Source organism: Bos indicus, chromosome 26, assembly GCF_029378745.1.
Source record: "Bos indicus isolate NIAB-ARS_2022 breed Sahiwal x Tharparkar chromosome 26, NIAB-ARS_B.indTharparkar_mat_pri_1.0, whole genome shotgun sequence".
In the NCBI taxonomy this organism is placed as follows: domain Eukaryota; kingdom Metazoa; phylum Chordata; class Mammalia; order Artiodactyla; family Bovidae; genus Bos; species Bos indicus.
The window spans coordinates 38,379,420-38,523,598 of NC_091785.1; the positions used below are offsets into that span (position 1 = coordinate 38,379,420).

General features: G+C 43.4%; 1 protein-coding gene across 1 annotated transcript; it reads right to left on the minus strand.

Moving 5' to 3' along the window:
- Positions 1 to 27,743: 27,743 nt before the first annotated feature.
- CACUL1 (CDK2 associated cullin domain 1) lies at positions 27,744 to 100,396 on the minus strand. The gene is made up of 9 exons (XM_070780922.1): positions 99,570 to 100,396; positions 77,636 to 77,762; positions 76,431 to 76,533; positions 53,456 to 53,551; positions 51,425 to 51,527; positions 48,883 to 48,972; positions 45,258 to 45,396; positions 37,066 to 37,109; positions 27,744 to 36,636 (listed from the first exon to the last, which is right to left on the minus strand). The coding sequence occupies exons 1-9, from the start codon at positions 99,925 to 99,927 to the stop codon at positions 36,596 to 36,598; spliced, it is 1,101 nt and encodes a 366-aa protein (XP_070637023.1). The 5' UTR covers positions 99,928 to 100,396; the 3' UTR covers positions 27,744 to 36,595.
- Positions 100,397 to 144,179: the final 43,783 nt, after the last annotated feature.

Here is a 144,179-nt window from a genome sequence, read left to right on the forward strand (position 1 = left end):
GGAGTTAATGTACAAAATACATAAGTGATCTAAACACTTCCACAGCAAAAAAAAAAGTAAAAGATAATTGAATAGACATTTCTCTAAAGAAGTCATACAAATGGCCAACAGGTATATGAAAATGTGTTCAGCATAACTAATCATCAAGGAAATGCAAATCAAAATCACAATGAGATATCATTCTATACCTGTTAGAATGGCTATCTTCAAAAAGGCAAAAAAGATAAGTGTCGGGGAGGATGTGGAGAAAAGGGGATCCTCATCTGTTGGTGGGAACTGAATTGCAACAGTAGTTATGAAAAACAGTATGGAGGTTCCTCAAAGAATTAAAAATAGAAGTACCATATGATCAAGCAATCCCACCTCTGGGTATATATCCAAAGGAAATGAAATCGGGATCTCAAAGAGCTATCTGTACCCCTTTGTTCATTGTAGCGTGATTCATGATAGCCAGGATATGGAAGCAACCTGAATGTTCACCAACAGATGAATGGATGAAGAAAATGTGAGAGAGATATATAGGGAGAGTATGGAATATTATATAACATATGGAATATTATTAAGCCAAAAAAAGAAAGAAATCCTGCCATTTGTGACAACATGGATAAACCTGGAAGACATTATGCTAATTGAAATAAGCCAAATGCAGAAATACAAACGCTGAATGATTTCATTTATATGTGGAATTTAAAATAGTCAAACTCATAGAAGCTGAGAGCAGAAAGATGGTTACTAAGAGTTGGCGGGGGGAATAGAAGAAATGGAGAGGTGTTGGTCAAACAATACCAACTTTCAGTTATAGGATGAGTAAGTTCTGGAAATCTAATGTACAGCAATGTGACTGTAATTAACAATACTGTATCATATATCTAAAGTTTGCTAGATAAATCTTGAGTTCTCACCCACTCCCCAGTAAAGGTAACTATTTGAGGTGATGGGTATGTTAAGTAGATTGATTGTGGTAATTAGTTCACAATGTATTCATATATGAATGCATCAGTCCATATACCTTAAGTATAAAATTTTTTACTTGTTAATTATATCTCAATAATGCTGAGAAGAAGAAAAAAGACAGAGAAAAGCCACATATCTAAGGTGACACATAACTTAGAGTTTGAACCCAAATATTTCTGTGGATGACCAAATGTCCTGGTGGGCCTGGGACTAGGGCTTCCCTGATAGCTCAGTTGGTAAAGAATCCACCTGCAATGAGGGAGACCTGGGTTCAATCCCTGGGGTGGGAAGATCCGCTGGAGAAGGGAAAGGCTACCCACTCCAGTATTCTGGCCTGGAGAATTACATGAACTATATAGTCCATGGAGTCACAAAGAGTCAGACTTTCACTTTCAGGAGTTTCTCAGGACGGAGTGAAAGAGTGACTTTCATTTTCAGGAGTTTCTCAGGACGTAGGACACTTGGTCATTCTACTTTTGAAAATGAAAATGAACATGACTCTTCATTCAACTTGTGATACTTTCTGGTTCTCCTTATGATTTCTTCCTTGACCAATGTATTGTTTAAAGATGTGTTGCTTCATTTCCCAATATTTGAAAATTTTCTAGTATCTTATTTTTTTAATTTCAAGTATAATTTCATTTGGTTAGGGAGCAATCTCTATATGATTTTAACCTTTCCAAATTTATTGACACTTGCTTTATAGCCCAGCATATGGTCTAACTGGGTGAATGTTCCATTTGCAGGAGAAAAGAATATGTATTCTGCTTGTTGGGTAGCAAGTTCTAGCAATATCGACTAGGTCAAGTTGGTTGATAGTTTTGTTTAGCTCTTCCATATCCTTTGTGTGTGTGAGTTGTTCAGTCATGTCCAACTCTTTGCAACACCATGGACTGTCACCCACCAGGCTCCTCTGTTTGTGGGATTCTCCAGGCAAGAATACTGGAGTGGGTTGCCATTCCCTTCTTCAGGTGATCTTCCTGACCCAGGGATCAAACTCAGGTATGCTTCATTGCAGGCAGATTCTTTACTGTCTGAGCCACCAGGGAAGCTCATTTACTGAGAAGAAGGTAATAAAATTTCCAAGTAGACTAGAAGATTCATTTGTTTCTCCTTTTAGTTCTGTCAGGATTCTTACTTGTATTTTGAAGCTCTATTATTAGGTACATATACATTTAGGATGGCTATATCTACTGAGAACTGACCTTTGTATCATTATGAAAGGCCCCTCTTTACCTCTGGCAATATTCCTTATCTTGAAGTCTAGGTTAAATAATTCATAAGCTCCCTTCCAACTCAGAAAAGGAAAAAGACAAGGAAGTGTGTGTGTGTGACTCTGCCGCAGCCCTGACTCATTTAAAGTCAAAGATAGTCCGTGTTTTTTTCACTCCCTCTTGGAATCTTGGGGACAGAGCACAACATTCAGAGCATCCAAATTTATTCTAAAAGAAATGGTCTGTTTGGTTTAAACCTTCCCAGATGTGATTCCAATTCAGCTGCAGGGAAAGCAGCTGTTTATGTCAGACGGGCTGATAAGGCTTTTTGTCTTGGGGAAAAACCCGGAAATTTATCAGTTCTCTTGGACCTAAATCACTGGGCTTTGGGGGTGGGGGTGGGGGGTGGCAGATGCTAATTCTGCTCTTTGAAAACCTCAAGAACATAGGTGACCTTCTCAGCTAACAACCTCTTTCCCAGTGGCTTGTCTCTCATTTCATCGGCATGGAGATATTCCTGGATGAGGTAGAGCCTCAGGTCATGTGGAATAAAATCAATGGTTTAAGGACATGAACCACAAACCCCCAATTTACAGAGGGGCCACGGGGGTGTGAGAGTAGTAAAAGAGAAGTCACAGGTAGTTTCCAGTTTAAAAAATGAGGGAACAGTGACCCCAAAGACTGGAACAGATGCTGGTGAGTACTGTACTATTTTCATTTTGTGTCTTCCGAGTTCATCACAGTGATAAACGCCTAGTAGATGCATAACATGGGCTTCCCAGGTGGCACTAGTGGTAAAGAGCCCGCCTTCCAAAGCAGGAGATGTAAGAGATGCTGGTTTGATTCCTGGATCGGAAAGATACCCTGGAGAAGGGCATGACAACCCACTCCACTATTCTCGCCTGGAGAATCCCGTGGACGGAGGAGCCTGGGGGCCTATGGTCCATGGGGTCACAAAGAGTCAGGCACGACTGAAGCAACCTAGCACGCAAATGCATAATACATATTTTGGGGGTGATTCAATTAATAAAAGAGTGAAACTGAAGTCAGAATGTGCTCTCAAGGAAAGCAAAGGAATAAATCAGGGGTCAAAATCCCAGCTCCTTTAGGGCTTTATTAATCAGGATTCAGTTGCAAATAACAGTAACCACTGTAGCTAAACAGCAATGAATTTAATTTCAGGAATTGAGTGTTTACAGAGTCATTGGATGGGACAAAAGAATGAATGATCTCTAGTCTGAGAAGAGATTCCCTCAAATGCATGGAACTGGTCCACCAAGGGACAGGAACTGTAACTTCTGCTACAGTCAGGAAGCTGCAGATCCAGGAGGCAATGGCTGGCTGGAGGTCTACATGACCCGTGGTCGGGGGCCAGATGTGGCCCCTAGCACTGCTGACTCCACAGCCCCACTGTGCTGCTGGAATCCACGGCAGCAAACAGACACTTAGCTCACTTCTGAGTGCAAGTCCCAGCAAGGGCATCTGAGAGTCGATCTGAATCACCTCTGGTGCCACACCTGCAGGGAGTTTGAGAAGTGCAGATCTTTCCAAACTATCCAGTTTCTGCCATGAAGGAAGTTATCCCAGAAGGAGGTTGCAACAGAATGCTGGGGGTTCAGATTCTAAACTTTTCAAGAAAAGTGTGCTAACCAGACAAGACATATCTCAGCCACACCTGCGTCTCTTGCAAGCATGAGAGTCCTGGTAGAAAAAAGATTGCAGAGGCTGGGCAGAGCCTGGGCCAGGGAGAGGGGAGAGGGAAGTCAGTACAGAAAGCAGGATTCCACGTATATGTGTTAATATATGAGATTTGTTTTTCTCCTTCTGACTTATTTCACTCTGTATGACAGTCTCTAGGTCTCTCCATGTCTCTACAAATGACGCCGTTTTGTGAAATCTAGAAAAATGGTACAGATGATTCTACTTGCAAAGCAGAAATAGTCACAGAGGTAGGAAACAAGTGTATGGATATCAAAGGGGAAAAAAAGGGTGGGAGGAATTGGGAGATTCGGGTCAACACATATACACTATTATGTATAAGGTCCCTCAGTCGTGTCTGACTCTTTGCGACCCCACGGACTATAGCCCACCAGGCTCCTCTGTCCATGGGATTCTCCAGGCAAGAATACTGGAGTGAGTTGCCATGCCCTTCTCCAGGGGATCTTCCCAACCCAGGGATTGAACTCAGATCTCCGGTATTGCAGGCAGAAAATTGATAACAAATGAGAACATATTGTGTAGCACAGGGAACTCTACTTAATGCTCTGCGGTGGCCTAGATGGGACAGAAATCCAAAAGGGAGAAGATATATATATATCTGATTCATCTTGCTGTACAGTAGAAACTAACACAATGTTTTAAAGCAACTCCACTTCAATAAAAATTAATTTTAAGAAAAGAAGCAGGAAAAGCAAGAGCAGGCATGTGGGGGAGAGAAACAAGGAAGGTTAGTGCAGTTGGTGATCAGAGAGGAGGTGGCTGAGATTGGAGGAGGGAGCAGCAGCGGGGAGCTGGGAGGAAGGGAATAACACAGTGGGGACCATTTGGCAGGATCTCGTGAAACTGGCTATAGCCCAGCTAGTAAAGAATTCACCTGCAATGCAGGAGACCCTGGTTCGATTCCTTGGGTTGGGAAGATCCACTGGAGAACAGATAGGCTACCCACTCCAGTATTCTTGAGCTTCCCTGGTGGCTCAGATGATAAAGAATCTGCCCGCAATGCAGGAGATCTGGGTTCAATCCCTGGGTTGAGATCTCCTGGAGAAGGGAAAGGCTACCACTCCAAAATTCTGGCCTGGAGAATTCCATGGACTCTACATTTCAGTTCAGTTCATTTCAGTTGTTCAGTCGTGTCCAACTCTTTGCAACCCCATGAACCGCAGTATGCCAGGCCTCCCTGTCCATCACTAACTCCTGGAGTTTACCCAAACTCATGTCCATTGAGTTGGTGATGCCATCCAACCATCTCATCCTATGTCATCCCCTTCTCCTCCTGCCCTCAATCTTTCCCAGCATCAGGGGCTTTTCAAATGAGTCAGCTCTTTGCATCAGGTGGCCAAAGTACTGGAGTTTCAGCTTCAACATCAGTCCTTCCAATGAACACCCAGGACTGATCTCCTTTAGGATGAGCTGGTTGGATCTCCTTGAAGTCCAATGGATTCTCAAGAGTCTTCTCCAACACCACAGTTCAAAAGCATCAATTCTTCAGTGCTCAGCTTTCTTTATAGTCCAACTCTCACATCCATACATGACCACTGGAAAAACCATAGCCTCGACTAGATGCACCTTTGTTGACAAAGTAATGTCTCTGCTTTTGAATATGCTGTCTAGGTTGGTCATAACTTTCCTTCCAAGGAGTAAGTGTCTTTTAATTTCATGGCTGCAGTCACCATCTGCAGTGATTTTGGAGCCCAGAAAAATAAAATCAGCCACTGTTTCCACTGTTTCCCTGTCTATTTGCCATGAAGTGATGGGGCCAGATGCCATGGCCTTAGTTTTCTGAGTGTTGAGCTTTAAACCAACTTTTTCACTCTCCTCTTTCACTTTCATCAAGAGGCTCTTTAGTTCTTCTTCACTTTCTGCCATAAGGGTGGTGTCATCTGCATATCTGAGGTTATTGATATTTCTCTCAGCAATCTTGATTCCAGCTTGTACTTCCTCCGGCCCAGCGTTTCTCATGATGTACTCTGCATATAAGTTAAATATACAGCCTTGACATACTCCTTTTCCTATTTGGAACCAGTGTGCTGTTGCATGTCCAGTTCTAACTGTTGCTTCCTGATCTGCACAGGTTTCTCAAGAGGCAGGTCAGGTGGTCTGGTATTCCCATCTCTTTCAGAATTTTCCACAGTTATGGTGATCCACACAGCCAGACCACAGCCTTATCTAACTCAATGAAACTAAGCCATGCCGTGGGGCCACCCAAGACGGACGGGTCATGGTGGAGAGGTCTGACAGAATGTGGTCCACTGGAGAAGGGAATGGCAAACCACTTCAGTATTCTTGCCTTGAGAATCCCATGAACAGTATGAAAAGGCAAAAAGATAGGACACTGAAAGATGAACTCCCCAGGTCGGTAGATGCCCAGTATGCTATTGGAGATCAGTAGAGAAATAACTCCAGAAAGAATGAAGAGACGGAGCCAAAGCAAAAACAACACCCAGTTGTGGATGTGACTGGTGATAGAAGCAAGGTCCGATGCTGTAAAGAGCAATATTGCATAGGAACCTGGAATGTCAGGTCCATGAATCAAGGCAAATTGGAAGTGGTCAAAGAGGAGATGGCAAGAGTGAACGTCAACATTCTAGGAATCAGCAAACTAAAATGGACTGGAATGGGTGAATTTAACTCAGATGACCATTATATCTACTACTGTGGGCAGGAATCCCTTAGAAGAAATGGAGTAGCCATCATAGTCAACAAAACAGTCCGAAATGCAGTACTTGGATGCAATCTCAAAAACGACAGAATGATCTCTGTTCATTTCCAAGTCAAACCATTCAATATCACGGTAACACATATCTATGTCCCAACCAGTAACACTGAAGAAGCTGAACGGTTATATGAAGACCAACAAGATCTTCTAGAACTAGCACCTAAAAAAGATGTCCTTTTCATTATAGGAGACTGGAATGAAAAAGTAGGAAGTCAAGAAACACCTGGAATAACAGGCAAATTTGGCTTTGGAGTACAGAATGAAGCAGGGCAAAGGCTAATAGAGTTTTGCCAAGAGAACACACTGGTCACAGCAAACACCCTCTTCCAACAACACAAGAGAAGACTCTACAGTTCATAGGGTCGCAAAGACTTGGACACGACTGAATGACTTTCACTTTCACATGAAGCTGGAAAAGCAAGCCCTGAACCCTTCCGGGGAAATTCACACACAGGCTCAGAGAGACGAGTACAGGCACAGGGACATGGGACTAGGGAAAATGACACCTGAGTGAACCGTCTGTGGGGCAGCACAGAGCTCTCTGTCTATTCGGTGAATACAGAGGTGAAAAGAAAGCCTGTCTATTACCTCTGTCACACCCACACAGGTTTCAAAAACAAAATGTTGGATGAGAGGAGCAAGAAGACAAATGACACATGCAGAACAATACCACTTATTTCCTTTTTAAGACGAACACACACAAAGCACTGACCTGGCTTATAGACACACAGGTGTGTGCTCGCTGCAGGGCACAAGGGCGCACAGCAACTCGCTTGAGATGACAAAGGGTGTGAGGAGTGGAATGGGAGAGACGGGACCCCGCAAGAGAGCACCGTTGATAAAGTTTAGTATTTTTTATAAAAGCCTGGAAGAAAATAGACAAGATATTAAGAGCTGTTCATTTAAGTGGTGACAATACGGTCATTGGTGTGTTCTTTCTGTACTTACTTTCCAGGGCAATTTAAAACTCAAAAAATAGATTTCATTTTTTTTTTTTTTTTTTTTAAGAAAAGGAGGTGGGTGATTCTGAAATGGTTCTGTACATTTAATGCAACTCAATGAACATTTGTTTCTCACCAACACGTTCGGATCCGGTGGTGGCTGTTCAGAGGGGCCCAGCAAATCCTGCTTCTCCTGAGGTTTAGGAGAAATTGATGGGGCTTCAGGCAACTCATCTCCACATACAAAGATGCAATTTAAAATCATCACAGCTTCTGCTACTGTTGGTGCATCTCTCCCCACCTGGTGCAGGGGTGTGGGTTGGGGGGGGTCAGTGAGCAGGCTCAGCAGCCTGGGGGAAGGCGGGCAGGAACCCCAGCCCATCTGGAGCTGCCCACCCCTTCCAGAGCTAGAGGGAGGGACACCTCAGGATCCGTGGACCCTCCCCAACCTCTCCCTGAGCTAGCCCCTCATCCTGAGCAGTCCAAGGGAGTCAGAAAAGGACCCAAGGAGAACAGGGGCACCAAGGCAGCAGAACCGCCCTTGAAGCATACAGAGCCTCACCCTCTAGGGCTGTGCCCACCTCACATCTCAGGCTGTCTGCTCCACTTCAAGAAACTCTGCTCCTCTGGGCAGAGACCAAGAGCATCATGGCTGAGCACCCACCATCACCAGGCTCAGAGGTAGGCACTTAATTATGCAAAAGATCAGCTCTCTCATCTCCCAGCAAGCCTGAGGGTGACAAGAAAAATTAACCCTGAAGAGTGCAGCCAAAAGGCATCTAATGGAAGGAGATTGGTGAGCTCACTGAAGTGACAGGAAGGCTGCAAAAAAGGGATCCGAGGAGGACCTGGAAGCTGAGCAGATCCAGCGGTCTAGGAAGCAGCTCTTGTGGGAGTCTTGTCAGGGCTAAGCTGCCAGATAGTCCTGAGGGTGACTCCACCTAGAATCACTTCGCTGGACTTAGTCACGTGATCACTCTGGCCAGGGGAGGGGAGGACACCTTGACATATCCATCTGAGATCGCACATGGTTGGGAGGTAATTCCCCAAAGGAAATCAAGGAACTGTTAGCAAAGGAAAGAAAATAAATGTTGAGCAGCCAATAAACAGCTGATTTTTATTGTAAACACACCCAATTTACAGATGAGGAGACTGAGACTCAGGCGTTAAATCCTTTTCCCAGGCTCACACATTTAGAGCTGAACTAAGGTTCCAGTTCCATTCTTTGGGCTCCAAAGTCCATGGCTCCCCACACTGTTTCCATGATTCCAGAGACTACAGGGGGTTCGAAGCAAACAAGTATCACCCCTGGAGTCGAGGCCATACCTGAGTTTCACTGCCATACCCCAGCCATCTGAAAGCTACAGCTTCTCAAAACGTCTGTGCATTCTCACCCCAGATGGGAATTAAGGCCGTGACCAAGCTCAGGACTTATTGCTGTGATGTGGGACGCTGCTGGAATAATTGTCTTATTATAGCAGGCCCAGAGATGCAATTTCTCAGACCATCTGGCTGGAGTACGTGACTGGAAGGGACAAATTAAGATGCCCTTGGAGAGGCTAATCAGATAATAAATAGCAGACACACTCTGAGAGCACAGGTTCATGGAGAAGTAGCCCTGGAAGCTGTTAGGGACTCGGGGCCCGAGACAGCTGAGCCAGCTGGCCTGTGGTCTGGCCCTTCAGCCTGCCGACCCCTCTCTCAATGAAGAGGTTCCGTCGTCCTGATGGGGAGCAGGGAGGGAGAAAGAAATTGGGTTCCAAATGCGAAGCTTTAGGCATAAATGAAATGAGCTAGTTTGCTCATAACCTGAAGAGTCCAATTGATCATATCCAGCATAAAACATTTTAGATACAATCCTGCCAACATGATAATAACCAACATTTAGGCTGTGCTTTTCTCCCAGAGAAGCTGGTAATAAGCAGGGGTGGGCTACACATTTGCAGAAACATCTTCCATTGGAGAACTGCCTTCTGAACACAGAGCGAGCAGCTTGGCACAGGCCTGAATGTTTTTCTGATGAAGAACTGGCATCAGCTGAATGTTAAGAGACCATCCACTACTGCCTGGCTCCAGTTAAGAGTATGTTGTGTATGCGTGTGTTTTATAACACAGGACATCTTCGAACAAGAATCATCCAGCCCAATACACAACAAAAGTTCACCACTAAGCCATTTGTGACTGGTTAATTATTTTCTTTTTAAAAAATATTTATTTACTTATTTATTGGATAGCACTGGCACATAGGATCTTCCATTTTCATTTCAGCCCATGAACTCTACAGGTGCAGCATGTAGGAATCTAGTTCCCCAACCAGGGATTGAACCCAGGCCCCCTGCATTGGGAGTGTAGAGTCTTAGCCACTGCACCAAGGGACTGGTTAATTCTTTGTTGCAGATGGTAGGGGACTGTCCTGTGCATTGGAGGATGTGCAGCCGCATCTCAGGTCTCCACCCACTAGATACCATTAGCTCCCCACCCCTGCCTCTCTCCTGCTCCTTTATCCTTCCCAAGCCTGGTCCTGCCAGCAACTCTTGTAACCTAGGTCAGAGATTGCTGAGTTGCGGGCCAAATAGGTTCGATTTTGTTTGGTTTGCTAGAGTTTAATGCTTCAATCTGCTACCTACTGGCAGAAGAAGTCAAATTTCTATCTCTTCCTGAGAATTCAAAAAGCAAAAGAAAACATCTGACTTTCCTGGCTTAGCAAGGTGGTAAGTGGAGGGGGCTCCAGGTGCCTGGTCACCATGGAAACCCTCCATCCTGCCCACGCTCACTACCACTTCCCTGAGTGATGGGACCAGCCCCATCTGCAAGTGTTTGAGGATGTGTTCTGTTTGATACTGATGCTATAGCTGATACCTGGAGCTCTGGGTTTCTTTGTAAACCACCCTGTCCCAACCCAAGGTGGTCCTGAGGGTTACAGGTTCCCTAACAACATTCCCAGCTCTCCTCACCTCTCATTCCAGACCACCTCATCATTTCCAGCTCTCTCAGAGCTTTGGATGATCTCATGGTCATCTTCTTCATCTTTGTAACAGTCCCAGATAAGGAGAGAGACAGAGGTACAGTCCCCCACAGAGTACAAGAGGGGAAACTGAGGCCCTTAAAGAAGTCACATCACTACACCCAAGAGACCCCTACAGGCAAACAGGAGCTGGATGGAGCCCAGGATTTGCTCCTTGTTGTGAACCCAATGTCTGAGCCTCCCGCAACTTCATATGTTGCAACCTTAGCCCCCAGTGTGGCTGTATTGAAGGTGGGGCCTCCAGAGAAATAATTAAGGTTAAATGAGGTCATGGGAGGGGGTCTGCTCTGGTAGGATCAGTGTCCTTCTAGGAAGAGACACCAGAGAGGACTGTCTGTCCCTCCCTTCTCCTCCCCACACCCCACAAGCGTGACCATGTGAGGATCACGTGACAAGACTGCCATCGGTAAGTCCAGTAAAGAGTCCTTAAGCCAGGAAAAGAGTCCTCAAAGCAACCAGATGGGCCAGCTCCTTGACTGTGGACTTGCAGCCTCCAGAACTGAGAAAATAAACATCGGGTGTAGAGGTCAACCAGCCTGTGGTTCTGTTATGGCAGTCTGAGCAGACTGAGTCATACCGCACACAATTTTATAAACTGCTTTTTTCACTTAATGGTGCATCGTAGACATCTGGTGGGCTCATTCCTCCTAAGGGCTCCCTCCTCATTTTTTTAACACCCACATGCAGCTTCTCCTAAACGTTTCTGAAATCCTGGCTGTTGACGTCTTGGGGCAGGGACTCCCTGAGGGCAGGATCCCAAGCCTGGCTGAGGGGAGACCCAGGAAGGGCCAGGACCAGCCTTGGGCAGAGAAGTGATGGCGTCGGTCATGCGCCTGGACAAGACCGCCATCCCGGCGCGGCCTCCTTCCGGCGGCCGGGGAGGGGCTTCCTGTCCGGTTGCTCTGTGGCCCCCATCCCGCCTCCCTCAACACACCGGCATAACTCTGAAGTTGCTGCCACAGGAACTCACCAGGCAGAGGCTGGTACGGGTTCTCAGCATGATTAGGGATAATGGTGCTGAGTCACACGAGCCGTCTGACTGTTTTTCAGCTCAGTTTTTCAAATTAGGGCTGCGAGAGCACTCCCAACACCACCCAGGCTGGCAGTGTGGAGTGCCACCCCACCCCACCCCTCCTTGCCTCCTCCCGCCAGTTAGAGGGCATGAAATGCTCAGCCTCGTCCACATCGTCCGCTAGTGCTGTTGACAACAATCTGCCGGATGCTGAGTTCCCAGGCCACCTGCTCGTAAAGCCCTGATGCCTACAGGTGGCCTGGCTGGGAACAGGGACCCTGCAGCCTCCAAGGGGGTGCCTGAGGCCAGGAGGTTGGGGCGGGGTGGGGGGGAAGAAGGGCAGGCTTGGAAAAATGGGATGCAGGCCCCCCTCTAGCTGAATCCCTTAGTCCTTGTGATGTGGCTGAGATGACAGCCCCCTCCACCCTGGGGCTGCCTCTAAGGTCACCCCTTCCTCCTCCTTCCCAAAGATGAAGACAAAGAACAACTCCCTGAACAGCTACTGTGCACCAGGCATCCTCCTGAGTCTTTTACACAGATCGTCTCACTTAATGCCCCGTTTAGCTCGAAGTGTGGCATGTCCTAAGGCTCTCCTCCTCCAGGGATGATGGAAAGAAGATGCTGAGAGCCTCCAAAGGCCTTGTTGGGGCCAAATTTAAGAAAAAGCCTTTGATTCCCCTTTTTTGCCACTGCCACAGAGGGAGATGGAGCAAGGGAACCCTCAGAGGCAGTCAATGCCACGAGGAGAGAGGGGTAAGTGAGGGTGATGTATCCAAACTCCTTGCAGCCCCCATCTTCTGTCTGGGCAGTCTCTACTCAGCCATGGACCAGGCTCTGCCCCTGAGTTGACAATATATGGCCTTCAGCCTCTCTGTGGTCTGATGGCCTTGACTGTGCAACCTCAGGCAAAGTTGCCTAATTTCTCTGAGCCTCATACTTCTCAACTGTCAAATGCAGCTTTCAGATTAAAAAGATTTTGTTTCCAAAAACCTTCAGCAGCAGAGCCCTCAAACACGCAAGAAGCAAAGGCAGAGCTTGATAAATTTGGGGGGTTTGGAACAGTCGGGGAGCTCACCCCTAAGACCGTATCTGTGTGGTTCCTCCCCCCAAGGCTGGCTTAGTGACTTCTCCATGGACACTAAAAGCACCCTATTCACCAAGAACCATTTTGCTAAATACCAAAGAAAATATCTTACATGAAAAATTAGCATATGTCAACTTAAATATAGTCACAACCAAAAAGTGGACAGTTGTGTTTTATTCTGCAGAAATTTTTAGGATTTAAAGCCCAGGAGACAGCATCTCAAGTAACCCTGAGAGAACTGTTCTGGAGGGGTGGGGGGTTGGAGTGCGGGGGAAGAGTCAGGTTATAGAGAAGCTTGCCACAAGGGGCAGGTAGTCTGAACATCGAAAACACCTTAATTATTGTTAATTAAGGAAAACCAGATATCTCAAGTTGAAGAATTTAGCACTTTTCTATGTATGGGAAGATGCAAGAGTCTGGGTTCACTAAAATCATTCCTTTCATATGTATCTCAGCTCTCTGGGGCAATAGCTTATGTTTCTTTCACATCCACCTTCTCCAGCTCCTCAGAGCTCACTGTCGGAATGGCTGCAATTAGGTGGCTGCCAGATAGCAGGTATTGGCCTCCTTCCTGGGCTCCCTCAGGGCTCACAAACTCACATTTGGATCCTTGTCTGCTATGTCGTTGTGTGTTATGTTGTTGTATTTAACTTATATGCAGAGTACATCATGAGAAACGCTGGGCCGGAGGAAGTACAAGCTGGAATCAAGATTGCTGGGAGAAATATCAACAACCTCAGATATGCAGATGACACCACCCTTATGGCAGAAAGTGAAGAAGAATTAAAGAGCCTCTTGATGAAAGTGAAAGAGGAGAGTGAAAAAGTTGGCTTAAAGCTCAACATTCAGAAAACTAAGATCATGGCATCTGGTCCCATCACTTCATGATAAATAGATGGGGAAACAGTGGAAACAGTGGCTGATTTTATTTTTCTGGGCTCCAAAATCACTGCAGATGGTGATTGCAGCCATAAAATTAAAAGACACTTACTCCTTGGAAGGAAAGTTATAACCAACCTAGACAGCATATTCAAAAGCAGAGACATTACTTTGCCAACAAAGATCTGTCTAGTCAAGGCTATGGTTTTTCCAGTGGTCATGTATGGATGTAAGAGTTGAACTATGAAGAAGGCTGAGCACCGAAGAATTGATGCTTTTGAACTGTGGTGTTGGAGAAGATTCTTGAGAGTCCCTTGGACTGCAAGGAGATCCAACCAGTCCATCCTAAAGGAGATCAGCCCTGGAATTTCTTTGGAAGGAATAATGCTAAAGCTGAAACTCCAGTACTTTGGCCACCTGATGCGAAGAGCTGACTCATTGGAAAAGCCCCTGATGCTGGGAAAGATTGAGGGCAGGAGGAGAAGGGGATGACATAGGATGAGATGGTTGGATGGCATCACCGAAATGGACATGGGTTTGGGTGGACTCCGGGAATTGGTGATGGACAGGGAGGCCTGGCGTGCTGTGGTTCATGGGGTCGCAAAGAGTCGGACATGACTGGGTGACTGAACTGAACTGAACTGATGTTGTTGTATGATATGTATGTTGATAAGACATATCCTTGTGTGTTGATATGGCAGGAAATACTCCCTTTCTTACATAAATGCTAAAATTCTCAAATGCAATGCTGGTGGTAGTCTTTCTGTTGATGAAATATCTTGTGTGTGTGTGTGTGTGTGTGTGTGTGTGTGTGTGTGTTAGTCACTTATTCGTGTCCATCTCTTTGTGACCCTATGGGCTATAGCCTGCCAGGCTCCTCTGTCCGTGGCATTCTCCAGGCAAGAATACTGGAGTGGGTTGCCATTCCCTTCTCTAGGAGGATCTTTCTGACCCAAGGATCAAACCCCAGTCTCCTGCATTGCAGGTGGACTCTACTGTCTGAGCCACCAGGGAAACCCGATGAAATATCTTAAGCAAAACGAAACTCTCCTTTAATAAGCTACTAAATATTGACTTTACCAAATCAAACAGGAAATCTGATGAAGTAGACAAACTGGTTATTTGGCAAATTGATTGGTGAGTTTTCCTAGAAGGCAGATTCTTGGACCCTGATGCAGACTCTCGGAATCAGGGTCTGCATTTTAAACAAGGTCTCCAGATAGTTTGACTGCTTTTCAAGTTTGAGAAATGCTAATTTAGAGTAGTGATATTTTAGCCTTGGTTTCACATTAGAAACAGGAAATCACACTCTTGAAGAAATACCTGCATCTGCCTGTTCACTGCAGCATTATTCACAATAGCCAAGACATGGAAACAACTTAGGTCTCCATCATCGACAGATGAACAGATAAAGAAAATGTGAGATATATGCGTATACCTATATAATGTACGTAATATATTCTGCCATAAAAAGGCAGGAATTTCAACCATTTGTAACAACACTGTTGGGCATTTTGCTAAGTAAAATAAGTCAGATAAGCCAGCCAGAGTGTGACAAATACTATATGACATTTATATGTGGAATCTTAAAAAGGTGAACTCTAGAAACTGAGAGTATATATTGGTAGATACCAAGGGTCAGGAGGTGGAGAACAGATGTCGATCAAAGGTACAAACTTCGAGTTGTAAGATGAATATGTTCTGGGGATCTGGGGTACAGATGGTGGCTACAGTTGACAGCGGAGAAGGCGATGGCACCTCACTCCAGTACTCTTGCCTGGAAAACCCCATGGACGGAGGAGCCTGGTAGGCTGCAGTCCATGGGGTCGCTAAGAGTCGGACACGACTGAGCAACTTCACTTTCACTTTTCACTTTCATGCATTGGAGAAGGAAATGGCAACCCACTCCAGTGTTCTTGCCTGGAGAATCCCAGGGACGGGGGAGCCTGGTGGGCTGCCGTCTATGGGGTCGCACAGAGTTGGACACGACTGAAGCGACTTAGCAGTAGCAGTTGACAGTGCTGCAGTGAACCCTTGAGGGGCTAAGAAAGGAGATCTTAAATGTTCTCACCACCACAACAAAAACTAGCAAGTGTGTGATGATGGACGTGTTAACTATCCTTATCATGGTAATTACTTTGCAATATATACATGCATCAAGCCATCACACTGTACACCTTAAACTTATGCAATATTATATGTCAATCATGTCTAAATAAAGCTAAGCGGGGAAAAAAGAATCATGTGAGGAGCTTTTGAAACCTGTCAGTGCCCAGGTCCCAGACCCAGAGGGTCTGATTTCCCTGGCCAAGGGTGAGGTCTGGGCTCCCTGTTTTCAAGCTCCATAGGTGCCTGGTGCCTACTTTTCTCTGTCTCCTCCCTCCCCTCTCATCCTCCTGGGGACCTGGGAGCTCCAAGCTGGTTCTGACACGCTCAGCGGGGAACCTGATTTCTATCATCTGTAGCTGACAGTCACAACAAGCCATCAGCCAGGGAGATGCGTCCCTTGCAGAACAAGCCGTGAGCAGCCTCCCCATCCACGCCTTCCATGGGACTAATTTCTGGCAGGATGACAGTGCAAGATGCAAGCAGCCCTGCAGACTGCAGATCAATGAGACCCAACCAGGAGCAAGGCCAGCAGCGGTGGGGACAGAGGCAGGACGCCAGCGCTCACTGACCACTAACTTCCTGGCCTGCTCTCAAGCCCATGAATACGTTTGGAAAGGACATAGATCAGGGAGCCACCAGGGCCAGAGGGAGACTGCTGGGCTGGGAGAGGGAGTTGTGTGGGGCCAGGGGAGGGAGCCAGAGCTGTGAGTTATGGTGGAGTTCAAAGCCAAGATGTTGAAGGCTCCTTGAGCTACTACCTTTTTCAAGCTCTAGCACCCCAGCTTCACCTGGAAGGCTGGCCTCACCCCCAGAGTCTCTGATCCTGTTGTTCTAGGGAAAGGCCAAGAGGTTGCATCTCAGACACAAAATTCTGAGATGCTGCTGATGCTGCTGGTCCAGGAACCACACTTTGAGAACCAAATGCCTTTGAGACTATACTTTGAAGCAACCCCTCGGTCACAGGATGCTCAGCATTATGGTTAGTGGAGCAGTCTCAGGGGGCAACCACACCTGAGTTGGAAGCCCAGCTCTACCACTTTCCCGCTGTGTGACCTAGGGCAAGTTACTTAACCTCTCTGTGCCTATTTTTCCCTTATGCCCATTTGCAAGAGGAGGCAAGGACAGTAACTATGCCTTAGGGCTGTGGGGACGAGTAAGAGAAGAAATACCTGCGAGATGTCTGGAGTACCGGTACCTCTTAGCACTCCTTACCTGAACTGTGGCCAGGATGTGTCTGGAGAAGCCTGCGCATACCTCCTATGGGCCGGGCTCCTTCCGGGGTTCAAGTGTACTTTACCAAATTATCTCTTTCCATCTTCAAAACAACACTTGGGAACAGATGCTTGTATTACCCTCCCTGAGCCCTCAATTTACAGATGAGAAAAATCTGCTCAGCGAGTCCAAGGAATGAGTCCAAGTTTATACAGCTAAGAAGTAGCGGGGTCTGTATTTGAACCCTGGCTACTGACTCCCTTGCCCTCCTATCTTTTAAAGGCACTGAACTGATGTGACTTCAGCCTGTGCAGCCATGCTGGGTACACACAACTTGTGTCCAACAGGGTGGTTCAGAATCTCCTGGAACACAGGACCCTCCAGTTATCCACAGTTTCTTTGCTTCTAGAGCTGTGCTGTTCAATACAGTACCCGCTAGCCACACTGGGCTACTGACATTTGACGTTAGATTCATTAAAATTAAATAAAATTAAAAACTTCAGTTCTTCATTTGCGCTCACCGCATTTCAAAGACTCAGTAGCCACCCATGATTAGTGGCTACTCTACTGGGCAGCGTAGATCTAGAACTTTCCCACCTCCACATAAAGTTCTATTGGCCAGTGTTTCTCTAGAACTTTGATACACTTATTCTGTGTACTTTCCTGTATTGTTTTCTAAATAAAAAGAGAAAAAGAGGGAAGAAGGAAGGAAGAGAGGGGTGGAAGGGGTAGGGAGGGAGGCGTAGAGAAGGGGAGAGGCATGAATTAACTTAAGTAATCACTCTGGAGGTCACCTGTCTCCCCATGAAACCTGCAGATCAGGTCTTTCTGTGTCTCCTCTTGAGACAGGCGAACAGGAGCCCATTTCTGGGGAAGGTTAAATAAGAGTCAAAGACAATGAGAGTCTTAACAGCCACACTAGCAAGAGTCCAAATACTGCCGGGGGGAGACTTGGAATCTCCACCAGAACAGAGATCCACTGACCTCTGCAGGGGCTAGAGCCCTCTCTGCTGGCTTTTGTCCCTGTCTGGCAGCCTGGGTCAGAGGGCAGCTGGGGTTGGCAGTTAGCTCTTCCCCAGAAATTTCTCTATCTGAGCCTGACAGGAGGCCTTTGAAGACCATTCCTCAGCGGTGTTCCATAAACCACAGCGGGGTCATTTGCCTCTCTGTGCAGTGCGTGAGTGATGCAGGCCTAAGGCAGACACTGCTAACTTTCCCGGGGACTGGGGTGAGAGTGCAGGATGGGACTGATGCTGAGTCCCAGACCCAGCTCAGAAGCTCTGAGCTTCGAGGTTTCAAGGATAGCACATGGCACAAAATAGACACTCACCAAAGAATTGCTAATGAGCAACTAAATTGATGGGTACAGGTTTCAGGTTAGACCACCTGGGTTTGCACCCGGCTTGCTGGCTGTGCCACCTAGGACCAGTGCCTAACCTGTCTGAGCCTCACAGAGCTACTGGGGAGATACGCTGAGATCACATAGGCAGAGAGCTGGTGTAACAAGGTGCTCAAGAAATGTTGGCAGCTGCGATGAGAGTGAAAGCCCACTGGCCCCTGGAGACAAGTTTCTACCTGATGGGCCCTTGACTTCAGTCTGGTCTCCTGGTCCATGTTGGGTCAGCAGTGTGTCCGCAGAGAGAATTCTAGCAGCTGGTACTGTGGCTTGGCGCCCATCCAGGGTCCACTTGCCAGAGGTCCCCTTCCCAGTGCTCCAGGGGTCCTGCCTGGCTTGTCCTCAGATGCTATCTCTACGTACCTCTAGAGGGCTTCACTACAGGGGCCCCCAGGGGTGGAAGGCAGCAGGAGGAGGCTCTGTCCAGGCACACCCCCTGCTCCAGGTGAACCCCCTGCCCCAGGTGACCTCAAATCCTCTTGGCAGGATGCGTTCTGCGTCAGTGCTACAGGGTCAGTCCCCATGTTACCTTCACATATCAGAACCACTGCTGCTGGCATTCAAGGCCTCTGGTGATGAGCCCACTGGACCAGAACTTGGAGGCCAGAGAGCCACACCAGACCTGCCTATTTCCCCCTCAGGGCCTGGCCTCACCCCGAGAGGCCGATGGAGACCCTTAAACAACAACCCTCCTCTCGCCACCCCAATATTTATTCACCAAGGCCATGTGTGTGTCATCCAGGGATGAGAATTTAAACATCCCCTGATTAATGGCTTTGGATCTGCCACATCCAAGAGGCACGTCCTTTGTCCCTGGCAGGGGAGGGAGCAGTCTCCTGGCTGTCTCAGGCATCGCAGAGAGAACGCACTGTGTTTCTTGATCTTAACACGTTTAGTGGTTACATGATTATATATTACCTCATCCAGGCTGGTCTGAAGGCTCTGCCACCCCAAACTCACTGACTGCAAAGTCTGAGAGCAAGAACAGAGATCCTGCCAGGCCCTCTCTCCTGCCCCTGGATAATGAATGGAGTCAGGCCTGGTTGCCAGAGTAACCATTCAAAATCCATTTATTTAAGGAAATCAAGAATCCTGTTTATGCCCATTAATCAATATTAATAAAATCTTTGACTGCAGAGGGCTCTGGAGGAGGGGTTCCAAATCAAAGCTTCCTCACGCTCCCTCTCAATCCGCCCCAGCTGCCGGGGTAATCACGCCACCCTAACTGGGCCAGCAGACAATGGGCTCCCCGGGGCTGGGCTGCAGCAGGGCTCAGGGGGCTTGCTCGAGAGAGAAGCTTCAGCCAGGTCTCTCTCAGGACCTCCATCCGCGGAGGCTGAAAGCTTTGCTCAGGGAGAAAGCCGTCATGAATTCCAGAAAATGTGCCCCGCATGCTGGGCCCCCACTGAAGCGGTTGCTGGGCTCCTCCCAGCTGCCACCAAGGGCTCTGGGTGTGAACCTACAGCAGGAGGTGCCCCATCAGCCCCAGGGCACGGTGACAGAACTGCATAAAAACATCCACCGAATTGGGGATTCTAATTTCAGCCCCAGATGATAAAAATTGAAAGATGATTTAAGAATTGGTCTTCAATTCAGACCCTCCATAGAGGGCTTCCCAGGTGGTGCTAGTGGTCAAGACTCCACCTGCCAATGCAGGAGACATAAGAGACATGGGTTCAATCCCCGGGGTCAGGAAGATCCCCTGGAGGAGGGCATGGCAACCCACTCCAGCATTTTCGCCCTGAGAATCCCATGGACAGAGGAGCCTGGAAAGCTACAGTCCATAGGGTCACAGAGTTGGACACGACTGAGGAAACTTAGCACGCACAGACTCCACAGACGTGAGAATCTTAGACTTGGTCCAGCCTGTGTCCCCACTCGGGGTGGGCCCCAGGTGTATGTAAGTCACCTGGGGCATGAGGATGAAGTGCATGTTTCTGGGCCCTGCTCGGGACCTAGAGAATCAGAATCTCAGCAGGTTGGAGAGGGGTAACGATCCCCACTGGCTCTGCAGGCCAAAGTTCAGGAACCCCCCTCTTTTCACCAGTGAGAAGAAGACAGGCAGCCTGTTGGCCAGGAGCCCCCAGCAAGGTAAGGTCAGGAAGAGGCCTGGGAACAATTCACAGAAATGCCGTCTTTGCTGACATGGAGAGGGGTGGTAGCCAGGCCTCGATTGGTTGGGAGGCAGGTAGATGGAAGCTTCTGGACTTAAGGGGATTTGGGCTTTGGCGGCTATTTCAGCCTGGCAGGTGGAGTCTCAGCCCAGGGTGGGGTCTTCAGGAGGGAGCAAATCCACTGGGCCAGGGTCCACTCCTGTGGCAGCCACCAACCAGCAGAGTGGACAGTGCAGGGAATGGTTCGGGGGGGTCTGCTCTGCGTCTGACCACCTCGGCCCTGCCACCCAATGGCTGTGTGACCCTGGGCACTTCTCTGGGTCTCAGCTCATCTGAAAATTGGGACTAACCAGGGTTCCTGCTCCCTGGGTAAGTTGGGGTGGGGGGACAGGGTGGGGTGGTGAGACATGGTGCAGCAGCTCAATTGCACTTGCCTCTCAGTTCTTGCTGCCTCCCCAACGCCCACCCTCATCTCTCCGTGTTTCTGAGCAGACGGAGGGGGAAACGAGAACCCCAACTCTGCTCCCGCCCTAAGCCTCGCAACTCTCCCTCCTAGGGGCAGAGCGCATTTCACTTCCTCCCCTACTCCTGGCCCCACCAGACTCCTTGCTTGGAAAGAGGCTGCCTGCCCACCATATGGTTAACTCACCCCCTGTGTTATTCATTACATCTTTAACTGCCCATCAGGACCGGTTAGGCCAGAATGAAACTGCCAAAGTGGTCATGGAGAGTTAATAGCTTTCCAGCTACCAAATAACCCAATCTGAACAGCATTTCAGAGGTAAATGATCGGTTTCTAGTGAGGGTCCTAAAATGCTGAGGTGGCTCAGAGCCTCATTCTCGAGCTGGGGTCTACAGCATGACCCGGGACTGAAATCACAGCCCTTGGGGACAGACCCAGATCGGACCACAGCTCTATCCCCTAGTAGCTGTTGTGCTTAGTCGTGCTTAGTCCCTCAGTCGTGTCAACTCTTTGTGACCCCATGGTCTGTAGCCCGCCAGGCTCCTCTGTCCATGGGGATTCTCCAGGCAAGAGTACTGGAGTGGGTTGCCATGCCCTCCTCCAGGGGATCTTCCCAACTCTAGGATCGAACCCTGGTCTCCTGCACTGCAGGTGGATTCTTTACTGTCTGGGCCACCAGGGAAGCCCTAGTAGCTGAGGGACTTTAAATAAGTTACTGGTTATCTCTGAACACCACTTACCCCATCTGTAAAATGGGGCTGAAAATGCTCATAGCTCCCTCCTGAAGAGTCTTGGGGATTAAATGCCAGTGTATATAACATTTTTCACCCACGGCCTGACAATGCTCAAGTTCAATAATTGAAAGCTACTGATTCTGCCCAAGGCCTTCCTTCCCTCACCCGCAGCCTTGGACGCCGAGGCACAAAGCTAATAAGATGGAGACGTCTCAGACTACCATGGAGGTTGTCTAATATAATCTGTAGAGGCTGCTCTGTGGCTGTTTATTGAGTTAAAAGAAAATAGGAATCTAATTTTAGCCCAAAGAAGAGAAAGCTATATGACAACTAGAGTAATGGGCTCTGGCTAGACAGCTTGATAGTAACTGATGATGTTTCCAGCATTTACTACATGGTAACTGCTTTCCCTTAAAGGAAAAAAGTCATTTAAATTGACTACAATTGTAGCTGCTATCCATTTTCCCAATAGGATTACTAGCCCCACTTCTAATACAAGCCCAGTGTACCTGTAGATGGGGAAACGACAGTCACATCTCTAAGGGGCTGAGCTGAACTGTCTGCCTCCCTGGAACCAGGCTCCTTCCTAACATCAGCAGGATGTTCTGAGCATCAGCAGGAAAACTCAGTGGCAGCTGACACAGCACCAGTTCTTGCAGCTCTGTGGGAAAAGGGACAGATGATGTGGCCCCAAGCAGCCCCCCAATGTCACCTGCCCAGGGAGCGGACGCCACAGTACTGCCATGCCAGGTGCCGGCTGAGTCCAGCTGTGGGGGTGTGCAGTGTCAGGAGGGGATGGCCCTGGGCTAAAGACGAGGGAACCTGGGTTTATCACCAGCTGGTTCCCCTGGGCCGCTGCCTAACAGAAGCAGCTCTGGAGCCAGACAGCCCTGGTCCGGATGATGTCTGGGCCTCAGGCTGACGGCAGGGGTACAGTAGCAGGGTGAGGACACGTGGCACAAAGTGTGCAAGTGCCTGACACAGTGCTTGGCTCAAAGCAAGGCTCACTAAGGAAGGCTTATTCTTAAATGGCCTCATTTCGAAAACAGACACTGAGGTCTTCAATTCACCGTCCGTCCTGCTCAGGACACGGTGAGGTTGGGGGGCCTTTGGGGGCCCCCTCCAGATCCCTCCAGGCACAGAATGAGAGGGCCTTAGAGCCGCTGTGTGTGGGGACACGTGCCCGTCGCCTGTCTCCTCCCGCCCCCACCAATCTGGCTCCCACCGGCCCAGAACATCACCTGTCCTCTCTAGGCCCAGATGCCACCCCAGCACAGCATGTCAGGTTGTCCCTGGGAGCTCAGAAATGCTGTGATAGAAATACACCTACTGCTACCTGGAGATTGAAAATGTGTTTTTCACGCTATCAGGCAGTAGGGCAAAAGCAATTTACAAATGGTCAGCCGCAGGAGAGCTGCGGCTGGAAGTGTTTGGTGGTTTATCAAACAGTGCTGACTAGGGCTACAAGACATGCAGTGCCCGGACAGGGCTGGGGTGAGCGTGCAACTGGGTTTCTCTGCAGGGGGGTGACCAAGGATGTGGGCTCTTAGGAACGGCGTGCCTGGTTACTCCATGCTGGGGACCTTGGCTTTGGGATCAACTGAGCATCCCCCATTTCTACCCAGAGAGAAAATGCAGAGGACGAAGAAATCGTAGACTCCCATCTTTTAAATGTATTTAGTACTGAAAGTGTGTGGGGGGTTCGGTGAGTGCCGTTCAAAAGCCAATAAACAGGGCAGGTTGGTGGAAAGGGAAGTTCGCTTTATTTTAGGTGCCTGCAACGGAAGGGGTGGTGGTGGGATGGCGGACATCTGTTCAAAGGCCGCCTCCCCCACCCCACTCCACCCCCCCACGCCCACCCCACTCTACCACCGCACTGGCACCAGTAGGACAAGAGCTTTTACAGACAGAAGGGGCTACATGAAGAAACAGCTCAGTCTACTCTGACAGTCATCTTCAGATTGGTCATCAGTGGTCTGACCAGCACTATCCCGGTTGTCTTAGGTACAGTTAACCTTCAGTTCCAGCGTCCATTCATTCCCATTTCTTTGAGGCTTGTTTTTGGAATTGTAGCAGCTTAGGCCATGGGTACAGTCTGGTCACCGTGTAGTTAACTTCTCCCACCTGGGGTTTCAGTATCTATAAGACAGCTCACAGGATATGGTTCAGAATATTTTCTATAGTCCAGATCCAACCAGTCCATCCTAAAGGAAATCAGTCCTGAATATTTATTGGAAGGACTGATGCTGAAGCTGCAATTCCAATACTTTGGCTACCTGATGCGAAGAACTGACTCGTTGGAAAAGACCCTGACGCTGGGAAAGATGGAAGGTGGGAGGAGAAGGGGATGACAGAGGATGAGATGGTTGGATGGCATCACTGACTCAATGGACATGAGTTTGAGTGAACTCCAGAAGTTGGTGATGGACAGGGAGGCCTGGCATGCTGCAGTCCACAGGGTTGCAAAGAGTCAGACATGACTGAGCGACTGAACTAACTTGAGAAGGAACTAAAGGTCCTTGACTGTGCTTAATGACTACATCATTATTTTTGGTCTCCTTTGACTGTTTTCGGTTCTGCATTTCTCACTTCTCTGATTATTCCTTGACTAACATTTTCCACAAAAGGCAGACTGACGACATGGTAGGGGGCAGGACAAGGACCACAGGGTCCTGCTCCATTTCATATTATTTGTTCACCACTTTGTTTCAGAAAAGCTCCAAAGTGGATAACAAAGACCCCGTTTATTGAAAAGGGATCGCACAGATCACCCAGATCTCCTGGGGGCCTTAGGACACTTGGGCTGCAAACAGCAAGCACTGACCTTCACCCCTTACGGTGAAGGAAGTGTGGTCACCAAGTGGACGGCAGAGCTAGCCTTTGTGGGAACGAGAGCCTGGTGGCATCAGGATTTCAGCAGGCAGATCCCAGCCCAGTCCCTGGGGCCTCTTTCAGGCTTCAAACGGCTCTGCTCAAAACTCCATTTCCAGGGGAGAAAGCAGATTGGCTCAGGTAACACGCCCATCCAAACAAAGGCTGAGGAAGGCAGGACAGTTTCACCAGCCCTGTCCAAACTGTTGTTGAATAGGGAAGAGCAAATTCTCTAAATCATGTGCAGGAGATGGGTTTTATAGCAGAGCAAACCGAGGCTCAGAGAGCTGAAGTGACCTGAATGGGGACACGTGACACGTAGGACCAGGAGTTACTGACCCCAAATACATCTGAGTGAAGAGCTTATGTTATCTGTATGGCCCCACATGGCCTCTCAGAAGGCCTGGTCCACATCTGTACTTGCCCGCTAGCCTCTGGGTCTGCAGGTCCCCATGTCTGCTGCCTGTGAGGGCTCACCCTGGGCCCTGGCCTCAGATGGCCTGATGAGACTGGCAAGTCTTGGCTCTTACAAATGCTTTCACATCAACCCACCCCCGAGCTCTGCCTTGCACCTGAAATTTCCCACTTCTCCTCCCAAGACCCCCTTACACCGCTGCTAAGATGACACCCCATAGTCAGAAAGCCCATCCATGCCTGCTTCTTCTCTTTGACCTTTCCTGTACTAGGAGATGGGTCTGGTACCTTTAATTTTCTTGCTGTCCTTGTAGCTCTGACACGGTTCCCCCCTTCACACTGCCGCCTTGGAATAGCTTGATTTAGCATGACTTTCAGTAGACTGGAGAACTCCAGGTCTGTGTAACTTGGGAGGGTCTGACTAACCAGGTTATCCTTAGGAAAGCCTGAGAGCAGAGAGTGCAGAACCCAGAAGAGAGGGCTCTTTTAGTGCCCAGGAACAACCCCACTGGTTGACTGCATGCCAAGGACTTTAACTGCTCCTCCACCAAAGCTTCCTCTGATGGGTTGCAATGACATTTTCTCCAAATGTCAATCCAATTCTCTAACCCTGATTGGAAGCCAACATGTACAATCAACTACAGCAAGAGGAGCTATGAATGAAACATGTGATTCACATGAGAGTTTGTTAAGCTCAGACCCTCCAATTTGAGGATGGACATTTTTATCCATCTCAAAACAGACTTTTGAGGAGCCACCAGCCCCAAATAGCTATGTGTTCACTGGAATCACTGTGGTTCTCTACAGAGGAATCATATCCCCTTATAATTCTGAGAAACCCATGGGATTTAAAAAAGCAGCTTTCTTGGGGAAACAGTTTTAGATTTACATACCAAGAGTTGCAAAGACAGGACAGTGTTTCTATAAATCCTTCCCCCAGTTCCCCCTAGGGTTTAAACTCCAGGTAACCATGGTACGAGCTTCCCCAATGGCTCAGCAGGTAAAGGAATGCAGGAAACATAGGAGACATGGGTTTGATCCCTGGAAGAGGAAATGGCAACCCATTCCAGGATTCTTGTCTGAAAATCCCAAGCAAGAGGAGCCTGGTGGACTAGTCCACAGGGTCACAAAGGGTTGGACACAAACTAAGCACACAATTTGATTTGACAACCGTGACATTTCTCGAAACAAAGAAGTCACCAAGAGCAGCGCTATGCCTGGGATTTTATCCAGATTTCTCCAGTTACTCCACTTGTATCTTTTTTCAATCCCAGGATGCCAAATGCCATTTTGCCACTATGACTCTGTACTTACCTTCACATGTCACAGGTTTTTGGTTTTCCCTGACCTTTAAGAGGGGCAGTCGGGTGTCCTGGAGAAAGTCTCCCTCTTGTCTGACACCACAGAGGTGAAGTGTCCTCCTCAGGGGTAGGATACCACGTGACTCATGGTTGGACTGTGAACCGTGACCACTTGGTTAAGGGGCTACCGTAGGTTTCTCTGTGATGAAACCTTTTCCATACTCAGAAGCCAGTCACTGAGTACAGCCCATATCCAGGGGGAGCGTAATTAAGCTCCACTTCCTGAAGGCAGAAATATCAAAGAATTTCTATACATATGTTAAACCACACTAATATTTGGAGAGACAACTTTTGAGTTTATCCAACTATCCTATTTCTCCTTCAACAACTTCCACATACCAATTTAGCATTCATCAGTAGATCTTGTCTACAGCAATTATTACTGTGGTTTTCTAATGGTTTTCTATTTCCCCATGCACACGTGCATGCATGCTCAGCTCAGTAGTGTCCGACTTTGTGACTATAGCCTGCCAGCTCCTCTGTCCATGAAACTTTTCAGTCAAAAACACTGGAGTGGGCTGGCATTTCCTTGTCCGGGGGATCTTCCTGATCCAGGGACTGAATCTGCAAAGCCTGCATTTCCTGCGTTGGCAGGTGAGTTCTTAGCCACTGCAGCACCTGCGAGGCCTCACTCCCCCAGTACTGGTTAAAAGGGATGTATTCTGAAAGGAGCAGTGGGATTCCACAGTGTGGGGACACCACCATCGTTCTCTTCTTGAAAACTGTGGTCTGAGCGCCCCCACAAGGCAACCGGACTTAGACGTGATCTTACATGAGAGCATTTTTACAATGTTTTACGAGATGTGTGTGTGTGCGCGTGCATGCCCAGTTGTGTCTGACTCTTTAGTTGTGTCTCTTTGCGACCCCATGGACTGTAGCCTGCCAGGCTCCTCTGTCCATGGGATTATCGCTATTGCAGCAAGAATACTGGAGTGGGCTGCCATTTCCTTCTCCAGAGGATCTTCCGGACCCAGGAATCTAAGCCATCCTGCGGCTCCTGGATTGGCAGGCTGATGCTTTACCACTGAGCCACCTGAGTAGCCCCATTTTCTGAGATGGAGAAATTTAAATCCCAGAAGAGGTTTGTTGGTTATCTCACAGTAACATTTGATAAAGTATTGTCGGTATTAAATATGTTCTTTATTTTTTAGTGATAAAAACACGTTTGCAATTTGCCACCTTTTTTGTGGTGACAAGTGCCTGTCAATAATGCAATCATGAAGGTACTTTAAAAACAAAAAAGACAGACTTTATCCAACTCTTCAAAGTAAAGATGCTATACTAATAATGAGAAAGAAAGTTGCTATTTTCTGAAGAAATTCATGTTAAGAGCATCTCAAAAATGGATAGACATGATTCCAGCTTTACAAAAATGTGTTGTCCAAAATCGGTCACCTATAAAACCTCTTGTAAGAGCACACACAAACTTGGGAACTAAAATTCAAAAGTGAGTTTCAGTAGGTCTTGAACCCATTTGTTAATAATAAAAATACCACACTCAATTATTGAGCAAGAACAAGTTAGGAACAGTGAGACAGATGGAATTTTATTACAAAGATTTCAACAAACACTTTAAGACTAGGAGATGGAACTGAAGACAGTATTGTTTCTCAGAAAGCCAAGTCATCTGGACCCACGTCTTAATGAAGTGGGTTTTTTTTTTTTTTTTTTTTCCAGCTACAATAGCCATAAGAACTTAGCATTAAAATAAACTTACCTTAGAATCACACATTGCTTTTATTGTGAAGTGTTAAAACTAGAAGTTTCAAAAATAATGAAGCATTTTTAATAATATGGCTCTTACTAAACTTTTCAGAAAGAGTAAAGGGTTTTTTTTTTAACCACAATACACACAAAAAGTATTTTAAAACATTTTTACCTCATCTTTTTTTCTCATCTATTTTTTGTCTTACGTGTATTAGTATAGTACACAGACAATTTAAAAATATGTATGTATGTACAAATGCTGGGTCAGAGCTCTACATAGTGAGGCGGGTGATTGATTTACACAGGGCTCTGTTTTCAGACCATTGCTTACATTCATAGAACAAACGTCTCCCACCTCAAGAAAATATAAATGGTATTGTCTTCTAGTTTTTATAACTTTAACCTTGTTCACTTTTAGTCCATCTGGAATTTGTTTTTGGTGTACCGTATGACTGAATTTTTGCCAGCTGTATCAGCACCTTCCACTGAATAATATGTCATGATCAGAACCACTTAAAATACCCACCTTTACCACGCTTAAAAGCATTTGAGTCTATTTTAAACCATCTTCCATTAACTTGTCTTTTGACAACAGTGTAAAAATTTACCATTGTAAAAAAAAGTATTTTTTGGTACAGCAAGTTCCTCTTCTTTTCCCCCTTTTGATGAAGATTTTATTTTCATCTGTTCATACTTTCACACAAATTTTTTATTTATACTTACAATACTTTTTGGTGTTTGGATTGGCTTTACACTGAATTTAGATGTTAATTCAAGAACTGACATGTTTACTAATATCAGAATGTTCCTAATTCTCAACTGCTTATAAGCCAGTGTTTCTCTCTGTTCTCACTTCCCCTTTACCCCACCTTCAAGGAGACCATGGTCTTGAAAAGTGAAAGTCATTCAGTTGTGTCCGACTCTTCGAGACCCCATGGACTATACAATCCATGGAATTCTCCAGGCTCCAATACTGGAGTGGGTAGCATTTCCCTTCTCCAGGGGATCTTTCCAACCCAGGGATCAAACCCAGGTCTCCCACATTGCAGGCGGATTCTTTACCAGCTGAGCCACCAGGGAAGCCCAAGATACTGGAGTGGGTAGCCTATCCCTTTCTTTGGCACATTTTCCCAACCCAGGAATTGAACCAGGAGCTATCAGGGAAGCCCCATGGTCTTAAATGTTAATAAATCTCTTTACAGTTTTACTACTTATGAATCCCTATACAATATACTGTTTTTCCTGGTTATGAACTTTATATAAGGCTAATTAGGCTGACTATACTTTTCTGATTTGCTTCTTTTTAACTCAATGTGGTTTCTGAGACTTACCCAGGTTGACACACAAAGCTGTGCGCTGCACTCAGGACTCGACACAGATGCCATGCACACACACATTTCATCTCTTCATTTCCCTGTAGATGGGTCGCTGGCTCTTTTCCTTTTTGGTTACTACAAACACTGCTGTTGTGACCATTCCTGTACATGGGTCCTGGGTATTCACATATGACGTGATTTTCTCTAAAACTGGAAGATATACCTGACGTTCAACTTCACTAGCTAATACTATTTTCCAAAGTGGTAGTACTGACTTACACGCAGAGTAGCAGATGAAGTTCCTGTTGTCACGACCTCTGCAATTTTTAGTATTTTCTGACCCATCCCCCCCTTTTAAAATTGCAGTTGACTTACAATGTTGCATTAATTTCTGCTGTGCAGCAAAGTGACTCAGTTATACATACATACGTTTCCACTACGGTTAACCCCAGGACACTGAATAAAGTTCCATGTGCTACACAGTAGTGCCTTGTTGTTTATCTATTTTATATGTAGCTTGCATTTGCTAATCCCAAGCTTCTAATTTATCCCTCCCCTGCTTCCTGACTTTTTAATTGTTGCCAATATGGGAATTGATGCTTTTGAACTGTGGCGCTGGAGAAGACTCTTGAAAGTCCCTTGAACTGCAAGGAAATCCAACCAGTCCATTCTAAAGGAGACTACTCCTGGGTGTTCATTGGAAGGACTGATGAGAAAGCTGAAACTCCAATACTTTGGCCACCTCATGAGAAGAGTTGACTCACTGGAAAAGACCCTGATGCTGGGAGGGATTGGGGGCAGGAGGAGAAGGGGACGACAGAGGATGAGACAGCTGGATGGCATCACCAACTCGATGGACATGAGTGTGAGTGAACTCCGGGAGTTGGTGATGGACAGGGAGGCCTGGCGTGCTGCAATTCACGGGGTCGCCAAGAGTCAGACACGACTGAGCGACTGAACTGAATTGAATATGGGGACTAGAAACTGCTATTTATGGTTTCAGGTGTGTTTCCTGATTACTGATAAGGCTGGACATTTTTTCATGCCTATGGGCCATTTCTTTCTTCTGTAAAATGCCTACTTGTGCTTTTTGCCCAATTCTCTCCTGAGTTGTTGCTTTCTTACTGATATACATTCAGGTGCTTTTTAACAATTATGTATATATCATGATTATCTGTATCTTGTTCCAGTTTGGCCTTACTTTTTCATTCTGTGGCATGTTTGGTAAACAAAAGTAGTTACTATTAGTGCAGCCAAATTATTTCTCTCTTAACTAATGGTTTGTACCTTTTCCCCTTCCCCCTAAAGTCATAAAAAATATTCTTCTATACCATCTTATAAGTTTTACAGTTTTAACTTTAATCCAGTAAATCTTTAATCCACTTGGGACTGACTTTTGTGTCTGGTGCAAGGTTGAAGTCCAATTCACTTTTTTTCCTTTTTGAAAAATTACTGAAGCCTCATTTAAGAAATAATCCGTCCTCCTCCTCCTCACTGATCTGCAGTGACTATCTTTTAACAAAATTTGGTTCTGGAACATGAGTGGGTCAGTTTCTGAGCTCTTTATTCCTGTCCATTCATCTACTTATCATCTCTGTGCCAACTCCACAGTGTTTTAAGCACTCACTGTATTTCACAGTAAGGGTCATACTCTGGTAATCCTAGCTCTCCTCACACCTCACCTTCTTTTACAAGTATCTTGGATATCCATGGTCCTTTGTTTTTCCATTTAGATATTAGGATCAGCTGGGATTTTTTGTTGGAATTTCTTTAATCTACTAACAGATTCGGAGAAAGAGTTGAGACTGAGATGATCTTACCAACCACTGTCTATTTATGTCAACAAAGGTGCTTTTTAAAAATTCTCAATTTCTCATTAAAAGGCTTATGTATCTTTTATTAAGATTTTTAGGTACTTTATGACTTTTCTGTTCCTAGTATAAATTCTATTTCTTAACAATATTTTAAAAATTTACAGACATTACTGCTTGTGGTTGCTGCATTTAAAGGTAATCAACATTTGCATATGGATTGTGTTCTAGCAACCCTGATAAACTCACAAGGCTACTAATCTGCCTTGTAGATATTTTGGATTTTCACAGACAATCTGATCACATGTTAATCTGTTGATAGATGGGTCTGTCACATTAATTGATTTCCTAACATTAACCAATTTGCATTCCTGAGATAAATCCAATTTGGTCATCACTGATCACCATCATCACACACACACACACTCACATTGGTTGTAGAGGTCAGGATGGCCACTCATGCTGCAGGCTAATGAATGTGGTAGAATACGGAGTGTCATTATCATTTAAAGGAAGCATCATGAATGTACTATAAGCAAAACCATATATTCTGTATTAAAACAAACTTCCAGTAAACCAGGTATTAACATAACAAGGCCAAGGACATCTGTACAAGATTTATTTCATTAACCACAATGTTTTAGAGTGATGGTATACACCCTAATACAGAAGGAGTGATTCAAAATCCAGCAAGAGTTAAAGGTCAGAGCCAAAGTCAGTGGCTCTGAATCCCCAGTCAATAAGAGCTTCATCCACCATTTTGTTCTTCTTGGATTCATAAAAGAGCTAATGTACAGAACACCCTGTTCTAAGCCCCACCACGCTTTCTGACAGAAAAGGACCACCAGGAACTAGACTCACCGCTTCACCCTTGCTCTGGCTATGCTGGTGGGTGGCAGAAGCGTTTTGTCTGCATTTGGCCTCCCATTTACTCGCAAGCATTCCTGTCTCCAGTCATAGCTCCCCACAACATCACATCTGAACAACAACTCCTGAATTGCATGGCTGTAATATTGACAAACAGGGCCAATGAGGGCAATGAAATTGCCAACTGTTGAACAAGACATACCCTTTGAAGAGAACAGCCATAGTCTTATTGCATTTAGTACATAGTCACAACATTGAAATGACATCTGAGAATACAAAATATTTATTTTTTTCAAACCACAGAATTCACCTCGGAGCCACACTATCAATTTCCCAGAATTATAAGCCAATAACACACTGCATTTCTGAACAATGCAATCCAACTAGAAATGAAGATAATTTCCAGTCAGCAGGGGTACAATATACCCTACGGTCCTATAAGAATGTACCTCTGATTAGCATTTTCTTTAATGCTCCCACAGCCACTCCACCAACATAAGCAGAAATAGTATAGGTACGTGTGCCACTTGGCTCTGGAAAGAGGTTCGAAATGAGGTCTTGGCCAGTGGACATGGGAAAGTGTCAATGATTTATTTAATCAACAGTGGGAATAGAAGAGGAATCATTTCCCTTGAAAAGAACATAGGTCCTTTCATAGATCCTGGTGGCCAAAAACTGGGACAAATTTCAACTTGGTAAGGAAAATAACAGGAAAGCCATTTCTCTATGAATAACTATGACCTCTGTTTTTACTTCTGATAAACATAAATTTCACCTTGTGCAATCTTATTGAAAAGAGTAATCACAACTAAAAAGGTCCTTATAAATCTCTTCTGGGTGTATGTCAAGGGATTCATACTCTGATCTTAAATTTTAAAGTCCCGTTAAGTGGTCTAAAGTGAATTAAAGTCAAAGTAATACTCTGAAGCTCAATGAGATACCATTAAAAAAAAAAAAAAAAAACCCAAACATCCAAACAATGACTGGATAACTAATGCAAGGGTTCTATTTTGTTTTTTAATTGTGAAGTTTTTTAATAACCCAGATTAGTGTATATTCATAGAACAATGTTATCTAATTCTAGCTGCTTATTGGAAAATTGAATTTTAGCTCAAGGGTAATGCCTCGTGTAATAATCATGGAAATAATAAACTGCAATAAAAAACAGAGAGAAGAAAACAGAGCCAGTCTCAGTGAGAAGACGAGATCTGAAGGGTGACCCTGGGAGAGTAAACAGCTTCTTCAATACGACGACACAAGCGCTCCTGCTCACTTAGCTCCGGAAACCAACTGTGTTTGCGAGATCACCATTACCTTTGTTTGTACGTGTGCACAGACCACCACTCTGAAGTTCTCCTTTTGTGCTGAAAAACTTTCAAACCCCTCGTCTGGCCGGTACAGAATATTATAGCGAGGTGATGTGTGTGCAAACTCTTCCTGAGGAATTCTTTGTGTGTGCAAATTTGCAACCTGACAGAAAGCATGGCGTGCAGCAAGAGGCGTGACAGTGTCACGGGCTGTGGCACTGGGATACATGTGCGTGCAGCGTTACTGCCACAGCCCACTCTTCTGCAAGCTCACTTACTCACACGGTGACTTTCATCCCGCACCCCGAAGGCGGGGAGGGGAACCGCCTCCAACTCATAAAAGGGACAGGGAAAAAAGTCACTTCTCCACAAAATTTAATAACGCACAACTCATGTGCCCAGGTATTAGTCTCGTCTCTTTTCACTAACTCTTATCTAAGACGTAGTATGTGAAGAGTCACAACGCCAGGTTTTGCTCTCTGCCCCACAGAAAGCACAGCAGTCAGGTTAGGGTGCAGCTGTGACTAGAGAAGGATATGAGACAACACATACTGAAGCCTAATGCCAGCTTTAAAATAAGTACCATCTCTCCAAACAACGATCATCTATTGATGTTAAGTGTCACCATTCCAAAGTGAGTGAAATGGCTTTCTCTGGAGGGTCCAGTTTCAGGCTGCATGTATGTATACACTAGCCCATTTGGCAAACCAACTACTTGTGCTGACTCATGAGACGATCAACCTGCTTTACAATTTTCTGCCTTTGATGATTTGGGCCCCATAAAAAGCCAGTGTTTAACTATGGTGTGTAAACTACATACTGTACTGGCAAGAACACAAGTGAACACGTGAAGGAAATACTTTTAGGCAGACAGTGTTAGTCAACACAAAATGGAGGCATTTCTTACTTCTTCACTGCAGACTAAGAATTTTGTTAAGAATCCCAATTAAATAAACAAGGTCACTATTGAGTTAAAGAAATAAATTCTTCATACTGCAGTATACCTCACAAGGCTAAGATGAGTAAGAACCAGGCTGAATGTACTGGGAGGTGTTCCTCCAGTGCCTTCCAATCAAAGCTTTGCACCACTAAGCCCTCACCCATAGCGAGCTGCAGCCACTGTGCAAAAATTTACAGAGAGACTAAATTCTGCAAACTTTACTCTGCCCACTTTGTTAACACACACATAATAATAAAAAGAAGACAATACAAAATATTCCCCCATTAACTAAACAATGCAAAAAGCATCCAAAGATTTTAATGCCAATTCATATCCTAATGTGATGCTTTTATAGGGAAGGTTCCATTGTTGGCCGAAGAATACTTCCTTCCCAGAAAAAGCATTTGGGTACATTACTAGGATAATGAAGAGTTCATCCACATTTAATGAAACATTCCAACTTCATTCCTTTTCAGAAATATTATTATTAAAACTACTTGAGAGAATTTGGTTGCAGGTGTTATAAGCCTGCAGCAAGGATTCCACTGAGTAAAATAAAATTTGAACTTCATGATAAAAGAGAATTCTTCCTTGACATTAGAATGTTATGATGTGGCAAATCAAATCGTACAGGGCACAATAAGGGCCTGTTAATAGTCTTAACAGTAATTCAGTGTTTATCAATACAATCCAAGATGCTCACGGCATTAAAGGAGCACACGTGAAAGTCCTCCTCAAAATCTACCAACTCTGGTTGATAAGTACTTAAAAAAATAAATCTGACAACCTTTAACTTTTGCTTCTCTGAATACTAATTTTACAAATAAGAGGATTTCTATGCAATGACTTGACTTGCTCCTAACACTCCACTTCGAACTCACCCCGAGCCTGCTCTCTGCAAAAGCACCAAGTGAACCGGCAGAGGCAATTCTATGAACCACCTGGAAATCGCAAGTGTGATAGTCAGTATCCCTGGTATGTCTTCTTTTTTTGCCTCTAGTCCTCTGAAGAGACAAATTAGTCTGACATAGCCAACAAAGCCAAAAAGAGTCAAGCATATGCTCGATTTAGATTTAAGCAAAACTGAGCAGAAAATCATTTTTCCCTTGTTGCATCTATTTTCCTTTGCCTTTCAAAATCAATAGGGTAAGCTTCAGAGTCTTTTATAGGACTAAAGAGCACTAAGGAACTAAAGAGCACTGTGAGTGTATGGAAACAGAAAATCTAGCTTGGCCAGAGCCAGAAGGGAGCCTTAAAACACAGTGCTACTTCTTCTCTATGACACTTGAATATAATCTTTTAAAAGATACAGACTGCAGACTTTTTTAAGTACTTATCTCACCCATTTAAAATGAGACTGATCAGGAAAACCACACTATTGATTATGTTTGGATTTAATAACCATATCTGCTTCCTAGAGCATCATAGAAACCAGCTTTGACCACTGGGCAATTCTCAACAGTATTAAAAAGGTAGCTTTAGTGCTAAAGTACTGCCCAACCCTAAACTAGCATAATGCCAACACTACAGCAGCTGGGGAGAGCCTGTTAAATGACAGAGGAATGGAAATGTTCTAAAGAGTTGGTCCCCAACATTTAACAAGAAAACACCACTGCGAGGCAGGGGGAAATCTGACCCGTGTGCAGCATGTCCCTCTTTCCCCACTGATTTCAGCCTCTTGCTATGAGGTCATACCCGACATCTTGGCGGTCAGACTGTAATGCTATCAGCTTTTTCGGGAAGCATTTGTGAGTTTGACAACATGGTCACAGAGCTGCAAAGTGCACAAAGCTCAAGGCACAGAGTAGAAAAGAGTTATGAACTGATGGGGGTGGGGGGAGGGGAGAAGTTACATTGAAAGCAGAGTTAGCATTTTCCTGTAACGAGACTTTCTAATGCTAAACAAAGACCAACTCTTTTTTTGTTTTTAAAGGGGGTCGTTTTGGTTACGGGTGAAAAATACTGTATTTTGTAATGATCTGCTTGATTTTAAAGCAAAAGACATCTTGATGTGTGAATCCAATCTGCCAAAGTGCTAAGTCCACAAATGAACAAAACAAGTGCTTTAAAAAAATCCTTCTGCTCTTATATTTTTTGGAGGAAGCTGCTGATTTTGGCTGCCGGATCTCACTTAGCAATGGTCACTCTTCATGATGTGTGTTCCTCACGGAATCTGTAGATAAACTCGTTAAAAGATTGTCCCATTTCAAAACCATCCCCAAGTCTAGCAGCAACTGTTTTGTTTTTGTTAGTTTTGTTTTGTTTTTTTTTTAAATTACAAACCAAAGCAAGAAGTCCAGCATCCTCTTCCAAGAACAGCTTGGTGACACGGCTCCTGAGTGTCTGCGGGACCCCCGCTGTGCTCTGAACACAGTCTCTGCAGCTCCAGTGTCCTCTTTTCAGGAAGTAAAGTACATTCAATACATTCACTATCTGTACCCTCTGGAACTTGCACAGGCTGATGAGCTGTCTGCAAAAAAAAAAAAAAAATTGGAAGGGGAAGAAGTATCAACAGCAGCCAACATCTATCTGATAATGGTAGAAATCTGCTTATGTGACACATATTTCTCATCCTTCTCCCAAAAGTAGATCAGGAAAAAAAAACCTCAAAACCCCGTGGCTGTGAATGACGAGAAAGGGGACCATATCACCTGGCACTGAGTCTGGACACTTATCTCATTCTAGTGGAGACGAAAGAACTGGCAGCCTCTTGACAACTGCCTGAGCACTACCACCAGCAACTGGGCTTCAGAGCTGCCACGGCTTACAGAACAGTCTGACCCTGCCCATATACAGTGCCCTTGGAGACCACCATCAGGAACTCTGTGGACATCATTATGGCCAGTGGCTGCTTTATATCACAAAACCATCAAAAATGGTAAGGAGCATCATTACTTACTATAAGTCAACTCATCCCCAGCTCTCTTCCGGGACTGGTCACCTCTGGGGATAAGAAAAGGAGGAGTCAACAGAACTGACTGACATCGTCACACACCAAAGTAGAGGAGAAATGAATTGACATCACTGATGATGGAAGTGGAGTAAGTCTTTCAATTTTAACAACCTATTTTAAAACTGACTTTAAAATTGACATTAAACTTGTAAACAGCAGCTGAGTCACTTATAACCTGAATATTCTTAGCTAAAAGGTGCTACCTTTTAAATATAGAAAGCCATTAAATGAAGGAAGGATTATCTATAAAGATGGGTCCTAGAAACTGGTTCAGACTAAACTGTCTTTGAAGACAAATCTAGGCTCTATTAACAACATCCTTGGTAAACTGCATATAACAGGGCAAATTTCAACTATGAAATAGAATATACCAAAATCTTCCCCTAAGAGCCCTATTATGGGATTGAAAACTGCTTAAAGCTTTTGAAGAAAATCTCAGAAATCTTAATGAATACCCTTCTTGCAGACAGAACATGAACCTTTACATACAGTAACCAGTTCACCTTAAATACTTACAGTAACACCTAAATACCTACAGAAGTTCGAGTTCCACTTAAGAGATAGGAAAATAAGAATTCTATGCTATTTGTAAATCCTCCGTTAGTCTCTGAGATTTCTTAGACAACAGTCCAGACAAACGACTAAAATGCCTAAATAATGAGTAATAATAACCAGTCCACTAGCTTTTTCCTCAGTCTCAGCAGCATTTACCCGGTTGACCTCCTCCTTCCTGAAACACTCCAAGTTCTGCCCAATGCTCTGTCCTTGGCCACTTTCTCTTCTCCTCCACGTATGTTCTCCTTAGTCTAGGAGAGTGGTCATACCAGTCCTGTGACTTAAAATATGATCCTTATGCCAATGGCTCCCAGATTTCTATCTCCAGCTCTGATTCCCTCCTGACCTTTCGGTCTTGTAAGGTCCAGATTTCTCATCGCCACTGTCACCTGGATGACTTCCACGTTCTGCAAATTTACCACGGCCAGAATGCATTCCACCCCCACGGCTTCCTCAGTAAATTGCACCACCATCCGCCCAACTACTCAGGCCCCAAATCCTAGCTCATCCTTGATTCCTCTCTTTGCCCTACTCTGGAGCATTCTGTCTCAACACATAACCCCAAATCAACCACTGCTCGATCCCACAGCTACAATGCCAATCCCAATCCACTATTACCTCTCCCCTACTCCACTGCAAGATCTTAGAATTAGTCCAGGCAAGAGCCAGAGCTACCTTATGTTAAAAGCATGTATAAGATGACTTCATGTCTCTGATTAAAAGCCCTTCGGTGGCTTTCTATGACAGTTAAAAAAAAAAAACAACTCTAATTCAAATTTATTTTCCCAGCCCTGTGAATTACAGCTCTTATCTGCCTCTCCACACCCATTTTCTCTCTCTGTTCACTATACTTCAGTCACTCTGGCTTTCTTTCTGTCCCTTGGACATGTTAGCACTTCTGCACTTTTTTCTGTACCTGCAACACTCTCCTCCCAAGTTAGCCGCATGGCTATCTCCTTACTGTTTAGCTGGGATTCTCCTCGGGGGCATTACATCACTAAGTGAGGGGACAGCCCCTCGTGCATGCCCTAGTCAGCTACTCTCCATCCTATGCTCCGTCTCATTTTCTGTGTAGCACTCATTATTATTCGAAATAATTTGTTTACACGTTTGCTATTTATCTCCCAACAGCAGAGTATAAGCTCAATAAAAATAGGAACTCTGCCTGTCTTGTTCACCCAGTATCTAGAAGCAGTATCTAAGCGCAGAGTAGAAAAACGAAATATTTGCTGAATTAACAAATTAGTGCATAACTGATAAACAGCCTCCACAGATGGATTAAAATGCTAGCCCAAGTATTTATTTCATGCCTTTGTGCAATGTTCCAGATTGCCAATGTTTCCCACTTTCTCTGGTTTCGATCAAGACCAGGACAGAAACCTCTCGCTAAGCTGGATGAGGGGTCTCAAGGACCAGAAGAAAGAGAACACACCAAACGGTCTCTGAAGGGTTTTTCTCTCGGCCGAGCATTTAAGAGAAAAACTTAGCGTGAACCAGGTTTAGACAGCCTAACAAATTCTAAACAGATCCACCCCACTGCTGCTTTTGAACACCTCTATTGTTAATACACTATTTGGCCAAAGCCGGCTGAGAATCTTACAGTAGTATCATCACAGTTTTGTTGCTGTCCAGTCACTAAGTCGCGTCCGACTCTTTGCGACCCCATGGACTGCAGCACAGCAGGCCTCCCTGTCCTTCAATCTTTCCCAAAGTGTGTTCAAATTTATTGTCCACTGAAATGGTGATGCTATATTACCATCTCATCCTCTGTTGCCCCCTTTCTCCTTTTGCCTTCAATCTTTCCCAGTATCAGGGTATTTTCCAAAGAGTCAGCCCTTTGTATCAGGTGGCCAAAGTATTGGAGTTTCAGCATCAGTCCTTCCAATGAATATTCAGGACTGATTTCCTTTAAGATGCACTGGTTGGGTCTCCTTGCTCTCCAAGGGACTCTCAAGAGTCTTCTCCAGCACCACAATTTCAAAAGCATCCATTCTTTGGTGCTCAACCCTCTTTATGGTTCAACTCTCACATCCACATATGATTACTGCAAAAACCATAGGTTTAACTATACAGATCTTTGTTGGCAAAGTGATGTCTCTGCTTTTTATTATGCTGTTCTGGTTTGTCACAGCTTTCCTTCCAAGGAGTAAGCATCTTTTAATTTCACGGCTGCAGTCACCATGATTTAGGAGCCCAAGACAAAAAAATCTGTCACTGTTTTCACTTTTTCCCGTTCTATTTGCCATGAAGTGATAGGACTGTATGCCATGATCTTAGTTTTTTGAAGGCTGAGTTTTTTAAGCCAGCTTTTTCACTCTCCCCTTTCACCTTCATCAAGAAGCTTTTTAGTTCTTCTTCAATTTTTGCCATTAGAGTGGTATCATTGGCATATTTGAGGTTATTGACATTTCTTCCAGCAATTGTGATTACAGCTTGTGATTCATCCAGCCTGGCATTTCACATGATGTACTCTGCATAAGCAGAGTGATAATATATAACCTAGATGTACTCCTTTGCCAATTTTGAAACAGTCCGTTGTTCCATGTCTGGTTCTAACTGTTGCTTCTTGACCTGCATACAGGTTTCTCAGATGATAAGTAAGGTGGTCTGGTATTCCCATCTTTTTAAGAATTTTCCAGTTTGTTGTGATCCACACAATCAAAGCCTTTAGTGTAATCAGTGAAGCAGAAGTAGATGTTTTCCTGGAATTCCCTTGCTTTTTCTGTTCTGTGCTTGGTCTCTCAGTCATGTCCGACTCTCAGGCTCCTCTGTCCATGGGGATTCTCCAGGCAATACTGGAGTGGGTCGCCATGCCCTCCTCCAGGGGATCTTCCCAACCCAGGGATCAGACCCAAGTCTCCTGCATTGCAGGTGGATTCTTTACCAGCTGAGCTACCAGGCAAGCCCTCGCTTTCTCTATGATCAACACATGTTGGCAATTTGATCTCTGGTTCCTCTGCCTCTTCTAAACCCAGCTTGTACATCTGGAAGTTCTCAGTTCATGTATGGCTGAAACATAGCTTGAAGGATTTTGAGCATTACTTTGCTAGCATGTGAAATGAACGCAATTGTACAGTAGTGTGAACATTCTTTGGCACTGCCCTTCTTTGGGACTGAAATGAAATCGGATCATGAGCTCCTGATAAGAAAATTCAGGCTTAAATTGAAGAAAATAGGGGAAATCACTAGGCCATTCAGGTATGACCTAAATCTAATCCCTTATGATAATACAGTGGAGGTGACAAAATAGATTCAAGGGATTAGAGCTGGTAGACAGAGTGCCTGAAGAACTATGAAGAGAGGTACATAACATCATCACAGCAGCATTCACCAAATACTCTGAAACAAGTAAATTAATGCTGATCAAAAAGGAAGACACAGCATGGATCTTGAATTTGGAACTTAGACTTCTATAAACAAACTTCACTCCCACCCCTGCAAAATTTTTTAAAAAATGAAACATGTTAAAATAACAGGAGAAAAATACGGATATGAAAACAACAGGAGGCACAAAGAATGTCAGTGTGATGTATGTGAGGCTGTTAAACCACTATCTGATAACACTATTAAGTCAGCTGCCCACAACACCCGACCCAGGCTACTACTGAAAAAGCCCTGATCCTGGAGTGACCGTCTCAGCTAAAAGAACAATACCCCTAACAAGGTTCTACTTTGTTCTAGAAATCCAGGTAACAATCACTCAGCAAGAATGGTTTACTTGCCTTTAAAAGCTACTTGGCACATGCTTTGAAGAGGCCCATAGATGGGTTTGAATGAGGATGCTCCATCTGAGGGCCTGCGTGTTAGAAATTCCCTAGTGAGCTTATCTTCCATAATGTAATCTTTGACAACAGCAGACAACAACCTGCCCTTCCCCCAATAAGCAATTCAACTATGCAGGTAACATGCTAAAAACAAAAACAACAACAACAAAAAAACCCTGCTTTTAGCTGGTACGTTACTTCTAGCTTTGAAATAAGTCCACACTGTATTTCTTTACACCTAAAGATGCTTCACATAAACTCCAACTCAAATAAGAATCTGTCCATTAACTACAAAGCCAATATATTTGACAATATTCACTTACTATTTTAAAACACTTCAAAGACTGTGCCATCCACATTAAAAGCAATGCACTGTCATACCCTACATCATGTAAATGGAATACAGCCTTAAATGAAAAAATAGCTTGCAAAGCTAAACAGGAATCATGTGACTGGCTAGACACAAACCATAAAACAATTGCTCATATGAAGGCAGCCAGTAACAGAATTTTTGTTAGACAGCTTATATGATATTTTTTGCATCAGTGGACACCATTTCTTCAAAGCAATTCTAGCCAAATAATGATCAAAGGCAGCACCAAGTTTGGCAAGAGCAGAGTATGGAAGGTCCAGACACAAGTGCTGGAAGCACAGGTGACTGCCGTCAGCTGCTAAGTATATGGTGTGTGCACACCCTTTCTGACTGGTCTGAGCCAGCCCAGCAGTTCAGAATGTTTGCTGAAAGGAGGTCCTACTCTGTGCATATGACCCAACAGAGTAAGTCACGAGGCAGCCTTTAATCTTCAGAATAAATGTATAATAATTTGTAAACAGAAATAGCTCAACTCAGTTTGTAAAATAAAACATTTTTATCATCTTTTGGAATACAAGAGTTTAAATTTCATATGAATGAAAGCACCTGACCATCCTGACCTTATCAGAACAGTGCCAGGGGAAATGGCAACCCACTCCAGTGTTCTTGCCTGGAGAATCCCAGGGATGGGGGAGCCTGGTGGGCTGCCGTCTATGGGATCGCACAGAGTCGGACACGACTGAGGCGACTTAGCAGCAGCAGCAGCAGCAGCAGCAGCAGGCTAGTCCTTCATGTTCAAAGGCAATGTTACCTGAGATTATTTATCGAGTCAGTGCCTCAACTCATCACAAGCAGATTTTACCTAAGAGCGAGGACACACCAAACAGTCCTGCGCCCTGCTCTCTCATTCCAGGTCCCAAATGTTATCTAAGAGCGGCTGGGCACACACCAAACAGTCCTGCGCCCTGTTCTACTCCAGCTCAAAAATCAGGATTAGGAAAATGTCTCTGGATATGTTCCACACTCTTCTGTAAGGTGAATTCAGGTGTTCAGAGAAATCTACAAGAGCTATCTTCCTACACTGCTTCACAGAAATAAAAGCCTTTCAAGGGCTGTTTGTTAAAAGCATCGATAAGCTCATCTCTAAAATTAAAAGCAAACATTCAAATATATATATATATATGGGAAAAAAGCATAAAATAATTCAAAATTATGGTGAGCCTAGGAAAAAAACGTAAGAGCTACACTCAGTTCATTCTGCATTAATTTTTAAAACATTTCAAGAAAAAACTTTTAACTATAATTCAGAATGCATAAGCCATAAAGAAAAAACTTGATCAAGTTAGTTACATAAAATAAAAAAAACTTGCACATGACTTCAAATAAACAAAAAAAACCCATCATAAGCAAAGTCAAAAGAAATAGAAAACAACTGTCATTTTGGGCAAACAACCTCTTCACTATAGAAAGAGCTCCTAGAAACCAAGAAAAAAAGACTAACAATCAAATAGAAAAATGAGCAAAAAAGCAGAAACCATTTATAGGAAAAGAAATAAAAACACAGGAAAATATGCTCAGCCTCACTCATAATAAGAGAAACACAAATGAAACTAACTCTGAGTAATTATCTTCACCTTCCAGACTGGCAGTGTAACAACACACTCCACAGGCAAGGACGTGAAGAACAGACGCTCTGCCTAGTGAACGCGCAAACCGGCACGGTCCCCTATGGAGGGCTACAGGCAACATTAATCAAAATTACCACTGCATTTGCTCTTGACTCAGCAATCTAACTTAAGGGAATTTACTCTGCAAACATACTGACAACCAGTATGAAAATTATGCATGCAGCATTCTCTGTAACAGCAAAAAGACTGGAAATGATTCAATTTGCCATCTATAGGGGACTGGTTAAATAAGTTATAGTACAATTACACAACAGAATGTGTAAGAAAGGAATAAAACTAAGAATATATATTGTGCTTGTTTGTATATGATATAAATGCTGGAGGGGCTCATAAGAAACTAATAAAAAATGGTTACCTAACGTCTAAGAGCAGACAGGGAGACAGGCGGGAGTAAAACTTCTCAGTGTATGCTTTTTAATATCTTTATTTAAAAAAAAAAAACAAACCTATATTAGCTCTTCAAAACTGAGTAAGTAAAATTACTATAGCATTAAATGGCCTCATTCTGTGTATGAAAATAGTATCACTGTTAGAAATACTACAGTTGATGTCAGAAGACACCCAACCACTGGACATGAGGGAGAAAAGCCAGCTGTTGGCATGCAGACTCTCCCAAGGCCTTTTGTTCCTCTCCCACGGCCTTTTGTTCCTCTCTCACTTGCCACAGAGAAGGCGGGCTCGTGAGCCTGTCTACATAGCTTCCTTCTGACATCTGACCGAGCCCTTCCAGCGTCAGCTGCCCACGAGGTGGATAATGATCGGTGGGTTACTCAGTGGCCCCTCTACCACATGAATACAGATGCCTTCCAATGCCAGGACACAAAGGGAATAAATGCCAATCCATGGGCCAGCAAAGAACAAAGGACCTGCTTTCTTTTCTTACTGGTGCTGAAATGAGAAACTTAGAAACAGTGATCTTGATCAAGGCTGGTGTTCTGAGACTGAATGTGGCCTCAGAAACTGTGAAAGAGCGTGGCCATCCCCTGCCCAAGCCAGAGAAGTGAGTCAATACTCAACCACTGTTTGTGGTCACAACTATGCCTCAGGGAGGAACCCAGGTGTCTTTCTTGCCACAACTTTCTCCCTTTAATGTGAGGGATTCAAATAAGAAAAGACATGCAACCATGCTAAGGAGAGGGCAAGGATTATGAAAATTATAAAGTTCTACTATACCCCCCAACGATCTGATTACAGAACAGGGTGCTTTCCCATGAGAAATCACACAATTTTTGCTGAAAATACACACTTTGAAAGATTTTCTGGGATAAAGCCAGGATACTGAATTGCAACTTTCAGAAACATTAGCAGAGTTTATATCAAAATCAAGGGAGGTGAATTTTGTGGACACATACAAGTGATATCCTACTTTTTAAGAAGAAATGACTAGAATTTAGTGGAAAAAAATGGAAATATGAAAAACACAATCTAAAGCCTGCTTACCAGTTTAGTCATAAAACTAATCCTTTGCTAGTTTAGTCATAAATGTACCTTATAACTGATCATAAAATTTTGACAAAGTTTTTCCAAATATTCAAAACGAGTATAAGAGGATCAAAGCTGGAAGAGCTCTTCGGAGGCTGCCCAGACTAACTGCCCACCCGATGAGAAATTCCTTCTTCAAAATCTACTTAAGAGCAGCTCTCATAAAGTCAAAACCCAGCTTCAACACTTTCACAGACAAGGAGCTCACCACCTCAGCACCGGCCCTATCAGCAGGTAGATGTCTCCCATTCTAAGAACCTGGCGTCCCTCCCCCACCAAGCCAAACTGGCCTAAGGAAATGGACACATTTTATCATGAAAGGAAAGGAAAACTTGCCTCATGAAACCATTCTGTATAAGTTCTCTTTGAAGCTTCTGATCTTGAGCAGCATATTCAGACAGTTCAGACTCCACCGCACGAGGAAGAATGTTTGGAATAAATTTAGAAAACAGAGTCGGAGCCATCTGAACCCACTCTGTGAGGGAAGGAAAAGATTCATTAAGGAAATCATACAATTTAAGTAGAAAAGGAAGAACTTTCTTCCCAAACAACAAGATTATAAATTAAACCAAACTTAAAATGGGGAAAAAAATTAGTGCAGCCCCTTCTGATAAAGAGGTTAAGTTTCTTTTCTAAATGGAATTTACCGAAAGAGGATATTATACATTTTACTGATTTAACCAAATTTAACAAAAAAATCCCTAGAGAATTTTTGAATGAACCATCTCAAAAATTCTAAATGTGGAAGAAAACACGAGGGAAATAAGCAAAGAATTCTGAGCAGGAGGGACTTGGAAGGAAAAGATTTGGTGGAAATACTTAGCCCTGTGGAACATTAATTTAAAAAATACACTGGCCTAAGAATAACAGTACATGAAGTAATAAGCAGACATATTTTTAAAGTACCATAAAAATGGGGAGGGAGGTGGGAGAGATGACGGGTAAGTACTTTTAAAATATAAACCAACTTTGACTCACATTAAATTACAGCAAATTAAACATATATAATGGTGAAAGAAAGAGAACTAACTGGTAATCAAGCTATTAAGGAAAAGATAAAAGATCAAGAGAATAATCTATAGAAAAAAATTCATTCATCAAAATAAATAGACAAAAAGAAGTCTAAGGAAAATATCTGCATTAGACATGAGAAAGATAAATTAGTATCTTTACTGTAAAGCATTTTCTCAAATCAGATACTCTTCCCCTTACTCAGTGAACACGAAATATAAATACTGCCACTTCTGTGTCCTCTTGGATTAATCTAGTCCTTTCAAATTTTTCCTTTTGGATATATATATAGGCTTCCCAGGCGGCACTAGTGGTAAAGAACCCAACTGCCAATGAGGGGACCTAAGAGACATGTGTTCAATCCCTGGGTCAGGAAGGTCCCCTGGAGGAGAGCATGGTAACCCACTCCAAGTATCCTTGCCTGGAGAATCCCATGGACAGAAGAGCCTGGTGAGCTACAGTTCATAGGGTCGCACAGAGCAGAACATAACTGAAATGACTTAGCGTGCGCACGCGTGTGCATGTGTGTGTGTGTTCTGGCTGTATATATCAAAACCCATAAAATTTCAATGCTCTATTTAATCCAGCATGCTCACTTTAAAAACTGTAATCTAAGTAAACAACTCTAAATCAGAAAAACAAAGCAAAACACATTTAATGCTATGCAATGCTGGATCACTGGCAAGTTAAAAAAAAAAAAGCCTAATAAGAGAAGAGTTAAACTAGAGATGGTGAAAAACAAACAACAAAAAAACCAAGCACCACAAACACTCTCAAGGTGATCCAATCACCCTTTGTATCAAAATGTTCTCAACAGTGTCTCTTTTTCTAGCTCAGTTCAAATGGCTTTAAAAAGAGTCTCAGGTCAGTGCCCTGGGGAACCACTAACCCATATGTCAGAGAAGGCAAGGAGTCAAACCAGTCTTACATACTCCAGGCAATCATTAAAATGAAGATAAAGAAACAATGAAAAGTGTTTGTATTAAATGAAGAAGAGCAAGATGGGATCATGGGAACTATTCCTAGTGAGCTTCTAAAGACTAGATGGAAACACTTTTAAATAGCAGATGTCATCAGAATCTCCAAAGACTAGGGCCCAGGAATCTACAGTTTAACAAATCTTTTTGGGTGATTCAGATGCATCCATTATATAAAAATCAGCACTACTGTAATGAAAGGAACCTTTACATTTAAAATTCAATTTTTAAAATATTTTAACCTTAACCTGTCAGGTGAATAAAACTGCTTTAACAAACTAGGAAGACAATGGATACTGGCAAGACGAATAAATGTCAAAATAAGTTTAAGAGTATCTCAGAAAATAGCTAGGAGAGCAAAAGGTTCGTCTGTGATAAAATTCACCTTTCCAAAAGGACAAGTCTCAAACACAGAATTCTCCTCAGAAGTAGTACGATCCTATTACAAGAGCTCAAACCTGGATAAAAATAGCATTTGGATAAACATGGATCTACAAGTTTTTCTACCATTAGTGACTAGTTTTATTCTATAATTTTGTTACTAACGATAAAAGCCAGAGCTGATAAAGCTGCTCAACTATGGAGGCAGAATTTAGAAATCTGTCATACTGTACTTGGATGTCTTCCAAAATAAAAGAAAAAAATCATTCATAATCTAGCACTAAAAGAAAAATTCATGAGTTACTTTCACCACACTTAGCAAAACGAAATTTAAAATTCTAAGAAACTAGAAATTCATCAGTTTATTGGACACAGGCAATACTTTTAATTTTATATAAATAATTATTCTGTAGGAATATGTCTAAAAATTATGAAGATTAGAGCAAGAACTTATTCCAATCTAAGTCACATTACATTTGAATATTCTAGAAATCATTAATTGTTTAAAGTAGCCTGAGAAAGAAGGTGCTTCTGGTAGATCACAGTCTAACCCTAATATCACAGTTTTTACTTGGTTTCCAATTTGGTAAGCTAAATTCTGCTATATCTTTTAAATTAAGTAAGTAAAATATTCAGATATCAGTCCATTAAAATAACCACTGGACCCAAATGAAAACAGTAACAACAGCTAATATTAGCATGCTTATTACATTATCAGGTACTGTGCTAAGTTCCTTAGATCCTGTTTTATTTCATTCAATCCTCAAGTGACAGAATTTCACAAAAAGATAATTACTGTCCAAAAGGCATCCTTTAAGTTTCTAGACTGGCAAGTATTTTTCTTTTCTCTTTCTTTCTTAAGTAGCAGAGAGAAAGTACACTCCCAAGAAAATATGAGAGGAGACTCTGAAAACCACAAGCAGTCAGAAAACAATTTTCTACCCTGAATTTCGGCAATCTCTGTCCTATGGACATTTTTTAATTGGCTAGACCACTGGGATAAATTTGAGGTGCTGGGTTATAAACAGAAATCTATGTATAAAAGCATCTGGAGAATCCTTTAAATTCAGTGTTTTTATTATAAGACATATATTAAGATAACTTACAAACCATGCCTTGAACACAGTGATCTTTGATTTTTGGTTCTGCTATTCTATCTCCCTCCTCAAAATACCCTTGTATAATTTTATCAGAACTTCTAGATTCCTTGCAAGATACATAACAGGCCTTACAAGATGGAGCTGTGAATATGTATGCCTGGGCATATTTGCAGTATGAGGTAGAAGTAAAGGAGAACCTAACAAAAAAAGAGATTCATGCCAGACACAAGATTCAACTGTATCTAAAGTGTCGCCTACAAACTATTTCTTGTATTCCCTAAACTATCTGCTTTTCACTAGTATAGAAAGATTTTCAAGTGAGATCCTGAGTTTACATTTCACAATAATGAGTATCTACTCAACTTTCTTCTGTAACAAACCCAAATACCATTAAGCCTCAGAAAACATGGAGAAACACTATCCTCTCATGAATCAGGCTGGAATTGCCATAAACAAACAAATCTAACCCCTAAACAAATGGTGAATGTTTACCTGGTCTGAGAGTATACAGGCCTTTCACAATATTTGCCATAGTTGAAGGTGTGACCTGAAATGGTGTTGACTGGGCTTCTAAAAGTAAAGCTGAAATAAAGAGAAAACGGGTTACAAAAATGATGCAACTCTTATTGATTGTCAAGGTTTCGTTTTCTATCACCATTTCGCCCAAAGACTGAAGGATAAACAAGGATAAGAAAAGAACAGCTTAAGAGGGTAAAACAAGTATTTATACACTAAATTTCTTCTTTTTAAAAATTAATCCACCACAGTCGAGTTCCATCTACCAAGTAAATATGTGCATGTCTGTTGAAACACTGATGGAAATGATTCGATTGATGGAGGTTCTGAAAATAAGCAAAGCTTTATTAAAGCAACAGTACTCACGGTACTTAAGTGCTGCTGCTGCTGCTAAGTCGCTTCAGTCGTGTCCGACTCTGTGCGACCCCATAGACAGCAGCCCACTAGGTTCCTCTCTGTCCCTGGGATTCTCCAGGCAAGAATACTGGAGTGGGTTGCCATTTCCTTCTCCAATGCATGAAAGTGAAAAGTGAAAGTGAAGTCGCTCAGTCGTGTCTGACTCTTAGTGACCCCATGGACTGCAACCTACCAGGCTCCTCCATCCATGGCGTTTTCCAGGCAAGAATACTGGAGTGGGTTGCCATTGCCTTCTCCAGGTACTTAATTGAGTGAGCTTTAAATACTTCACATTAAGTTCATGATTTAAAACACTTACATTTGGGGAATGAAAGTTCTCTAACTCCCTCATCTCTAACTCCTTCAATCATTTCCCTTTCCCCCAAATCACCATATATTAACTAACAAATACTCATGAAACTTGGGGTAATTTTAGTCTAAGCCAGGCTTGTCAGATTATTGTTTTTTCTATTCACACCTTTTTAAAAATGGAAATGCCATCTCACTTGTTCAACATTTCTGTAGTTTCAAACATGCAATGTGTGTTACATTTGAATTCATGTACTAAAGGCCACAGGGTCACTGGTTCAAGTTTTTCCTCCTGATTTTATCATCAGTAGATAGTTATAATTTTGAATGGCATATATAAATTTAAAGGCTAACAAATGCTAGGCATTGCAGAAAAATCACGTCTTAAAAAGGAATGTTTAAAAACTGAAATTCTAAATTTTAGTTTCTTGGAGTCTCTTCTACTCTACTAATTTCAACATGACCCCAAACCCAGACTCTGTCTCTGTTAATTCATCTTCCTACTTTTGGACCAATCATTTGGCTTGCAGTAAGTCTTGAAAGTGAAAGTCGCTTAGTCGTGTCCGATTCTTTGCGACCCCATGGACTATACAGTCCATGGAATTCTCCAGGCCAGAACACTGGAGTGGGTAGCTTTTCCCTTCTCCAAGGGACCTTCCAATCCAGGGATCAAACCCAGGTCTCCCGCATTGCAGGCAGATTCTTTACCAGCTGAGTCACAAGGGAAGCCCAAGAATACTGGAGTGGGTAGCCTAGCCTTTCTCCAAGGTATCTTCCCGACCCAGGAAGATACCAGGGTCTCCTGCATCGTAGGCTGCAGTCCACGGGGTCACGAAGAGTCGGACACGACTGAGCAACTTCACTTTCACCTTTCACTTTCATGCATTGGAGAAGGAAGTGGCAACCCACTCCAGTGTTTTTGCCTGGAGAATCCCAGGGATGCGAGAGCCTGGTGTGCTGCCACCTATGGGGTCACACAGAGTCGGACACGACTAAAGTGACTTAGCAGCAGCAGCTCCTGCATTGAAGGTGCATTCTTTACCAACTGAGCTATCGTGTTATTCCCAACTAACTCTACAGGTTCAATCATATAGTCATTATGTCATCAAATACATACATTTGCAAATAATCTCTACATAACTATAACCACCTATGTCAAACTTGATAGCCACATAAGGAAATGATAAATTCACAGATTAAACATAAAATGAATACAAATTTAGGACAAATTAATTGAAAATAATCACATTCAGTTACAAAAAGATATAACATTTCAATAAAATCCTCTCCACTTAAAATTGTTTATAGAAAGTCTTTAATTAAAATTTTCTAGTTGAACTCCCCTTTTAAGTAAAACAAAATGGGAATTTGAGGGAGCCATACATGAGAGAAGGGACAAATGTATGTTCAATTCTCATAATCTTTAACTTTTTTAATAAAAATAAGGAAACTGAGAGGATACTGTGCTATTTCAAAATACTAACATTATCCTTCTAGAATTACCGGTAACAAAATTACATGCAAATGAACTCCTTAACATTAATATCATTTCCCCCAATGTCAGAGGAAAACAAAAGAGGCAAGTATCACTCCAGCTATGCAGGCACTGTTCAGAGCCTGGCTTCTCCCAGCTCACTGGGTGACCTTCAAGTCACATTTCAATTCCTCAGTGTCCCGCTATAGAATGAGGCTTTAACACTTCTTGAGATATGATTCGCAAGATGTCAACATTGGGGTTCAGATGCCAATGCTCTCTGAGTCAAAAAGGAAAACCTGCTAGTGTCATGTCATCCCTCCAAGACGGAACACTTACGCATTAGGCTGTAAATGTGCTTTTCTGCAACATGTTCGGTAAACAGCTTTATAAGGTCATCTTTTAAGTCTCTGTTAAGCTTGGTTTCGATGTAAAACTTATTCTGAAATGGAAAACAAGTTATTTTTCAGGGCATCAATTAGAGGGAAATAATTAGTCTAATGAACTCAGGCACTAAAAAATAATTTTAGGAAACAATTCATAAAAGCATCAATTAAAACATAAAAAACCAACATCAGAAAACAAAAGCTCTGCCACTATTACAGTCTTCCTAACATGGGAGTTTAAAGCACATAAAGATAAAATGCTATAAATCATATAAAAGAACATGGAAGATACTCAACATTAACTAGACAGGGATGTAATGGACCATACTGTATGACCAGCACTTAATATGCCCTTTTATATGACTACATCATCATCCAAAGGCAACACCAGGAAACACGAGTGATAGGTATGCTATTTAAAGATCCAGGCTTAAAGCAGGCAGTGGGCATGCACCGGTTGACTCCCCTACATTCCACTTTAACGATTAGTCCGAATCATTCAGTTTACAGCATTCCTCCCGGATGGGTAGTCTTTGGTTCAAAGGCAGACAAGTGACCCAAGGTAACCCAAGCAGACCAAGGGAAACTGAGGCTTGAGTGAAGAGTACCTTACAGTCATCTTACAACCATGTGGAAAACAAGATGAAACAGATATGTAAAGCAAAGAGACAAAAACAAGCTAAGCCTTTGGTAACACTGCTGCAACTACAGATTTAACCAACCCTGGAAACGACTTCATTTCTAGAATTTTATAGCAAGAGATAATACTTTTCTTTATTTATCTACATCACTTTGAATCAAGTTTTCTGTTTCTTACAGCCAAAAGCATCCTAATTAGAATGACTGGAAAGCCAAAAAGACTAAACTCATTCGTGTTTAAAAATGCTAACTCCATGTACAGGAGTGGAATATACAAAGAGGAATATTAACAAGTTGCTCACTGATTCACTCAAATTTTAACATGTTTTCTTTCCTCTCTGATATGTTTTATTTCCCCTAAAATAAAGAAGAAAACACTTGCTAATGAAGAAATACAACACACTGCTTTACATCTTGCTTTTTCACCTAATGTTGTAGCTTGAAAAGATTTCTCTCAAAAATAACATAGGGACATGTCATTATTTTTGACTGTATAGTTTTCACTGTAAACATCCTTCATCCATTATTTAAACAGTAGTCTCCCACTGACAACACAGATTTCTCCCAATGACCTGGTTTTTTTCTCCCCAGTAAAGCATATCTTATGGACAACAAATCATTTTGAAGTTTGGTATCACACACATAGCGACCTCTAAGCAATAGAATGTAGAATCAATCTAACAACTCAACCTAATATTAACGAGAAAGTGGGACAATGGTTTCTAAAGGCTATTCCATTCAGTACGAACACAAACATTAAGATCCTATAACTTTATATATTTAAAACGTGGGGTGGGGTGGGGTGGGAGTGGAGAACACGTCAGCAAAATCAAGAGACTACAAATTATACCCATGGCATAATCCTCCAAATGAAAGAGATCATTAGAATGAAAGAAAATTTTATTATTCCACTTTTTATGGAGTTACCTCCTTGGCATTTATTATACATCATGTTTTTAGATACATGTCTTAACTGTACTTTCTGAAGATAACAAATATTTGTATATAGGAAAGATTTTATTTTCTTACCTTTATTTCTTTACCTTTATTTTCTAAGCACAGTATTTTTCATATGGTAGAAATAAAATAAATGCTAATTGGGTGACTGAGATTAAGTAATGCCTAATTGTCTATTTCAGCAATGGTATTTATGAAATTTTAAAACAGTGTACACAAGGCTAAATAAGTTTTCTATGTCAACACTATCAAATATTGCTGAAAGAGATTAATTTGCATTTCTAACATAATAGTAAAAGAAAAATAGACTATACTTAATTTTCTGCATCTGTTTGCACTTAGGCCAATAAACCAAGGTATGTGGAGAGGGAAAATAGCTCCAACTTACCATATATATGAAAAGAGGCACAATGCTCTGCAATGCTCCCATATATTGTCCAAGAGCTATATTAAATCTTTCAATATAGAGGTCTGGAGGGCTGGCCTGTGAAAAACCACATACATGGGATCATTTTGGGAAACCAGGTATAAAGATCTTCCAGCACAATCTAAAATGCAAACAGAACTCAATCAAAATTCATATTGAGATTCACAAATTAGGAAAAGAGGAGGCTTATATCCTGAAGTTTAGTTAAAAGTTTTATCTCTATTCCAGTATCTGTTATATAAAACTAAGGTTTGATTTAGTTGTCTTTAAAATTTGTGTAACTGTACCACCTTAAAAGGTTTGCTCTGTTAATAAATAAAAATGTAAATTCATAATTAAGATAAATGATACAATTTTTTAAATTACCACTAAACTATAGACATTTACTATGGGAACCAAACTATATCTGGGCTTGGAAAAGAGGAGGGGGGGGATTCAAGGAAATGGTATACTATATACTTATAGTATACTTGTATACTTATAGTATACTTATAGTATATTATATACTTATGTACTATATACTGTATATTTAATATACTATAAGAAAGGCTGTTGGTATTTTGTAATTATCTTTGACACAGTAATATTCTGAGTTCTATACTAACTAGGTTGTAAACCACTCGCGTAGCTAACCAACTATAAACCTCATCAAGCAGAAAGCAGGACTCAGAGGGTCCATATACATCTGCAGCTCTGGAGAGCAGTTAAAATAAATATAATACACGACTGGCACTTAACTGTTATCAAATATCATGTTGTAAACCCATCAAAAGAGAACACTTCCAATTTCTGTGCGTGTTGTCGAGTGTGCCTGCCTGCATGCCTGCAAGCTATGTGTGAACCCACACGCAAGTCCTAGCCAGTGAAGCTGCAAGCAGAGGCTAAACGAGGCCACAAGAGCCCTGCTCCTAAAGAATTAGTGTCCTTATAAGAAAAGGCACCAAGGGGTTCATTCTCTTACCCTTCCTCTCCCTTCCCTCCCGCTAAGCATACTCAGAGGAAAGTCCACAGGAGCGCACTGCAAGAGGATGGCTGCCTACAAGCCAGGAAAAGAGCTCTCACCAGAAATCAAATCAGCTGGCACCTTAACCTTGGACTTCCCAGTCTCCAAAATGGTGAGAAGTCAGTCTCCACTGCTTAAACCACTCAGTCTGCAGTACTGTGTCATGGCAGACCAAACAGACTGTGTTTTACACAAGTGTACCCAGGTTCTATTTCACTTTGTTCTCTGAAGCGAAATTAATTAGGTACCATTTTAACATTGAAGAAACACACAAATGGGCAAGGATTTGCCAAAAATGAGTGTGTTAGGAGATGACATATCTGGGTCTTCCAGTTCTGAATTGAGTCTTGGGCAAGGAGCTGGGATAACAGGCATGGCACACATCACACAAAGCTGATTCCACAAAAGGGCTGACTCGTACCCGTCTGATAAGCTGATAACCATTATCATACACAGGAAGTCTGGCTTTCAAACAAGGCTACAGAGAAACACCACACTGAAAGACTCCTAAATATTAAATACTGAAATTATAAAACCATTTCAGCTAAGCTGCTTTAGAAAATTTCCAAACAGTCCAATAATATTTTAAAATAAAATTTAACTCTTTTTTTTAGTTCTGCTTAGAAAGAAAGAAAGTGAAGTCGCTCGGTCGTGTCTGACTCTGCGGCCCCATGGACTGTAGCCCACGAGGCTCCTCCATCCATGGAATTTTTCAGGCAAGAGTAGTGGAGTGGGTTGCCATTTCCTTCTCCAGGGGATCTTCCTGACCCAGGGATCGAACCCGGGTCTCCTGCAATGCAGGCAGGCGCTTTACCATCTGAGCCGTACTTACTTCTAAGTCATCTCCCATTACTGAGTTCTTACATAGAGGTTTGGTGCACACTGTTTTAACATTTATTTTTCTTAGTCTACTGCAATACATCCAACATTTTTCTATTTAACTTCTGACGTAACTGAGGCTCAGAAACAATCATTTGACTGTAGTTCTACTGCTAATAAGCCCAAGAATTAAGACTCAAACACTGTTCAAACTTAGTCCTGCATCTATTTATTAGGTAGGTACAAAAGTAACTGTGGTTTAGCATTGTTGAACTTTGCCGTTTCATACTGGAATACATTCTTAAATAAATGTGGTTATGTTATACATCATTTTAATGTGCATATCTCGATTTTTTTGGCTAATGACTTACTACTTGGTGTGTATTTCATATTTATTTCAGACTAGGAAATGATGTTAGACGAAAAGCAAACTCAAGTGATTTTCTTATTAGAGTTCAAACTGGGTTGTAAAGTAGCAGAGACAACTCTCAACATCAACAACAAACGCATTTGGTCTAGGAACTGCTAAAGAACGTACAGTGCAGCGGTGGTTCAGGAAGTTTTGCAAAGGAGATGAGAGCCTTGAAAATGAAGTGTTAGTGGCCAGCCATGGGAAGTTGGCAATGACCAACTGAGAACATCATCAAAGCTGATCCTCTTATAACTACACAAGAAGTTCCCAAAGAACTCATCGTTGACTATTCTCCGGTCATTCAGCATTTGAAGTAAATTGGAAAGGTAAAAAAGCTAAATAAGTGGGTGCCTCATAAGCTGACTGAAACCAAAAAAATTGTCATTTTGAAGTGTCATCTTCTCTTCTTCTATGCAACAACAAACCATTTCTCAGTCTGATTGTGATATGCGATGAAAAGTGGGTTCTATACAACAGGCAACAACCAGCTCAGTGGCTGGACTGAAGAGAAGCTTCAAAGCACTTCCCAAAGCCAAACCTGCACCAAAAAAAGGTCACGGTCACTGTTTGGTGCTCTGCTGTTGGTCTGATCCACTACAGCTTTCTGAATCCCAGCAAAACCATTACATCTGAGAAGCATGCTCAGCAAATCGATGAGATGCATCGAAAACTACAACACCTATAGCCAGCACTGGTCAAAAGAGCCCAACTCTTCACCACCACAACGCCCTTCACACAACCCACGCTTCAGAAGTTGAACGAACTGGGCTAGGAAACTTTGTCTCCTCCTCCGTATTCACTTGACCTCTCATCAACCAACTACCACTTCCTCAAACATCTTGACAACTCTTGACAAACATCTTGACAACAGGGAAAACGCTTCCACAACCAGCAGGACACAGAAAATGCTTTTCCAGAGTTCACTGAATACCAAGGCATGGGTTTTTATATTACAGGAATAAACAAATTTACTTCTCATTAGCAAAAGTGTGTTGATTGTAACGGTTCCTATTTTGATGAATAAAGATGTGTCTGAGCCTAGCTATATTTCTTGGGCTCCAAAATCACTGCAGATGGTGACTGCAGCCATGAAATTAAAAGACACTTGCTCCTTGGAAAAAAAGCTATGACCAACCTAGACAGCATATTAGAAAACAGAGACATGACTTTGCGACAGAGGTCCATGCAGTCAAGGCTATGGTTTTTCCAGTAGTCACGTATGGATGTGAGAGTTGGACCACAAAGAAAGCTGAGTGCCGAAGAATTGATGCTTTTGAACTGTGGTGTTGGAGAAGACCCTTGAGAGTCCCTTGGACAGCAAGGAGATCCAACCAATCCATCCTAAAGGAAATCAACCTGAATATTCATTGGAAGGACTGATGCTGAAGCTAAAGTTCCAATACTTTGGCCATCTGATGCGAAGAGCTGACTCACTGGAAAAGACCCTGATGATGGGAAAGACTGAGGGCAGGAGGAGAAGGGGATGACAGAGGGTCAGATGGTGGGATGGCATCACCGACTCAATGGACATGAGTTTGAGCAAGCTCCAAGAGTTGGTGGTGGGCAGGAAGCCTGACGAGCTGCAGCCCATGGGGTCACAAAGACTGAGTGACTGAACTGAACTGACAATGATTTAAGATTCACAGTCCAAAACTGCAATTATGCTTGCACCAACCTAATACAATCAATTTTTAGCACTTCGAAACTTAAGAGAAAAAAATTCAAAATTCCAATTTAAAGCACTATCTTACCTCTATCCTTTCACATCCTGCTTTCACATCCTCCCATGCAGCTACTAACAGCTCCCCAACAACGTCCATGTGCTGCTTAGGCCTAACTGCCTACACGTTCTACCTCTTCCACCACGCCCTAAGACTCACCATGGCTAACTCCTCCTACTCATTCTTCAGGATCTGTGTCACTTCCTCAAAACTAACTGAGATATATGGCCCTTCAACTGGGCACCACCACACTTACTTCCTTCTCCACTGGGTGGTCTCTGTCACTAAACTTTCAGACCCTAGAGGGCAAGATCTGTGTCTTGTCTTTACATCTCCAGTTGCAGACCACAGAACCTGAACATCACAGGTAAAGATAAATGTTTTTGGTGTGGTTATTTTTGCATTTAGAACAGTCTTGCTTATATCTAAACTTGTTTAAAACTAATCTGTGCTATGCGCTCACTTGGTCATGTTAGACTTTGTGACCCAACGGACTGTAGCCCACCAGGCTCCTCTGTCAATGGAATATTCCAGGCAAGAATACGGGAGCAGGTTGCCATTTCTTCCTCTAGAAAACTCTAATCTTTATTTCTCATGTGTTCCCCATCCTGAACCCTCCTCCCTCCTCCCTCCCCATACCATCCCTCTGGGTCGTAAAGGAATAAAAAAATTAAAAAAAAAAAAAAAAGAAAAGAAAACTCTAATCTAGCCTTGTTTAAATCTAAATTGCTATTTGATCATTTAACAAGGTTATATGACAATTTACTTATTTAGCCTTTTGAATTTTGATTTCCATACATACAAAAAAAAAAAAAAACAAGAAAAATACTAACGTGCCACTTCCAAGATGTGTTGAGAATCAAAGAAAATAATGTGTAAGTGCTCTGAAAAATGTCAATTATTACACATGTACATGCAAATAGTAAACCCCTTTCTGAATTAACTGTCTAATACCTCAGAAAAACTTATTAACATTATTAAAGGCATTCTCTGTCAACTAAAGAAATTGGGGAAAACGGTTCCACATTATGGGCAAACTTTTCACTATAACTAATCGACAGAATCACATGTAATATCTTTCTCCAAACTGCATCAAAGAACTCTGGAAATATTTCAGCATTCAAAGAAATAAAATGTATAAGTATTATATGAAAAAAGAAAATCTGAAGAGTTTTTGCATTAAAATAATTTTCTCTTTTCATAAAAGGATATTTAATCTATCCAAAAGTTAAAAGTATGAACACTGATCAAAAGTCATGCTTAACAGCAGACAGAATAAATAAAATTGAATTCCTTAGCTATTCTTTTAAAGAATTCCCAAAGCCTCAAAGGTTATAAGTGTTAGAAAGTACTTTTTGTACTGAATCAAATGTCAAAACAGTCACTTAGCTTTTATACTTCCAAATTTCATGTAGTACTTTTTTCAAAACCTCTTAAATAACAGACTACAAATTGTAATAGTCTTCTAAAATAAATCCAGTCTCTATGAGAAACCTAGAAAATACCTGCCAGTAAAAAAACTAATCAGATTTTTTTCTCCTTAAAACTTAAGTTCAGTATACTTTGGGCCCCACTGGGGAAACTGCTACCTATTTGATTTATATAATTTCACCATTAAGTGTATTTGAATTGGACAGTATGTGAAATTTTTTACCTCTAAAATATAAGCAAGCTTCATTTTCTTCACTAATAAAATAAGAAAAAGCAAGTCACCAGAAAAATAACCATTATTCCAAACTTGCTCCAACTATCGTAACAGACTTATATATTCCCTGAAATTTGTAATATAGCTGGTAGGAATATTTTAATTTCTTCTTTTTTAAATGAGTAATGCATTCAACTGGTTTTAAACTCAAGGAAGTTCAAAAGTTTTAAAGGGAATTCACCTTTTATTCCTTCCTTACTGAACAAACCAACACTTAATTCCTTTATAACCTTCCAGAAGAATTTTACTTACATACAAGTAAATAAGAGCCCTATTTCTAGCCAGTGGGAACTTAGTGTATAACACAGGGAGCTCAACCCGGTGCTCTGTGACAACCTAGAGGGGTGAGAGGGGTGGGAGGGAAGTTCAAGAGGGAGGGGACATGTGTGTACCTATGACTGATTCATACTGATGTAAGACAGAAACCAACACAACACTGTAAAGCACTTATCTTCCAATTAAAAATAAATTTAAAAAAAATCCCACTTATATTCTTTTTCACATAAATGCTAACTTACAATCATACTGGATCTGTACTTTTCTTAACAATGTATCTTGGAGACTGTTTCCTTCTAGTGGTTCTCAAACATTTGGATTATGTCAGGAATCCTTTATACTCTTAAAAAGTAATTGAATATTCTAAAAGTATTTATAATGTAGGTTATTCAGTGCAGTTCAGTCACTCAGTCGTGTCCAACTCTCTGCGACCCCATGAACTGCAGCACACCAGACATCCCTGTCCATCACCAAGTCCTGGAGTTTACCCAAACTCATGTCCATCAAGTCGGTGATGCCATCCAGCCATCTCATCCTCTTTCGTCCCCTTCTCCTGCCCCCAATCCCTCCCAGCATCAGGGTCTTTTCCAATGAGTCAACTCTTCGCATGAGGTGGCCAAAGTATTGGAGTTTCAGCTTTAGCATCAGTCCTTCCAATGAACACCCAGGACTGATTTCCTTTAGGATGGACTGGTTGGATGTATTGCAGTCCAAGGGACTCTCAAGAGTCTTCTCCAATGCCACAGTTCAAAAGCATCAATTCTTCAGCACTCAGCTTTCTTCACAGTCCAACTCTCACATCCATACATGACCACTGGAAAAACCACAGCCTTGACTAGACGGACCTTTGTTGGCAAAGTAACGTCTCTGCTTCTCAATATGCTATCTAGGTTGGTCATAACTTTTCATAATAATAATAAAAATTGCATTTTAACAATTTTAATGTTAAAATACAGCTGAATACTTTACAAACTAATACGTAAATAACTATATTTCCCCCCAAAAAATTAGTAAGAAGAGTGGTATTACTACATAACATCAAATAAATTAATATCACCACCTATCTCATTAGAAAAGTCTTTTTAAGGATTGGGATATTATCAAAGTCATCGTGACAGATACAGGTTTTCCAAAATTCTGATTTTCACTTCAACGCTTGAATTTTACCATTGGCAAATAAATAGCATCAGTTGTTTTTCTTTAAATGACATGCATCTTTCCTTTTTCAGAAAATGTCTATTAAACAGCAGTCTAAATAACCATGAGGCGTTCCTGGTGGCTCAGACAGTAAAGAATCTGCCTGCCAAGTGGGAGACCAGGGTTCAGTTCCTGGGGCAAGAAGATCCCCTGGAGAAGGGAATGGCTACCCACTGCAGTATTATTGCCTGGAGAATTCCATGGACAGAGAAGCCTGGTGGGCTAGGGTCCATGGAGTCACAAAGAGTTGGACATGACTGAGGGTCAAACACTTTACTTCACTTTCACTAAATAACCACAGTTTGTCATTTTTTCAAATAATCTTTTAAAGGGGAAAACACTACCTAAACAGCTGGTTTAGCTCAAAACTCATGTAAGTACCACAAGTACTATTTCTCAAAACAATCTTTGCTACTTTAGTGTACACAGCTTCCCATTTCTGCACAAAGAACATTCCTTTAAGTATATTCAAAGTCACAGTTTAGTAAAATTAAGACTTACCACTGTTTCATCCTGGACATTAAGTGAAATGCTTTTGTCTTCTGCTGTGAGTGTCAAGAAATGAAGATTCAAGCTAAGACTCCAGCAGTTTTACCCACCATTGCTTCTGCACTACCAGACCAAATAACATAGTGAAAAGGGAAGATGAGATCTTAGCATAATTAGAAAAACTGGTGATTTTACAGACCCCCTGAAAAGATTTCAGCGCCCCTCAGAGGTCCTCAAACCACTGTTTAAAGAAATCTATTCTTGTAAATATGGTGTTTGAATGTACTATTCATTTAAACAGTCCCCACTGATAGCTTATTGTTTATCTTTTATCACCACACAATGTTGAAATGAATTACTTCATACAGATGCTATTCTGCAGAGTAGTCTTAAGAAAAATTAAGTTTAAAAAAAAGGTAGAATTAGATAATCAAATATCATCATAAAAAACAAAATAATTTTGACACTTTGTTTTATAGAACAAAGCTGCTAAATATCAATATACATAAACACATATGTTTACTAAGTATATTCCTCAGTTAATTTTGAAAGCTAGATAGGAAAGTCTGGTCAGTTACTCTAATTAGATGTATATTAATTTTTAGAACAGCATGACTTGTTTCATAATTTTACTAGCCAATAGAGGGCTTCCCCTATGGATCAACAGGTAAAGAGTCTGCCCTACAATGCAGGCGACCAGACTTGGGTTCAATCCCTGGGTTGGGAAGATACCATGGAGGAGAAAATGGCAATCCACTCCAGTGTGCCTGCCTGGAGAATGCCATGGACGGAGAAGCCTGGCAGGCCTCAGTCCAAAGGGTCACACAGAGTCGGGAACACTAGCACTAGACGCCAACAGACAAATATACTACAATCTAGGTCAGTACTGCCCCAAAGAATCTCCTGATGATGGAAATGTCCCGTATCGGTCATGTCCAATATGGCAGCCACTGGCCACGTGTGACTACTAAGCACTTGAAATGAATTTAGTAAGTTACATGTGACTAGTGGCAACCAAACTGGATACTACAAATGTAAAATACAAGTTCCAGAACTTAATAATTATATCCCTCCTCTTCTATCCACACCCTGTTCCCATCCCACCAAAATGAAAGATACACACAAATAAAATCTAAGAGTACCTGCTTTTATGTTCATAAACAACATAGTTGTCTTCAAATAAATAGCTTTCATATGTTATAATGAAATAGGGAGGTAGAAAGGAAGGAAAGGAAGAATGTAATAAACCTAACAAGGCCACTAACACATAATGTTTGTTGGAAGTAATACATATTCATTGAAATTTTTAAAAATCAAAAATGCAATTATAGAAAAATAACCACTACCAAGAATGGTAGATAACTACCATCAACATTTTCTTCTGTTCTTCTATGTGTATGTGTTTTTATGGAATGAATTTTGTAATCTAGTATTATCACTGTGCTATATATACTCATTAACACCTCCCAGATCAAATACATTTCTACAATGTAATTATAATGACTATCTGGCCCTAGCAGTGTCTACTTCATCAATCCCTCTTCACTAGACACTTAAACCAAGCTCTGCTATTTGTATTACCCAGGTATGCACAGTACTCCTACTCCAGACTGGCACTGCAGTGGTGCAAATGTGTTGTGTGTCTTCAGCAACAATACAATCTTACATTTAAACCAAAAGACACACCACTCCTAGCTTGAAGAGAGTCCAGGTTTGGGAATCACGACACATTTCCCCAGGCCACCGCTCTCCTAAGCACCTGAAAGGTTTATTAATGATGCAGATTCCTTTGCCACACTCCAATCCAAAGTCCAGACTCAGAAACTCTCCAGGAGTGTGTATTTTTAATGAGAACTTCAGGGGATTCTTTAGACAGCTGGCCCAGCAGCGGTTAAGCACTTAGAAAACTCTATCTTCGACCACTTCAAAGGAAAGAGAGGTGCTCTACGGGAAGGAAGTCTAAGGGATCCAAGGGAGGGTGGAACAGTAAGCACTCACTGACACAAGGCATTTACTGCATGACACAGGGACACTGCAGCTGCAAACTATACCAAAATCAGTAAAAATATGGTACACTAACATTTTAACATTAGCATTAAGACTATAGGTGAATTGTTTTTTTTAATTTAAGAGCTTCTTGATTATCGAATTCAGTGATTATGAAGTTATTAAAGTCTAGCAGTGAAGCTCTAACTCCACTTAGAATGCAAAAAGCCACCAGAGAACATCAGTCCTGCCCTGATAAGAAAAAGCTGGTCAACCTACAAAATCAATTTTCTGAGCTCAGAGACCTGACGTCACCATGTTTTACAACTACAATGTCCAACCCCTCCTGATTCACACTAAGAACAGTCACAGTGCACTGTTTGAGAGTCTGAGGCCTTATCTACTGAAACAATAAAACTCAAATCCAACTCAACTACTAACATGACTGACTCAACTCCTCACACTAAGAGCCCAACAGAAGAGCGGCAGGCCCACTAGTAATAAGCATAAAATCATTTATGCCAGTCTCTACTATTGTTTCCATACACACTGTCCAGCATTCAATTAGAAACACCCCAAAAAAGCAAGAAAACACACCCACTGTCAAGAGTTAAATGGCCAATAGGCCCAGACACAGAGATGCACACAAGCTGAAACTATCTTACGCACTTTAAAGTAACTATGATTAATACACGTGATGATCTAGAAGAAAAGGTTGGCAACACGCATAAAAAGATGGGGTTTTTAAAGTCAAACAAATGCTAAAAATTTTCAAGTAGTTCCTTCATCTTTTAACATTTATCCCTTCTATTACCAAGCAGGACTTCAGCATTTTGGATGCCATACAAAGGGCCCTGAATGCTGTCTTAATATTTTCTGAATCAAAAATTCCTTTTTCTCTTTTCAATCTGCCTCTCTATGAATAACTTTAGCAAAAAAGAAGAGCATGTAATATACTTGGTCTAACTAGCTTAATCCGTGACTTTGCAGAGCACTTCCATGCTGCCGACAGCCGGATTTCTCAAGGACCCAGAAGCAAGGCTACACCTGAGACCGACAGATGCTACATACAAACGGAAGTTCTTTCCAAACAGACACAATACATCCGTCTAGTATTATATTCTCATCCATTCCCATTTCCAACGTGCAGATATTGCTTCCACAGTAAAATATGCAAAAAATTGTAAGATATGTACAAGGTAAATGAGTCTCAGGAGCTATTAAGAATTATAATGTATATATTAGATGCTCCTAATACAAATTGTAAGGATGATTTTCTAATTAAAAACAACAGTAAAAAATAAACGGAGTCTAACAGACGGTGGAAGACATTTCTTGTTTAGGCCTCTTAACTTCCAAAGTCAACTGCTACCATTACTACTGTTACCATTATATGGAAATTTCTTTCTCACTTATTTCTAAAAAAAAAAAAAAGACTGTCTTTATTTTTCAAATACTATTTGGATCTGAACACTAAACAGAATTAAAATCAAGCCTCTGTATTCCTGGATTCCTTTAGCTTACCCACACAACAGTGAGATAAACCTAGGTTCTAATCTCAGTTTTTTAACTGACAGGTGGTGGTTTAGTCAATAAGTCGTGTCTGACTCTTGAGACCCCATGGACTGTAGCCCACCAGGCTACTCTGTCCATGGGACTTCCCAGGCCAGAATACTGGAGTGGGTTGCTCTTTCCTTCTCCAGGGTATCTTCCAAAGCCAGGGATCAAACCCCGGTCTCCTGTGTTGCAGCTGGATTTTTTACCAACTGAGCTACCAGGGAACAACAAAAAACAGTTACAAAAGGTTCAAGGATTACATAATAGTGAAAATATCCAAAGAAGTCAGATGGACTCGGATGACTTTTCAATGTCCTATACCCCTCATCTCTTTGAACGATGAACAAAAATGATCTGATCACTTCTACATATTTGCTTATTTTTTGAAGTAAACCTTTTTTCTTATCTTTTCCAATTTAAGTACATAACTCTGTCTTAAAACAAAAAGTTTACTTTAAAAAGAGTGTAACTCATCAAGGTACTCTGTACACTCTGATAATAAACAACTGCAAATAATTATTAAGTGATTTGACTCTCCTGCTCATCACAAATCCATTTTCCAAGTTAACTCTTTTAACTGTAACAGACGGTTCTAGAAATCTCAGCTATAAGGCAAGCACATTTTTTTTTATCTTTATCAACTTAGTAAGCGCTTTTACTGGATCTCTTTGGGGCCTGGTGGTCCTATTAGGACAAATGAAAAGAAAACACAGACTTGCCTTCAAAGGATGGTGGTAAGCATATTAGAACTATGGTCTGAACGCAAGCCTATAGACTGAACAAGGGTTAAGGCGTCTCACTGGCAAATTCCCTGAGATAAGAAAAACTTTGCTATAACAACTACTTTAAGTTCTAATTTGTACTTAAAAATAGATCTCCAAATAACTTATTCGGAAAGACTTCTTGGGAAGAGTTACTTACCAGTTGGCAGTAACAGCTACCTTACTTGAAATCTATGCAGAAAGGGTAACAGACATTGTTCTTATTATCTAAAAATCTGTTAACCTTTCTGCATAGTTGTAGAATATATGTATACACTTTGTAGTTCAACAGCTATAGAAATTATAGCCTCCAAAAAATACACAAAATTTCACAGGACGACACTCATGACAACTAGTTGAATTATGCTGCCATCCACTGGACAAAACACAAATGGCAAAGCAATTCTTGCTCTGATTTTTAAACACAAAGACAATCAGGTTCCATTTGTTAGCAGTTTTAAGAGTAAAGGATGTCAAACCCATGCAGTTCAGTTATCCAAATGGTAGCAGGGCAAAACAGAAAACAGAATCTTCTAGATATCATCAATTCAAGTGCTGATTTTATCAGTCAAAACACAACTCCCCAAACCTCAGTAACTCAACAGAACAGAGCTTAGATAAACAAACTGTGATATAACCATACAATGGAATGCTATCCAGCCAAAAAGAAGAATGAAGCATCATGCTATAATCATAAATAAACCTTGAAAACATGCTACATAGTTATTTAAGACAGATACCGAAGGCCTCATATTGACTAATTCCATTTCTATAAAGAATAGGCAAATCCACAGAGACAGAAAGTAGATTAGTTACTGCCAGTGGCTGAGAGGAGTGGAGATGCCGGACTGGCTACTAATAAGCGCCAGCTTCTTTCTGGGGTGAATAAAATGTCCTGACATTAGTGGTGATGTTGCACAACTTTGCGTCCACACGAAAACCCACTGAGTTATAACTTTCAAAAAGGTGAATGTCGGGGTATGTGAATTGTATCTCAATAAAAATATAATAATTTTTTATTGTGTTTAAAAGAGGAAAAAAGTACATACAGCATACTTTTATTTCTCCCTTGTTTCATGCCCATCTTGAGTATAGCTCCACGCTATACTCACTTAAGGATCCAGGTTACAGGAGGCTTTACCATCTAGAGCACTGGGCAGAGAAGGGAAACATGGAAAATTACACTGCCAATCTTAAAGGCTTCAGATCTTTGGTGGGTGCACGCCTCACTGAACACACTTTCTCTTACAATTCACAAGCCAATGCACTTAGCCAAGTCTAACTTCAACAGGATTGAGAAGTATACTCTTGATTGGGAACATTTGGTTAACAGAATCAAGACCAGCATATTTACCTAATGAATTGTTGTTGCTGTTTATTTAGTCAGTAAATTGTATCTGACTCTTGTGCGACCCCACAGACTGTAGCCCGCCAGGCTCTTCTCTACATGGAATTTTCCAGGCAAGAACACTGGAGTGGGTTGCCATTTCCTTCTCCAGGGGATCTTCCAGACCAGGGACTGAACCCACATCTCCTGCATTGACAGACAGATTCTTTACCACTGAGCCACCAAGAAAACCCTACCTAATGAGTACTTAGTTCAAGACCACAACAGGCCAAGGAAAACAAAGTAAGTTAGGATCCTTGCCCTTAAGAAGCTCTCAGTATTGCAAAGGTGACTTCCTGCTGGTAACTAAATATATGCCAAGTGCTAAACTAAGGACTCTAGCAGCAACACAAAGTGCTAGGGCGGCAAACCCTAACAAGGGGACAAGGAGAATGCCCCCTCTGCAGAAAGGGAAGGACGAAAGAAACAGCGGCCAAAGGAATTAAGAAAACACACAAAGATAAAAAGACAACCCCTGACCCCACCACCACCACCATCTAAATTTTAAAAGCAAAATACTCTTACACTATCTTGCTAAGTTCAGGTGCAAGGAGCCTTGAAATTCTTTTTAAGCAGGATGGTGTTTGTTCTTTGGGCAAACGAAGAAGCAAAAGGTTAAGAAAATGAATGACATGCTAAGTCTAAAAAATAAACAAAATGGATAGAGGGAGGGTGCAAGGTCAAGATATGAACCAGAAATCTTTTTCTATTGTTTGAGCAAGTATGAATGAAGACCTAAATAAACTAGGGACGTGGCAGGGAATAAATCTGAGACAATTTACAAGGGAGGAAAATCAGTAAGACTTGTGACTCATTTCAAATCTCTATCATGCTATTCACCACACTCCAGTATATTAAAATGACCATCACAAAGAATAAACCCATCTTACTCATCACTGTATCCTTTACATCCAGCACAATGCCTGGCATATGGACACTAAATGTTAGCTGAGCTAAATATTCAAAAACCACTCTCATCTTCCCTCCCACTCCCACTTCTAACAATTCCCCTGAAGCCAAAATGACCTTCAAATGCTCTCATCCTACAACTCTTCCAACTTACTGTCTTATTTGTCCTGCCTCTTTCATCTGTGCAATGTGCCCCAGACATCTCTTTCTCCCTTTTGATTGACAACAGGTTCACAATTTTTCACCCAAGATTCCTGGGACTAGAAGTGTGCTACAATTTAGAGCTTTTCAGATTTAGAAAAAGCCTCTTGATGAAAGTGAAAGTGGAGAGCGAAAAAGTTGGCTTAAAGCTCAACATTCAGAAAATGAAGATCATGGCATCTGGTCCCATCACTTCATGGCAAATAGATGGGGAAACAGTGGAAACAGTGTCAGACTTTATTTTTTTGGGCTCCAAAATTACTGCAGATGGTGACTGCAGCCATGAAATTAAAAGACACTTACTCCTTGGAAGGAAAGTTATGACCAACCTAGATAGCATATTCAAAAGCAGAGACATTACTTTGCCAACAAAGGTCTGTCTAGTCAAGGCTATGGTTTTTCCTGTGGTCATGTATGGATGTGAGAGTTGGACTGTGAAGAAGGCTGAGCACCTAAGAATTGATGCTTTTGAACTGTGGTGTTGGAGAAGACTCTCGAGAGTCCCTTGGACTGCAAAGAGATCCAACCAGTCCATTCTGAAGGAGACCAGCCCTGGGATTTCTTTGGAAGGAATGATGTTAAAACTGAAACTCCAGTACTTTGGCCACCTCATGCGAAGAGTTGACTCATTGGAAAAGACTCTGATGCTGGGAGGGATTGGGGGCAGGGGGAGAAGGGGACGACAGAGGATGAGATGGCTGGATCGCATCATTGACTCATTGGACATGAGTCTGGGTGAACTCCGGGAGTTGGTGATGGACAGGGAGGCCTGGAGTGCTGTGATTCATGGGGTCGCAAAGAGTTGGACACGACTGAGCAACTGAACTGAACTGAACTGAACTGATGGTACATAAACCATATACTCTGTAAAATATCCGGTAGAGAATGGGAATATCAACCTATTGATATTTCTGGGAGAAAACATATGTAGGTTCCCACTAAGTTCCTTCCTTACATGAGTTTTAACCAAGTTTTACTGCAAATGAGTTTTGGCACCAAATTTAAGAGGGGGGAAAAAATCAATTTTCAAAGTTTTTTTTTTGTATTTTGGAATTACAGACAAGGGACTGGGGACCTATATATATTCAGAGATATGTAATTCATATCTCAGTTTTCCTTCACTCCTACTGACTCTCCAAGTTTTCATCTAGGGATATTTTCCTTCTATCTGAAGAACACTCCAGTATTTCCTCAAAAGGAGAAACTACTGGTGATGAATTCTCCCAATTCTTGGCTAAAAATGTATTCCATCGGTTCTCTCCGTTTCATGATCACATCTCCTAATATAACCAGGTATTTCTGACTGAACATCAGACACTGCTTATGAAAAATTATGCAAACAATTTGATGCCTAGGATAATTATCTTGCTACAGACAGAATTTACTTTTGCTTCTGGTAAGCCACTAGAGGAGCTAGCAAATCCACACCATCTTCATTCCATCAGGAATCAAATGCCAGCTACCATGACAGCTCTAACTGACCATTCTTAGTATACCTGGGATGTGATCCTTTAGGTTTGGTGGGACCTGAACCCCAATTTTTATCACCCTACCCTCATAAACCCATCAAAGTTTTATAAAATTTCTCAGCCTGGAAATCCCATGGATTGGAGGAGCCTGGTAGGCTGCAATCCATGGGGTCGAGAAGAGTCGGACACAACTGAGCAACTTCACTTTCATGCATTGGAGAAGGAAATGGCAACCCACTCCAGTGTTCTTGCCTGGAGAATCCCAGGGACGGGGGAGCCTGGTGGGCTGCTGTCTATGGGGTCGCACAGAGTCGGACACGACTGAAGTGACTTAGCATAGCATATGACACTACTCTTCCCAAATAAACAGGCGCCTCTAGCAGAGAAATGGCTCAAATGCTAGTCTCCCGTCTCCAGATTTCCTTCTTTTCCCAGATCTTGGTCCTATAATTCTTCACTTTTTAATTAGCTCCTTGGACTTTTTTTTTTTTTTTTTAACATTTTTGTTTTTTGGCCATGCCACAAAGCATGTGGGATCTTAGTTCCCTGACCAGGGATCGAACTCGTGCCCCTGCAGTGGAAGGGTGGAGTCATAACCACTGGACACCAGGGAAGTCCCCATCCCTGCTCTCAGCTGAAGAGTTGGTCTAAATGACTCAGCCTTATCAATCATACGTCTATGGCTGCACCTGCCAGAGCACCCTGCACACTAGCATAGGAAAGAGCAAGCTCTAGTAGGTTCCCCACTAGGGATCCCTACAACCCACCGACCAGCTCAGTTACTTTATACTGGCTAAGAAATCAACAGTGATTAAGAAAAGCAAATGGGAATCTTTGATGTTTTTGAATAAGAAAGTATGCCCATCAAAAATTAGCATTTTTAGAAGATTCAGTTCAGTTCAGATGCTCAGTCGTGTCCGACTCTTTGTGACCCCATGGACTGCAGCATGCCAGGTTTCCCTGTCCATCACCAACTCCTGGAGATTGCTCAAACTCATGTCCATCAAGTCGGTGATGCTATCCAACCATCTCATCCTCTGCGTCCCCTTCTGCTCCTGCCTTCAATCTTTACCAGCATCAGCATCTTTTCCAATAAGTCAGTTCTTTGCATCAGATGGCCAAAGTATTGGAGCTTCAGCTTCAGTATCAAGATTAGTCAGTCCAAAAAAAAAAAAAACTGACTGAACAAAGGAAGACCAGTTAGGAGAGTCCTGCACTACAGTAGGCACTAGCCAGCAATGACAAGGAAAAAGATGACAGCAGTGGGAATAAAAGGGGACAGAAACAAATCAAAGTATTGTATTCTATCAACCTTGACTAGCACCTGGAAATAAGAGGTAAGGGAGAAAAAAGGAGTCAAAGGTGAATATGAAATAACAAGCCTGAGAGTAAAACTGATTTGAGAGAAGAGGAATTTCAATTTATACATGAACATGGAGTATCCAAAAGGAGAAATACAAGTTAAAATGTCTAATGGGCATTTGGAAAAGCTGGTTTGAGCCATCACGTAAAGTATAATGATTGCCACAAGTTTCAATAGAATTTTCTAAAACTAACCAGAAAGAATATCATTTACTAAACTAATAAACCAATTTTGGTATATCAAAAAATCAGAACTGTAAATTCACATTTTGAGGCTTTGGAGACATAGGGGAAAAAAACAGAATAGAGATGTTCATCCCCATATTTAAAGAACAGAGGAGTGAAGCACAAGTCCGGGAGAACGACTTTAAAAAAAAAAAACATGCAAAATAGGTCACAGTTCAAACAATCTGGTAGTTTAAGTAAAAAAAAAAAAAAAAAAGTATAGATACATACATAAGAAAAATACAATAGTAAGTAGAACACTAAGTCGGTTTAGCTATGAAAGTGATTTAATAAATTTAACAACAAAAAAGTTTTTAACTTACCAAAGTGGTCAAGTCATTGTTCAAAAATACATTTTTTCAAGAACAAGCAAGTCAGATTATGCTGTGATTAAAACATTTAGGTTTGACAAATTAAAAGAATCTTTTAAAATATCTAAAACCAATATTCTATAGTTTTTAAGTCAATAACTGGGGAACATGAAACATTATTTCATATACTCTTCAATCCCTTCAATACAATATGGCTTTTGATAGAAATAAATAAATCATTCTGACAGTGTAAACATACACACACCAGTAGTTATTTTAAGATGCTCTTGAAAGATAAGAGGTTGATGCCCTAAAGGTCCAACTCACTGATTATATTAATCCAAACACCAAATTTCTGATTATCTGCCAAATGCACCTCATATCACACTCCTGTTTTAGCTCATAACAGCATTTCATTACTACACTCACAGCTGCAAACAAAACATTCCACCCAAACGGAACTCTTCTGGCTCAAGGGACCTGAGCATACACTCATGTTCTGTCCCAAATGAAAACTGTCCTTAAGGTCTCTATAAAGTAGAGATTGCATCACGATTATGCCACACACCTGCAACACTGAATAAATTGATATACTGGATTAAGTGAAAACTGAATTAATAAAATGCCTACACAACTAGTTAGGACTTTCCAGATGGCTCAGTGGTAGAGAATCCACCTGCCAACGCAGGAGACGTGGGTTTGATCTCTGGTCTGGGAAGATCCCCTGGAGAAGTAAAAGGCAACCCACTCCAGTGTTCTTGCCTGGGAAAGCTCATGGACAGAGGAGCCTGGTAGGCTATAGTCCATGAGGTCACAAAGAGCTGGACACGACTTAAGAGACTGACCAACAACAGGCATCCAGAGACATAAAGATTAGTGGTCACTAATTATGCTACTCTTCCCACTGGTCAAATCTGATGCCGAACATTTACTTGACAAACATTTGGTGAGCTGTAACTGTGCCAGGCACTACGGATAAAAAGACAAACAAGACAGAGTCCCTGCCTTCTAAGGAGGAAGGAGCTGTCAGGTGTCCAGACGTGGACGCAGGAACAATACAGAGTTGTTATTGCCAAGATGCTATGGGTACACAGAAGAAAAAGTTCCACTGGCGTTCTGTTTGTCTGAGGGAAATGCGAGGGTGTGAGGAAGATTTTACACAGGTGGACACTAATGAGTTTAAGCCTGAGAAAAGAATGAAGCAGCACTGGCCGAGAAGCAAGCAAAGAAAAAATATCTTAGACCTGAGAGTAAAGGAACCAGATATTTCGGTAAAGCCACTTCATTTTAAGAATGAGAAAATTTGCAAGATGATATCAGCATGCTTAATCAAGAGGCAAATAGCTGCTGAGGGGCAAGAGTTGAGACCAGAGCCCAGGTCCCCATATTTTTATCCACTTCATCCTGCTATTAATAATGGTTTGACTTAACAATTTTACAACAGAGATCATTTCGAAACAAGATTTTTCATAGTCCCATGCCGCTGAACTCAAAGTAGGATATGTATTGATTCTAAAAATAAACTAAGTTCCCTGGTTTTACATAGTATACTATCTGCATATTTATCAATATAGCTTTTAAAATTTTAGCTATCACCTAATACTAGCTCACAAGAGCTATCACCCTTGACTACATTTTAATTTTTATAAGAATTATGCCTATATTAATACAAAGCAAAAATTCTTTAGTTACCTAACATGCCATATTAGTAATGGTAGAGAAAACAGGCATTCTGATACACACCGAACCAGTGGGAGCACATAACTTGGCACAACTTTTGTGAATCACAAAATATGCACAAAGTACATGAGATGGCAGGCAGACCTCAGAGATACTATAGGTTCCACTGCAGACCACCACAATAAAGCAGTTATCAATAAATAGAGTCACACGTATTTTTAGTTTTCTAGTGCTATAGTCTATTAAGTGTATAATAGCATTATGTCTAAAAAAACCCAATCCATGTACATACTTTAGTTTAAAAAAACCAATCAATGTACATACTTTAGTTAAAAAAAATGCTTTATTGCTAAAAAATTCTAATCATCTGAACCTTCAGCAACCTAAAGTAATAATATCACTCATCACAAATCACCATAACAAATATAATAATAATCAGAAAGCTTGAAATACTGCAACAATTGCCAAAGTGTGACACAGAGACACTACGCAAACAGATGTCCTTGGAAAAATGACGTCAGTAGACTTGCTTCAGTTCATGGTTGCCACACACCTTCAATTTGTAAAAAATGTAGCACCTGTTAACTGCAATAAATCAAAGCACAATGAAACTTACAAGAGCGATTATTCACTGTACCACTGTTAGTAATAGCCAAAGACTGGAAGCAACCTAAATATTCACCGGTTAAAAAATGGTTAAATAAACTGAGGTACATCCATAAAGCAAGGGACAATGAACTATGCTGCATTTGTGATAAAGAATAAAGGAGCTCTACACACAGTCAGAGATCACTCTCCAAAACCACAGAAACTCACTCTCCAAACCTCAGTGACTCCCAGGTATTAGGTCCCTGTACAGTCCATCCTGGGCAAGTAACAGGTTACCTTTGGGATACCGATAACTGATCAAGCAAATTTATGCCAGAGATTGTAGCAAGTGGTCTTCCAAAACTATCGGTTAGATAGAGCTTGATGATACTACACTACAAGGCCCTCTACCTTTAAAAATATTTTACAGTAATATTCTAATTGTAAGAATGAAAAGTCTTACAGTGCTTACAAAATTAAGTACCAGAAAAATCTACTCAAGCAGAAACTGCAATACGACAAATAGCTTTGGCAAATCAGAACTCTATCAGTCAAATTAATGACACACGCGAAGTCAGAGCATAAGTGTAAAATGTATTATAAAATTTCCAATTCACATTTCAAAGATGACTTTTATAAGACAAGTAATACATTTTATCCTTATAAGTTGAACTGAAAGGTTTGCTTTCTGTTTAGAAGACTATTTAATATTATTTCAATAATAGCAAAAGAGTATTAATAACACGATCCTTTTTGAGATGAGTTTTTTGCTGATCTAATGAAATCTCTGGTATATCCTACACCCAGAAGATCACCTAGATTTCAGGTTAAAAACAAGATCAAACTCAGATTTCTACTAGAAAAATTTTCATTACCCAAGAGATAATAAATATTCATAAACATTCATTCACTATACATTTTATTCAGTAAGTGATGGCTAGTGCGTATCAGACACTGGGTAAGGTACTAACGCACAATAATGAAGACAGACATGCACCTCTGCTCTCTCAGGACACACTACTGGGGCAGGGGGTGTGGGGAGAGGGAACAGCCAAACTAGAAATTACAATACACAGTGAACTACCATGACATACTCAGTGCTAGAGAAGCACAGATAAGGGGTTCCCAAACCCAGACTTGGGGAACAAGGTATCAGAGAATGTTTTCCAAAACAAACGATGTCTGAGCTGCAGCTTGAACGTTAAGTTCACAATGACTGAAAATATAAGAGGGAAGAGGAAAAGGAAGAATGTTTCAGGCAGTCAACTTAACATGGGAAAAGCCAAGATGTGAGAGAGTACCTAAAGTGTTCAAGGAACTGAAATAAGTTCAGGAACAGAAAAGCCATTATTGCTGTTCAGTCGCTAAGTCGTGTATGACTCTTTGCGACCCCGTGGACAGCAGCATGTCAGGCTTCCCTGTCTTTCACAATCTCCTGGAGTTTGCTCAAACTCATGTCCATTGAGTCAGTGATGCTATCCAACCATCTCATCCTAAAAGCCATTAGGCTACAGAAACAAGCAGGATTCAAGACAATGAAAGGCTTTCTAAATCCCGTTAAGAAGCTTAGATGTTATTCTAACAGGAATATGATTATCAGAGCTGTATTTTAGAAACAGTCACTCTAAAGTGCAAGATTCTAGTTAGAAGTGTTAAAAGTAGAGGCAAAGCACCAACTGAGAGGAGCATTTTAGAACACACCTAAAAAGACGTAGCCTGGACTGGATGATGGAAAGTGGACAGGAGCCAAGACAGAAGTAGAACATAAATGGGATTTGGCAATAAACTGGACGTGGGGATTCAGAGAGGGTAGAGTCAAGAATTATTAAGCAAACCATTCAAAGCCACAATGCACAGGTCTTAAGTTTTACCTGTAATTCATATACAATGCCCAGTACTAAATATATTTGTTAAATGGATAAAAATTTTGTATTTACACGTGTATGTATGGCTGAGGCCCTTCGCTGTTCAACCGAAATTATCACAACACTGTTTGCTAATCAACTATATCCCAATACAAAATAAAAAGTTTAAAAAGACAAAAAAGACAGATTTTGTATTTAATGGCAAAAAAGATGACAAAAACAATTTATACCGACAAAAGGAAAAATATATATCTGGCTATGATAAATACAACTCTGACTATAATTTTTTTTAAGAAAAGCTACTTTTACTTAGTACAACAACTGTTTGGGGTAAACAAAAACTAAGACACCTCAGACCACAAGGGAAGCGAGGAACCGTATCCAAATAGCAACCCAGCACTTGCTGGAAACTGGGTATTTCAGAATTGCTGAAGCACATCCTGACTGAGGGGGGACCTCGGTGATCTACTGCTGCGTGACTCTTCTACACATCCTGCAATTTCTACACTGCAACTAAAATGTGAGCTGGCCCTGGAATAAAGATAGTACGTGACCTTCAAGCACTGGAAACTTCACTGAGGCGGGGAGGGCCAGCAAGCCATCAAGAAGCCAAGTGCCTCCTTAAACAAAATATTTCTGCAACTTGCCCCAGATTTCACAGCTGGGATGATGTTCGTCTGTAGAGCTGACCAATAAAATGCTAACTTCAGTTGTTAATATTAGCAAATATTAGAAACTGGTAGGCAAATAACGCTTCAAAGATAACAATAAAAACAAAGTTCAGAAAAAATTAAAATACACAGGTTCATAATACAAAAGTCACCAAAGACTGAGGTTAACAGAACAAATAAGGTTTTAAAGAAAAGAAATGCTGACATGGTTAATAAATGGAATTAAGGTCGGAAATACACATAATCTAAAAATGTCCACAGTTTATGTTAAATTTCCAAATTAATCTATTCCCAAGACGAGACAATTTGAAGAAGCAAAAATCGATACAATCAGTTCTTTACCTGCAGCTCCTTTGAGACTCGTTCTAAGTGGTTAGTTATCTTTTTAATCAGATCACTGTACATCTGCTCCGAGTGCTGCTGGCACACGCATTTATACACACAACTGTGGGGAGGAGGGCAGACAGAAAAATCAACAATGACGCACTTAACTCAGCCCAAGGTAAAGGCATACCCTCAATATATAACCACTGGTGAATTAATTCGGGCCTAACAAAGTAACCAACTGCAACTCTTAAACAAAAATGTACCCTGCCCCAATCAGTGTTCAGACGGAAGAGCCAGCACTGCCAGCTACAAAGAATCTTTCTGAGGATCCTATTAACTATTTTATCAGAACTAGATAACCTAATACTGGGTAATAATCTGAATTTGACTATGGGAACTACTTAAAAGTCAGCTTCTCTCTTTGACACTGAAAACTGAAAGTGAAAGTGAAGTTGCTCAGTCGTGTCCGACTCTTTGCGACCCCATGGACTGCAGCCTACAAGGCTCCTCGGTCCATGGGATCTTCCAGGCATGAATACTGGAGTGGGTTGCCATTTCCTTCTCCAGCAGATCTTCCCGATCCAAGGATCTAACCCGGGTCTCCCAAATTGTAGCCAGACGCTTTACTGTCTGAGCTAATAGGGAAGTCCCATTAATGAATGTTAAAATAAGGAAGAGAGAGAGTGATGCACAGCCGAAGTTTCTAACTCACAAAAGTGTTTGCAATGTAATGTCTTTGTGATTCACTTGTGTAGAACAGCACAGCTGTCACTGCCTCCTCTTGTGACTGGGCTGATCTGACATCCCACCCCAGTCCTCACTAATGTGGCTACTTTCACCTACCAGGAGCTGGGAAACAAAATCACCAAAGATAGGTAAACTTGTGTATCATAAACATCAACAGAACAAGCTAGCACCTCCTCATGACACTGAAAGGACAATTTTTTTTTTTTTTTGCCTTTTTCACTGACCTGTATAATTTCTGCATTGTGTTGGTGGGGGTGGCAGGCTGAGGTAGGGTTAACAATACCTTGATTTGAAAACCAATTCTGAAGTAAGAAGTACAAATAAAACCCCCAATCCACAAGTGTGTAATATAAATAATTTATAGAGCCTCACTGTATGTATCATACATTATATGCATACATACTGCCATAATTCAACTTGCTGTGAACCTCAATATACCCTCTAAAATCCAAGCAAATAAAATCTTGACTTACCTGTATATCTGTTCATAGGATATGGGGATATAGTCACCAGGACTCTGAGTTAAAAGCTGATCTATGGCACCATCCAATTTTGGCCAGTATGTGCTCTTATAATCTTCAATAGTTATAACATTCATTACTAAAAGTAAAAAGTAAGATGAATATTACTATGTGCCACATATAAAATAAACACAAACCATAGCACTTTTTCAAATTCCTCTAATTTTACATTGACAATCTATCACCTAAATACAACTCAATTATTATTTCACAGGGAATTTAAGCAGCCATTAATTATGATTTTAAAAATTACTATACAAAAGAGAAAAAAAATTACCATAAATCTACCTATCATTAAAAATAACAAAACAAGCAATTCTCTCTGGTTCCCTTTGCAGTTTTCTGTGATGACTGAAGCATTCCTAACATGCACTGACCTTCAAATACACATTGTCCATGATGCGACAAGATGGCCTATTCAGGAATCGCAATAAAGTTCTAGGAAACTTAACTTCTAATCAATCTTTACAGAAACCCCTGGGAAAATCTACCTAAGGAAATGACTGTGGAGATTAAATTCCAAATGCTAGAGTGCTAGAAACTTGCCAAGATTTTATGGCACCACCAGGAGCTCCTGGACATGACAATGGCTGTGATGCAGGCTCACGCGATCCCACCCTTCAGATAAGCCCAACAGAAAAGTGTTGAGGAACTCCAGCCGTGTATTGAAGGCTTACCTCATTCCTAACGGCTGGCTGGCTCTTATTCCTGCAGGATGGGTTTAACAAAGCGTTTGTATAACAGCCTGTTCTGTGAAATCCAGGGGCGATGGGGACTTCGCAGCAATGAAACGCTAATAGTGAGAAGGGCTACCCGAAGCACCTAAAGTAACTTGCATCGTAGAGTCTCTATAGGAGCGAACAACTACTAGGTCAGCCATTTTACTATTGAGTTTATCAGAAACTTGGGAGCAGAAGGGTGATTTCCCCAAGAGGACACAGCTAATCCCTGGCAGTGGTACCAGGAAAAGCAAAGTCTTGATCTGACATCTTTCTATCACATTAGTGTTAGTCGCTCAGTCATGTCGGACTCTGTGACCCCATGGACTGTAGCCCACCAGCATCCTCTGTCCGTGGAATTCTCCAGGCAAGAATACTGGAGTGGGTTGCCATCCCCTCCTCCAGGGGATCTTCCGGATCCAGGGGTCAAACCCGGGTCTCCTGCATTGCAGGCAGATTCTTTATCGCCTGAGCCACCAGTCCATTTCCCAATTTTAGGTTCACTAAGGTTCAAGATATTTCTCATATCTCTGTGTCACATCTATTGTGTTTGTTCAATATTTTCTTTAAATCAATTGACTTTTGGGGGGGGGCTTTAATATACTTAAAGGACACTTGAGGATTTAACAAGTGATTTACAGAACATGGAATAATCTTAAATGTGTTCTGCTAAGTGAAAGAATCAGATCAAAAAAGCTATATATATATGGTAAGACTCTCTTATTTATAAATGCAAAACTGTAGGGAGGAAAACGGATCAGTAGCTGCCAGAGACTGGAAGGTTGAAAGAGGGACTGTCTACAAAGGGGAAGCAGGAGGAAATGTTTAAGACAATGGACTCTTTTGTATGGGTATGTGGTGGCGGATACACCACTCCGTGCATTTCTCAAAACCAAGAGAACTAAGCACTATAAAAAGTAGATTCACTGTATGGAAAAAAAAAATTCAACCAGGATGTAGTAGTAAAGATGGAATGTAAACAGTGACAAATAAATCTAATTTACAAATGAATCACATAGCTGCCACTAAAAAAAAAGGGCTGGCGGGCGGGGGCGGGGGGGGGGGCGGCGGTCGGGGGGAAATGGAGACAAAAGTAGTGTTCTGACTCTATACAAGGCTAAAGACAAAAAGAACTGGACGTGTGTGTGCACACATAGGCACACACACAAAAGGCAGAAGGTGGTCAGATCCTGGAGGGCCTTATGAGCGGTCGAAAGATTCTGCCTTTCACTCTGAGTTAAGAGGAGGAGGGTTTTGAGCAGTCAAGTTATGTAATCTTTGATTTTCTATGTATCATTCCAGCAGCCTTATGTAAGAAAGCTGTGAGATGGTGGGGGGCTGGACTATGTGAGAGCAGTGAGGACAAGAGGAAAGGTCAGATTCCGCATGTATTTTAAGGGAAAGCCAACAGGATTTGCTGATGGTTTGGATGTGGGATGTGAGAGAAGGGTCAAGGATGACTCTAAAGTTTTTAGCCTGAGCATCAAAGGATGGGGGTGCCATTGACTAAGATGTGGAGGACGCAGGAGAAGCCACATGTTCAGGAGTTGAAACCGCTGGTACCCCGCCCACCTACTCTGCCCACAAAGGCCATGGAGGCCGGGGGGGGCGGGGCACCTACCACTGTTTGCCAAAGTGCCATCTGGCTGCCACTCCTCTGCCTGAGGGAGGGGCAGGTTGGAAGTTCAAGAGAATTAACACCCCCAGGAGCCACCATCAAGTAATGATTAATGAGTCCTCGGGCACACATCCCCAGCATCTCCCTTTACTCTGGGTGAATGCTGCGCCGACTCCCAAGCCCCCACTGGGAACACACTCCAGTTGCCACGGTGCTGACTTCTTTACTGGCTTCCTTACCATCTCGGTCTCTCATCTCCACACTCTGACAGATGCTTCCTAGAATCACCCCCTTGGGCATAAAACTACCCGTTCTTCAAACAAAACAAACAAACAAAACCCATCAAAAACAGAAAAGTAGTACCATATTGGCAATATGCCCCATAAACATAAATACAGTTGTTAAATTCTAGTGAGGTCCTACTGCCTTGAAAGATTGAGTGAAGCTTGCTTTCCCAGCGATAAAAGGGAATCAGCAGATATTGCAAAGGATTACACGCTATCTCCAAAATACCACCTCCCCTTATGCCAAGTCCCTTCGCTGTCTAACAACGTTGTTAATCGGCTATACCCCAATACAAAACAAAAAGTTTAAAGTTTGAAGAAAAAAACTGAAAATAACTGAAAACCAAAGAACTCACTCTGTGATTCTAGGTTACGGAACCTATCAGTGTGTGGGAGACTGCAGGACAGAGGAGCCTGGCATGCTGCAGTCCATGGGGTCACAAAGAGTTGAACACAACTTAGCGACCGAACAATACAACCTCAGTGTTCATCATCTAAACCACACCATACACCTGCTCCATGCCCAAAGCTGGGAGCTGAAGACGCTAACATGTTCAGATCAGAAAGAAAACTTCAAGTCCCAAAAGCCAAGAACGAACAGGCCAACCCACAGGCTCCTGGACAGCTCAGTTCAATGAACTCCATCCGGCACTGGAGCCGGCACTGGAGCTGCCTGCTTTCCAAGCACGGGTCCCACACTTCTACAAACCTCCAAGGCAAAGATCTGATGGAGGAAAAAGAACCTAAGATGTGAAGTCCCGCAGGTGTAAGGACAGGATGAAGTCCCAGTACAGAAGCAAAGATTTCTGATGCCTCTCGGATATCTTTCATGTGGCACTAAAGAAAAAAAAAAAAAAAAGCTCTGCTTTTAAATATCTTTGAGAACAGACTTTCAAACCAAAATGAAAAAGGCACAAGTCACAGCAGAAAATTTTAACTACTATTTCCACATCTAAAAAGAAGTTATAGCTATTTCCACATATATTTTGCTTGAAAAACCACAGAAAACCAATTCACTTACTTGCTACCTATTATGGAATGAATGTTCACATCCCCTCAAGACTCATGTGTTGAAATCCTAACCCCCAGGGTGATGGTATTAGGAGGTGGAGCCTTTGGGAGGTTTTCAGATCATGGGGGTGGATCCTCATGAATGAACTGAGTGACTCTAGAGAGCCCCCTCACCCTCTCCACAATATGAGGACCCAGGAAGAAGGTGGCCTTCTATGAACCAGGAAGCAGGCTCCCTCACCAGACTCCCAGTCTGCCAGGGCCTTGATCCTGGACTTCTCATCTCCAGAAATGGGAGCAATAAATAAGCCACCCTGTCTACAACAGTCTGGCCCAGCAGCAGGAACACTAGCTAGCATGTGGTTTCTCAGGAGCCACCCAATCTTCACCACAGTAGAAAGGAAGGCAGAACACAGATCAGCATCTGCCAGCTACAGGGAGTTTGAAGGGTGAGCACCGGCTGGTGTTCCTACCTTCAGCCAAAGATCAAGAAGGGTTTTCATATCACTCTGCGGTCAACACTTAAAACAACAATCCCGACAACTTTTAAAATACTTAATTCCTTGCTAATCTCAACCCAATCTCTGATTTAAAACAAACCAAATAATATTAGCCATGTGTTTGGTTTATCTAACACTTGATACACACAGCCTCAAACACTGTGTGTGCCTGAACCCACACAGCCTTGAATTCTAAAAACAGATCCTCTTGTTAGAGAAAGGTAAGCAATCCCTTTCAACTCTGCCCACAAAAAAGTTCAGACTAATCAAAAGAAATATAAAATACGGAACCTAAACAAAACCTAACTGAATTTTATCTAGGTTAGATTCCCCAGCTTGAAAAAAATGCACTATTTTTCAAAGTGCCTAAAGAAGATACTCTAAACTCAAATGCCTACAAGGCCCAGGCCAGTAACATAGATGAGTAACACAGACCTGGCACAAGAATAAAAGACCTGTGAGCATTTCAATGAAGTGGAGAACGCACATGCCCTCTAAGAGACATTCATGTTCAAACAATTTAAAAACCCTACAGCCTCAAAACATCATGCCACAAGGCTTAAACTTTGAACCTCATAAGGTAACAAGCTCACATAGCCTACTGAGAAAGTACTACAACTGATCTTTACTAAAATAAAGTGAAATACAATCTGAAACACATGGAATAGCTGGAATCGGAGGTTCAGAAAGTACTGTCAGTCAGTTTGCCAATAAACGAGAAACTACTGGGGATATGTAATTCATACCAGGCAAGAATAATTATGTTCAACTTTCATACTTTGTTATCCAAGTAACTTGACATATTATGTGTTAATTATCAATCTTCCTCAAACCAGACACAAGCCCTTTGGAGAAGGAATTCATTCAGTGCTAGATTCCCAAGTCTAAACTAGCACACGATAGGTATTCAATAATGCATGTGAAGTAAATTAATTTAATGGAAGACAAAATAAATGTTTAATATAAAAACAGTTCAAGGCAAGGCATACTACTTATCAGTAGCTTTGGAATTAAAGTGCATTTGGTTTCACAGACTAAAGCAAACCCTACCAGATATTCCTTTTGAGTATTTTTTTTTTCTTGTTATTTGTTTGTAAGGGGAGGATATATTCAGAAATTATAGCAGGCATTATTAATTCATTCTAGATCTACTGCAAAGACTGGTCACTCCCTTCGATCAGTGGCTCCGAAAATGTGATACTAGGAGCAGCATCACCACCACCTGGAAACTTGTTCATTTGATGTAAATGCAAAACACAGCCAGGCCCCAACCCAGACCTGTGGGGTCAGAAAAGGAGGGAGGGTGTAACACATGATGCAGAAATCCCTTTGAGCCCTTCAGATGATTCTTCTGCCTGCCTCTTAGAGAAGCACTGCCCACTGCTCCTACTACGCTCAGAACAGCCGGGGGTCACAGGCGCTCCTGTTCTCAACTTGCTAGCATGTGGTTGTTGGGTCTGAACAACTTCAACCGCAGAACAAATAAAGGTGCACGTGTAACAAAGAAAACAATTTAAAGGTCAGCTAGTCAAAAGAGCCTTCAAGTTCTAGTCTTCCATTCCCTTCTCCCCACCAAAAAAGCCACCTTCATTAAGAATTGGCTCCTAAAGGAGAATATAGTATTGGCAATTATGAAATAAATGATTAAGCCAAATTAAACAGGCTAAATTATGTCTCAAGCATAATGACTTTTTAGATTAATTACAACTAATTACAATGAGATAATCTGACAAGTCAACTAGGAGAAAAAAGATCTGGCTAGGGTACATGATTTAAGAGAAAAAGTATGATTTCTTGTGGTCACAGTGTGCCCATCTATCAATAACCATCTTGTAAATCTGTGTGGTCTAAAACTTCACCCCCTGGTAGAATATTCTTCTCCCTCCAACATAAGGGGAAGTCTGAAATCTTTCAAGCAATGGAGCGAGAGAACAAATCCTGTAGAATGGGGAGAAGCCTTTGGAAAAAAAAAAGAACAGTCACAGTGGAAGAGAATTAGAATCAGAATAAGGTTGTGCAGTTTAGCAAATAAATGGAGTTTTCCTCTTTCTTAAAAAAAAAAAAAAAAAAAATCCCTGTTACTTATTTCTCTCAATAGGAAAATAATTTGATCCAAGCAAAGAAAACAGTAGTTTAGCTGCTCCCAAGAGAACTGCCCAGTTGCGGGAAAAAACAGTAAAGGAAGTTACCAAATCCTTTAAATATATTTTTCCATATTAGAAGGAAAAAAACAAAACCTGTACCAGCTACTCAGGTATATTTTGATTCACCATTAAAAGATGATAGCTAATGTTAAATGTTAATAAAGGAATTGTTTCTAAAATAAGCTGAAACTTTTTAAGAGCTACATGCTCTATGGGGAGTTTATAAGTTTTAAGTTCCATGTGTCTGGGAAGTTTCTAAGTTTTAGGGCATATGGTTTATATAACTTAATTTAAACACTATGAACAATATAAAATATCTATTGTGATCATTAAGAAGTCATTCTTTGTAATGTTGTTATATCCATGTAAACACTGAGTTACATTTATGTAAACAAATAACTAGATTAACATTTTGGTCCAGAAAAGAATTATAAGATAAAGACACTGGAGCCTTGGAGAAAAGCTATGACAAACTTAGAGCATTAAAAAGTAGAAACCATGCATATTAAAAAGTAGAGACATGCGTATTAGAAAGTAGAGACATCACTTTGCCCACAAAGGTCCGTCTAGTCAAAGCTATGGTTTTTCCAGTAGTCATGTATGGATGTGAGAGTTGGACCATAAAGAAGGTTGAGCACCGAAGAACTGATGCTTTCAAACTGTGGTGCTGGAAAATACTCTTCAGAGTCCTATGGACAGCAAGGAGATCCAACCAGTCCATTCTAAAGGAAATCAACCATGAATATTCACTGGAAGGACTGATGCTGACGCAGAATACTCTGGTCACATGATGAGAACAGCCAACTCTTTGGAAAAGACCCTGATGCTGGGAAGACTGAGGGCAGGAGAAGTGATGACAGAGGATGACATGGTTGGATGGCATTACCCACTCAATGGACACGAGTTTGAGCAAACTCCTGGAGTTAGTGAAGAACAGGGAAGCCAGGTGTGCTGCAGTCCACGGAGTCACAAAGAGTCAGACATGGCTGAGTGACTGAACACCAACCATATGGAACTATAGAACCTGCTTTGCCTTGCTTCAAGTGACATGTTTCTTTTCCCAAACACCATAAAACTTACACAGAAATACATTCCACTATTACTTAATTTGAGAAAATGTAATAGAAGGGTTGGGGCTTCCCTGGTAGCTCAGCTGGTAAAGAATCCGCCTGCAATGCATGAGACTGTGGTTCAATACCTGGGTCGTGAAGTTCCCCTGGAAAAGGGATAGGCTACCCACTCCAGTATTCTTGGGCTTCCCTGGTGGCTCAGACAGTAAAGAATCTCCCTGCAATGCAGGAGACATGGGTTTGATCCCTGGGTTGGGAAGATCCCCTGGAGGAGGGCATGGCAACCCACTCCAGTATTCTTGCCTGGAGAATCCCATGGACAGAGGAACCTGGAGGGCTACAGTCCATGGGATCGCAGGGAGTCGGACATGACTGAGAACTGAGCACACAGCAAAATAGAACAGCAGAAAATTCCTTCATCATTACTATGTTACAAACAGAAAATAGGCGCTGAGGCCTATCAGCAAGATTGAAACTGACATTACTTTAGAATAATTCCTGCTCATTATTCCACAATATCACACTTGAGCCTGTAAGAGAGTTTCCACAATGTACATGTTATTTATGAAAGCACATATACGAAAACGGTCAAGTGCTATCAATATATCCTTTATGGCTCCAACTCCAACTAATCCCAAATCTCCCCATGCTCAAATAGAAAGCATCTGCTCAATTGAGGTTCCACAGGTGTGAACCATGCCAACTTAACTGTAGGTCTGCCACAGTTTTAAAATTCCGTTACTTCTTGCAAGATTTAAAGTCAACTCTCCATGGCACTGACACCAGGAAAGTAACTGCAGTAAGAGCAGAAGGCAGGACGCGCTGAGGCGCAAACACCAACAGGTGAGCTAATCTTGCCCTGCAGAACCCTGAGAAGTTCACAGGAGGACACTGAGCAAGGTTAGAGACAGAGAATTAGTGGGTGGAGTGAGAAGGGTGAAGGCTGGTTACAAATCTGTAGACTAAACAATGAGAAAGAGAAGGGTTATTCTGCACAGAGACTGAAAGGTAAGAGCTTGGGACTCCAGGACGAGATACACGGTAGGTGGGTGCGTAGGTGGGAAGCTCAGGGCTGGTGAGTTGAACTGAAGTCAAAAGTCAAAACAAGAAATGCTCAAACATCCAACCTTGCCCCTTTTCTTTAATTCTAGACCGCCACTGGCAAGGAGTAATGTTTTTACTTCCTATTTGGCAGTTCACCCAAGAAAACAGCAGTTCTGCATCCAATTAGCCTACAGCGAAGACCAACACTTACAGAGGCAAAGTCCCTTGCAAACAAAGAGCTACCAATTACCTTTTCACTTTTAAATATGAATAGCTGGCAAAGGATCACCAAAATTTGCAAGGTTTCAAACACGAGACTGGAGAAGGAAATGGCAACCCACTCCAGTACTCTTGCCTTGAAAATCCCATGGACGGAGGAGCTTGGGGCAGGCTACCATCCATGGGGTCGCAGAGTCGGGCACAACTGAGAGACTTCACTTCACTTCAGACACGAGAGACCAAAAAAACAAAAATTGCAAAAACATAAAAGCAAAGATAATTAAGAGAATAAAATAAAACTTAAAAAAAAAAACTTTATAATTACTATGCTCAGAGAAGACAAAATTTTTAAATGGTGATGAAAAGGAAGCAATCCAAACACTCTCAAGATTAAAAATACAGCCACTGTTAAAAATCCAACAGAAAGCATCAAGAAATTCTCCCTGAGTTTAGAGAAATAGAGGAATAGTTTAAGAGAAATAGAATATACTGAAAAATAGTTAACAGACTTAGAAGATCAAGGCAGGAAATTCAACATTTGACTACAAATAATTCCAGAGAACAGAGAACAGTAAAGGGAGAAAAACACTGACTCACTAACCTAAAAAAGCATCCCGATAACTTTCTCAAGGGAGAAAAGCCACATGCAAAATAACAAGAATAAAAATTGTACCTAAATTCTCCACTGTAACAGTGCAAACTTATAAGTAAAGGAAGCAACAGTTTAAAAATGATTTACGTAAGAATTCTCAACCCAAAGTGTTAATTGAATATGAAGGAGCATTTTTATATATTCAACACCTGAAACTATTAGCCATACACATTTTTCTCACAAGTTTGCTAGAAAATATGTTTTATACACACACACACACACACACACACAGGAATATACCGGTAAAAAGGAAGACATGAAGTGGGGTGGCCAAGACAGCAGAGTAGAAAAATCCTGAATTCATCCCTTCTGCCATGGAAACACCAAAATTACAGCTCCTTACAGAGAAGCTATCTAGGAGAACGGCCCAAAAACTAGCAGAAAAGCTACTCCACAGCTACATACCTAAAGAAGGAATCACAATGACCCAAGTAAGAGGAGACACGGTACACTCAGGACTCACAATTCCAGGTCAGGGATTCACAAATGTGAGGAATATCACAATCACAGACGTTCTCTCCAAGGAGTGAGGCTCCTGAGCCCACCTCAGGCTCTCCTACCCAGGGCTCCTGCACCAGGAAGACGAGCCCCAGAACCTCTGGCTTTGAAAAGCAGCAGGGCTTGTGTCCAGGACAGCCTACCCACTTGCTGATCCTGGAGAGCCCCCTGGAGAGGCAGGAGGCAAACCGGACTCCCCCTGGGGTTGGAGATGCTGGCAGCAGCCATTTGAGGGCGCCCCTTCTACCAAGGTAACACAGCCCTGGCAAGTGACACTTCGGAATTCTCCCCTAGCTTATCATTGCTTGAGGCTTACTTACCCGCCCACCAGCAGGCAAGCCCCAGGCCCAAGGCCAGGCAGAGAAGCCTACTTCACCCTCCAGCAGGCTTCACAGCCAGGCTGGGGGCCAGTGCTACCCACCAGCGCACCAACCACAGAAGCTCCACCATAAGAGAAGGGCGCAGGCAACCTACAGGGGCGCCCCAGAACATGTGACTCGGCGACCAGCAAGTGTGTGCTGCTGGGACCCACAGGATGTCTCCCACATGAGGCCATCGCTCCAAGACAGGGAAATGCAACCAACCCACCTAACACGATGAACTGGACAAATGAGCAGAGGAACATGCGCCAAAGACACAAGACAAAACCTCAGAAAAAGAACTAGATGAAGTGGAGGTACACAGTCTACTCAACAGAGTTCAGGGTAATGATCATAAGGACGCTTCCTAACTCAGAAGAATGGATAAACATGGTAAGATTTTAAATTCCAAACTGGGAAAGGAGGATTTCAAGGCTGTATGCTGTCACCCTGCTTATTTAACTTCTATGCAGGCAGAGTACATCATGAGAAACGCTGGGCTGGAGGAAGCACAAGCTGGAATCAAGACTGCCAGGAAAGAAAGTGAAAGTGAAGTCGCTCAGTGGTGTCCGACTCTTTACGACCCTATGGACTGTAGCCTACCATGCTCCTCCGTCCATGGGATTTTCCAGGCGAGAGTACTGGAATGGGTTGCCATTTCCTTCTCCAGAGGATCTTCCCAACCCAGGGATCGAACCTGGGTCTCCTGCATTGTAGGCAGACACTTCCCCATCTGGGCCACCAGATTGCTGGGAGAAATATCAATAACCTCAGATATGCAGATGACACCACCCTTATGGCAGACAGTGAAGAGGAACTAAAGAGCCTCTTGATGAAAGTGAAAGAGGAGAGTGAAATAGTTGGCTTAAATAAAACTCAACGTTCAAAAAACAAATATCATGGCATCTGGTCCCATCACTTCATGGCAAATAGATGGGGAAACAATGGAAACAATGAGAGGCTTTATTTTCTTAGGCTCCAAAATCACTGCAGACGGTGATTGTGCCAAAAATTTAAAAGATGCTTACTCCTTGGAAGAAAAGCTATGACCACCTAGACAGCATATTAAAAAGCAGAAACATTACTTTGCCAACAAAGGTCCATCTAATCAAAGCTATGATTTTTCCAGTAGTCATATATGGATGTGAGAGTTGGACCATAAAGAAAGCTGAAGGCAAAAGAACTGTGGTGTTGAAGAAGACTCTTGAGAGTCCCTTGGACTGCAAGGAGATCCAACCAGTCCATCCTAAAGGAAATCAGTCCTGAATATTCACTGGAAGGACTGATGCTGAACCTGAAGCTCCAATACTTGGGCCACCGGATGCAAAGAACTGACTCATTTGAAAAGACCCTGATGCTGGGAAAGACTGAAGGCAGGAGGAAAAAGGGATGACAGAGGATGAGATGGTTGGATGGCATCACCAACTCATGGACATGAGTTTGAGCAAGCTCCGGGAGTTGGTGATGGACAGGGAAACCTGGCGTGCTGCAGTCCATGGGGTCACAAGGAGTCAGACACAACTGAGCGACTGATCCAAAGGTTTTAAAATAGTTAGAAAATACTGAGAATCAAACAGACCCTAAGAATACAGTAACTGAAATTAAAAATGCACTAGAGGCAATCGACAGTAGATTAGGTAAAACAGAGTAACGGATTGGTAATCCGGGAAGATGACAATAGAAACCACCCAAACTGAACAGAAATTAAACTTTTGTTTCAGTACTTCCAATACTCTAAAGCACAAGAAATGAGAAAGCTCAGCTAACCCACTGCCAACGGATCTCTCCACCCAAATGTCCCACAGATAACTTAAAAGAGACACACATACACATACACCCCTACCTATACTCCTTCCTTATCCATATCCTCCCTTCTTCACCCCCAAATTTTATAGACTATAGTCCCCAAATGCTTTCAAACTACCGCACAACTGCACTCATCTCACACGCTAGGAAAGTAATGCTCAAAATTCTCCAAGCCAGGCTTCAGCAATATGTGAACCATGAACTTCCTGATGTTCAAGCTGGTTTTAGAAAAGGCAGAGGAACCAGAGATCAAATCGCCAACATCCGCTGGATCATGGAAAAAGCAAGAGAGTTCCAGAAAAACATCTATTTCTGCTTTATTGACTATGCCAAAGCCTTTGACTGTGTGGATCACAATAAACTGTGGAAAATTCTGAAAGAGATGAGAATACCAGACCACCTGATCTGCCTCTTGAGAAATCTGTATGCAGGTCAGGAAGCAACAGTTAGAACTGGACATGGAACAACAGACTGGTTCCAAATAGGAAAAGGAGTACATTAAGGCTATATATTGTCACCCTGCTTATTTAACTTCTATGCAGAGTACATCATGAGAAACGCTGGACTGGAAGAAGCACAGGCTGGAATCAAGATTGCCAGGAGAAATATCAATAACCACAGATATGCAGATGACACCACCCTTATGGCAGAAAGTGAAAAGGAACTAAAAAGCCTCTTGATGAAAAGTGAAAGAGGAGAGTGAAAAAGTTGGCTTAAAGCTCAACATTCAGAAAACGAAGATCATGGCATCCGGTCCCACCACTTCATGGGAAATAGATGGGGAAACAGTGGAAACAGTGTCAGACTTTATTTTTCTGGGCTCCAAAATCACTACAGATGGTGACTGCAGCCATGAAATTAAAAGACACTTACTCCTTGGAAGGAAGGTTATGACCAACCTAAATAGCATATTGAAAAGCAGAGACATTACTTTGCCAACAAAGGTCTGTCTAGTCAAGGCTATGGTTTTTCCTATGGTCATGTAGGGATGTGAGAGTTAGACTGTGAAGAAGGCTGAGCGCCAAAGAATTGATGCTTTTGAACTGAGGTGTTGGAGAAGACTCTTGAGAGTCCCTTGGATTGTAAGGAGATCCGACCACTCCATTCTGAAGGAGATCAGCCCTGGGATTTCTTTGGAAGGAATGATGCTAAAGCTGAAACTCCAGTACTTTGGCCACCTCATTCGAAGAGTTGACTCACTGGAAAAGACTCTGATGCTGGGAGGGATTGGGGGCAGGAGGAGAAGGGGACGACAGAGGATGAGATGGCTGGATGGCATCACTGACTCGATGGACATGAGTCTGGGTGAACTCCGGGAGTTGGTGATGGACAGGGAGGCCTGGCATGCTGCGATTCATGGGGTCACAAAGAGTCGGACATGACTGAGCAACTGATCTGATCTGATAGTCCCCAAATGCTTTCAAACTGTGGGGATGGAGAAGACTCTTAAGAATCCCTTGGACAGCAAGGAGATCAAACCAGTCCACCGTAAAGAAAATCAACCCTGAATATTCACTGGAAGGACGGTTGCTTTAGCTCTAATACTTTGGCCACCTGATGTGAAGAGCCAACTCATTAAAAAGACCCTGATGCTGAGGAAGATTGAAGGCAAAAGGAGAAGGGGATGACAGAGGATGAGATGGTTAGACAGCATCACTGACTCAATGGACATGAATTTGAGCAAACTCAGGGAGATAGTGAAGGACAGGGAAGCTTGGCATGCTGCAGTTCATAGAGTCGCAAAGAGTCGGACACAACTTTTGAGACTGAACAAGTCCCTAGATATTTCCAAAATCTGAAATCGCCTCTGTTCCAATCCTTAATTTGCTCAGGCTGTCACATCTCTTGTCATTACAAGCCCCTAACCAATCTCTGTTTCCATTTACTCTCTTTTCTAATCGAACATGCTAAGACAAATTTTACCAAGGTGACTCCCTGTGGCTCCTGTTCCCACAGAAGAGAATTCCACCCCTAACCTGGCATGCCCTTTGCATCTAGACCTTTCTATCTAGGTTTAACTTGTGCCACTCCCTCCTCACACCCTGCTGCTGCTGCTGCTGCTAAGTCGCTTCAGTCATGTCCGACTCTGTGCAACCCCACAGACGGCAGCCCACCAGGCTCCCCCGTCCCTGGGATTCTCCAGGCAAGAACACTGGAGTGGGTTGCCAATTCCTTCTCCAATGCATGAAAGTGAAAAGTGAAAGTGAAGTCGCTCAGTCGTGTCTGACTCTTAGCGACCCCATGGATTGCAGCCTAACAGGCTCCTCTGTCCATGGGATTTTCCAAGCAAGAGTACTGGAGTGGGGTGCCATTGCCTTCCTACAATAATTTCAACTGAGTCTTCCACACAGGCTTCTGTCTCTGCAAAGGAAGTCTTTTCAAGCCCAACCCTGCCACCTCAGTCCTCCCAACAAAATGTTCATTTTCAAAGATTCTTTTTCCCTCTGTGCTACCATGGACATACATAACTTTACTACAGCATTTAATTATAACATATCACAATCATCTGTCCATCAACCTCCATGCTAAATTCTGTCTCATTCATCAAGAGAGGCTAAAATATTACCTTGGCATACAGAAGACAAAAAATATCTGTTAGATAAAATGCCATCCTAGTCAGCACACCTGCAACTACAAATTACTCCTCCTCTATCTGTGGAGGTTAACAGCCAAATAACTACAAACGATGAAAAAAATACGAAAGGCCAGTTTGCTCTGCCAAGACATATTACCAAAGAATACCCAAAATAACTTTTTATATAGCTTTTAAGTTTACAATGTGATTATATCAATATATGGTCTGCAGCTTACAGAGTTACTGTTTTTAAAGAGGAACTAAACAATACTCATTTTCTTGAAGGATTTGGGACTGAGCCTTACATAAATATTAATGGATTTCTCTTACAGTTTCATCAATGTCACTTGTGCAATTTACACCAAAAAATAGCAAGACAAGGGACCTCCCTGGTGGCCCAGTGGTTAAGAATCCATCTGCCAATGCAGGAGACATGGGTTCAATCCCTGGTACGGGAGGATCCCACATGCCCGGGAGAAACTAAGCCTACAGGCCACAACTACTGAGCCTGTGCTCGCGAATTCACAAGCCACAACTACTGAGCCCACGGGCAGCAAGTACTGAAACTCTCATGCCTAGAGCCCGTGCTCCACAGCAGGAGAAGTCGCCACAGTGAGAAACCCACACCCCGCAACGAAGAGTAGCCCGGGTCACCGCGACTAGAAAACGCCCACACGCAGCAATGGGAACCCTGCGCATCTACAAATAAATAAATAAAGGCAAGACAAGATCCCCAATGAGATCCTGAAATGTGGACAATCGGTTGATATCACAGTGATGTTTGCTGCTCTGGAGAAGGAAATGGCAACCCACTCCAGTATTCTTGCCTGCAGAATCCCATGGACAGAGGAGCCTGGCAAGCTATAGTCCATGGGGGTCGCAAGAGTCAGACACGACTGAACAACTAAACCACCACCAACTGCACTAAGACAGACAGTGAGAAGACACCAAACCACCACCACCGATGCCACAAACAGTGCATACTGTAGAGCCTGAATACATTAGCTGATCCACTTGGAAAAGAATCAACCTGGAAACTGGCAGATAGGACTTGATCAGATAAAGAGCAACTTTACTCAGGATTTACTAAAATCGGTTAACACTTTCACTAAATTCAGAAGTCAATTTTAACAGACTTCTGAATCACTAATTTTAAAAAGTGATCTCATTAAGTTCAATTAAAAATACTGTGAAGATTTCATCTATCTGGAGAAGCTTCTGGTGTACTGTGCTCATAGTTCTCCTGAGATCATGACACAAGATCATCAGTCAATGCAAAATCCCTCCCAGCCACCTCCTTCCATCTACCCCTTCACTGCCTTTTATTCTCACACTCAGTTCCACCTGCCCGCAGCCCCAAACCATTCAGACAGGGAACCATTCTAGCCTATTTAGTACATTTGGAATATAAACAGATGTGACATATGCTACATCTGAGCAGAGGCTTTCAAAGCCATTGGGTACTGCCGTCCACTCTCTTCCCTTTGCCTCGGCCAAGAGTGACAAGACCCAGAAGAGAGGTGTGCCTCAGAATGAGATGACGTGTGAACAGTGACAGCCAGCTGTCAGCCAGGAACATAACATGACCAAGAAATAAATCTTTACTGTTCCACAAGCTTCTAAAATTCAGGGGTTAGTGTTATAGAAAGCTGACTAACGTGCAATGAAAAACTGAAGTAAATAATTTCACTTCCCAAATTACATTCCATCAGTCAGACACATCTGAATGAGATTTGGAAGAGGAAAGTGAGGCAAAGGACAGATTATTGTGGCTGGTGGCTCTGGCAAACAAGGTTAGAGATGTCAGAGTTTGTGGCAGCCAAACTCTGAGTTTCAGCATCTGGTCACCAACTTCAAGGACGAGGGAGGCAACTGTGATGATTCAAGAACGCCGGTGGTGGCAGCAACAGCAGCCTGCCCTGGGGAGTGCGGCCAGTGGAGAGCCTCACTGACTGCATGTCTCCAACCTATCCGACAATTTGCAAAGGACCTGGTTTTTGCTATTAAATCTCCTGTTGCTTTAGATACCTACTGTTTTCTTGGACTGAACTGTGGTTGATGAAGTATTTGGTACCAGAGGAGTTACAGGACACAGACTCAAGTTAGGAAGCTGACTTTGGTTTGCCAATCTAATTGGATTTAAAGGCAATGATGGGCATTGCCACCATTAGATAACATAACGCTAACACTAGATGACATGGAGCGGCAAAGAAAAACCTATCACCTGCAGCTACCTGGGATAAAGGTCTTCTTGAAGAAAACACATGGCAGGCTGCTGCGGCTGTCAGGATGGAAACAAGAAAGACGAGAACTGGAGTGGGCTGACTCTGATGACAGGTGAATGCTTTAAAAAAATATTTAGCTTAGTAAACCGAGGGCCAAAGAACATCCACGATTGCAAAAAAAAAAAAAAATGCCCTTTAATGCTTAAAGGCACAGGATTGATAGAGCTAAAAATGAGAAACAGAATGATTCTGCAAATTACAGAATTACCAAATAAAAATTCAAATTCTAGACAGATCTCTTAAGTAAAAGTTAGGACACTGATTGTGAAATGGTAGGACTCTGAGCCCTGAAATGGGGTCAGTTTGGTGTTTTATCAACCTGAGAATTCTGACCTCAAAGCACTCACAGAGAGGAGGACCCCTTCTCCCCAACATGAAGCTGATCTTCACTTGGCAGAAGCCCCTTCCACAATACTACCTGGAAATACACCTCCAACTAAATTACATTTCCCCAGGGGAACAAGCACCAAATCCAAACAAACAGGAGCCAGTTTTTTTTTCACTCCAAAAAAACTAGACGCACAGTAGTTAAAACGTAACTCATCTTATTGTGCTTTGTTTTACTGCACTTTGCAGATACTGGACGTCTTACAAGCTCAAGTTTTGTGGCAACTCTAAAAGTCAGCCAAGTCTACTGGTGCCGTTTTTCCAACAGTATTTGCTCACTTTGCGTCTCTGTCGCATTGTGGTAATTCTCAAAATATTGCAAACTCTCTACCAGCAAAAAGATTATGACTTGTTAAAGGCTCAGATGATATTTAACATTTTTTTAGCAATAAAGTATTTTTAATTGTTATGTTTGTTGTTTCTTAGACATAATGCTATTGCACACTTAACAGACTATACTATACTGTAAATATAACTTTTATAGGCAATGGGGAAACTAAAATATTCACGTGGTTCACTTTATTGCAATGGTTTGGTACATAACCCATAATACCTCTACATAGGCCTACGTAGACTTTCGGAAGACTTTTTAAGAATTCTAAAGACTGAAATATAACTTTAGATGAGACTTAAGTTATCAAAAGGAATACACTAACTGAAGATTCATTGTAGTATCTCAAGAAACTAGACATAATTATAACAATTCGCTCAGTTAACTGACTGAAACCTGGATCCAATGACAGCCTATGTTAAAAACAGTTGGAACTCCTGCTGATCAAGAGCAGACTTGAACTAACAACAAATTAAACAGCAAAGACAACACAGCAATAGAAACTATCTGAAGTGAAGCACAAAGTGGGGTGAAAAAGCTGAAAAAGATAATGAACAGAAACTCAGTGATTTAGCGTACCTAACATGTGCAACTGAGGGGCACTGCGCAGTCATTCTGAACGATAATGTTCCGAACTGGACAAATTCCAGAACCCTAAGCTCAAAGAACACTAAAAAGAATAAACCTAAAGAAAACTCTACCCCCAAGGAACACACAATCAAACTCAATTTGATATAGTGAAAGATAAAATGAAAATCTTAAAGAGAGCCAGAAAAAAAAAAGGACACATTACATAGAGAGGGAAGTAGAATATTCACAGATTTATTATGAGAAATAATGGAGGATGAAAGACAAAGGAAAGACATATTTAAAGTACTGAAAGGAAAAACAAGGCAATACAAGACCATCAATCTAGAATTGTATCTCCAGCAAAAATATCCTTAGAAAATGAAGGTAAAAAAATACTTCCGTGAACAAGCAAAAGGTGAATAAATTCCAAGGTAGATCCCTTGGCAATATTAGGCACTGCAAATATCTTCTCTAATTCTTTCATCTCTCTGTCACTGAAAGAAAAATCTTTCATTTTTTCCTACAAAGTTATCATTTTTTCACCTCTGTTTAAGTCTTAGCAGCTTTAAGATGCCCTTCCCTGTCCCGAGGGAAAGAGTGTCTTCAACACTGTCTTCCATTAATTTTCTAACTTTTCCTTTCACACTTAAATCTCTAATTATCTATAATTCATCCCATCTGTGGTGTTATATTGTTTTTTTTTCCCATACAGTTGAGTCACTCTTCTGAGCTACATGACTTTCTCCGATGATTTATGATAACACCCTTAAGTTCCTAAACATTTATAGGTTAACTTTCTGCTCTCTAATTTGTCCCCCTCAGTCTATGTTCTCACATTCCTACTAGTTTTTATTACTATAGTTTTGAAACAGAATCTTGACTTCTGATAAGTCAAGCCCCGACCAAAGCAAATCTTCAAGACTGATTTAGCTATTCAGACTTTATCCCACCTGTCACATAAATTTTAGATCTAGGTTACGGAGTTTGTCAGAAAAAACGACTGGAATTTTGACGGCAGTTTAATCAAACTTACAGATTAAAATGGGAATCTGCCTGACAATGAAGGAGATGTAAGAGATGTGGATTTGATCCCTGAGTGGGGAATAATATCCTCTAGAGTAGGAAATGGCAACCCACTCCAGTATTCTTGCCTGGGAAATTCCATGGACAGAGGAGCCCAGTGGGCTACATTACAGTCCATGGGGTTGCAAATAGTTAAACTCGACTGTGCAACTGAGAACACATTTCTGGCTCCTTAGTCAAGTTCTCTCCTTAAAGATCTTATGTGTTCTTAGGTTCATTCCTAGAGACTAGTTTGTTCCCATTATTGTATACAATATTTATCTTTGATTACCTTACTGATTGCTTATTGCTAGTGTACTAAATACTACTAATTTCTGTAGGTTGATTTTAAAAGCAGTAACCCTGCTAAACTCTTACTAGTTTCAACAGTTTCTCTCTTGATTCTAATGGTTATTCTAGATAAGTAATATTATCTGCAAATAATGAGTTTTCTTGCTTTCCTTCTTGTTCTTATACTTTTTATTTTTCCTTCTGTAGTGTCAGTCAAGACCTCCTTATGTTAAATACCAACAGTGATACAACGGCATCCTTATCTTGTTACTGATCTTAAAGTAAGGGTATCTAAAATTTCTTTATTATTATTTGCTGTAGGTTTTTGGTAACGACCATTATCTAGTTATCTTGTATTCAAAGCTTGTTAAGATTTTTTATCATATATCGGTGCTGGATCTTATCAAATGATTTTATAGTATAGAAATAATTGATGACTTTTCTCCTTCAGTCTATTAATGAGACAAATTACATTAACATCTAAACAGATGTTGAACCATATTTACATTCTTAAAACAAACTCTATGGATCAAGATTCTTTCAACACATTGTTGGATTTGATGAGCCAGTATTCTATGCAGGATTTTTTGTTTACACTTTCTCATATTGTATATGTATTCTCATATGTATAACTTTCTCACATTGACCTCAACTAGTTTTGAAATCAAGACTTTACTAACTTTATAAAATGAGCTTGGCATCTTTTTTTTTCCCCCCTATTCCAGAAAAACCTTTAAAAAGAAATTTTCATTTAAAAATTCATTGCAACTCGGTAAGATTATCTTCATACAGGGTTTTCCTGAAAGGGGAGGTTTTGCCATTGTTTATTAAATATTTATTAGTCAGCTCAAGCTATCTATTTCTTCTGATACCAACCTTCATAGCTTATAGTTTTCTAAGAATTTATACATTTCCTCCAGGCTTTCAAATTTATAAATTATAAATTAAAAATTATTTTTTAAACATCTCACGTTTGTAGCCGTTTCCCATTTATCACCTATTTTATCAGCATCTTTTTAAAATCAGAGGTCTGTTTAGCTTATTTACCTTCAAAACATCTTCTTTCAGTTTGGCCAATCTTTCTTTCCTTCCTAATTTCACTGATTTCTGCTCTTAACTGTAGGCTGTTTTGTTTTTTTTTTTTTTTGGAACTCTTGAAATGAACTTGGTAAAAGCACTAAGGCAAGTTTCCTTCAACATTTAGATAAGTCACCCTGCCACTCTGTCTCAGATCTGGTTTCACTACATAGACTTCAACACAGAAACTACACACTATAAACATTTTTCTCTCCTATTCACAATAAAAATAAAACTAGACAAATCTTATGAACCCTAACTACATATGAATGTCTCTATGTTGAAGGCAAATAAATAAGGTAATGTGCTTGTTCCCCCAAAATATGTAAGGCTACCACTAGGTACCTGAACCAAGGCACTTTCTCTGCACAGCTACTTGGACAATTACTCGTACAGCTTGATAAAATTAGCAACTAGAAATGAAATCTCCAGTTGCTTTACCAGATGCCATTCAAAACTTGTAGTTATTAATAGGAGGGGAAAAAATCTGGCTGTGGCGATCGATTTCCACCACCACCAGCCCCCCAAAAAACTCGCTTAAAGCAGAAGCACTTTTTTTTTTCTAGCTGTGGAAGCATACATCCCTGGCTGGGGACAGTTTCAGGTACAGAAAAGATTCTGATTTTAAATCTTTCTCCCTGCAATTGAGCGTTAAGGGGGATCACTAACATAAAGTTCAACATTCAACACAACCTTGGACCTGGACACATACCGAATGGCTTATTCTTATGAGTGTAGGCTTTGAAAAATAATTTTATACAGTATTAGCTTCAAAACGGATGTCGTAGCTCCCACTGTACTGGTGTTAACTCAAGAAGCAACTCATACATTTTCCCTATGAGGATGCAGAAGGCGTGCACTGGAGACGGGAAAGAACGAAGCGCAGATACAGGTCAACTTTCTAATTCCTGACTTGCTTAAAGCAGGCTGGCTAAAAGCGCAGAAACACAGTGGCCAGATTTTTTTTCCTCTGGCTGCAAAAAAAAAAAAGACTGAAGGCCTCTCCCTAACGAAACCCGGGCAACCTTATACTTTTCCTTCACGTTTGAGGGTAAAACTTAAGGGGGAACGGAGAAGAAAAGAGCTTCCTAACGTTGAGAGCGAGCCAGTCGTGATATGGATCGCGTCTGCAGAAGAACTCGGGGCTGCGTGCGTTTAACCCCGGCTGCTCTTTTATAGGCCAGGTAATACAAGAAGCCAGGGCCGCTCCGGCGCCGGCCCACCGACACCAAACCGGGAAGGGAGGGAGGGAGGGACGCGAGGAGGTGGGGAAGAGGAGACCCGGGCCTGAAACAAAGGAAGAAGGGCTGGCCGAGAGGGACGGATTCGGCGTCCGCGTGGGGAGGAGGAAAAGCCAAGGCTTCTGGTGAAAGGCTGGACTCACAGAACTTGGAGGTGGAGGTGTTGATGTTGATGGTGGAGCCGGGGGTGGGGGCGGGGGCCGCCTTGGCCACGGAGGCCGCGTCGCCGCTCTTCAACATCATGATCACCCCATTGGCCTCCGGCGGCGGCGGCGGTGGCCCCATTGGAAGCCCCTCCTTGGGGCCTTTCCTGTCCACGGAGACCGCAGGCATCGCCAGCAGCTGACCGCCGGGAGTCTCTCGGGCAGGGGCTGGGATAGAAGGCGGGGGTGGCGGGGGCTGCCGGAAGCCCTCCACGGCGGCCTCCCAGTTGTTGTGGTTCTGGTCGTCCATCATCGCCTCGTAGCTGCCCCCCTCCTCCTCTTCCATGCTTTCCTCCATCCTGTAGGCCCCCAGCACCCGCCCGCCTTCACAGGCACCTGCTGCCCGTCTCAACCCCGGGCCGGGCCGGGGTAGGGGGCGGGCACCGCAGCCTCCTCGAGCCTCACATCGCCGAGGGCCGGAGCGGGCGCGGAAGGGAGGGGCAGCGGCGCGCCTCGGGTCTCTCAGTCTCCGCCGGGACGCCTGTTTGCAGACAGGGCTGACGGCGGTGGGCGCTCCCGGGTTCCACTCTGGGGAGAGGCAGCCGTAAAGCGGGAGCGCCCCTCACGACATTTTACAGCAGCTTCCAACAGGCAGTTGGGGAAAGGGCGGGCAGCGGGGGAGGAGCGGCCAGGAGGGCACGTGGTGCGAGGAACCAAGCCTCCGGAAAGCGGAGCGAAAAGGGGCGGGAGCTGTGAGCCACCACCAGGCGGGAAAACAGAGGTTCGCCCCGCCTCGACTGGTCGCGCGCATAGAGGCAGGCGCTGGGCGACCCAGTTCCCGGGTAGCCGGCTCCGGCCCCGCCCCGTGCCCGGACTCACGTGATAAGGGAGAGGAGTTGCGCATGCGCTTTCTCAGGTTGGTTACCAGGACGACGGGCAGCTGAGTTTGTGACTGAAGATGTGTCCAGAGCCTGGCCTGGCGGTCGATGTGACCCGGGCTTCCCCTTTCGGCCGTGTTTTTTTTCCGCTCCCCCGATTTATCGGGTCTTCGGACCACAGAGGGCCTTGGATTTCCGACTTTTTCTTGATCACGTAACCTTGGTGGGCAGTAGAGGGTCCAGGTCGAACATTATAAACGGGTTAGGACCACCCAAGGGCGGCCCTTGGCCGAATCGCTCATGACCCTCAGCAGACCCGTCCCAAACCCTCAACCTGGTGAATAACAGGCGAAGCAGCAGTGACTAAAAATACTAAGTGTATTTGAGCTAATCAAGGATTTTTTAAGTTCCTAATTCCTCCATACACTGAGGCCAGAAACTTTAAACTTAAAAATGACACTTTCCGTATGCTGTTTCACAAATCTTAACTACAAATTTGAGATTATGAGAGTTTTGAGGGACAAGAAACATTATGTAACTCTTATAATTTCTTCGATTCCTCTGCATTTTCAGATTATAGTAATAGCAGTATATTGTGTGAGAATGTGGTTACAGTTGTTTATTGTGGCGCTCATTCTCGCTGCTGGTGAAAAGTTGTCTAGAAAAACCCTTAATTACTTTAAGCTAGCAAATAATGAATCTTTATTTCCACAGATATGTAATTAGTTTGAAGTTACGTAAATCACTTCAGCCACTGAGAAGTTGTCTCTGATAAACTTGTGTCCACATTTATTTCAGCTTCTCTACACGTATTTTCCCAGCGTATTCTGCACTATACTTAATGAAGCATTTTGACCACTTGTTGTTTTTTTAGTCATTAAGTCATGTCTGACCCTTTGGCAACCCCATGGACTGTAGCCGATCAGATTCCTCTGTCCATGGGATTTCCCAGGCAAGACTACTGAAGTGGGTTGCCATTTCCTTCTCCATGGGATCTTCTTGACCCAAGGACTGAACTCATGTCTCCTGCATTGGCAAGCAGGTTCTTTACCACTGTACCACCAGGGAGGCCCAGTGAGCACTTAGAATGGTTTAATTTCAGAAAATGCTGGCTCATATTCATTAAGGGCATATATTTTTTGAATCAGCACAGGATTTTGATTCCCTGGCCCTGGGACATTTGGGGAATATGGAAAAGAAAAAAAGACAATTTTCACAGTGAAATGCTTGGCGGGGGGCAGGGGGGGGGCGGAATTGTAACCTTAGAATTATAAGCCCAGCAAGAAAAGAATGTAAGAGGAAAGAGAAATTATAGTTTTTTCAGGCAACAAAGGATAGTTTGTCATTACTAGACTTTTGAGGTGGTGTGTGTGGCTAGGTAAAAAAACGCTCAGTACACAAGATAAGAGAATCATAAATATGTGTCTAATAATATGGGCACAAAATACATAAAGCAAAAGTTGACAGAAGTGCAAGAAAAAAGAGAAATCTGCCATCGGAATAGGTGATTTAACAGTTTGCAATGGGTTGAATAGTAGCTCCCCCAAAAGATATCTCTGAACCTGTAAATGTTACTTTATTTGGAAACAAGTTCTTTGCATAGGTAATTAAAGATCTTGAGATGAGAGCTTCCTGGATTATCCAGGAAGTGGGTTGCCATTCCTTTCTCCAGGGGATCTTCCCAACCCAGGGATTGAACCCAGATCTCCTGCTTTGCAGGCAGATTCTTTACAGTCTGAGCTACCAGGGAAGCCCTAGGATTATCCAGGTGGAACATAAAACCAGAGGCAAGTGTCATAGTTAGAGCAAGGAGAGAGATCTGAGACAGAAACAGACGAGGAGGAGGCAGTGTGACCTCAGAGGCAGAGGCTGGAGTGATGCAGTCACACTCTCACACCAAATGCCAACAGCTACCCAAAGCTGGAGGAAGCAAAGAATGAATTCTCCCCTAGAGTCTCCAGAGAGAAGACAGCCCTGCCAAAACCATGATTTCAGACTTCTAGCTTCCAGCACTGTGAAAGAATATCTTTCTGTTGTTTAAAGGCCCCTATTTCTGCTAATTTGTTACAGCAGCCACAAGAACTAACATATAGATCAAATGGACCAAAACATCTTTAAGGGACTAGAGGATTTGAAGAAAACAGTTACCAAGTTTTGGTTTAAAATATACACAGATAACTCAACAACTGCAGAATATACACTCATTTTAAGAATATGTGAAACTTTACGAAAATTGAACATGCTGGGTCATAAAGCAAGTCTCTCTACATGTCTCAGGATTGGTATCATAGCAGCCACATTCTCTGACCACTGTATAGTTCAGTTAGAAATCAATTACCAACAGACAGCTAGTAAACCCCCATATTTCTAGTCTTCCAATCAACTTATGGGTCAGAAAATCATGATGAAAAGAAGACATTTAGACCTGAAGGGAATGGTAACTGTCACAGCATATAACTTTCATCTATTAATAGTAAGGCTTACTACAGAGAGGCTTACTGAGCATACTTGTGAACATAGAACCCTTTTGCCATAATAATCAATATGAGACATTCATCTTAGCTGTAATTGGTTAAACATACCATTAGGGGAAAATCTAACCATGATTGAACCAAAGCAGTTACTGACAGGGTGCAATTTGCCACAAATAAGAAGCATCACCTACTGAAGGGAAACAAATGAACATATTGATAACATTGATTTTATGGACATGAGACATTATTATATTACACTTGGGGCTTCCCTGGTGGCTGAGACAATAAAGAATCTGCCTGCAATGTAGGAGACCCTGGATTCAATCCTTAGGTCGGGAAAATCCACTAGAGAAGGGAGTGGCTACCTGCTCCAGTAGGCTTGTCTGAAGAATTGCATGGACAGGGGAGACTTGTGGGCTACAGTCCATGGGGTGGCAAAGTATCGGACAGAACTTAGTGACTAACACTTTCACTAAAAGCTTGATATATTTTAATAGGTATTAACTTAAAATCTTTGGTGATTTGTTCTGGGATGTGGAGATGGGGAATAACATTACTAGCAACCATTGACCCAACACTGTACAGATAGAACACAGGTTAATTAATAATTACTACAACATGCCATAGTCTCAGACATTAATCTATTTTCTTGGATTTTTGATTTGTCTTTTATTTTTTGGGGTAACAGGCAAATTTGGCCTTGGAATATGGAATGAAGCGGGGCAAAGGCTAATACAGTTTTGCCAAGAGAATGCACTGGTCATAGCAAACACCCTCTTCCAACAACACAAGAGAAGACTCTACACATGGACATCACCAGATGGTCAACAGCGAAATCAGATTGATTATATATTCTTTGCAGGCAAAGATGGAGAAGCTCTATACAGTCAGCAAAAACAAGACCAGGAGCTGACTGTGGCTCAGATCATGAACTCCTTAGTGCCAAATTCAGACTTAAATTGAAGAAAGTAGGGAAAACCACTAGAACATTCAGGTATGACCTAAATCAAATCCCTTATGATTATACAGTGGAAGTGAGAAATAGATTTAAGGGACTAGAGCTGATAGAGTACCTGATGAACTATGGAATGAGGTTCGTGACATTGTACAGGAGACAGGGATTAAGACCATCCCCATGGAAAAGAAACGCAAAAAAGCAAAATGGCTGTCTGTGGAGGCCTTACAAATAGCTGTAAAAAGAAGAGAAGCGAAAAGCAAAGGAGAAAAGGAAAGATATAAGCATCTGAATGCAGAGTTCCAAAGAATAGCAAGGAGAGATAAGAAAGTCTTCCTCAGCAATCAATGCAAAGAAATAGAGGAAAACAACAGAATTGGAAAGACTAGAGATCTCTTCAAGAAAATTAGAGATACCAAGGGAACATTTCATGTAAAGATGAGCTCGATAAAGGACAGAAATGGTATGGACCTAAGAGAAGCAGAAGATATTAAGAAGAGGTGGTAAGAATACACAGAAGAACAGTACAAAAAAGATCTTCACCACCAAGATAATCATTATGGTGTGATCACTGACCTAGAGCCAGACATCCTGGAATGTGAAGTCAAGTGGGCCTTAGAAAGCATCACTATGAACAAAGCTAGTGGAGGTGATGGAATTCCAGTTGAACTAGTCCAAATCCTGAAAGATGATGCTGTGAAAGTGCTACACTCAATATGCCACAAATTTGGAAAACTCAGCAGTGGCCACAGGACTGGAAAAGGTCAGTTTTCATTCCAGTCCCAAAGAAAGGCAATGCCAAAGAATGCTCAAACTACCGCACAATTGCACTCATCTCACACGCTAGGAAAGTAATACTCAAAATTCTCCAAGCCAGGCTTCACCAATATGTGAACCGTGAACTTCCTGATGTTCAAGCTGGTTTTAGAAAAGGCAGAGGAACCAGAGATCAAATCGCCAACATCCGCTGGATCATGGAAAAAGCAAGAGAGTTCCAGAAAAACATCTATTTCTGCTTTATTGACTATGCCAAAGCCTTTGACTGTGTGGATCACAATAAACTGTGGAAAATTCTGAAAGAGATGGGAATACCAGACCACCTGATCTGCCTCTTGAGAAATTTCTATGCAGGTCAGGAAGCAACAGTTAGAACTGGACACGGAACAACAGACTGGTTCCAAATAGGAAAAGGAGTCATCAAGGCTGTATATTGTCACCCTGTTTATTTAACTTATATGCAGAGTACATCATGAGAAATGCTGGACTGGAAGAAGCACAAACTGGAATAAAGATTGCTGGGAGAAATATCAATAACCTCAGATATGCAGATGACACCACCCTTATGGCAGAAAGTGAAGAGGAACTCAAAGGCCTCTTGATGAAAGTGAAAGTGGAGAGTGAAAAAGTTGGCTTAAAGCTCAGCATTCAGAGAGCTAAGATCATGGCATCTGGTCCCACCACTTCATGGGAAATAGATGGGGAAACAGTGGAAACAGTGTCAGACTTTATTTTTCTGGGCTCCAAAATCACTACAGATGGTGACTGCAGCCATGAAATTAAAAGACGCTTACTCCTTGGAAGGAAGGTTATGACTGACCTAGATAGCATATTCAAAAGCAGAGACATCACTTTGCCAACAAAGGTTCATCTAGTCAAGGCTATGGTTTTTCTTGTGGTCATGTATGGATGTGAGAGTTGGACTGTGAAGAAGGCTGAGCGCCGAAGAATTGATGCTTTTGAACTGTGGTGTTGGAGAAGACTCTTGAGAGTCCCTTGGACTGCAGGGAGATCCAACCAGTCCATTCTGAAGGAGATCAGCCCTGGGATTTCTTTGGAAGGAATGATGCTAAAGCTGAAACTCCAGTACTTTGGCCACCTCATGCGAAGAGTTGACTCATTGGAAAAGACTCTGATGCTGGGAGGGATTGGGGGCAGGAGGAGAAGGGGACGACAGAGGATGAGATGGCTGGATGGCATCACTGACTCAATGGACGTGAGTCTGGGTGAACTCCGGGAGTTGGTGACGGACAGGGAGGCCTGGCGTGCTGTGATTCATGGGGTCGCAAAGAGTCGGACATGACTGAGCAACTGATCTGATCTGAGGGCTAATGGGATTACAGATGGTTTTTATCTACTTCTCTGTTATCTTCCAATCTTCCCTATATTCTCTACAGTGAGCACATATCAATGCTATTTTTATAATCAGAAAAGTATTCCTAACCTCAAAGTTTAAAAAATAAAAACAACGTTAAGAAAGTGTAAGTTGGGATCCTGTATGTTAAAACATTTATTTTGGCTTCCAGAAACAGAAGTCTCAAGTAAAAATTGCTCAAAAATCAAGGCTGTTCATTGACTAACATACTGATGAAAGTCTAGGAGGGACAAAGGTGAGGTGTGTTTCAGTCAGGTCTCCAGCTCTGTTATCTGCCTTGAGTTTTGACCTGATTTTCTCATTTGCAAACTTCATCCTTAGGCTGCCAACAAACTGGCTGCCACAGCCCTAGACCTCAGATACTTGACCAACAATGTCCAGAAGAGGGTCTTTGGCTCCTGGTAGGCATTGATTGTAAGCAAGCAAGTTCTTTCCCAGAAGCCCTGAGCATACTTCTTCTCCATGTCCCATTGGCTCATTCTTGAACCAATCTACACAGCATTTAAACCAAATCCCAGAGTCATTTATTGCAAGGGTATGGATTTATTCTTGGAAAATGAGGCCCATCCCTGGTACTCAGAGTGGGATACAAGAATAAAATCTGAGGTCAAGTAGGGAAGTTTAAATGGATTCAATACCCATTACAGGCCCAGATATCTAATCCCCAGAGCCTATCTACTACATAACTTCATCCCGACCTCTCCACTCCCTCCCCCTCGTAAACACATCCCTAAAAATATATGTAGGCAAAATTGAGTGGGCTTCCGAGGTGATCCTAATGGTAAAGAACCTGCCTGCCAATGCAGAAGACATGAGAGATGCAGGTTTGATCCCCTGGGTTGGGAAGATCCCCTGGAGGAGGACATAGCAACCCACTCCAGTATTCTTGCCTGGAGAATCCCATGGACAGAGGAGCCTGGAGCTATAGTACACAGGGTCACAAAGAGTCAGACGTGACTGAAGTGACTTAGCATGCACACACACGCAAAATTGAGTATGCATTGATTTGAATCAAGACAGACAACTACAAAATAAATATGTAGCTAATTATCTAAAATAGTTAAAATAGGGGAGTGTAGAGGTTTTGTCACTAAGAATTAGTCTTACATAGCTTTGATACCTGGAGAAGGAAATGGCAACCCACTCCAGTACTCTTGCTTGGAAAATCCCATGGACGGAGGAGCCTGTTAGGCTGCAATCCATGGGGTCGCTAAGAGTCGGACACGACTAAGCGACTTCACTTTCACTTTTCACTTTCATGCATTGGAGAAGGAAATGGCAACCCACTCCAGTGTTCTTGCCTGGAGAATCCCACGGACGGGGGAGCCTGGTGGGCTGCCGTCTATGGGGTTGCACAGAGTCAGACACGACTGAAATGACTTAGCAGCAGCAGCAGCAGCAGCTTTGATACCATCATGTCACCTTTCCTATAGAGTATTTCATTACGATTGTTCAATATTTTTGAATGAATAAACACATCACTACCTTAAATCTACTTGAAATCTTATTTTTAGATTGGTAGCCCTTTTTCATTTTAATAAACTCTTAAAATACCATCCATATGATGAGATAACATTCTTCCCTAAAAGAAAACAAAGCTTATTATTACCATTTTTTTAATATCTTTCCATCTATTTAACCCTCCTAATTCTTGCATTGTTGGTGGTAGAGTGGTTTAGTTGCTAAGTCATCTCTGACTTTTGCAACCCCATGGACTCCTCTGTTGATGGGATTTCCCAGGCAAGAATACTGGAGTGGATTGCCATCTCCAGGGAATCTTCCCTACCCAGAGATCAAACCTGGGTCTCCTGCACTGCGGGCAGATTCTCTACTGACTGAGCCATCAGGGAAGCCTCTAGAAAGAGATAAAATTGCTCAGAGGTGAGCAAGAAGAGAAAAGAAGAGATGAAAATTTATATGAAAAAAACTCCCAAACTGTACATGCTTCTAAGTAGTCAAGTCAGAACCAATTGAATTAGATAGGCTTGTGATAGATAACACATGGACCTATAGATGATTGTTTTTAATTTCTATTTCATTTTAAATTCACTATTAATTTCATGAAGGCATTAGCATGGAAAAATTGAAAACACAACTTTGATAGAGATAAACTATATTAGGATAAAGAAGAATGAATACTTTTCTTGTAATCTCCCTAGGAGATTATAATGGTACCAATACAGCGTTTGACAAAGAAGTGACTTGTGAATGCATAATGCAATTGGAAGTCTAAAGGCAAAGCTATTGGAATGATCTTGATTAGAAGGTAAGAGGATTAAAGGCATGTAAATAACTCAAGCCTCAATAGCTGTGCAATGAGATTACTGCTTACAGTGGAAATGTGTAGCCACTCGGGGGAGTATTCTCTATTCGATATTTCTTTCCATGTTGGATTTTGTTCCTTTTACATTTTAGCATCTGCATTCAGCTGGATTCCATCCTAGCAGGGGAACAAAAATAATGATGCAGATTCTTTCTGTAAAGCTGATGAATTAAGGGGCTGAAGGAAAGGATTCCAGGCTGAAGGAGACTATAGGAAAAAAGCTTACCCTACCAGCTCCCTGTTGTCAGCCTATTTCTTTTACTCCCTCATTCACAAATATCTCTGTGCTCAGGCGCTGTGCTGGGGCTACAGGTGTAAACAGACAGGAAGGGTTTCTGTCCCTCATGGAGTTTCCTCTGAAGTGTCAAGATTTAAACAATGAACCACAGAAACCAAAGCCTGACAAGCAGGATAAAGGAAAACATCAGACACTGTAAGAGGGCATCACAGAGAAAGTTATTTTACTTGGGGTGACCAAAGAGACTCGACCTGAAAAAGGGTATTTCTGCCAAGACAAAAGGATGGGTAGAAGTGAGCCAGTCAACAAGTTAAGGAGACAACTTTCCAGGCAGAAGTTGTTTGACATCATCTAGGAACTAAAAGAAAGAAACTGAGACTCTAGTGGAGGGAAGAGGAATGGAAGGATCGTGGCATATGAAGGAGAGGTAGAAAGGGCTTCCCTGGTGGCTCAGTGGTAATGAATCTGCCTACCAAAGCCTGCCAGTGCAGGAGATGGGAGCTCAATACCTGGGTCAGGAAGATTCCCTTAGAGAAGGAAATGGCAACCCATTTCCTTGAATATTAGAAAAGGAATACCAATATTCCAGTATTAGTATATTGGTATTCCAATATATGAATTGGAATACCAATATACTATTGGTATATTCTCTTGCCTGGAAATTTCCAGGCAAGAAAATATGCCAGTATTCTTGCCTGGAAAATCCCATGGACAGAGGAGCATGGCAGGCTACAGTCCCCGGGGTCGCAAAAGAGTCAGATATGACTTAGCGACAAAACAACACCAACAAAAGGAAATGGCCACATGTGTGCTCTATACCTCCTGTTGAGGAGTCTATATTTCTGTGTGAATGGAAAAGACATAAGGAAGTGCTGTAAGATGTAATTTACATTGTATAGGGCCATCTCACTACCTTGAGGGAAGTGGCTTATAGGGAAGGAAAGAGTGGGAAAAGAGACCAATTAGGGAGTTATGGCAATACTTCAGGCAAGAGAAGATGGTGGGGGACTTCTCTGGTGGTCCAGCAGTTAAGAATCCGCCTTGCAATCCAGGGAACATGGGTTTCATCCCTGATCTGGGAACTAAGATGCCACATGCCACAGAGAAACTAAGCCTCTGAGCTGCGAGTACTAAGCCCTCACACTCCAGAGCCCAGAGCCTTGGGCCAGAACTAGAGAGTCTGTAAGATCCCAAGTGCCAAAACTAAGACCCAATGCAGCCAAATAATAAATATTTTTTTTAAAGAGGTAACGATGACTTAGACTTTGGGGATGGTAATGGCTGAAGAAAAATGTAGTAGACTGCAGGACTCTTTTGGTACTTGAATGGACAGGACTTGGGTTAAAGCTTGAAGGTGAGGGAAAGAAAGGTTTCAAGAATGATGCCACTGATTGATGTAAATGATCATATTCTTCTAAAGCTGGGGTTTTGTCAGATGCATGCAATGGAAGGAGAGTTGGATCAGTGATGAAAAAGATGAATCAGTCATAAACTTCAAGCTGCATAAGAAAATAAAGACAGATGGGGCAGGTGGCTAGAGAGCCAGGAGAGTTGTTTATGGACGAGAGGTCTCCATGAGGTTGAAGAGTTGCTGCAAGGAAGTGAAAGTGAAGTCGCTCAGTCGTGTCCGACTCTTAGCGACCCCATGGACTTCAGCCTACCAGGCTCCTCCGCCATGGGATTTTCCAGGCAAGAGTACTGGAGTGGGGTGCCATTGCCTTCTCCATGCTGCAAGGAGGTCTGTCCTTAATCAGGAAACCTGCAGGATAGATGATAACCAAAAGGTAGAGTGTTTGAATTAGCAATTCAGTATTGCTTCTCACTGATTCAATGGACATCACCAATTCAATGGACATGAACTTGGGCAAACTCCGGGAGATGGTGAGAGACAGGGAACCCTGGCATCACGAAGAGTTGGACACAACTTGGTAATCTAACAACAACAATTGCTTCTCCAAACCCCACATCCTCAAAACGACAAGCAACGGTTCTGAATGCCATGAAGGTTTCTGTGCGTTGGTGGTGACACCACCAATGGTGGACAGTGACGTATCAGAGTGCAAGGAGGAGCTGAGCAACAGCAGCACTTAACTGAAAGAGAAGACAAATTAATTAACTTCTGAAACCCTTTCCCCTTGGCGTTAATGTGATCGATTCTTGCATAACAGTAACATTGCCCAGTTGTGCCAGGTGTCCATTTTCATGTTCTAATGCATAGGCTTGGAGCTACTTGCTGTGTTAATTTAGACAAGATAGATGGGGTTCACTTGAAAAGTGAAACAATAGAAGTGAATTGCAGTCTTCAGTAGAAAATAGCTACTTTTTTTTTGTATTTGTATTTGCACTGTCCACAGATACTTGGTGTGAACTGTTGCTTACAAAACACAACCATACACAGTTGTTTGTTTTTCACTTTTTAGAGCATTGATATTTTAATTTTTAAAGAAAATGTTAAAGGAAACAAAGTTTGCATGACTACAAAAAGCCTTGTACAAAACTACCCCAAAAATGGTTTCTATGGAGATTTTTTGTCCATTAGAGATCAAAATGGACTCTGAAGAAAGATTTTAACAAATGAAATAATATACTGTGGTTGTCAGTCTTCTTATTCTATCTCAGCATTGAGGAATTTGAAAGGAAAATCCTTTAAAATAATGTATAAATCTTGATCTTTCTTATAAGAGAGAGTGAAATTCAAGATATTGGCAAAAGAAATTTTCATAAATTGAAATATTTTGTACTATTTTCTGTAACAGTAACTAATTATATATAGCCTAACCCCATTAAAATATTACATATGAAACTCATAATATATCATGATCATATGCACATGATGTTAGACTTATGATTCATTTGCAATCTAAGTATTGTTTTAAGAATTTAATTGACAATTCCAGTTGCTGCAACCTCAACCAAACGTAGTTTCTTCATTTTGAAATGTCCCCAGAAGTTTATCTAATTCATCATTACTCTTGATAGAACACAAATTATGTGAAAGTCTTGATTATAACAACATAATTAGTAATTTACTTAAACGAGGCAAGAAAATTAACTTTTATAGAGTAAATATAATTTATGAATTTTTTATGAGTTCATTTTATTACTTATCCAAATAATAAGCTCATGGAAAGAACACCCAGCCAAGACCAAAAACAGTTATGAATAAATCCATCATCTTGAAATTTTACCACAACTTTACACACTTTGTAATGTTGCTGTCATATAAAGATATATTTTTCAAGAAAAGGGGATAGTATATGTGTTATTTAGCATTCTGTTAGCTGGGTGAATAACATGTCAATATTTGGACATAGAGACATATAGATGAGCCTCCATTTGTATTCTTGCAGCAAATATTATAATTAGGCCTGGTGGGATTTCCCTGGAGGTCCAGTGGCTGAGACTCCACACTCCCAATGCAGGGCACCTGGGTTTGATCCCTGGTCAGGAAACTAGATCCCAGATGCCTCAACTAAAGATCCCACATGCTGCAACAAAGATCTAAGACCCTGAGTGCTGCAACTAAGACTCAACGTGACCCAATAAATATTTTTTAAAAATAAAAAAGAATTGGGTCTAATGAGGAGGCCAGCAATGGTTGAGGCTAGAGGGCTTGAAGGGCTCTCTGCACAGATGTTGGTGTTTCCCACATGGGAGTGATGGCAGGGCTGATGTGGAGATAAGGGGAATCTGGAAAGGAAAGTGATGGGGGCGGTAATATCCAGGAGGTGGTCAATATGAGGAGGGCAGGTAGGAAACTCCAATGATGTGAGCCTCAGTGGAGCTCACAAGGGGCAGGGGAAGGAATGGATGGGACGAGAAGGACACCAACACCACTTGCCCATCAAGGAATCCAAGTGACGGGAAACGTGTCCCTTTGGGAAGTCACAGGGAGACTGCTCTCGGAGGAGGGCTAAGTCTGGGTTAAAGCTGAGACGTGGAGGGAATATTTGAAGAAAAAATACATGAGAAAATCTGCTGATCGTGGAGCAAACGTTCTAGAAGGCACAGTGAAAGGAATTATGAAGGAGGAAAAGGGTGAAAGATTGTGTCAGGGGAGAAGATTACAGAGAACTTTGGAGATGAGAATCAGAAGTTTATTAAACGATATCGCCTACACTTATGGGGGGGAAATGGCATTGAAAGGTCTAGTGCATCCAATCCCAATGGAGTTCTCAGAGGAAGGGGACACCTGGGCCCAACATTATTCAGCTGTGGCCTGGAAGTAAGGGTCTTCCTGGGATTGAAATTCAGGACTCCCCCACCCCCTCTCCTCCCCCTCCTGCCACCATCAGCCAGCACTGGCAGGTGCCACAGGCATAAACATGGTTGGCAGTGGTGAGCACAAAACACCTGGTTCCTCATGGCCAATCAGTCCAAGCAATTGTCATCATCATTCCAGGCGGTTGGACCAAGATGCTTCACGATCTTGGGGCCAGCACTCAGTGGATTAGCATTGGGCAGGGGCTCAGAGCCCTTTATAGGCCACACTGATCATCTGGTAGAAGCTGACATCCATCTTGTCATATTTAAGGAGCGACAGACAACCACGGGCCTCGGCTCCATCTGTTTTGCACACAATCAGCACTTCCATACATCATACCCCAAATTGCCTTTCATACTCTCAACCCAAACATTTCCAGCTTTGGCACAGTGGTGTCTCCTGTCAGCCAACTGGTCAGTTTGGGCAGCTCCCTCTCATATCTGGTCAACAGTATGTGTTTATGAAAACTGCAGGGGTTTTGCCATATTGTTTTATAAAAATGAGTAGAAAATGGAATACTGGATGGACTGGTGTGTGTGTGTGCACACACGCGCGCTCAGTCATGTGCAACTTTTTCGACACTGATCTGTAGCCCTCCAGGCCCCTATGTCCATGGGATTTTTCAGGCAAGAATACTGGAGTGGGTTGCCATGCCCACCTCCAGGGAATCTTCCCGACCCAGGGATGGAACCCGCATCTCTGGCATCTCCTGCATTAGCAGATGGATTCTTTACCATTGCCCCACCTGGGAAGTCAGATGGACTGATACCAGTGATTTTTAGAAAGCTGTAAAGTTAACCCCATTTTAGACACAGATGGAAACCATTAGGAGCACCACAGGAAGTCTAATCTCTACTGGCCGGTCACTGGACTTCAGCCAGTGACTCACGTGTCTAATTGCAAAATAAAAGAACAAAATGAAATTCAAAAGGCAACAAAACATCAGCAAGGAAGGTTTAAAAGGACAGCTGTGATTGAGGATTTTAAATATTTTTCAGCTTTGTGAGGATAGAACAGCCGTTTATTACCACATGGATCCATTGTTCAACTTCACATATACAGTTGTCCCAACATCTTGAGGAATTTTTTTGTAGGGAAGTGGAGGCTGCCTGTGCCGTCAGCAGAGATTCAAAACGGAAACCTCTCTCCGATCCTTAGGCATCACACAGGAGGCTTGACAGGAGAGACTGGCAGCCTGGTCCAACAGAAAGGAGAGTTTGGGTCAGAGAGATAATCCACCTTGCTGCTGCTTCTGCTGCTGCTGCATCTCTTCAGTTGTGTCCGACTCTGTGCAACCCCGTAGACAGCAGCCCACCAGGCTCCCCTGTCCCTGGGATTCTTCAGGGAAGAACACTGGAATGGGTTGCCATTTCCTTCTCCATTGCATGCATGCATGCCAAGTCACTTTAGTCGTGTCCGCCTGACCCCATAGACAGCAGCCCATCAGGGTCCTTTGTCCACGGAATTCTCTAGGCAAGAATACTGGAGTGGGTTGCCATTTCCTTCTCCCAATCCTGCCTTAGAGGGAGCATTTCCTGAGGTTCTGAGGACCAGTCCCATTCTCTCTGATACCCTCTTTCCAAGGCAGAGCTTTAATATTCCCCAGAAGAACTGGGGCAGCTTGGCCCCACTTATAGCCGTATGCACCTCTCTCTCATCCCCTAGTCAGCTTGCCTCCTCCTCTAAACAGTCCTCTCTCTAACCTCTCATTTCCATCCCTTTTCCCTGCCTCACTGCGCCTTATCTTGCCAACCCCACCTACAAGCAAAGCTAAAGCTTAGTCCTCAGGAATGCAGAGATGGCAGACATCTAGTGGAAAGTCACAAAGCAATGGTTTGCAGCTAGAGTCCTTTGATCATAGTTTTGCAGACCCAGCTGGGCTCAGCCAAATCTGCCTAGAGTGTGGCCACGCTGGTTTCAGGCAAGGACAGTTGGTAGCCTAACCAACAGTCACTCCCTGTCCCCACAAGTCTACTAGGTGGCTGGCAGGCAACAGGTAACCCAGGGTACTACAGAATGAGTTTTGATTTGCTCAAGCCCGTTATAGTGGTTCCTTAGGAACAGTGGTTGACTTAGGAATGGCCCTGGGCTGCAATCCTGGCCAAGGAGTCATGATTAATCTACTGGAGGCTCGAGATGCCAGGAAGGCATGTCCTTTTCTAGGGACGTGGGAAAGCTTGGAGATACAGCACCAGATACACAACTACAGGTCTGAGGTCAGAAGCCAACACGCTGATTAGAAGAGCAGGAAGATGGAATGAGCCTGAGTGTTCCAAAAGTAAATTAACTAAGCCTGGAGCTGCCTCACCTCCACAGTTCCTATCACGAGCGATTTTAAGTCCCTTTGAAATTCTAGCTGTTTTTTGGTTGGCTCCACTATCACATGTGGGTGAAATCATCCTGATACAACAGCCCATTAGCATCTGGTGGCCCTTGCCATTGATGGGGTACTATGTCCAAATCTGCGCCAAACTCGGGGTGCCCTGGAAATTTTAGTCCCATCACCAGCACCCCAGACCTGTGGGTAAAAATGCAAATGAACAAGTGGGAAATTATATAATAAACTTTCCATAGGCCGGAAAAGTGTCAAAGCACTTTACAATCAAATCTAATTGAAAACAACAGCTCTTTAATCTAAATTTACAACATAATCAGCCTTCTAGGTACCTAATTATAATTAAATTAGATTGGCAGTGTATTTCATAGATGCTAATTAAAAGCACCAAAAGAAAACACTGTGTTTTGAAACTGCTGTGTCTCTTCATTCCCTATGAGAACCAAGTGTGGAAAGAGCTCCCTGAGCTGTAAATCTGGAGACCTAGGTTCTAATCCTGCCTCTGCTCAAACTGGCTGTGTGACTTTAGGTCAGCCCCTGAGACCCTCTGAGTCTCCTTGTTTGTCACATTCCTCCAATCAAACACAGTGCTGTCTTTGATTCATTTTGCCTGTTCTTGAACATGATATAACTGAAATCAGACGACACGTAATTTTCTGTCTAGTAAGACACCTACGACAATTTTTAGGGTGTTTTATTGCCAAAGAAATGACAAGCCCCAACTAGCAAAGATTTTGAGTGTTGAAGCATTGAGCCACCCTCTGGGCCCCAAGATTGCCCAGGCAGGAAGTTGTCTTATGCAAGCTGGACAGCCTCTAAGTAGAGCAAACTCCCCGACATTCACTTCAAATGTGGCCCAGGAGATAGTGATCAGGGAGAAATCTCCCAAAGGGTGGAGTCAGCCATAGAGAACAATGGACCAGGGAGCTCCTCTCAGAAATCAGAATAGGCTGTAATGAAGGGACTAGTCCATTCAACGGAGAAGGCGATGGCACCCCACTCCAATACTCTCGCCTGGAAAATCCCATGGACGGAGGAGCCTGGTGGGCTGCGGTCCATGGGGTTGCTAGGAGTCAGACACGACTGAGCGACTTCACTTTATTTTTTCACTTTCATGCATTGGAGAAGGAAATGGCAACCCACTCCAGTGTTCTTGTCTGGAGAATCCCAGGGACAGGGGAGCCTGGTGGGCTGCCGTCTATGGGGTCTCACAGAGTCGGACACGACTGAAGCAACTTAGCAGCAGCAGCAGCAGTCCATTCAAGAGCCCACCTCCTCAGTGTGTGCCTGGCAGAGCTCATCATGGCTGGGGGCCAGGGGCTGCTCTGTCTGCCAGCCTTCCCTTTGTGAATACAGGCTGGTACTGCAGTCATGTTGTGTCTGCCTCTACTTCCATGTATAGGGTGTGAGCTGAGGGAATTGAGATAACTTGCACTTTTAGTTTACATGTTGTTAATGCGAGAGAAGCCACATTCAAACTCAAGGGCTATCCAGTATATTCTTAGGGAAGGAAGAAGAAAAGTGTGCCCAGATGTTTAGCTGGTCACCAAGGCTATGTGACCTCCTTCTGGACTGGGGAGTTGTCACTGGGGAGCAGCAGCTGCCCTGCCAGGGATAATGTTTGCCAGCCCCTTGCATGCATTTTTTTTTTCAATTGGGGTGAAATTCGCATGGCATGCAATTAACTGTTTTAAAATGGACCATTCAACAGGAGCTAGTCCATTCACAATGTTGTGCAGCCAACCCCTATATCAAGTTCCAAAACATTTTCATCACCTCAAAAGGAGCAATTACACCCTATTCCTCCCTTTTTCTGGCTCCTGGCAACCACCACTCTGCTTTCTGTCTCTATGTGCATGCGGGCTAAGTTGCTTCTGTTAGGTTCGACTCTTTAAGATCTCATGGACTGTAGCCTGCCAGGCTCCTCTGTCCATGAGATTCTCCAGGCAAGAATACTGGAGTGGGTTGCCATGCCCTCCTCCAGGGGATCTTCCCAACCCAGGGGTCGAACCCACTTCTCCTGTGGCTCCTGGACTGCAGGTAGATTCCTTACTGCTGGGCCATCAGGGAAGCCCTTCTGTCTCTACAGATTTACCGTCTATGGGGTCCCACAGGTTGGACTGTACTAGGACATTCTGGACATTTCTCATAAGAGGAAACATTCAGCATGTGGCCTTTTCTGCTTCACTTTGCATGGTGTTTTCCAGGTTCATCCATGTTGTAGCCTATGTCAGTGCTTCATTCCTGTTTGTGGCTGAATAATGCTTTATTGTATGGATTTACCACAAGTTGGGTTATTCATTTGTTTGTTTTAGTTGTTTTTTTAATTTTTATGGCAGTATAGTCAATTTACAATGTTGTGTTCATTTCAGGTATACATCAAAGTGAATCAGTTATACATATACACATATCCACTCTTTTTCTTTAGATTCTTTTCTCATATAGGCCAATACAGAGTACTGAGTAGAGTTCACCATGCTATATACAGGAGTTTCGCAGGTTCTTATTCGTTATGTATTATATATATATATTTTTAAATATATATATGGTAGTATGTACATGTCAGTCCTGATCTCCCAATTTATCCCTCCCCGCACTTATCCCCTGGTAACCATAAGTTTGTTTTCTATATTCGTGCTTATTTCTAATACAGATTGCTTATCCATGCATCTGTTGATGGGCATTCCTGGAAAAGAAAATGGCAACCCGCTCCAGTATTCTTGCCATGGACAGAGGAGCCTGGCGGGCCCCAGTCCATATGGTCACATCAGTCAGGCACAACTGAGTGACTAACACGTTGTCATTGTCGTTGATGGGCATTTGGGCCATTTCCACCTTTCGGCTATTGTGGATCATGTGACAAATTCTCTACAATGACAAGTGGGTGGAAGGGACCTTCATCACATCTGGGCAAGAGTACCTCTCCTCTGTCTCAGCCCCCTCAGTGGACTCCAAGTTGTACGGGAGGAAGGAACCACAAGATGGAGGAACCTCAATCCTTGATGAAGGCTGCCTGACCAGGAACACACACACATCATGGTATAAACAAGAAATAAACATCTGTTGTTTTAAACTACTAAGATTTTGGGGTTTGGGTGTCCCTGCAGCTGGCATTAACTTATACCTCACTCAAGCTCCATCTCTTAATTTCCAGCTTCCTAGTAGAGTCCAACCTGTATAATCCACCCTCAAATCTCAACTGCTGCTGCTAAGTCACTTCAGTCGTGTCCGACTCTGTGCGACCCCATAGACAGCAGCCCACCAGGCTCCCCCGTCCCTGGGATTCATCATATCTGCTCTAGGCAGGGATATGTCAATTACAGGGATCAGATCAGATCAGATCAGTCGCTCAGTCGTGTCCAACTCTTTGCGACCCCATGAATCGCAGCACGCCAGGCCTCCCTGTCCATCACCAACTCCCGGAGTTCACTCAGACTCACGTCCATCGAGTCAGTGATGCCATCCAGCCATCTCATCCTCTATCATCCCCTTTTCCTCCTGCCCCCAATCCCTCCCAGCATCAGAGTCTTTTCCAATGAGTCAACTCTTCACATGAGGTGGCCAAAGTACTGGAGTTTCAGCTTTAGCATCATTCCTTCCAAAGAAATCCCAGGGCTGATCTCCTTCAGAATGGACTGGTTGGATCTCCTTGCAGTCCAAGGGACTCTCAAGAGTCTTCTCCAACACCACAGTTCAAAAGCATCAATTCTTCAGCACTCAGCCTTCTTCACAGTCCAACTCTCACATCCATTCATGACCACAGGAAAAACCATAGCCTTGACTAGATGGACCTTTGTTGGCAAAGTAATGTCTCTGCTTTTGAATATGCTATCTAGGTTGGTCATAACTTTCCCCCTTAAACCAAGAGAAGCAAAATAAGAGTTTACTATAAGGCTACTGCGGAGAAGGCAATGGCACCCCACTCCAGTACTCTTGCCTGGAAAATCCCATGGAAGGAGGAGCCTGGTAGGCTGCAGTCCATGGGGTCGCTAAGAGTTGGACATGACTGAGCGACTTCACTTTCACTTTTCACTTTCCTGCTTTGGAGGAGGAGGTGGCAACCCACTCCAGTGTTCTTGCCTGGAGAATCCCAGGGACGGGGGAGCCTGGTGGGCTGCCATCCATGGGGTCGCACAGAGTCGGACACGACTGAAGTGACTTAGGAGGAGGAGATAAGGCTACTGAGATGTCAGGGACTTTGGAGACAGGAAAAAAAGTACACCCAAATCTCATGCAAGCAATCAGAAGCACAGCAAGCAAAGACAGCTAAAGGAAAATGGGCCCCTGAGTGCCAGTCACAGGGTTGTCACAAAAATGTAGGTAGAGAACGTTTTCAATTTCAGTTTTGCACTAAGTTGAGTTGAGTCACCAAATTGTGTCTGACTTTTTGCAAGCCCATGGACTGCAGTAGGGGACCAGACTTCCTTGTCCCTCACCATCTCCTGGAGTTTGCCCAGGTTCATGTCCATTGAATTGGTGATACCATCCAACCATCTTACCCTCGACTGCCCTCTTTTCCTTCTGCCTTCAATCTTTCCCAGCGTCAGGGTCTTTTCCACTGAGTTACTGTTTTTAAATATGCTGACCATGAAGCCTCTAGTCCAGCTGTATATTTGATACTCATTTCCAGGCAAACCCTAGCCCCCAGGCTCCATTGATCTTCCTCTGTGCTAGGATGAGGGTCCAGATGGCCATTAGGAGCCGAGGAAAGTACCATCTCAACTTCCCCACCCAGGGCCCAGGTGGTCTCTGGTCTCTGCTTCCCTCTGGGCAACTGTGCCTGGCTCTGCTTCACAGACGGCAGTCTCCTGCTTGCTTCTTCTCTCCCAGGCAGGCCTGATTTCCCACTGGAGGCAGTCCAGCCCTTTATCCTGAATATCCAGACCTCACTGGTTTCATTTTTGCCTCTGAAATCTTAAGTGGCCCAGGGCCCACTCCCATCTGTCACCTAGAATTCCTGCCTTGTGTGGCTGGTTCTTCTCTAGTGATTGTTTATCTCATCTCTGCAGGGAGAATAGGGTGCCAGAGTTTCATGCCTGGGCCAGAACCTGGCGCCCCCACACATTATTTTATGATTGCAGGCAAATGACTGAATACCTCAGAGCCTTAATTTTTCATCTGTAAAATGGGTAGAATAATACAACCCACCTTAGAGTTCTTGCAAATATTGTATATATATATATATATGTATGTATATATAAGGTAAAGCAAGCGTATTGCTTAGTAGGGTTCCTTAGTAGGTTTCCTGATACATAGCGACTGCTCTCAATTTTTACTGTTCCATCTCCCTCTTCAGTCTTGCTGGTGCTTGGGGAGCAACAGATGTGATCATCTATCAGTCTGGTCCTCAGACCTTCAGATGAGCAGAATCAGATAGGGAGCTTTGGGAAAGGCTCCTTTCCCGTCCCTCATGCAACTGGATCAGAATCCCAGGGTTGGGCTTAGGAATCTGAGATTCTAATAATCAGCCAGGTTCAGCACCCTAGGGAGACTCTATCAGGCTGGTAAGGCCACTTTCAGTAGGAAATAGGGAGAAAATGCCAATCACGGCCTAAAGCGGTCATCCCCCTGCAGTCGCTAGAGTTCCTCCCTCCCTCATTCAAACCCTGGTCAAAATCCTCTCCTCAGAGGGGTGACTGTCTCCCTCCATCTCTTTCCTCATCCTTCCTAGCAGTTTTCACTACCCAATCTGGAGTGTGTGTTTACTGCTCATCATCCATCTCTCCCCACCCTTGAGGCCTGTGGCAGTGCCTAGCACATACCGTGAAGAAGAGAATGAACCAGCCTCTACTGAATCTCCCTTTCCCATCCCTTAGCAAGATGTGGGGCAGATTTCAAAGCTTTCAGGTCCCCTTCCTTATTAAAACTCAGCCCAGTTTGGTTTAGAACTTAATCTCTTATCTGATTCCAAGGTCACCCCTTCTCTATCATGAGTGGATGTGGGGCTCTGGGGACTTGAAAGGGGACAGACAGTCTGCTTTCCACCTCTTCCCCCCACCTCCCTCCACCCACCACTGGGACTGAAGGGAACTTGGTGTGACTTTGAGATAACCCTCTCTTTCCTCAGGTTGTCAGAGGTTGGGGGCTGGGAGTCAGCAACTCGTGGGAAAGGAACGGGAAGTCTCCCGATGTAGCCAGTGTTTTGCAATCCTCTCCAGGTTAGCAGAGCTGCTGGCCTGCCTGACTCTTCCTGGGGGAGCTTCTCAACGCCAATGCCTTGTAGGGTGCAGGTGGGGTTCCTCCGGATGTTCTCTGAGTGAGTGATCCTGTTCCACTCCACCACACACCTAAGCTGCCTAAACTGGCAGTTACACCCACGGCCTCTTGCTACTGGGGTCCTTTTGCCTGCAGGCAGCCACCTCCCACTGTGTCCCCTGGACGTCTGAGAAACTCACACATGTGGGTGTTCAGGGCACACATGGTTAGATAGGTGCCAGCCCTACCCTACGGCTTCTCTTCAGCCCTCTTCTCCCCTGCATGGTGAGGCTCATCTAGAGAACAGCATGTTCAGGGCTAAGCACTATCTGATTGGGATAGAGGGGCTCCCAGGGCCCACAAGGGATACTTTGCAACCCTTAGTTACACAATGAGGGTAAAAACACAAAGGAGCAGCTCCCCTCCTCCACGCACACCTTGGGGAGGAAAGGAAACTGCCCCTGGTGAGCCCCTCCTCACACAGCCCCATCAGGCGACTCCTTGTCCTCATCAGTCTTGGGCCAAGAGCCACGGGACAAGTCCCAGCTCACAGCCTGTCCAACAGTCAAGCACTTCTTGATCTTCTGATCAAAGCTTCCAGATTTGGAGGCTGTGCCAAGCGCAATGAATTCATGAAACTTGTAAAAGTCAGGATCCTAACAGAGCCATAGGAATACAAATTTTGGTTCCTCCCTCCCCTTCCTTCCTTCTTCAATTCTCCAGTGGCTGAAGGAATATAAACTGACTTCTAGAAAGTGGCTCTTAAAGGAAAGGGCAGGATCTTCCCTATTTCCTGATGGCTAGAAGGTGGACCTGATGGACGTGATGGCTGGAGCTACCACAACTATCGTGGGCTATAAAGGAGACACTACATGATAAAGGTGCCAGAGCAGCAGAGCAGGAGGAGTCTGGGGACCCCACGATCATGGAGTTGCCTTTCCATCCCTAGGCTTTTGGGTCTATGTACATGGGAGAAGCATATCTTACTATGTTAAACCAATCTATTTCAAACTTCCTCTTACAGCCGAAACTCGTGCTAATAGTCTGGCTCTAAGCTTGAGGCCTCACTTTATTGGAAAAATTATTTGCTTGCAGGATTGCAAGACAAATGGAAAGGAAATCTGCCTCATGACTTGATATTCTTTAAACATATTGCTACTTTAGTTCTCTCTCCTGCCACAGGTGGTGCCTGCCTCACGCTTTAGGAAAATCTCACAGGTTACAAAGTCGGTAAAACCCAAGTTAGAATTTGGTTTCTATGATTTCTTCAGCTGTGTAGTAACCTTGAGCAATTTACTCAACATTTCTGAGTTTTAGTTTTCTGTTTTATTAGAGGGTTTTTAAAAATATATATTTTACTTACTTATTTTTGGCTGCATTGGGTCTTAGTTGCAGCACACAGGATCTTTCGTTGCAGGGTGTGGGCTCTCCATTTGTGGCATGCAAGCTTAGTTTCCTGGGGGAATGTGGGATCTTAATTCCCTGATCAGGAATCGAACTGGAGTCCTCCGTGTTGGAAGGCGGTTCTTAACCACTGGACCACCAGGGAAGTCCCTTCTGTTTTATTAAACAAGAATAATAAAGTCTGTCTTGAAGAGTTCATCTGACAAATTTTTATTGAACATCCACTATCTGCATGACATTAAACTGGAGATACCACAGACAATAAACAAGGGGAGAAATAAACAAGTCCAGTGAGGGAGAGATGATAAAGCAAATAAACAAGCAAACAAAATAATCACAGTAAACAGTTTACTGTAACAGAACAGCAGAGTGTAGGAGCCCTGGGAGCTAGGAAATCCTCCACGATGAGGGCTAAAAGACACACTTCATGTAAAGCGCTGAACACATGCAATAGCTACTACTCTAGTCCTCGCCTAGACCTTTCAGTCTCCTCACACAGGGCATGAACAAAGCCCAAGGACAGTCCCCCATCCTCTGCAGCTTGTGCACAGCTCTATCAGGGTAATCTGATCTGTGCTGTTTCTGTCCATCCAAGGATGGAAGGGCTGGACAGACAGAGGGCCTCACACAGACTGCCAGCAGAAAAGCTGTTGGCTGTAGACCCTGCCTGGCACAGACCCACCAATGAACTGGCTTTGTCCCCGTGTCTAATGGGCACCACCTGGGTCCCAGGGATGGCAACTGGCATCAATTAGTTCTCATCAAGCCCAAGCTGGAGTGGCACCCTGGCTTCCCTCCCAGGTAGCGGCGTCAGAAACCGCCAGCTCCCAAGCTGCGTGTCGTTTACTGCTAACGACCTCCGTCGTGACCTCTGTTCCATTACTTGGGACCCCACCAGGCCCGTGGCTGTCATCATCATGAGAAACCTGGTTCTCTGAAGGGGCCAGATGTGTGCAGTGAGGATCACTGAAGCAACAGAAGAATTCTGAAAATTCCCTTTCTGGCTTTCGAATTTCATGCAATACAGAAAGATAGGCAGTCCAAAACTGGAGGGACTGCTTGGAACCTAAGCAGGTACTATGAAGGCAGACCTAACGGAGAGATCAAGTCCTCCTCAGCTGTTTCCAGGTGTCTGATCTTGGGCAAGGTACTTAACCTCCCTACACTTTGGTTGCCGCATCTTAAAATGGGCATGGTAATCCCTGGAGGGGAAGAAGTAACCAAAACAATCCATGTAAACACTTTTAGGAAATCTTCCACATGTGTTTGTTTTGACCCATTTTCTTTATTCCACAAACGTTTCTGAGCATCTAAGATGCGTGAGGCTCTGTTCTAGGCTCAGGAAATGCAAAGAGAGATAACAAAGCTGGAAGGACAGTTGAAAGGCATCTCATCTGGGACCATCCACTTTTGGACTGCAGAGCATCTAAACTGAGTAAAAGGCCCTAGGATCCACCCACCCCAGGTAACAAACTGCTCCAAAGCTCAGTGACTTCCAGCAATAAGTGTTTCTACTTTCTCGTGACTCTGTGGATTCTCTGGGCAGTTCTTCTGGTCTGGGCCAGCCTGGTCAGACCTGGGTGGGCAGGGTCGGCCCCACGCACAGGTCCCAGGCCTCAGCTGGGGGGTCGGCAGCTACATTTCTCTTGGTCTCGGAGCCTCCAGGAGGCTGCTGGTGGGCTAGTTCACTAGCTGCCAGAGGGCCCCATGGTAAGAGAGGAGGCAAGCTCCAACTCACCAGCACTTTCTCAGCCTCTGCCTGTGACACATTAGCTTCGCTCCCTTGGCCAAAACAAGTCACATGGTCAGGGCCAGAGTCTGTACGGGAGGGGACCACCCAAAGGCGTGGAACAAGGGAAGTGGGAACAAATGGGGCTGTCACTGCTACAGTCAAACACAATAAGCCATTTCCACCTTCCAGAGGAGAAAGAACCTGATGATAGGAATCAGAGAAGAAATGTAAGGGAACCACACACTACGTACTTCAGTGATTCACAAATGTTTTTGATCACATATCTCTGTATTTGATCACATATCCCTGTATTTTGATCACATATCCCTCAGGGGCTGCCATAACAGAATACCACAGACTGGGCTGCATAAAGGACAGAAATGTACTGCTCACCCTTCTGGAGGCTGGAAGTCTGAGATCAGGATACCATCACAATGGTTTCTGCTGAGAACTCCTGTCCTGGCTTGCTGATGACCACCTTCTGGATGTGGTGGGCTCATGTGGCCTTTCCTCCGTGTGTGTGTATGGAAAGAAACAGAGAGATTGCTCTCCTCCTGCCATTATAAGGTCACCAGTCCTATTCGTTTAGGACTCCATCCTCATGACCTCATTTAACTTTGCGTGCTCAGTTGCTCAGTCATGTTTCACGCTTTGCAACCCCATGGACTGTGGTCCACCAGGTTCCTCTGTCCATGGAATTTCTCAGGCAAGAATACTGGAGTGGGTTCCCATTCCTTTCTCCAGGAGATCTTCCTGATCCAGGGATTGAACCCGTATCTCCTGCATCTCTTGTATTGACAGGCAGATTCTTTACCACTGAGCCACCTTGGAAGCCCCATTTAACCTTTGATCATCTTCTAAAAGGCCTAATTTCAAATTCAGTCACCATGGGGTTAGGGCATCAACATATGATTTGGGGGCACCATTCAGTCCATAGCGATACCTAATTTTTTAAATTTCGCCTCTCCAATATATGCATGCTTATGTACACATTGTATACACATTCTTTTAAATAGGAAATTTAGGCAGATGAGTTAAAGGTGAAAAGTAATACTTGAAGTGTTAATTTTGATGACTCTATACTATTAATAACTAATATTCCAAGGCACAATATATACTAAGGGTGAATTTCATCATCAACAACAGTGGGTGTAAATCCATCTTTCAAGTAATCTCCTTCATAATTTTTAATTTGGGGGGCAAGGGGAATGACTTCTTGTCTGATCTTGTTTTCACCTCACCATGTGCCAATACAGAGCTCATACCAGCCACATCAGCTAATGTTTTTGTTTTTTACTGAGTCTTGTATTATTTTATTAGTATTGTCTTTAATTCTCAGTCTCTCTACAGTAATCCGTTCAAATCATTTCTCCATTTTGTAGGGATTAGTTTAGCTAAAACTAGATTGTGTAATTTGTAAATCACTTATCCAAGCACATGTCAACCGTAATATCCCAAATCCTCCTGGGAAGTAATTCATAGGTGAGGTTACCCCCATCGCCCCCTCACTGTAGAGCTCCTGAAGGGCCTAACTATGTTATGGGTGACGTCAGACGCCCTGACATATCCACTGAAGGAAGCTACTAGTGCTGATCTGAACCTCAAGAGATTAGGAAAGTATAACTGTGGGGCTTTGGGGGGACTCCAAAGTTTTACTTTTTCCCCACAACCCACTTGTATTGAGTACCCAACTTGGAGACCACTGATTTGCTTTATAAAGACAAATTTGAAGTTTTACACATAATACTAAGATTTGAAACAATGCCTTATACCCAAACCTGGGGGCTTAAAGCCAGAGAAACGTATTCTCTCATAATTCTAGAGGCTTGGAATCTGAACCCAGGGTGCGGGCAGGGCCCTGATCCCTCTGGAGGCTCCAGGAGAATCCTTCCTTGACTCCTCCAGCTTCTAGCGTTGTCAGCATTCCTCAGCTTGCATCACTCTGCAGTGTCTTCACATTACCGTTTCCTTCGTGTGCTTATCTTCCCTGGTAAATGTCCTTTTACAATGACAAATGACATTTGTCATTGGATGTAGGGCCTACCCGGGGCTTCCCAGGTGGCTCATTGGTAAAGAAAGAATCTACCTGCCGCAGTAGATGTAAATTTGATCCCTGAGTTAGGAAGATCCTCTGGAGAAGGAAATGGCAACCCACTCCAGTTTTCTTGCTGAGAAAGTCCCATGGACAGAGGAGTCTGGAGTGCTACAGTCCATGGGGTGGCAAAGAGTTGGACATGACTGAGCAACTGAGCAAGCACACACGTGGGGCCTACCCAGATAGATGGTTCGGGGTGATCTGCTCCTCTCAAAGCCCTTAATCACATCTGCAAAGACCCCATTTCCAAATAAGATCACATTTGCAGGTTCTGAGGGTCACCATTCAACCTGACGCACGCATCCTTCCCACTATTGTAATGGATGCAGTGGAAACTAGAGGGGAGTCGGGGCACAGTGTGGACCGGCTTCTGTCTCTCCCTCCTTCTGTCTCTCCCTGCAGGGCTTCTTTGAACACAAGGTTTCTCTCCAGAAAACTTCCCCCAGCAAAGAACTCCTTCCTCACTGTGGTTCATGATTAACTCATGTCTTCTGATGTGAAGGAAATGCCTGAGACTTAGAAAAGCAATTGCTTGTCCTTTAAGAACTGTTAAGACTCCTTCTTCCCGTCTTTCCACTACCATTCCACCGCATCTCTTCTCCTCTAGGCCTCCTCCAAGCATTTTCTCAGGAACTACCAGCCTGGTTTCTGATTTCCAAGGAAGGAGCCAGCCACTGGGGCTTTACAGTGGGCACAATAACGCCAAAGCTTGGCCAGCCCCAGGGCAGAGCTGTGGCCAACCAGAAAAGGAAGAGTGAACCAGGGACATTGCCTCTTAGCCTCAGAATCTAACCACTTTCAAGTTTTACTGGGAGTTTGCCCTATAATCAGGGTTGCTATATTTAGCAAATAAAAATGCAAGGTGCCCGGGTGAATTTCTGTTTTGGATAGACAATTCGCAGTTTTGTTTTGTTTTTTGTTTTTAGTATTTTAGTATGTGTATTTCTCATGCATATTTTAAAAACTACTGAAGACGAAATATTTGGAAACAAAAATTGAGTATCCTGCATTTTATCTGTCAACCCTACCTATGACCTTCCCTCTCTCTTCTTCCTTCCTTTCTTCCAAAAAACCTAGTCTCTGCAAAACCCCACAGTAGGCATGCTGCTGCTGCTGCCGCTGCATCACTTCAGTCGTGTCTGACTCTGTGCGACCCCATAGACGGCAGCCCATCAGAATCCCCCGTCCCTGGGATTCTCCAGGCAAGAACACTGGAGTGGGTTGCCATTTCCTTCTCCAATGCGTGAAAGTGAAAAGTGAAAGTAAAGTCACTCAGTCGTGTCCGACTCTTAGTAACCCCATAGACTGCAGCCCACTGGGCTCCTCCGTCCGTGGGATTTTCCAGGCGAGACTACTGTAGTGGGTGCCACTGCCTTCTCCCGTAGTAGGCGTAAATAAAGCCTGATGCTTTCCTTGGGGCTTCCCGGGTGGTGCAGTGGTAAAGAAGCTGCCTGCCAATGCAAGGGATGCAAGGGACTCGGGTTTAATCCCTGGGTCGGGAAAATCTCCTGGAGTAGGAAATGGCAACCTGTTCCAGTATTCTTGCCTGGAAAATTCCATGGACAGAGGAGCCTGGTGGGCTGCAGTCCATGGGATAGCAAAAAGCTGGACACGACTGAATGCACACACACTGCTTTCCTTCAAGGTATTCACAACATAGGGGAGGAGACAGGTAACAGATGGCCTTTGCACAATGAGATTCATCTCCATCCCAATAAATCTTCATTCAGATTATTCAGACTACATAGAAGCAGCAATTCTATATGAGGAAGAGCTGAATGAGGTGGGAAAAAGTTCAAAAAAAAGCACAGGGGTGGAAGGCTCTTGAGCTGACTCCATGGACAAGTGTAAAGCCATGGAAGGCATGGCTTCAGGAAGATATGCTGGGCTCTGGGAGCATGGAGTGGAGGTCTTGATGAGGCCAAGTTGCTGATGTGGGAGCTGTGTGTGTCTGAGGAAGCTGGCATCAGAAGTGGGGGCCAGAAGTGTTGTCTGGAGAGTGAAGGGCTCTATACACCATGCTGAGGAGTTGGGGCTTTCTCGGATGGGTCCTAAGAGACCAAACCTACAAATGGACAAAGTTCAGATCATAAGTGACCGTAGAGCTGTGACCACAATTGCTGCAGCAACCTGCCCAGAAATCCAAGTCACAGCCTCAGTCCATACCTCCCAGCTTCCCACGTTTTTGTCCCTGCTTCCAACTCAGGACCAATCACACAAAATGCCCCGTTTCCAGTTACCAGCCCCACCTTCCTCAGGCAACAAGCTCCAGTCAGGGCACACCTGAAGTCTCTGAAAAGCATTCCTGCCCCCTACTCGGCTTTGAGTTTCTGCTCTAAATAAATTGCTTGTTTATTCTCATTTAAGTCACATCTTCATTTATTTCCATAGTAGAGACCACAGGTATTGCTTTGTAGAGAGAGGGGGCAATGGAAACAGATCTCATACCTTGATATGTGGTGTTAATACAATCACAGAGAGTGGTGTTATTCAGAGCTAGAAAAATGTGCTTTTTAAGACACTTTGCAATCTATAAACACACACAAATTCTTAATGTTTATGTTCACCTGAACACCCCCAAATTCTTTTACATTCTAAAGAAAGGCTTTGTATCTTTAAATGCAGTTTAAAAACAAGTGTCAGCACTGCCCTTCATTTTCTTTCTGACAACATTTTTATTTCCCCTAGTGGGAGATTGCATCAATTTGTTCCTCTTCCCTAGATCAGGCCCCTGAGCCATTTTACTCTACAGCCTCCTCTCATCACCACCACATCCCCTCCACCCTCCCCAACTAAATGGGTGGAGCCCTGTGATGTTGAATTTGGTCGTGTGCCCTGCTTTGGCCAATGATACGTTAGCAGATATGATGCAAGCAGAGGCTTGAATCAGGCTTGGCCTCTGAGCCTGGGGCTCTTATACCTCTGCCACCTTCGTAAGAAGGACCCTGCGTCTTATGCAGGGTGAGAAGAGGGTGAGTGTCAGGTGGAGCTAAACCACTCCAGCCAAAGAGTTTAGATTAGACAACCGCCAGCTGACCAATGAGTTAAATAGTTATTTTTCAGTTCCTCTAAAATTTTGTGATTGTTACTCAGCAGTTTCATACCAATAGTTGACTTTCCACCACTTGATTTCAGAATTTCAAGGGATTTTTCATTACCATGAATATATGATTGTTAATAGCAAATTCTAATGATTGTCTACCCAATTTCATGTTTCCCTGCCATTCTTTCCTTCTGTTAGAGCCTTGATTTTATTTTCAGGTCACCCTATGCCCAGACAAGGGCCCAGAGAAGGTGTCCTGTTCAACCTCAAGGAGCAAATGTCCATTCATCCAAGTCAATTGTCATTTGCTGGTGACTGCAAATCTGTACCAGTTATGGCCAGTGAAGTGTGAGAAGGCTGCTAGGGGCTTTCTGAGATGGCTTCTCTCCTCCTTATAAGGAATTCATGAGATGATGCTTCCTTTTTTAATGCCACTTGACTCTTAGAACTGCTGCAGCCATCTTGGGACTATGAGGGGAGCTGACAACAGGGCAAACCAACATTTTGAAGAGAACAGATTGTGTCCAGACTCACTGCGTCCAGAAGAGAACAGGCTGCGTCCCAGACTCGTTGCGTAGCCGTCCCATAGTGAGCCTTTGGCACTGCCCTAACTCAGGGCTATTTGTTCCGTGCCCTTGCTATTTAGGCCCTGTTTTCTTACAGTTTCTATTCCTGATAGCTCAGCCCTTCCTGATTCAGATGTTTCCTCAGAAAAGGAAAATCCCATTTAAAGAAGGGGATGTGTTGATTTTCTTTTCTTTCTTATGTTTTCATCAAGTGAGAATCACTTGATAAAAAGTGGGGCAAGGCCTCTCAAAATCTTTAAAGATGGGCTTCACATGTTTGCTCCAATTTGTTGTTGCTGTTGAGTCATTCAGCTGTGTCCAGCTCTTTGCCACTGTATGGACTTCAGCACACCAAGCTTCCGTGTCCTTCACTATCTCCCTGAGTTTGCTCAAACTCATGTCCAATGAGTCAGTGATGCCATCCAATCATCTCATCCTCTGTTATCCCCTTCTCTTGCCCTCAATCTTTCCCAGCATCATGATCTTTTCCAATGAGTCAGTTCTTCACATCAGGTGGCCAAAGTATTGGAGCTTCAGCTTCAGCTTCAGCAACAGTCCTTCCTGGGAATATTCAGGGTTGATTTCCTTTAGGAATGACTGGTTTGATTTCCTTACAGTCCAAGGGACTCTCAAGAGTCTTCTGCAACACCACAATTCAGAAACATCAATTCTTGGGTGCTCAGCCTTCATTATGGTACAACTCTCACATTTGTACATGACTACTGGAAAAAGCATAGCTTTGACTAGTCAGAACTTGGTCATATAGATGTCATTTGCTTCAGTTGATGCCTCCAAAATTTGACTTTAAGTGGTGTCACCATGACTACAATATGCTATGAAAGGACTTCTGACCTCACTACATGAGTCTGTGCTGCTTTGGGCTGACAGGTAAGTGCAGGAAGAATTTCAACAAGCACAGGTTTTCTTAATGATGGTCCCCCCTTCCAAAGAAAGACTCCCAGGGCCTATTACCCTTCCTTGACCAGGGTGAAGTTGACCTCTTTAAGTAGTAGCAGATACATCATAAAAAGCAGATTCAGTCCACAAGAATGCTCTTGCTCCAGCACAATAAGTATGTGATACATCTGCTCACTATGATACATCCCATTGCAGTAGATGACACTTTTTGAAAACATATTAAAATCTCATTAGATTTTATCTAAACTTGCTGCTAATTTGGGTAACTTGACTATCTTCCCCTCGTCCCATGCTGTGCTCAGCAGAAACCAGCTCATGCCAAATTATCATTCATTTTGTTAAAACAAAACTTCAGGCCACTCTCTGGACTTGCAAACTTTCTTCTGCCCCAGGGCCACTCACTGCCCTCGCTCTTATTGTTCCCGGGAACATCTCTCTCCCACTCACTGCCGGTAAACTCTTGGCATCTGGCAATGCAAAATTCAAACATCAATTCCTCTCTGAAGGTTCGCCTGGATCCTCGAGACAATGCTGCACAAGGGGTGAAGTCAGACCACGTTATTTTGGATTCACCTCTGCACCCAGTTGGGGCTCAGGTGGTAAAGAATCCGTCTGCTGGTGCAGGAGACTCGGATTCGATCCCTCGGTTGGGAACATCCCCTGAAGAAGGAAATGGCAACCCACACCGGTATTCTTGCCTGGAGAATCCCATGGACCAAGGAGCCTGGTGGGTTACAGTCCATGGGGTCACAAAAGAGTCGGACACAACTTAGCAACCAACACTTTCACTTCACTGTCCCCAGTTAGTCAGGACACCTCAGTAGAGGAGCCCAGCTTTTCTGAGCCACGTCTCAGCTTCCTCTCCTATAAAATATGAACGCTGTTTGCCCCTGCCTCCAGCCGGTGCCAGGGAAGAGCCGAGCTCATGGGTGAGGCCTGGCATAGAGTAAAGGCTCAGTATGTTTTGGCTGTTGTTACTGGATACCTTTCTACAGAATCATAAAGCTTTATAGCTAAAAGGGGCTTCAAAGAGTTCTTCTCAACCTTCAATGTGCAGCGAATCACTTGGGGATCCTGTCAAAACACGGACTCTGATGCAGCAGCTCTGGGGCAGTGCCTGCAATTTCTGTGCATTACTCACAAGTGTTGCAGATACTGCTGGTCCCAGAACCGCACTTGACTAGCCCAGCTGTGTAGGACGCTGAGTTCCTGCTTGTTTTAGAAAAGAGGAAGATGAGGCCTGAGAGAGGCTGTTCCTGGGCCCAGCGAGATCTAGAAGGCTGCTGAGAAAGGCAATATGGAACACAATCCTCCTGGTGGAGTTTAATGAGAGATTCACTTTTCAAAGCAATCCTCGTCTGAAAACCATGTGAAATTGATCTGTGCATCGTAAATTTGTTTCCTCACCCCGAGAGCCAGAGCTCCATTTCCTGAAGAGATATCCTTTTTTCCTGACTCTCAGAAGGGAGGAAGTGGGGATGAGATGGACAATGTCTAAAGCAAAGGCATTAAGCCAAAATGAGCGGTGTTCTACTGAGGGAGAAGAAGAAACACATGACCTCAGGGCCCGTGGTATAAAATATAGCTTAGAAGGAGCTGCCTTGGGTTTTTACTCATCCCAGAATGTCCTAAAAACAATCAAAGTTTTCAGGAAATTGGGGGAGTGTGCAGAAACAGTCATTGCTTTTCCTGCAAAAGGAAATTACCAGGTTTCCAACATTAGGGAAATACTCAGCTCTCTCGTCTGTGGGGAGGCATCTGGGCTAATGAGGCTCGGTTGTGTGGCACACTGAGCCGGGTCTCACAGCTTTCCTAAGTAGATCCCAAAACTATTCCTTCATTAAGAAGACGTGCCCATCACATCCCACTGTTTGTGCCGACACCCGGATGCCTGTCACATTGACTGCCACGGTGGATTCTATTTCTTTTCCCCACACCCGACCTTTTCTCTCATTTGGTTCAAACCAAAGCTTAACCCCGGCTTCTCAGCACAGCTGAGAAGGAACCTACTAAAGAAAACACACAGAGCCCCCATCAGAGAAACTGCTGGAGTCTACCAGCTCCTGAAAGCAATCCTTTAGAGAAGGCATGACTCAATCCTAAGTGAGATCTGATATTTAATAATCTTCTGCCATCCACAAGCCCTGTTGGTGTCAGCAAAGTTTTTCCCATCAGCTGCTGGATGGAAGAAAAAATGGAAGTAAATTGTTCTATGAAGGGTTGCTCATACCCAAAAGACTACAAGAGTTCAGAGATGCAAGTCCCTGAAGAAAATGGATCAAGTCTTTTGCATGGTATCAATAATGATTCAAGCAATTCTGTTCATTTTCTATCAAAAGACGACCAGTAAACTCCCTCAGGTCTCTCTGCTGTTTGCAAATGGCCCTTGTCTTCAGAGAGTTGACAGTCTAGTAGAAGGAAGAAGAAATAACTAGGAAACAAGGTGGAGAGTGGTCCCTGCACTAAAGGAGTAGGAGAATTGCTGGAGGAGGGGAACATGAACCCTGATCTTAGAAGTAGAGCACCACCTTTCAGGCAATTTTCAGAGTTTCATGGCCCAGCTTTCTCAACTTCCCTAAGGATATCTAGAATATAAGACTTGTCTAACTTAAAGAGTAAATGAATGGGAAGTAGTGTATATACTCTTCTGCTTTTATAAATATAAAAATACATATGATCATAATTGTAGAGAAGAGGAGCAAAGGACTTAGCCATTTTAAGTAGTTGTTTCATCCCAAATGGCACTGTAAGGTTGGGCAGGTCGTGCACTGCACAAGGGCACCTGACTAAGGGGGCAAATAAGGACTAAAATCCAGCGATCTGCCTTAGTGCAAGGTTGCATCTATCCAGGAAAAAAAAAGGTGTCCCTACTTCTGATTTGCACAGGGCATCACATTGCCTAGTAGTGGCCCTGATTCTGAGAAGTTAAAAATATCTTAAAATTCCTGTTAAATATCTATAGCATTTTCTTTTGAAACTTAGCGACTGAACACCACCACTGCTATATATAAAATAAACAACTAGGTTCTACTGTGTAGCACAGGAAACTATATTCAATACCTTGTAATAAACTATAATGGAAAAGAATCTTAAAAAGAATGTATTATATATGTGTATATATATAAAAAAACTCAATCTGCTGTAAATTTGCAACTAATACAATGTTGTACATCAATTATATTTCAGTTAAAAACAATTTAAGATTCATGTTGATAACTGCCTGGTTTGTAAGAGTCAGAGTCACCTCCCAGAAACATCAGAGTGCCTGTGGAGTGGGTGCTGGTACGAAGTGTAGGCAGGAGCTTGCTGAGCAAGGTCCTCCAGGCTGGTTTTGTAGAGGAAGCAGCAGGGCAGGAGGATGGGGTTCTGGGGGATGTGGTTGGCTGGGGTCTTTGTCTCCCTGCTCACCTGGAGCTGAGATGAGGATTTCTGACTCTCTGACTTTGGACCTCTGCCGTTGCTGCTCTAGAGTATTCGGCTCAGCCGTCCACCCCAGCATCAGCTCTCCTGGTCATCCAGTAACAGGTGATATGGAACAGGCAGTCCAAGGTTTAGGCAGAGAGGTTACCAGGCACACAAATGAACTTCAACATCCCTCACTTGAAAAAAAAAAAAATCAAAAAAAGCAGATTTCCTGTTCGCTGCTCTAAAGAGGAAGCTTTCTATAACCTCAGAAATTTCAGGCCCCAATGCCTGCTCTTCTCTCCCTGAGGAACCTGCAGCCTTAGCCCTGGCTGAACGCAATTGGCATTAACCACATTCAGCTTTTTAATAGCTGATTCCAGCCAACCTTCTCCTCTCCCCATCTCCAACCCCAAGAGTATTGCAGAGATTAATTAGAGAGAAGCTGTCTGTAAGAAGGCAGCCATATTATGAGTCTCTGGAGAGCAGGGCCCCTGTCTAATTCAGCCACTTGTCCCATAAATAGTTACTGACTGTGCCAGGCATTCTTCCAGATAATAGAGCAGAGTGGTTCTGGGCACAGTCTGAGCAACGCTGCATGGTTCCTATTTCAGCTCTACTACTACCTACAAGCTGTGTGATCTTGGGCAAGTTAACTGACATCTCTGAGCCTTAGGATGATAATGTTACTTACCTCACAGGGTTTTAAGGTTTGAATGACATATGTATAAATTTCTGAGGACAAATAATGAGAACATGTATCCACATGGAGGTTGTACACAAATGTTTGTAACAGCCCCAGAGCAGAAGCAACCTAAATGTCCATCTGATAAATGGATAAATAAGAGGTGGCACATCCATACTGTGGATGATTATCCGGCGATAAAAAGAAATGAAGTACAAACAAATATAATAAGGATGAGCCTTGAGAACATTATGCTAAGTGAAAGAAGCCAGTCACAGAGGACCACGTATTGTATGATTCCCTTTTTATGAAATGTCCAGAACAGGGAAATCTAAAGAGGCAGAAAGGAGGTTAGTAGTCACCTGGGCAGGGGGAAGGGAGAATGATGGGCGGGTACAGGGTTTCCTTTTACGGTAAGGAAAATGTTCTAAAGTTGATGGTGGTAATGGTTGCACAGCTCTGTGAATACACTAAAAGCCATTGGATTGTATACTTGAAACTGGTGAATTGTATGGTATGTGAAATATAATTTTCACTAAAGCCGTTTTTAAAACGTCTTAGGACAATGCCTAGCGCAAATTAAGCACTAAATAAGGGTTAGCTAATATTGTTTGGTGCTCGGAAAATTAGGAATGTAAAAGATGAGCAGTCTTTGCTTCATGAAGCTTGCATCCATGGAATTCACTTCTGCATCCCACGCACTGTCAGGCACAGAGTTTGGCACCCAGCCAGCATCCTCCATTGTCTGTTGGACCGTGTGCCTTCACAAGTCTCATCAAGTGAAGGGGTGACTAGTGATGGCTGGTCAGGGCTGTCTGCCTGCCTATTCTTGTCCCACCCTCTCGCGGTCCACACGGTCAACTCAGCGGTTTTTCTTCTGGATCATCTCAACTCCTGGCTTGGCTTTGTCTCATGCTCTTAAAAGTCCTTGATCTCTTCACTTCCTACCCTATGCTTGGACTTTTTTTTTTTTTTTTTAATGTGGACCATTTTTAAAGTCTTTATTGAATCTGTTACAATATTGCTTCCGTTTTATGTTTTGATTTTTTGGCCACGAGGGACGTGGGGTCTTAGCTCCCTGACCAGGGATCAAACCGGCACCCCCTCCATAGGAAGGTGAAGTCCCAACCACTGGACTGCTAGGGAGGGCCCCCCACCCTTGGACTTGACAATGCCTCTGCCTCTCTGGTTTGGACCTTCAGCTCTCAGGGACAGGAGCTGGGCCCCCATCCACGGGGTGGGGTGGTGCCAGTGACATGGGACCATCTCGTCCTCAGGGCATTGCCAAGGTTTCCAAGCACACCAGTTCTTGGAACATTCGCCAGAGGGAGTACAGAGGCAAATGAAGACCTCATCCCCAAGGAGCCACACTCTGTGAGCACGAGCATTATCAGGTTCTTCCCTCACACAGCTACATGGCTGCATTCCTGTGGAGTCTCAGCGGGTGCAGAGGAGGCAGACTCTGTTCTTCCGGGACAGCAAGGCACTAACTCCAGCCCCATCCAGTTCTGGCTTTCCATGTCGGGTGACCAACTCGTCCCAGCTTGCCAGGGACTTTCTCAGTTAAAAAGCTCAGAGTCTCTGCTCTCAGGAATCGCCTTGGCCCTAGGCTAGTTGGAGCGAATGGTCACTCTAGTTCCACGGCTCAGTGGGAGGGAGTGTTCCCTGGGAGTCAATGACCCCGCCTCCTCCTTCCCCTCCACCTCTTCCTCCCCTGGCAACAACCAGGGTGGAAATCGTCATGATGGCATCAGGCCAAAGACAGACGACAGAGCCAACACACAGGTCATCGGAGACTGGGAAGCCTCCCCTCACACCCATGGCGGGCAAAGAGTGGAGGAGCAGGGGAGCTGCAGGACAGCCCACCAGCCTGGGGTCCCAAGGGGAGAGGCTTCTAGACACAAGGTGAAGAGGAAAAGACAAGGAGGCCACTGCATTCCACCAGAGGGCTGGGCGGGCCTGGGGCATCCATCCTCCCTAGAGCACCATACTAGCCCCAGCCCATCTGCATCGACCCCCTTTGCCCTTGTCACCGCCAGTGTGCGCCTCTACGTCGCACACCAGCCTGGATGACAGCAGCCATCCATCTTCCTGTGCAGGCGGCAGCAGTTATCAGGAGGAATGAAGCTGGTGGAGCGGAGATAGGTGTTCACAGCTGCGGGCAGAGGCCAGCGTGGCTGACCCCCAGCACCATGGGTTTAAGGATAATGAACATCACCCATGGGAGCCAGACAGCAAAGAGCCCTGAGGCGGGGCCTCCCTCGTCTCTTCCCGAGGCATTGTCCTGCAGCCAGCCTCCATCTGGGAAGGACACGTAACAGTGTAGGAATTCACCACAGGCCAAAACTAGGAGACAAGCACTCCCAAGAAGGGATCAGAGCGTGTACAGCAACCCCCAGCTTAGTCAACACCACCCCCGCCACACACATCACACCAAGGAGGGCGTGTCTGAGGTTCTTAGACCCTTTAAAAAAAAAAAAAAGCAAGTCATCATTGACATTTTGAAGTCCTAGAATCAAGTTATCAGGTTCTTCCCTCCAAAGCCCTAGGTGATACCATCCCAAAGTGTCCTTGAATAGCAGGTTTGGGGGGCCTGGAGGCTCTGGATGCGGGGCTGGGGAGGGGCAGCTCTGTGCAGCCAGGGTCCTGTGATGGGAGAGAAGGTTGCTGAGAGGTGCCATCTTCTTCTCTTCTCACCCAGTTTTTGCCCCCTGCTGTCCAAAAAGAGAATGCTCGTGCTCACAGAGTGCAGACTCAGCACTACCCAGGTCTGAGACCGTCCTGATGGGCAGCAAGTGTCTTGGCAGTAATGTCAGCCGCGGGGCTGGGGGAAAGTTCTATTGTCCATGGCTCTAAGGCTTGTATAGCCAGGTTACCCTGGGAATCAGAAGCCTGAATGGGGCCCCATGAGTTGACCCAGCATGGAAGACAAGATTCCTGATTCAGTTTCCCTACCCAATACTCTTTTGCCCTATAGACCACATGTCCCGCTCTCACTTCCCTTAATCTGCTGAGTTGGGGACCTAACACTCGGCTTGAGTTGTTCCAGCCATTCCTTAGAGGCTGTAGCTTGATTCCCAGAGCTTGCTTTTGGACCCTGGACAGCTGGCCTTGCCAGGACCACACCCACCCCATCCTTCCTGGTCCTGGGGCCTTCTCTCTTCCTCTGAGCCTGTCAGCCAGCCACATGGCTGTGGCCCCAACGGCTCTCACACTTGAGTTTGTCTCCTTTCTTTCCCTTCTCTTTCCATATTCATTGAGTGGACTGGAAGGTGTGGTCCAGTGGCTAGACAAGTGACCATTGCCTTACTGAGGGCAGAGAGGAGCCTAAAGAGAGCAGAGGCTAGTGACCTGGATCTTCAGAAAATCAAGCACTGCTGCTCAGAGGAACCAGGAAGAGGGGTGTGAAGGGCAACTGGGAAGAGGCCCAAAGCAAATACAAACACAAACAGGACACCAAAAAAGTATTGCATGTGGGTTAAATGCCCACGCTGTGGAACGAGACTTCTCAGATTCAAATAACCTGTGTGATCTTGAGTAAGCAGTTAATTTCTCTGAGTCTCATCTGAATTTCCTCATCTAAAAAATAGAGATAATAAAAACTTAAAGGGTTGCAATAAAAACCAAGTGAGAAGCACATAGCCTGTGCATGGCATATAGTAGATACTCTAGAAATAGGGGTCATCATTTTATTGGAAAATATATACAATTTGCTTTGGTTATAGGAACACCACTTCCAGGAAGCCCTCTAGGCTCTCTTTCAAGTTTCTGGAGTACTTTTGGGGGAAAGAGCAGAAGAGAGAATAGGGGATGGTGGGGTGAGGGGATTGACGGGGAGGGAATAAGGATAATAAACGGGGACAAGAATGCATTTTGCCCCTCCCTGGGGCGGGGCCCTCGTGCTAAACCCTTGACGTATCAAACCCCATACTATCCACTCAGGAAGGGCTTCCCTGGTGGTTCAGTGGTAAAGAATCCACCTCCAGTGCAGGAGACACAGGAGACACTGGTTTGATCCTAGGTCCGGAAGATCCCTGGAGGGCACGGCAACCCACTCCAGTATTCTTGCCTGGAGAATCCCATGGACAGAGGAGCCTGGCAGGCTACAGTCCATGGGGTCACAAAGAGTCAGACACGGTTGAAGCGACTGAGCACTCAAGCACATTCACCCAGGAGCCCAAAAGAGGGAGACATTCTGGTTGGCCCAACAAAACAATAACTGGCCTTCGTCAGTGAACAGTAAGTTGCTCCTGAGTGATGAGGGGACATGCGAGGCCCAACAGGAACACTAGCTCAGGACTGGCCTTCAGTGACCGCTCAAGCTCCGGGCGTCAGGCTCATCAGCAATGAGTAAGGCTCTTTCCTAAGGCTGTGAGCATCTGAACACCACACTACCATACCCCAGGACAGCAGGTGAAGAGAAAACTTTTTCCACTACAAAGCAGGAGCAAGGGAGGAGCCCGTCAAAGGGGAGGTCACACTGAGCTTGGACCTGGGTTAGAGACGTGGCATCTTCAAAGCATAACCTATTTACCATGCTGGGTCACAGGGTAACCAATGGAGCAGGGGTTCTGGAATGATCTGCTTGTCTGTAAATGGCTGTTTGCCATGGCAATGGGCACTGTGGAGACTCCGAGCCTGCTCAGATGGGAATCTGCTCTCCAGGGATGAGTCAGACCTCTCTCTCCTCATTGTGCAGGACAGGCTCCTCACAGAGCAAATCTGGGGGCTGAAAGAAGCCCAGAGATTCCCATCTCCCCTTCCCAGGGCCAGCCCATGTCTCCCTGTTTTCTCTCTTTGCGAGATTTGGATCTAAGGGACAATAGCTTGAAGAGGAAAGAAAAGGCAGCACAAAATCCAGTCAGACCAGCCTCTCTTAAAAAACCTGTTCCACATCCCACTCCTACCAGCAGAAATCAGGAAGCCCAGAAAATGCTACCACCTCATCCCCAACTGAGCCAAGCATCACTTCTACCAGGGACTTTCCAGAATGCCTTCATCCATGCAGCCATTCCATGAGCAGTTACTACAAAGATAAACATAGACACAGTCCCACCTTCCAGGAGCTTCCAGAGCCCCAGGGAGGTTTCCAGAGCATCTGCTGCGGGAGATTGGCTGAGTATAGCCCCAAAGAGCACCCACAGGGAGGGATGGAGTCCTGGGAAGGCAAGGGGCCCCACCTCAAACTCCCTTCTCTATGGTTCCCCTCATCTTGTAATGGCCAAGCCCAGTATTCCAGTGAGTCAGACCAAATCTTGTTTCCAGTTCTCTCTCTCACACCTCATGTCCAGCCCATCCTATGCTCCCTACTGCAACCATGCCTCTTGGCTGGTGTCCCTCTCTGCCCCTCTCTCATTGCCTGTTCTCCATGGACCAGCAAGGGCCAGCCCTCCATCTGAAGTCAAGTTGTGTCCTCTTCTGCCCAAAACTCACCAAGGGCTTCCCCTCTCACCGGGAGGGGAAAACCACAGCTTTGGCTTCAATGCCCTGTGTGACCTGCTCGTTGCTACCATTTAAACTCCTGCCAGTGCCAGCCCCTCTCCCAGTCTGCTCCAGTACTGCTGCCCTTTTTATCATCTCTCCTCAAATAGCACCTTCTCCCAGAGGTCTTCCCTAGCCTCTGTGAGGAGGCTGTGATGCTTCTGCTTTTCTGTTGCAAGAATTTAACAAGTTCTTGCCTATTAACTGGCATGATGGTGCTTAATAGATGGTAATAACCTCCTCCTACCCCTGTATCAGTCAGTTATGGCTGCATAACAAACATCCCCAAATTTCACGGCTTAATACAGCAGCATATTGCTTTTGCATCTGAAGCTATAAGATTCTTTGGGTTTTTAATTCCTGCCATTCAATCCCCATCCACTGAGATAAAATAAGCAGAATAAAAGAAACACTTAAATGTCCCAGCTTCTCCCTCATGCCCAGAAGAGATGGCTGGTGCCCATTCAAAGTGCTGCTTCACCAGGCAGAGACCTGGGCTGCAGATTAAAAGCCGGGACTGTGCTGACAGTGGGATTGGTTGGAAACCAACCAGGAAAACAGGCCAGCGTCCAGCAGAGCTAATCTGTTGTCCACCCACTGAGGGCTCAAGGGGCTCAAGTCACTTTTCTAGAGTGGATACAACCTGGGTATCACCTGGCTCTCTCTACCCCTTAAAACCCAGACAACAGTCCTTCCCACGGTGGTCCAGTGGTTACGACTCTGAGCTCCCAGTGCACAGGGCACAGGTTCGATCCCTGGTCAGGAAACTAAGATTCCACATGCCCTACTGGGTGGTGCCGCCAAAGAGGGAAAAAAATAATCCAGACAACGTTGCCTCAAACCCCCTCCCCTATCCCAGCCCTGGTTTCCCCCAAAGTGTTACGTCCTCACAGTCACCCTGCTCTAATCCTGGCCTTCCCTGAGTTCCTGTTTTCTGCTCCACAACCTGCGGCTGGTCTTTTGTGCCCATGTGGCCACCCAGCTGTAGGATGCAGACCCACCCCAGCCTTGAGAGGGCAGCAGTTCACACTGGTGATTTGGAAACATGAAGGCAGATGGATCCACAAAACAAGTTTAAAATTAAACCTCGGACATGCTTGCTCTCAAATAGAACCTCAGCTATTTCACACCCGCACCCCATCTCCCCACTTGGGTGCCAGCACCTTCCAGGCTTCTCAGGTTCTCTTGTGGCTGGCTCCCCTGCAACTGCAAACACCATCCCCGTCCGTTTTATTGTGCAGAGAAACCCAGCTTTCTTCAGCTCCAAATAGCTCAGAACCCCTTTGCCTGTCCACCAGAGCACGTCCTCAGAAAAGCACGTGGCCCAGGTGATACCCTGTCCTACATGATTTTAAGATATGAACATCCACTTCCTCAAGCAGAAGGGAAGGACGTCCCTCACTCCCCTCAGGAAGACAGGCATCCTAGTGTTGGCTTGGACTTTTTATGATGATACTTTTTCCTTCCTGTGGGCTGGATCTGCCCTCATCCAGTCCTGTTCTTTCCTCTGGCTTTACCTACCTGGTCCTCCAGCCCAAAGGGACTGGTGGTGGATTTGGAGCCAGAGGACACTTGCCCAGAGGGCAGTGGGCATGTTTGTGAACTGGATTCTGTAGCATGATGCTTGAAGCCACCGGAGGATGAGATGAATGTCCATCACAGCCCTGATGGTTTAGGTCAAACTGTTTCCCCTGAACAGCCAGCCTGTGACTCAGGGGTGCAGGATGAGCTGCAGAGTTCCCGGATGTGTAACACCCCACTCCTTCACTCCAGGTAAAAGGAAGGCTGGGCTGCTTAGATATCTGCAGGTAAGAGGCCACAGAGCAATTCCCTCCCGGAAATCCTGGCCCAGGCCTGTTGACCACACATGTCTATCCACACCTTGCCTTGCTTGTCCTTTTGCAAGGAATAAATGCCCAACTGGTAGGTCCCTGGGTCCAGTGACAAGGAGAGGAGAGGAAAGATGACTGGCAAGGGTTGGGAATAAAGGCAGGTTGCTCCAAGCCAAGGCAGGCCACACCTGGAGCCCTCCCCAAGGCCATGGTCAGGGTGCCTTTGGCTGGCCTCTCCCCACCACTGCTCTGTGCCCAGACCTTCCCAGGAGCTTTTCACCCTCCGTTAGCCACCATCTGGTGGTGTTGTTGAAAGCCTGGAGGGTGGCCAGGAGCTGGCACGAGCTAAGCACAGAGATTTGCTGGCCTGTGTGCTGAACCTGGCCCCAGGGACCTGGGCTGTCTCCTGATTCTATGATGGGGGAGTGGGTTTCAGCTGCACCAAGCGTGGCCCCTGGGGTCGGCAGACGGGCAACCCCGGGAGGAAGCCACATGGCAGGGCTGTGTTGTTGTTAAATGCAGCTCATTAGGTTTTATCAGCAAGATGCTGCTCCACTGGCAGGAACATACCTGCCCCCAGCAAGGGAGGCTGCCAGAAGCATCAACGGCCCTGGGAAGACTTTGGTGGGAAGGCTGGAGCCATAGGCTTGCTGGAGCCACGTCTTGGAACTGGGTAACCTCTCCCAGACCTACCCCTCCATGCTTGGGGTGGGGGGTTTTGTTCTCAGTCGTGACTCACCTGGTGACTGTGGTCAGGTCACCTCCCACCCCTCCTTCTTCCTGACTCACAACCCCCCCATCGCTTTGTGCCAGGCACCAGCAGGCACAGCGCTGAGAAATGAAGTGGGGTTGTTCTCATCTCAGCCTTGCCTATGTTCCCTCCTCGTCAGCTTCGGACCAGCTGCACTCTGCCTTCCCATGGTTGTTTCTCCACCAGCATGTCCACAGCTCATCCTATTTCTGAACCTCAATTTTCTGTGCAGATCCGGGAAGCAGCTATTGAAGACTACACATGTTCCAGGTCACAGATGCTCTGTGCTGGACCCCTCCACGTACCAAGTCTGATTTATGGGCACCTGAGCCGGGCACTCCAAAATCCCGGCAGGTGGTGACTGAAGCCATGAAATTAAACGATGCTTGCTCCTTGGAAGAAAAGCTATGACCAACCGAGACAGTATATTAAAAAGCAGAGACATTGCTTTGCTGACAAAGGTCCCTGTAGTCAAGGCTATGGTTTTTCCAGTAGTCATGTATGGATGTGAAAGTTGGGCCATAAAGAAAGCTGAGGGCCAAATAATTGATGCTTTTGAACTGTGGTGTTGAAGAAGACTCGAGAGTCCCTTGGACTGCAAGGAGATCAAACCAGTCCATCCTAAAGGAAATCAACTCTGAATATTCATTGGAAGGACTATTGCTGAAGCTGAAGTTCCAATACTTTGGCCACCTGATGCCAAGAACTGTCTCATTTGAAAAAACCCTGATGCTGGGAAAGACTGAAGGCAGGAGGAGAAGAGGATGACAGAGGATGAGATGGTTGGATGGCATCACCGACTCAATGGACATGAGTTTGAGCAAGCTCCAAGAGTTGGTGATGGACAGGGAAGCCTGGCGTGCTGTAGTCCATGGGGTTGCAAAGAG

Bases quoted from the DNA above. Each gene is read 5' to 3' on its own strand.
- CACUL1 (XM_070780922.1), bottom strand. From the start codon at position 99,927: ATGGAGGAAAGCATGGAAGAGGAGGAGGGGGGCAGCTACGAGGCGATG. The intron at 77,763-99,569 runs GTGAGTCCAGCC...TTTTACTTTTAG, and splicing joins CACCTCCACCTCCAAGTTCT to TAATGAATGTTATAACTATT. The intron at 36,637-37,065 runs GTAAGTAATGAT...TTTTTTTTGCAG, and splicing joins TGGGGATGAGTTGACTTATA to ACAGCTCATCAGCCTGTGCA.